The following is a 144179-nucleotide window of genomic DNA, read 5'->3' as shown; positions in this document are numbered from 1 at the left end:
TGGCCTTGAATATAGTCCTGCACTACACTCAGCAAAGTACGTTGGCCTGAGATGACCAGTCTTCAGTTTAAAATGGTTCTTCAGAGAAGTCAAATAAAATTTTCCTAAATAATCGAGACTATTTCCCAAATCCAGTAAGAGAAGAAAAAGGCTTGGCAGGATCTGCCTGAAATAAAGGAATTTTCAGTTGTCCTACCCAGTTCTGTGAGGGTGATTCTGGTCCTTGGGGCCCACAAGACCTGTCCTTGTCAAGGGTATCTGGGATACAGTCTTTGGCAGCACAGGTAAATTGCATAATGAGGCTTAAAATAGAAATTAGCTGAACTTGATTTGCTTTAAAAAACTACATAGGTGGCAGCTAGATTTTTAAAAATTGGTAATTTTACTGGGATTTCTTTCTTTACGCAACCATGACTATAGGTCTTAAGTAATTAAGTTCATGTTTTTAATTCCAAGAAAAATTTAAGCCAAACACATAAGAGAAAAGAAATTTGGTAGGATGGTTGCAGACAAGCTCAGGAGTCTGTGGGAAGAAAAGGGCCCCTTCTGAGCTAATGTATCTCCAGGTTTTGGGCTACATCCCTGGGCTGTGATCAGGAGGCTTAGGCTGTGCCATGTTGTCAATTTTCTTTAGTGCTGTGGTTACATTTCTGTCTCAGACCACAGGCAGCATGCTCCACTGTTTCCATACAAATGCTACTGGATTTGTGGTAAGCAAGAAGTGTCCAGAGGGAGCAGGCTAATTTTAGGGCCTCCCAAACACAAACTTACTTAGAGTGGCCTCTATCTGAAGAGTAATCCTTCTCTGTCAGCTGCTGATGGAGAGCTGTGGTTCCAACACAAGAATCAGGTAAAGAGCTAGGACTGGGTCCTAGACAAGGGCATCAGTGCTATAGAAAACACAACCCTTGTTATCATAATAATAACCAACATTTACTGGGGAAATATTATATACCAGTCCTTTTCATATGTTATCTCATTTACAGCAACCCTACGAAGTAGGTATTATGAGTATCACCCCCATTTTACAGATAAGGAATCTGAGACTTGAGGATTGTAGATAAGTTCCTCAAGTACATAGCTCCAAAGTGTTAGATTCAAGACTGACCCAAGCTGTTTGTCCTAAAGACACAGTACTCAGTCATCTGGTCACACAGCCTCCCGGCACTGCTCCTGCTTCAGCTCTGCCATTAACCAAATAACACTGGGCGAATCACTCTATAACGTGGGGATGGGGGTAGGAGACTAGAACACCTTTCTGGCCTCTTATGGTCCTAACCTTCCACAGCCCGATGAACTGCTTCACCTGCTGGTCTGGAACAGACTGATACTTTGGATTGGACGTGAATTCAGTTGCGGTTGTGGCTATGGCCATGACTGCTAAGGGGGAAAAAGCACCCTCTCTTTCATGAGAATAAGATCTGAAAAACTAGCGCTTTGAACTATCAATTTGGAATGGTGACAGTGGGGGAGAGAGCATGGAGAAAGAACAGGGAAGTTTTAAAGGCCAAGATTCCATCCCTAAAGTAACAAAAGGAGGTCCGTTTTCCATACTCAAGAGGCCCTGTGACACTGCTTCTACATTATTCAAAGCAGACTTTTCCCTAAATGTTCCTGAGAATTTAAGAAATTCAGCATTATGGAAGGCATGAGGCTCATGATCACATTTTGCCAGAGGGGGAGTTGAGGCAAATGGTTAACTTGATTAGTCAGACAAGAGAAACAATTTGTAGACCCAGATTTCTTGGTTTCTCCAAACTGCCGTTTCTTCAATTCAAAGCTCTGCCTTCCACATAGCCAGATCTTTGTTTAAACTATACAAGCAGGGATCTTTGGAAATGAAAAGCAAAACTGCTCTTTGTAGTGAAGTTAAACAGGAAACAACCTCAATGACCAACTAAAAGAGATTAAGTTAATGTATCATGAAGATGCTTGCTCCTTAAAAGAAAAACTATAACAAACCTAGACAGAGTATTAAAAGCAGAGACATCATTTGTTGACAAAGGTCCCCATAGTCAAAGCTATGGTTTTTCCAGTAGTCATGTACGACTGTAAGAGTTAGACCATAAGGAAGACTGAGTGCTGAAGAACTGATGCTTTTGAACTGTGGTGCAGAAGACTCTTGAGAGTCCCTTGAACAGCAAGGAGATCCAACCAGTCCATCCAAAAGGAAATCAACCCTGAATATCCATTGGAAGGACTGATGCTGAAGCTGAACCTTTAATACTCTGGCCACCTGGTGTGAAGAGCTGATTCATTGGAAAAGACCCTGATGCTGGGAAAGATTGACAGCAAAAAGAGAAGGGGGCAACAGAGGATAAGATGGTTGGACAGCATCACCTACTCAATGGACATGAATCTGAACAAACTCTGGGAGATAGTGAAGGACAGAGGAGCCTGCATGCTATAGTCCATGGGGTCACAACATGTTGGACATGACTTAGTAATTGAACAACAGTCACGTGTCCACACTATAGAATATACAACATAATCATCAAAAAGGATGCCACTGAAGGCCATGACATGAAAAAACACAAGTTACAAAAGAATATGCAGAATAGAATCTTATTTTGAAAAGCAACAACTTGCGAATATTGAATACATCACTATGGTTATAGTGATGATCACTTGGTGATAGGATTATGAGTAATTTCTATCTTCTTAATCTTTCTTTTTTATATTTTCTATAAAGGAAGATTTACTTTTGTGGTAATAAAAAGTTAATGTGAATTAGTTGATTAGTGATAATTTCTCTTATCACATCTGCAAGCATATTTGCTTATAATTGTCATAAATCTTAAATCTCAACTCTTTTTCATCAATGAAATAATAATTAATCCTTTGCCTGGTGGTTGTAGGCTACCTTCAGCCACGGCCTCAGCCAGTGCTTTAAGCTTGAAGACTGCTCCTCAACTCATTCAGGTTATCCTCCTGTCCCCACTCAGCTTCATCATTACCTCATATCTTTGAGCCCATGCATCGTGCTCAGCACAACTAACACAAAATCAGGGACAGACTCTCTATCCTTCCATACCTAAGAGCTTCCACAGTCTATGGGGTCCTTTTAGACCTGATAATATGTAGTCTTGTTTTAGTAAAGCCAAATTTTAAAGATAAAAGAGTTGAGGAGGGGGAAAGGTGATTAAATGAAGTTAAAATCACTCCCATTCAAGGAAAAAGTGACTCATTCCAATTCTCCTGGGCCTAAAACATAGTTCCTTTCAGATGGGGCCTCTGACTCTGTGGCTCTGGGCCTGTGGCCTTGGCTGATGTTCAGGGATTGACTTAGTGGAAATATTTGTCTCAGGACCTGGCAGTTTTGATGGTAACAAGTCTGGCGACCCTCATCCCAAGGGCAGTGTCTTGTAACAGAGCTGGTATAGTGACGGCGTGTGCTGACGGCCAGCAGAGCTGCGAGGGCAGCAGCCAGGGCTTTTTCTTTGGTCACTAGTTTGTAGATTGTAAGCTGCCAGGGAAGTAGGCTTACTCTCCACTAAATGCCCAACATGTGTCTGGTCTGTAGTAGGAAATCAACAAATAATTTAAGCTTAATGAATAAAAGAAATTAGGGGTTAAAAAAAGTGACCTAATTTTAATCAATATTAGTATAGTCCTTTACACCCGATTCCTTCCTTTCCCCCACCCCAAAAAGGATTGATTTTGGATATCAGCCATCAGAAAAAAAAATCTTACTTTGTTAAAATTGAATGGATGACTTCCATTTCCTGTCTCCCACCTCCTCTATGTTTTGAAAATGCTGTCTCCTTGGGATCATTACTGCTTTGAACCATATTTGTTTGAAACTGATGAATTTTCATTCAGAATTCACACAGGTGCTCTCCAACACTTTTGGCTATTTTCTAGTTTTCCTTTTACCCCCTAAAATATTTTCCCTAAGTTAAATATGAGAAACCAGTGTTGCAGTGCTAAGAAACTCCTAGAATTGGAGAAAGCGAGCTTCAGTGAAATCTGTATATATACTCCAAAAAGACAGAAAAAGAGACTTCAAATAAAATAAAGAGTGTATGCAATATTCTCTTCTCTTTTTTTTTTTTTTACCTGAATAGCCAAAGCAACCTTGAGAAAGAAAAGCAGAGCTGGAAGAATCAGTCTCCCTGATTTCAGATTATACTCAAAGCTACAGTAATCAAAACCATATGGTACTGGCATGAAAACAGAAACATAGATCAATGGAACAGGATAGACATTTCAGAAATAAACACACACATCTATGGTCAATTAATCTATAACAAGAAAGCAAGAATATACAATGGAGAAAAGATAGTCTCTTCAATAAGTGGTACTGGGAAAACTGAATAGCTACATGTAAAAGAAGGAAATTAGAACATTCTCTAACACAATATACAAAAATAAATTCAAAAAGGTTTAAAGACCTAAACATAAGACTGGATGCTATAAAATTCCTAGAGGAAAGCATAGGCAGAATACTCGTTGATATAAATCACAGCAATATCTTTTTGGATCCATCTCCTAGATAGAGTAATGGAGGTAAAAAATAAAAATAAACAAGTGACCTAATTAAACTTAAAATCTTTTGCATAGCAAAGGAAACTATGTAAAAAATGAAAAGATAGCCTACAGAATGGGAGGAAATGTTTGCAAATAATGCATCTGACAAGGGATTAATTTCCAAAATATACAAACAGCTCATACAGCTCAATATCCATAAATAAATAAATAACCCAATCAAAAACTAGAAAAAAGATGAAAATAGACATTTCTCCAAAGAATACATACAGATGGCCAGCAGGCATATGAAAAGATGCTCAACATCGCTAATAATTAGATTAATCCAAATCCAAACTACAATGAGGTGTCACCTCCCTCCAGTCACAATGGCTGTCATCAAAAAGTCTACAAATAACAAATGCTGGAGAGGGTGTGAAGAAAAGGAACCCTCCTACACTAGTGGTGGGAATGTTAATTGGTATAGCCACTATGAAAACAATATGAAAGTTCTTTAAAAAACTAAAAGTAGAGTTACTAATACCATTTCATCCTGCAATCCCACTCCTGGGCATATATCCAGGGAAAATCCTAATTGGAAAAGACACACACACTCCAATATTCATTGCAGCAATATTTACAATAGCCAAGACATGCAAGCAACCTGTCTGTTGACAGATGAATGGATAAAGAAGATGTGGTGTACACACACACACAATGGAATATTACTCAGCCAAATAGGAAGAAATAATGGCATTTGCAGGAATATGGATGGACCTAGAGATTATCATACTAAGTGAAATACGCCAGACAGGGAAAGACAAATATCCTATGATATGACTTATATGCAGAATCTTTAAAAAAAAAAAAAAGATACAAATGAACTCACAAAACATAAATAGACCCACCGACATAGAAAACAAATTTATGGTTACCAAAGAGAAAAAGGCAGGAGGAAGGATAAATCAGGAGTTTGAGATTAACACGTGCACATTACTATATATAAAATAGATAAACTACCCAAGCTAGGCTTCAGCAATACTGGAAGTTCAGTGAACCGTGAACTTCCAGATGTTCAAGCTGGTTTTAGAAAAGGCAGAGGAACCAGAGATCAAATTGCCAACATCTGTTGGATCATCAAAGAAGCAAGAGAGTTCCAGAAAAACATCTATTTCTGCTTTATTGACTATGCCAAAGCCTTGACTGTATGGATCACAATAAACTGTGGAAAATTCTGAAAGAGATGGGAATACCAGACCACCTGACCTGCCTCTTGACAAACCTGTATGCAGCTCAGCATATAGAAGCAACAGTTAAAACTGGACATGGAACACCAGACTGGTTTCAAATAGGAAAAGGAGTACGTCAAGGCTGTATATTGTCACCCTGCTTATTTAACTTATATGCAGAGTACATCATGAGAAACACTGGGCTGGAGGAAGGTCTAGCTGGAATCAAGGCTGCCAGGAGAAATATCAATAACCTCAGATATGCAGATGACACCACCCTTATGGCAGAAAGAGAAGAACTAAAGAGCCTCTTGATGAAAGTGAAAGAGGAGAGTGAAAAAGTTGGCTTAAAGCTCAACACTCAGAAAACTAAGATCTTGACATCTGGTCCCATCACTTCATGGCAAATAGATGAGGAAACAGTGGCAGACTTTATTTTTCTGCGCTCCAAAATCACTGCAGATGGTGCTTGTAGCCATGAAATTAACAGATGCTTGCTTCTTGGAAGGAAAGTTATGACCAACATAGATAGCATATTAAAAAGCAGAAACATTACTTTGCCAACCAAGGTCCATCTAGTCAAGGCTATGGTTTTTCCAGTGGTCATGTATGGATGTGAGAGTTGGACTATAAAGAAAGATGAGCACTGAAGAATTGATGCTTTTGAACTGTGGTGTTGGAGAAGACTCTTGAGAGTTCCTTGGACTGCAAGGAAATCCAACCAGTCCATCCTAAAGGAGATCAGTCCTGGGTGTTCATTGGAAGGACTGATGTTGAAGCTGAAACTCCAATACTTTGGCCAATTGATGCGCAGAGCTGACTCATTTGAAAAGACCCTGATGCTGGGAAAGATTGAAGGCAGGAGGAGAAGGGGACGGCAGAGGATGGTGAGATGGTTGGATGGCATCACCGACTCGATGGACATGGGTTTGGGTGGACTCCAGGAGTAGGTGATGGACAGGGAGGCCTGGCATGCTGCGGTTCATGGAGTCACAGAGTCGAACACAACTGAGCGACTGAACTGAACTGAAACCACAAGGACCTATTGTATAATACAGGGAACTATACTCAATATTTTATAATAAACTATAAGGAAAAAGAATCTGTAAAAGAATTTATATATATACACACACACACACATAACTGAATCACTGTGCTATATATCTGAAACTAACATAACATTGTAAATCAACTATACTTCAATTAAAAAAACACAGGAATGTATTCAATTTAGCTGATAACAGTTACTGCTTCTAGACTCAATTTCTATAGAAAGGGGTGTGTGTGCGTGTAAAGTAGGAAGGACATAGCAGGGGGCCCAGCTAAGAGAAACTACATTTTAAAAATGTTGCTTAGAGAATAGCCTGTTGTGGGTTGCCTGCAGTTTCAGTTTCTGGAATAAAGTCATTGATCATGTGACGCTCCATCTCCCTTTACTTGAGGGAAGATCTCCAAGATGGGACCTGTAGTCACGAAAGGGCAAGAATACAAACATTGTCCTTGAAACAGAACTTGAATGAGATGATGCAGCCTAAACTTTTTCACTGTCTTTAGATTTAAAAACAACTGGTTGGTGAAGAAGAAGCAACTAGTTGATGAATTCTCTATAAGGATAACCAGCTTTACCATGAGCCATGTCTTGACAAGCTCACTTTTGTTAGAAGCTGAACCCAGAAAATGGAATCTGGAGCAAATGAGGAAGAGAGAAGTAAAGTTACATTAACAGAAAAGAAAAGAAAAAAAAAAAAACACCTCAGATTGGCTTTAAAATAGAGCATTCATTGGCAGGGAGTCCAGTGAGTTTTCAGTGAAGCTGACCCAACTCAGTGATATAACCAAAAGTGAAAGTGAAAGTTGCTCAGTTGTGTCCAACTCTTTGCCACCCCAAGGACTGTAAAGTCCATGGAATTCTGTAGGCCAGAACACTGGAGTGGGTAGCGTTTCCCTTCTCCAGGTATCTTCCCAACCCAGGGATGGAACCCAGGTCTCCCGCATTGCAGGCAGATTCTTTACCAGCTGAGCCACAAGGGAAGCCCAATACAACCAAAGAGCTGGTGTGAATCATCCCGTGCCTGGCTTTCAGCACACTCACAATATGCCTTCCGCTTATTTCCAGGCTACATATTTCCCCATTCACATTCAACACAAGACAGAGAGCTTCTCAAGGTACCTCCCACAGGGGAGCTAAGAAGTTTCTTTCCTAGAGTTTCATGCCAGAATCCCTCTCATCTTGTTGGCTGGAACTGGTCCATGCCCATCCCTGAACCAATGACAGCCACTAGTATATGCTGATTGGCTCAAGTCCACCTTTGGAGAAGGTGGGGGATGGATTCTGCTTTCTCCTAGGCACAGGAGCTGCCTGGGGAGGGCAGCTGCACAACTATTAGTGTTCTGCAATGTGTGCTAAAGGACCATAACTAGCAAGAAGTGACTGAGTAGTAGCAGGTAGGGAGGCGGAGAGGTAGGAGAAGAGAAGAGCAGGGGCAGGGGTGAAGAGACAGTAGGATGCTGTACGCTGTGCATGTGGCCCTCAGCCCTACAGCACTCTCAGACACGATCTCCAGGAAAGACCACAGAAATTGTGACATGCTTGATGTGGTTCAAGTTCTTGTAGAAACTGGTGATGAGGCTGAGTTTTGTATCCTCGGTTGATGCAGGTGAAACCAAGATAGCACATGAGAAGCCAGGGGCCAATACCAAAGGGATTTAGCAACTATTAAGCCTGGAGAAGTAGTTAACTGTTAAGCCAAAGTGGTGGGACTCCCTGGATGTGAAAATCCTGAATTTAAGGGACAGAAAGGCAATCAGCTGGCAAAGGGGTTAGATCCGTGTAGGTTAGGTGTATAAGTAGCCATATTGCATCCTTTAGTAAAGAAGAGGGATTTTCTGGAGGGGAAGAGTTGCCTGGAATTGCAACTCGCCAGATGAGATATTCAAGACTGAAAAACTCACAATCTGAGGAAGTTAAGTGAAAGTTAAGTGAAGTCGCTCAGTCGTGTCCGACTCTTGGCGACTCCATGGACTGTAGCCTACCAGGCTCCTCTGTCCATGGGATTCTCCAGGCAAGAGCACTGGAGTGGGTTGCCATTTAAAGTGTTAAGAACTATTAGGATTACCTTAGTGCAGTTTGCCCCTCGGCTGTGTGTGTCTGTTGTGGAATGGAAGATAAAAGCCAGGCCTTGCCTGCAGGTAATGGATGGGAGGATGGGATCTTCTCTAGAACCACATGGGGACTGTAGGCAAGCCTTGGGAAAACAGCCAGGTGAGAACTCAGGGATACTGTGGGGATGCAGGAGCTACTCGCTTTTGGCAGTGACAGGACATGGCAGCACCATCAGGGAATGGTCCTTTACTGACCTTCCAATGATTGAAACCAGAAACAATCCTGAACTAGTACAAAACCCAGAGAGTCTGGGGGATTCTCGAGTGGGGGATGCCCATCTTCTCCCGGTTTGTGGGAGTTATATTCATATGAACACTAAAAGAGATGGGAATAGCAAAAACTAAAATGAAAATAAATTTTAACAAGAAACATATAACTCTCATGTGATGCTCAGTGGCTTAGAGCAAGAATTCTGGCTTGACCACATCTGTACTTTTAGCAAGAAACTCAACCGCTCTGTGCTTTATTTAATTTCCCTCATCTGTAAAATGGGAAATAGTACTTCTGTTGTGAAGATTAAATGAGTTAGAACGGATATAAAGTCAAGATGTTAGAACAGTGCCTAGAATGAATGAATGAATGAATAGCTATAATAAGGAAAAGGGAATCCAAATGACACAAACACACTTGAGAAACAGGATGAAAAGGAGATAAAAGCAACAAAATTGTAGAATCTGCAAAGCAGTTGGGCCAATGGACAAGAGGAAACTGATCTGGTGGACTCCTACAATCTGAACGTTTATTCTGAAGTTAGGGATCCCATGAAGCATACACTTCACACCATGAACTCCTCTGAAACTAGAGACTTTGGGAATCTCCAAAAGTGGAAGTGAGGGAGGACTAAGTGTTAGGTAAAGACGACCAGGACACCAAAAGAGTGTCTAACAGGCCTTTTAACGGCGAAGAGCTCCCGGGCGGGTTCCCGGACCCAAACGAGGCAGGTCGAGGAAGTCCAGGCCCGGACAGTGTTGGGGGTGGTTTTTATACGCTTGTTGTCAGGGATGGTCAGGCTAGATGGACAGGGGTTCGGATAGGTCGCCAGGCCGAGGCGTTGCGGGCGGACAGGTCCTTCTACGTGGCTGGGGTGGGGCGGCTTTAGCTGGCGAAGTGTGCTGTCATTGGAGCCTCCCGGGATCTGGGAGGCTCCTTCCGTTAGGGACTTCCCCCACCGGCGGGAGGGAGAGGAGGGGTGGCCCATCATGGCCCCCAGGGTCCAGCCTTACACTAAGAACAAGAAGACCAGACCCCTTCCCACTCCCGTGCTGCTGGTGATGGCTCCTCAACACAACCCAGCTGAGGGCGGAGATGCTGAACCCAAAACCAGATCCAGAAAAACTCATATCCTTAACAGTGGGACCCGCAGAGCCCACCCTACTCAGCCATCAGACTGTTTGCAGTGAGACTTAGATGCCCAGGCAGGACATCATAGGGAGGAAGAGATCTACACACCTGGACAGGTAGGGTTCACGTGAAAGGCCCAGCAAGATCCCTGAACAGTGACAAGGCTGCCCATACACAGAAAGCTTCCAGTCACATTTTAAGGACCACTAGGGAACTCCCTCGGAGAAGGTAACAGCACCCCACTCCAGTTCTCTTGCCTGGAAAATCCCGTGGAACGAAGAGCCTGATGGGCTGCGGTCCATGGGGTCACTAAGAGTTGGACACGACTGAGTGTCTTCACTTTCACTTGTCACTTTCATGCATTGGAGAAGGAAATGGCAACCCACTCCACTGTTCTTGCCTGGAGAATCCCAAGGATGGGGGGAGCCTGGTGGGCTGCTGTCTCTGGGGATGCACAGAGTCGGACACGACTGAAGGAACTTAGCAGCAGCAGCAGCAGCAGGGAACTCCCTGGCGGTCCACTGGTTTGGACTCCACACTTCCACTGCAGAGGGTATGGGTTTGATCTGTGGTCTGGGAACTAAGATCCCACATGCTATGTGGTGTGGCCAAAATAAATAAGAACTTCACTAAATTTGAGTCTCTAACATAAAAGGCAGAGACCAAAACCAACAAATAAGAAGAAATGATATCTGGAGAAAACAGGCAAAATTCAAGGAGGAAAAAAAAATTTTTTTTAACTAATGTCCTGGATGATATAATATAGCATACTGCACCACTAACATAAGAATGGGTTGTTATTTAAAAAAAAAAAGACATTAAAAGGATAAAAGAGGATCTTCGGAATTAAAAATATGGGAGTAGAAATGGAAAATAGATCAAAGGATATTGTCAAGATAAGAGAGAAAGAAACTAGAAGAAATTAGGGGCAGTGTAGGAGAAACATGACAGGCTGATGCCCCTTGAGGGGTCCGCAGAAGTGAGATACATGCCCTTCCTGGCCTCACCCTCCTGCAAGTTTATTACAGCCTGGTTTTGGTTGTATTTGGATGTCTTTTGGGGGAAACAAGGGTTTTGGAGCTTCCTAGACCATTTTGCTGACATGAATAATCTTAAGTAAAGTTTGATTGCAGCAATTTTTTCCCCTGCTTTAAGATGTATATTAGAAGCAGAGAATAAATTTCTTAAGACAGATTTATACATCCTTTTAAGAAACCACTCTGTTTTGGAAAAGTATGTCAATTGGAATATTGTTGCTCTCTCATTTGAGAATACTTTAGCAGGAGAAGTACTCTAAAGACACACAGATGGATCTGGAGCTGGCATAGGAATGAATTCTGTAGGTCAGAGGGCCCTGTCACCTTATTCTCAGTTTTATCCCTCACCTACCGAAAGGCCACATCATCAACATCTTAACTGATAAAACTGCACTTTAGGTACCACTTTGGGTAAAGTCCAATTTTCAGATGCTAAACTTCTAAGCATCATGAGAAACACTGGGCTGGATGAAGCACAAGCTAGAATCAAGATTACCGGGAGAAATATCAATAACCTCAGATACGCAGATGACACCACCCTTATGGCTGAAAGTGAAGAGGAACTAAAGAGCCTCTTGATGAAAGTGAAAGAGGAGAGTGAAAAAGTTGACTTAAAGCTCAACATACAGAGAACTAAGATTATGGCATCTGGTCCCATCACTTCATGGCAAATAGATAGGGAAACAGTGGAAACAGTGGCAGACTATTTTGGGGGGCTCCAAAATCACTGCAGATGGTGACTGCAGCCATGAAATTAAAAGATGCTTACTCCTTAGCAAGGAAGTTATGACCAACCTAGACAGTATATTAAAAAGCAGAGACATTACTTTGCCAACAAAGGTCTGTCTAGTCAAGGCATGGTTTTTCCAGTAGTCATGTATGGATGTGAGAGTTGGACTATAAATAAAGCTGAGCACCAAAGAATTGATGCTTTTGAACTGTGATGCTGGAGAAGACTCTTGAGAGTCCCTTGGACTGCAAAGAGATCCAACCAGTCCATCCTAAAGGAGATCAGTCCTGGGTGTTCATTGGAAGGACTGATGTTGAAGCTGAAACTCCAATACTTTGGCCACTTAAAGCACAGAGCTGACTCATTTGAAAAGACCCTGATGCTGGGAAAGATTGAAGGTGGGAGGAGAAGGGGACAACAGAGAATTAGGTGATTGGATAGCATCACTGACTCAATGGACATAAGTTTGGGTGGACTCCGGGAGTTGATGATGGACAGCAAGGCCTGGCGTGCTGCGGTCCATGGGGTCACAAAGAGTCAGACACGACTGAGCGACTGAACTGAAGTGAACTGAACTGAAACTTCTAACCATATCACAAGACCTAGGGACTTTCCACCCAGGACTTCCCAACAACAGGGGGCACCCTCACTGTCTCTGGACCTCCCAAGCAGCACCCCGGCCATAGCATACATCATCCATCTCTTTAGTCAGGGATGGGAGGAGCTCTCCCACTAATAATTTTGATCGCCCAGATAGGTGTGGTGACTCCACAAACAGGTGATGGCATCTGTTAATCAGTATTTTAATACAACCAATTCATATGAAACAAAGCATGATACACATTGTATGACATAAGCTCCCACTCCTTCCCCCCAGAAGTGCTAATCAGGAATACATATCCCAGGGTTTACTCAAAAATCTGCCTGAAGTTAGCCATTTCTTTATATGTCTGCCTTGCTAAACCCTGGATGTTTGGGGAGTTGCTGGGATACAAACCCCACAGTCTTCCCCACAATATCACATACTCTTCCGTTTTCAGTGGGGATATGATCAGGGCCATGAAGTTGTGGAGCACCACACTCAGAGCCATCACTCCTACAGTGATATATGTCCAGTCTCTCAGGTGGCCTTTGTCCCTCCATACATCAGGATTTATATATTCCAATGCTGTTCTGGAGCTTATCCTGGGTTCTCGACTCCCAGTCTCGATTTCCCTCCCCACCCACCTTCTTCAGAGAGCCTGAGAACATCCATACATGGCTCACATGTCCAGTAGGTACTATCAGTGCTGGCAGATCATTTGGGGATAAATTTGTGATAGGTACTCAGAAAACCAAGAAAAAAAATTTTTTTAATAGAGAAAGAGACAGAATTATTAAGTCAGAGAAAGACAAAGAAAATGTAACTGTAGTACATTACATGATTCAATTCAAATGATATACAGTTTTTCAAAAAACTATTATCATTAAGTATTGATTTCACTAAATATTATGCCATAACTTTATTGGGAGGATGGAAATAGGAAAAGGGGGGATGAGGTCTTCAAGCTAAACCTTCATCTTCAGACAAAAGAGATCAACAGACTTGTATCTAAAATAAAAAAATTATCAAGAAAGGGCATTATATGCAGTTTAATTAGAAATTTAGGCAAATATCAGAAACAACAGCTGAAAACACTGTTGTCATTGGAGAGTAGGGACAGGAAGCAATTATTCTTTAAGTAAATTTTACAGAATTGTTTACCTTTTTAATTTCTTTCTCAATAGATACATATATTCATATAAAGTTTAACTGTAAAAAACATTAAGTAAAAAATTTTAAGCATGCCCATTAAAATAGAAAAAAGATCACTTATCTTCTACCTCTGAGAGTGGAGGAACTTATAAATACTATGATTGTTTTCACCTAAGAAGAGTTGGCATTTAAAGCAAATATGTAATGAAATCCAACCACAAAATAAAATTTTTTAAGATTTTAAAGGAAATCTAATCAATCACACTGGGTGTTTTTACACATAATAAAAAATTTTTGTGTTATTACAGATTCTTTAGGAGAATACCAACCATTGCTGTCCAGCTGGACCCTGGAATTTTTTTCTTGGAGAGATCCAGTGAGCAATGTAGTGCCTAGAACAGTGCCTGTCACATAGTGGGCACTCCATAACTGTTTGTTAAACGATGAATAAGTGAATGAGAGATACTAATTCATTAAACACTTGTGAACATCTAGTTTTCTAGATTCAGAGTTCAGTGACTCTAACCCTATCTCTGAGTGAGAAGAAAAGAGTTCCTTGAAAGCAGAGACAGTGTTGAATCTATTTTGGGGTCCTGATCTGGAATAACTGACGTTACCCATTCTGTGTCTAGTACACCCCTATTTTTGCAGGGATTTTATACTAAATAGGCACTTTTTGAGCTGTCTAGTATATCAGGCGCTCAAAGATTCCTAATTTTGGAATGTCCTTCCCCTAACTTATGATAAGTGAAATGACCGGAAATGTTTTCTCCTTCATCCACTCAACAGCATGCAATGAGTGCCTTCTGTGTGCCAGGCACCATTCTCGGCTCAGCTTAACAAACAGACCAACATCCATAGCCTCTTGAGGCCCATAGATTATAGAGAAGTGTGTTAATTGCCAAATATTTGGGAATTTTCCGGATATCTTAATGTTACTGATTGCTAGCTTCATTCTAGTATACTTTACAAACATACTTTGTGAGAGTCCCTTGATTTTTTTTAACCTGCCCACCTGCCCTCCATCCCACTGGCCCAGCAAGGGTGCCATGCACACTCTGTAGGCAGCACCACTACTGCCCACAAGCCAAAACTCCAGGAACCAAGGAGAGGTTTCCATTTTTAAAAGCCTGTTAAGGTTTTCTTTATGAGCCACTGTATGGTCTACCTTGGTGAATATTTTGTTGGAAATAAATGTGTTGGGGAAAAAATGTGTTTTCTGCTCTTTCTGAGTATTCTATAAACATCAGTTAGGTCGCTATTGATATTATTCAGATCTTTGTCTACTGTTTTCTGTCTACCTTTTCTATCAGTCCTTGTAGTCTCCATCTATAATTGTTGAAGTCTCTTTCTCCATTGTTTTTTTCTTCCTTTCTCCTTTCAGTTCCAGTAGTCTTTTCCTCATGTCTTTTTAAGTACTGCCTTCGATACACACATATTTAAGATTGCTATGTCTTCTTAGAGGATTGATCCCTTTATCATTATGTAACATCACTATTTATCCCTGACAATATACCTTATATTAAAGTCTAATTTTTCAGCTATTAATATAACTATTCCAGCTTTCTTTAGTGTTTGCATATTTATTTTTCATCCTTTACTCACAATGTATCTATGTTTTTATATTTAAAATGACACAATGTAAAGTGGTCTAATATAGCAATTGAAATACAAGAAGGAGAAGAGAAAGAATGAGGCAGAAGAAATACTGAAAGAACTCATGACTGAGAATTTTTCAAAATTCATAGCAGACACCAAACCACAAATCCAAAAGCTTAGAAACATCAGGCAGAAAACAAAAACATCATACCTAGATATATCATTTTCAAACTGCTGAAAATACAAGATGAAGGAAATCTTAAAGACAGTCAGAAGGGGAAAAAAGGTATATTACATTCCCTGGGGAAGGCTGCTGCTGCTGCTGCTAAGTCGATTCAGTCGTGTCTGACTCCGTGCGACCCCATAGATGGCAGCCCCTCAGGCTCCCCCGTCCCTGGGATTCTCCAGGCAAGAACACTGGAGCGGGTTGCCATTTCCTTCTCCAATGCATGAAAGTGAAAATGAAAGTGAAGTCATGAAGTCGTGTCTGACTCTTAGTGACCCCATGGACTGCAGCCTACCAGGCTCCTCCATCCATGGGTTTTTCCAGGCAAGAGTACTGGAGTGGGGTGCCATTGCCTTCTCCGTGGGGAAGGCTAGAGACTCTCAAACAGTAGTCAGAAACATCATTCCAGTACCTCTTTAGAATATCATCAATCCAAAATTTTAAAAAGGAAAAAAATAGAATTGACTTCACCAACCTGGACCATCTGTTTTGCAGCAATCTTAACAATTTTAATAACATGCTTTTGAGCACAAGACCTTAGAGAAGTGCCTTATTCAAAATAATCCAGAAGAACAACTCCCCACACACCATACACTTCTTTTACCAGTTTCTTCATCAACCTGCCTGCTCTGCCCACCAACCCTGCAGGTGACTTCTGAGCTGTTCCCCCACAAGCCCTACAGAGGGGCACTGGAGAAGAGCAGGACCCCTGTAGGCACATTCAGCTTCAGGGAAGGAGGCTAAACATATTGCCAGGTGGGAATGACCCACCCAATTTTCTGGAAAGAGGATGGAAGGGGCTGGGCGGGGATTGATCACACCTGTCTCACAAGAACTAGAGAGCTCACTGGTGAAGAGCCTGGGAGGTATGGCAACAGGGCTGCTGATACCAGGGCTGCTGGTGATGTTGATCAGTTTCAGCACCTGCGATCTGGTTTCCACATCCCTGGGAGAGGGCTTCCCTCATAGCTCAGTTGGTAAAGAATCCACCTGCAATGCAAGAGACCCCAGTTTGATTCCTGGGTCAGGAAGATCCGCTGGAGAAGGGATAGGTGACCCACTCCAGTATTCTTGGGCTTCTCTTGTAGCTCAGCTGGTAAAGAATCTACCCGCAATGCAGGAAACCTGGGGTTGATCCCTGGGTTGGGAAGATCCTCTGGAGCAGGGCATGGAAACTCACTCTAGTATTCTGGCCTGGAGAATTCCATGGACTGTATAGACCATGGGGTCGCAAAGAGCCAGACATGACTGAGTGACTTTCAGTTTCACTTTCACCCCTGGGAGAGAAAAACCAAAGCAACAGAAAAAAAGAAAAACTGTAATAATGGCAAACTGAGTAGAAGACACAATCAAGAGCACAGTATCAGAATAAAACAAGTATGTGTTTGCTAAAGAAAAGCTAGATGTAAGATGGTAGACCGGGGTCTCCTGCACTGCAGGCGGATAAGATGGTAGACAAGAAAATTAAAAGATAAAATGTATACCAGGACACAGAACAATTAAGTGATGGGACACAGGTGTGAATGTGTGTCAGGAGGAGGAAAAAGAAATGAAGCACTGACAGGAAGGAAGCATATGTTGTTCATGGGAAGGTGAGTGGGTACCCTGGGGCAGAGCTAACTCACAAAAGCATGGGGGTACATGTTGAAGGAGGGGGCCAAAGAGGGAAGGCAAGGAAAAGGGCGGCAGTGCCCATGTGCGCAAGTGATTCAATTAGTCTTCTGCCTGAAATCTCTTTTCACCTAAAATGCATGAAGGAAAATTATTCATGTGCTCACCATGGATCAAGAAACTGATGATTCAAATGATCTGTAGGTACTAATTAGCAGCCATAGCTTCCAACATCTTTAAAAGTGTACAAAAGGGTACACTTTTGTGTACCCTTGACCCTGCTGGATCAAGGCTTCCTCACTTTGCCAAATAACTTTATTTCTAAGGACAGAGTCCAATTCGTTTTCCGAACTACCTCCAAAGCCCCCAATGGCACTGGCCGTCACAGAGTGGGGACTTCCTCCCTGAAGCCATTCTCCATCCCATTTGTTCACGTGTCAAATTTTGCACCTTCAATACGTTAATATTTTAGGGAAATTGAAAATTCATATCCCCAACATAGTGAGACAACGGATCGCACTTTGGCAAAAAGGACCATTCAAAATTAGGCCTGGAGGCAGGGGGTTGTCAAAAATCTTTCCAAATATGGCAGGACGTGATGGCCCTGACTACCAAGTTAGCATTGGTGGGGCCTGGAGACTCTCCCGGCAGGACCAGTAATGCTGGGAGACCGCATGTGCTCTTAGCCTAATTTCACTCTGAACTTAGCAGCTACTGGACAGCTGATAGTTCTCTGGAAACTACAGAGTGATTGACCAGATTCTTTTTGTCTCCATAAATCACTGGAGGAACTGGGATTCTCTCCCTTACCTGAAAGATTTCCTGTTACTAATTAGAATATTAAAATCGTACAGAACAATAAGGTGACCAAAGTCTGAGTTTGAAACTCTACAGTGACTAGACTCAGAAAGAATTAGGCACAGCATTGTTTTGAGTCTTCAGATTTCAATTGTATGTGACAGAACACAGCACTGCATTAGAGTTCTATCTTCCAAGTAAGAACACACAGTCCAGGGAGGCAGGGTGTTATGAGACCCAAATTATGATAAACATTTACTACACATTATTAAATTTTCACCTCAAATCCTCCAAATGCCTGCCCTTGTTTTCCTTTCCTGGACCAATCCCCAGTTCCCCAGTGAACTTGGGTGTCACGTGTGAAGGACAAATCCACGGAGGATGCTCTGCTCAGGGTCCTGTTTTCACCTGCAGTGAGAGAAGACAAGTGGGCCTCTGCCCTGGGGAAGACAAGAACCCCCTCCTGGGGCGAGCATCTCCACCACATAAAGGCTCATTTGTGGAGAGGAAAGCACTTCTCCTGTCAGGAGCTCAGCTGGTTTCTCTGACTAACTTTAAGCATCTGATGGGAACTGTGGGCTATCCCAGGAAGCCAGCACTTCCTGGGTTTTGGGAGCTTCCTGACCATAGCTCCAGCCTGGCAGCCAAAATGCTGGCTATGAAGGTCCAGATGGGACGCCCCTCCCCCAGAGTCATCTTTCAGGTACCAATGAAATGCACTTTCATTCATCAGGGTTTTCTTGGTGTTATGGGTTGAATTGGGGCTTCCTTGGTGGTTCAGACGGTAAAGAATCTGCCCGCAGCAGGAGACCCGGGTTTGATCCCTGGGTTGGGAAGATCTCCTGAAGAAGGAAATGGCTACTCACTACAGCATTCTTGCCTAGAGAATTCCATGGACAGAGGAGCCTGATGGGCTACAGCCCATAGGGTCACAAAGAGTTGGACACGACTGAGTGACAAACACACACACACACACAGGTTGAACCATGTCCCTCACAACAAAATATATTGAAATCCTAACCCCTACTTCCTCAGAACATGACCTTATTTGAGATAGGGTCTTTACAGAGGTATCAGGGTAAAGTGACATCATTAGTTCAGTTCAGTTCAGTCACTCAGTCCTGTCCGACTCTTTACAACCCCATGGACTGCAGCATGCCAGGCCTCCCTGTCCATCACCAGCTCCTGGAGTTTACTCAAACTCATGTCCATTGAGTCGATGCTGTCATCCAACCATCTCATCCTCTGTCGTCCCCTTCTCCTCCCACCTTCAATCTTTCCCAGCATCAGGATCTTTTCAAATGAGTTAGTTCTTCCCATCAGGTGGCCAAAGTATTGGAGTTTCAGCATCAGTCCTTCCAATGAATATTCAGGACTGATTTCCATTAGGATTGACTGATTGAATCTCCTTGCAGTCCAAGGGACTCTCAAGAGTCTTCTCCAACACCACAGTTCAAAAGCATCAGTTCTTCGGTGCTCAGCTTTCTTTAAGTCCAACTCTCACATCCATACATGACTATTGGAAAAACCATGGCCTTGACTAGACAGACCTTTGTTGATAATGTCTCTGCTTTTTAATATGCTGTCTAGTTTGGTCATAGCTTTTCTGCCAAGGAGCAAGTGTCTTTTAATTTCATGGCTTGCAGTCACCATCTGCAGTGATTCTAGAGGCCAAAAAAATAAAGTCTGACACTGTTTCCACTGTTTCCCCATCTATTTCCCATGAAGTGATGGGACCAGATGCCATGATCTTTGTTTTCTGAATGTTGAGCTTTAAGCCAACTTTTTCACTCTCCTCTTTCACTTACATCAAGGGGCTTTTTAGTTCTTCTTCACTTTCTGCCATAAGGGTGGTGTTATTTGCATATCTGAGGTTATTGATATTTCTCCCGGCAATCTTGATTCCAGCTTGTGCTTCATCCAATCCAGCATTTCTCATGATGTACTCTGCATATAAGTTAAATAAGCAGGGTGACAATATACAGCCTTGACGTCCTCCTTTTCCTATTTGGAACCAGTCTGTTGTTCCATGTCCAGTTCTAACTGTTGATTCCTGACCTGCATACAGATTTCTCAGAAAGCAGGTCAGGTGGTCTGGTATTCCCATCTCTTAAAAATTTTCCAGAGTTTGTTGATATCCACAGAGTCAAAGGCTTTGGCATAGTCAATAAAGCAGAAGTAGATGTTTTTCTGGAACTCTCTTGCTTTTTCAATGATCCAGCGGATGTTGGCAATTTGATCTCTGGTTCCTCTGCCTTTTCTCAATCCACCTTGAACATCTGGAAGTTCAGAGTTCATGTACTATTGAAGCCTGGCTTGGAGAATTTTGAGCATTACTTGGTTAGCATGTGAGATGAGTGCAACTGTGCGGTAGTCTGAGCATTCTTTGGCATTGCCTTTCTTTGGGATTGGAATGAAAACTGACCTTTTCCAGTCCTGTGGCCACTGCTGAGTTTTCCAAATTTGCTGGCATACTGAGTGCAGCACTTTCACAGCATCATCTTTTAGGATTTGAAATAGCTCAGCTGGAATTCCATCACCTCCACTAGCTTTGTCCGTAGTGATGCTTCCTAAGGCCCACTTAACTTCATATTCCAGGATGTCTGGCTCTAGGTGAGTGATCACACCATCGTGGTTATCTGGGTCATGAAGATCTTTTTTGTATACTTCTTCTTTGTATTCTTGCCACCTCTTTTTAATATCTTCTGCTTCCATTAGGTCCATACCATTTCTGTCCTTTATTCTGTCCATCATTGCATGAAAAGTTCCTTTGGTTTCTCTAATTTTCTTGAAGAGATCTCTAGTTTTTCCCATTCTATTGTTTTCCTCTATTTTTTTGCATTGATCACTGAGGAAGGCTTTCTTATCTCTCCTTGCTATTCTCTGGAACTCCGCATTCAAATGGGTATATCTTTCCTTTTCTCCTTTGCCTTTCACTTCTCTTCTTTTCATAGCTATTTGTAAGGCCTCCCTCCTCAGACAACCATTTTGCCTTTTTGCATTTCTTTTTCTTAGGGATAGTCTTAATCACTGCCTCCGGTACAATGTCATGAACCTCCAACCAAAGTTCTTCAGGCACTGTCTATCAGGTCTAATCCCTTGAATCTATTTGTCACTTCCACTGTATAATCGTAAGGGATTTGATTTAGGTCATACCTGAATGGTCAAGTGGTTTTCCCTACTTTCTTCCATTTAAGTCTGAATTTGGTAATAAGGAGTCCATGATCTGAGTCACAGTCAGCTCCCAGTCTTGTTTTTGCTTACTATATAGAGCTTCTCCCTATTTGGCTGCAAAGAATATAATCAATCTGATTTTGGTATTGACCATCTGGTGATGTCTATGTGTAGAGTCTTCTCCTGTATTGTTGGAAAAGGGTGTTTGCTATGACCAGTGCATTCTCTTGGCAAAACTCTATTAGCCTTTGCCCTGCTTCATTCTGTACTCCCAAGGCCAAATTTGCCTGTTACTCCAAGTGTTTCTTGACTCCCTACTTTTGCATTCCAGTCCTGTGGCCTGGACATCTCTTTTGGGTGTTAGTTCTAGAAGATCTTTTAGTTTTCCATAGAACTGTTCAACTTCAGCTTCTTCAGCATTACTGGTTGGGGCATAGACTTGGATTACTGTGAAACTGAATGGGTTGCCTTGGAAATGAACAGAGATCATTCTGTCGTTTTGAGATTCCATCCAAGTACTGCATTTCAGACTCTTTTGTTAACTGTGATGGCTACTCCATTTCTTCTAAGGGATTCTTGCCCACAGTAGTAAATATAATGGTCATCTGAGTTAAATTCATCTATTCCAGTCCATTTTAGTTTGCTGATTCCTAGAATGTTGATGTTCACTCTTGTCACGTCCTGTTTGACCACTTCCAATTTGCCTTGATTCATGGACCTAATATTCCAGGTTCCTATGCAATATTGCTCTTTACAGCATCAGACTTTACTTCCATCAACAGTCAATCCACAACTAGGTTTGTTTTTGCTTTGGCTCCTTCCCTTCATTCTTTCTGGAGTTATTTCTCCACTGATCTCCAGTAGCATATTGGGCACCTACTGACATGGGGAGTTCATCTTTCAGTATTCCATCATTTTGCCTTTTCATACTGTTCATGGGGTTCTCAAGGCAAGAATACTGAAGTGGTTTGCCATTCCCTTCTCCAGTGATATCATTAGGGTGGGTTCTAATTCAATATGAACTGGTATCCCTATAAAAAGAAGAACTTTGGACACAGACAGATGTGTATAGAGGGGAGACAGTGTGAATAGACACCAGGGAAAAACACCATCTACAAGCCAAGGACAGACCCTGGAGTGATCCTTTCCTCACAGTTCTCAGAAGGAACCAACTTTGCTGACAGCTTGATTTCAAAAATCTAGCCTCCAGAACAGAGACAATACATTTCTGTTTTGAAGCCACCCAGTTTGTGGTAATTTGTTGGAGCAACCCTGGGAAACTAATACATTTGACTTCCTCAATAAAGGACAGAAATGGTATGGAACTAACAGAAGCAGAAGATATTAAGAAGAGGTGGCAAGAATACACAGAAGAACTGTACAAAAAAGATCTTCAGAACCCGGATAATCACAATGGTGTGATCACTCATCTAGAGACAGACATCCTGGAATATGAAGTCAAGTGGGCCTTAGAAAGTATCACTACGAACAAAGCTAGTGGACGTGATGGCATTCCAGTTGAGCTGTTTCAAATCCTGAAAGATGATGCTGTAAAAGTACTGCACTCAATATGCCAGCAAATTTGGAAAACTCAGCAGTGGCCACAGGACTGGAAAAGGTCAGTTTTCATTCCAATCCCAAAGAAAGGCAATGCCAAAGAATGCTCAAACTACCGCACAGTTGCACTCATCTCACATGCTAGTAAAGTAATGCTCAAAATTCTCCAAGCCAGGCTTCAGCAATACGTGAACCGTGAACTTCCTGATGTTCAAGCTGGTTTTAGAAAAGGCAGAGGAACCAGAGTTCAAATTGCCAACATCCGCTGGATCATGGAAAAAGCAAGAGAGTTCCAGAAAATATCTATTTCTGCTTTATTGACTATGCCAAAGCCTTTGACTATGTGGATCACAATAAACTGTGGAATATTCTGAGAGAGATGGGAATATCAGACCACCTGACCTGCCTCTTGAGAAACCTATATGCAGGTCAGGAAGCAACAGTTAGAACCGGACATGGAACAACAGACTGGTTCCAAATAGGAAAAGGAGGACGTCAAGGCTGTATATTGTCACCCTGCTTATTTAACTTATATGCAGAGTACATCATGAGAAACGCTGGACTGGGAGAAATGCTGGACTGGAATAAACACAAGCTGGAATCAAGATTGCCAGGAGAAATATCAACAACCTCAAATATGCAGATGACACCACCCTTATGGCAGAAAGCGAAGAGGAACTAAAAAGCCTCTTGATGAAAGTGAAAGAGGAAAATGAAAAAGTTGGCTTAAAGCTCAACATTCAGAAAACAAACATCATGGCATCTGGTCCCATCGCTTCATGGGAAATAGATGGGAAACAGTGGAAACAGTGTCAGACTTTATTTTTTGGGGCTCCAAAATCACTGCAGATGGTGATTGCAGCCATGAAATTAAAAGACGCTTACTCCTTGGAAGAAAAGTTATGATCAACCTAGATAGCATATTCAAAAGCAGAGACATTACTTTGCCAACTAAGGTCCATCTAGTCAAGGCTATGGTTTTTCCAGTGGTCATGTATGGATGTGAGAGTTGGACTGTGAAGAAGGCTGAGCGCTGAAGAATTGATGCGTTTGAACTGTGGTGTTGAAGAAGACTCTTGAGAGTCCCTTGGACTGCAAGAAGATCCAACCAGTCCATTTTGAAGGAGATCAGCCCTGGGATTTCTTTGGAAGGAATGATGCTAAAGCTGAAACTCCAGTACTTTGGCCACCTCATGGAAAGAGTTGACTCACTGGAAAAGACTGATGCTGGGAGGGATTGGGGGCAGGAGAAGAAGGGGACGACAGAGGATGAGATGGCTGGATGGCATCACTGACTCGATGGATGTGAGTCTGAGTGAACTCCAGGAGTTGGTGATGGACAGGGAGGCCTGGCGTGCTGCGATTCATGGGGTCACAAAGAGTCAGACACGAATGAGCGACTGAACTGAACTGAACCTCCCAGACTAAGCAGGTCAGGACCAAGGAGAGCATATCTAGATCCAAGTCAATCCTATTCTGGATGGGATTTCATAGTGGAGTGAGGAAATAAACTCAACAAGGGCCAAGCAGTGTTATTAGGAATTTTATAAGGGATCAGGTCCCTCATAGGGGATTGAGTCCCTTGACCCAAAATCTAAATGTAACAGACACACAGACTGTTGGTATGTGTGTGTGTCCTATAGGATAGTGGTTGTAAAATGGTTATCCAAAAGTGAAGTCTCCAGGAGGCTTCCACCGGGCTTTGTACAGGGTGGTGTACAGGTGGCATCATGAGTTCCATATCTGCCCCACCCAACAGTCCTACTCAGCCTGGTCTCCAGTCAGAAAGTAAACCTCTCTGCCAAAATTACAAAGCACAAATTTGCCTGTTAAAATAAGTTTACTTTGACTGCCTGATGCAAAGAGCTGACTCACTGGAAAAGATCTTGATGCTGGGAAAGATTGAGGGCAAGAGGGGAAGGGGACGACAGAGGATGAGATGGTTGGATGGCATCACTGACTCAACTGACATGAGTTTAAGCAAACTCAGGGAGATAGTGAAGGACAGGGAAGCCTGGCGCGCTGCAGTTCATGGGGTTGCAGAGTCAGACACCACTTACCAACTGAACAACAACAACAATATAAAAACATTAAGCTTCTCGAAAGGAAAGCTTCCATAGACATAAAGGGCAGCAGCTTTAGCTGAATTCCATGATCTAAGTGATTGGTTGTTTCTTTTTAAAATCCGTTAAGAAAGCTGATGGCTTGGGAGAAAAGTCACAGACAAAACTGTACTTGAGTTTACCGGAAACAAAACAGAGAAAAATTGTATTAAAAAAAAAAACACAACTATCCAGGTTTTTACAAGTGGAGTTTAAAATATATAGATAAGAAGACATTCAAAAGAACAGAAATGAGTGAGTGCTGAGAGCTTCACACATTTTTCCATTCATCTACACCTTTCCCTTCCTCCTCCCACATAAATTCATTCTTGGCTAGTTACCAGAAAAAATATAGGACATTCAGTCAAATTCAAATTTCAGAGAAACAAGAAACACACACACATACACACATATACATTTAGTATACCAACTGTATATTCCTGATACATGTATATTTATTAATAATGTTTATACATATTATGTAATGTATTTAGCATATTTTCCTAAACACATAGTATAAAAATATATAGTTAAATACATTTCAGTATAAGTGTGTACCAAATATTGCATGAGCCACACATCCTAAAAAAATAATCTATTGTCTATGGGAAATTCAAATTTACCTGGCATTCTTGTGCGTGCATGCTAAGTCTGGCAACCCTGTTGCTGGACCCAGAGCCAGGCCCCTGACATCTCGGAAGGAATGTATTTATCCTGGGGGGTACCTGTATTTTCTCCCTGCTCTAGCAAGAGACCCCCAAATTCACTGGGTCACTCCTCCGAGGCAATGACCGTAGGAAGCTGTCGGCCCTCGGGGTAGGGGGTCAGGGGCTGGGTCCTGGGGACAGCGGGGAGCGGGGCGGACTCTCTGGGGCTGGGCGCCAGCCCTAACATCAGAGAGACCAACAATCAAAGCGACAGTGACTCCCTTTTGCCTCCAGAGGTCCGAGGAGGAGCGGGAAGGGGGTTCGTGGTCGGGACTCCGGGCCGCCCGGACCTCGGGAGTGGCGGGGGCCTGCCCTGCGGCCGTGAGGCGCCGGCGGGGCTGGGGGAGCGCAGCGGCGTTCCCGCCACGAAGGTTCGGGCCGCGGGGTCCGGGAAGTGACCCCGGATCTCCCGGCTCCTCCTCGGCCTCCTTGCGCCCCCTGGCGGCCGCAGCTGGACACGCGGCACTGAGTCCGTTCCCGCCTGAATCTGAACACCGGCACTAAACACCTGCATTGAAGGGGGAGAGTCCTGGGGGAGCCAGTGCTTCACGGGACAGGGCAGAAAAAAGTGACCCTTTCAACCGAAGGCACCTCTTTCAGGGTCTTCAGAGACAAGGGAATAACTGAGCTCCTGGTCAAAAGTCCCTCAGGAACAACCTCACTACTTCTGAGAGCACTTTTGCCCATGACTTCTGCAGGTATTAGCTTAATGCTCTGCTAGCCCCACCACTTAGAATAACTTGGGTTAAATGTGATGAAGAGTCCATCTTTTCAAACACAAGACTTGCCAAAGTGTAAGAAAGATGTAAGTGGATATCTTGCTTACTCAGAATTAATAATATCCTCAGGCTCTTGCTGCAAACTCAAAAAGATCAAGGTCTCAGGCCTGTTTTACCTGATTCACACAATGAGTCCATCCTCTCCACTTCCCACAATGCTGTGTGCACATTCTCTAGGTGGACAGAAAAGTCAGGAGGCAGACGTTCTAGTGAAAATTGAAAGCAAGGAGTCCTAGCAGCCGACTGACTGTCTCCCTCCTTCTCCACCCCAAGCAAGTTAATTGGCAAATACCGTCAAAGTCTTCACAGTGAGTGGTAATTTTCTGTGTCAGTTTGGCTGGGCCAAAGGACTCTCATATTTCAAACACAGGTCTGGATGTTGCTGTAAAGGTAGTTTTTAAATGAGATTACCAGTTTGATCAGTAGACTCTGAGTAAGGTAGATTATCCTCCATAATGTGAGTGGGTCTCATCCAATCTGTTGAAGAGATCAAAAGGGAAAAGATTGACTTCCCCCAAGGAAGGTGGAAATTCTGCCTCCAAGCTGCCTTTGGACTCAAGACTGCATCAACCCTTCCCTGGTCTCCAAGGCTGCCAGCAGCCACCCTAGAGATTTGGGGCCTGCGTAGCCTGTACAGAGGATGAGATGGCTGGATGGCATCACTGACCAATGGACATGAGTTTGAATAAGCTCTGGGAGTTGATGATGGACAGGGAGGCCTGGCATGCTACAGTCCGTGGGATCGCAGAGTCAGACATAACTGAGCGACTGAACTGAACTGACTGAACTGAGCCTGTACAACTGTTTGAGCCAATTCCTTAAAATGCCTGTCTGTCTCCCTCTCTCTCAGACACATAGATATAGAGATGTCTATATCCGGCTGGCACCCAGCTCAGTCCAGACTCAGTCCAGCTCATCCCTCTGCCTACCGCAGAACCTGGCTTCAGCAGTTCCCCTCTCTTGTCTTGTAAGTTTTTCCTCTCTAGTAGATGACTTCCTTCTGCATAAAATACACTGTTATGTCCTTTCTCTTCCAGCCACTACTCTGTTTGGTCTTTTCCACACCACGCCCTTTGGTCTTTTTGTAGCAATATTCCTCTAAAGAGTTGCTTGCACTCTTTCTCCAGTTTCCTCCTCGCATTCTCTGTTTGCCTTTTTTATCATGAAATACAACACATATACAAAAAAGGGTGAGGGGTGGAAGGTAAAAACCAAACCATACTGCTTAATGATTTATTTGAAACAAATACCTTTGCTAAAATAGCACAGAAGCCTTCCTCAGGCCTCCTCCCACTTCCCCGTCTGCCCCCAAAGGTAGCCACCATCCTAACTTTTATGACCAGCACTTGCTTGATTTATTTTATTGTTTTGCCTTGTAGGCATGCATCCCTCAACAATGTAGTTTTGCCTGGTTTTTGAATTTTAACAGTAGGATAATTAAAAACTGGATTCTGATCCTGGCTTCTTTCATGCAATATCATGTTAGTAAAATTCACCTGTGTTGACAAAAGTGACTGCATTTCATTTATTTTCATTACTTTATAAAACCCCGTTGCACTAGTTATCTATTTCTGTGCAACAAATTACCCCAAGATTTAGTGGGCAGAAACTAGCATTAATGATATCACCTACCTCCTGAAAGTCAGGGATCATTTATGGCTTAGCTGGGTATTCTGGCTTTGGGTGTCTCGTGTAGCTGCAGTTAAGCCGTTGCCTGAAATTATAATCACTGAAGACTTAGTCTGAGTTGGAAGATCCTCTTCCACTTTCACTAACATGGCTGTTGACAAGAGTGTTGCCACAGGGGCCTCTCCACAGGGCTGCTCATGACATAGATTCCCCAGAGCAAAGAGTCCAAAAGAAAAAAAAAAATGTGATTGAAGGAGCTCCCAAGATGGAAGCTTCCATGTTTTGTGTAACCTAATCTCAGAAGTGACACATTGCTGCTGTAAGCTGTTGATCACACAGATCATCCTTGTCTAGTGTGGGAGGGGACCACCAAGGGTGTGAGCACCAGGAGGCAGGCATCACTGGGGGTTATCTTGGAGGTGGCCCACCTCAACCTTTGTATAAACATAGAAAACTTGATTTATCCATTCTATTATCAATCAATATTTAGGTTACTTCTAGTTTGGGACTGTTATGAATAGGGCTTCTATGAACATTCTTATACATGCCTACTGGTGCATATATACATGCATTTCTGCTGGATAAATTCCTAAAGGTGTAATTTCTAAGTCACTGTCTATGCATGTCAAGTTTAGTGTGTGTGGCAGGGGGAGTGGGGTGTGCTCAGTCATTCAGTTGTGTCCCACTGTTTGCGACCCTATGGGCCCTATGGAGCCTGCCAGGCTCCTCTGTCCATAGGGTTTCCCAGGCACGAATACCAGAGTGGGTTGTCATTTCCTCCTCCAGGGGATCTTCACCATTCAGGGACTGAACCAGAGTCTCCTGAATTGTTAGGTGGATTCTTTATCACTGAGCCACCTGAGAAACCCCATCAAGTTTAATAACAAATGGCAAACTGTTTTATATAGTAATCTACAAAGTTATAAGCCTATCAGGAGTAGATGAGATTTCCAGTTGTCCTCAGTATCACTTGGCATTGTCAATCTCTTCAACTTCTGCCATTCTCGTGAGTTTGTAGTGATATCTCACTGTAGTTTTCATTTGCATTCCCTGATGGCTAAAGGGTTTGAGCAGCTTTTTGTGTGTCTTTTTGGACCTTAGGATACAGTGTTTTGTGAACTGTAGTAATATGGAGACATGGTACTCAGCGCCTTCTTCCAGGAAGGACTTACTGCCCAGCAGCAGGAAGTGTGGTCCCCAGACAGCCTCCAACCAGCGGCTTCTTCAGGGTCAGCCTCAACAGCAGAGAAACACCTTGTCCAAGGTCATGCTCTTCCTGGAAAGCTCTACTCTGGCTGAGCAAGGCGCAGCTGCATCAACCTGACATGGGACACAGGACACATCAATGAGCAACCTCCACTGGATTAGCCTGGGCTTTGCTGAGCCTGCCTCGAAGTTCAGCTCCTTTCTCCTCCCAGACCTGCTTCTTCTCCCTTTGGTTCACAATAAGCATCTTGATTCTTACAAACATCTCATACCACAAACTCCTTCTCATGGTCTGCTTCTGAAAAACCCAGTCTGTGACACAAAGTGTCTTTTTAAGCCTATTGCCCATTTTCCTATTGAGTTATCTGCCTTTTTTTTCTTACCAGTTTTGTCAGCATTTTTTATTTACTATGGATACAAGTCCTTTGTCAAATACATGTGTGGCAAATATCTCTCCCACTATAAGGCTTGCTGTTTCATTTCTTTATTGTGTTTTTGAACAGAAATCCTTTATTTGGATATAATTCAGTTTCTCAATTTTCTTTCCTTTTTAGACATGCTCATTGTATCCTACCCTAAGGTCATGAGTAAATTCTCCTATATTTCAAAAACATTTATTGTTTTGTCTTTCAATTTTAGACTTACATGCAACCTGGAATTAAGTATTGTATAAAGCATGAGACAGAAGCCTTACATCTTTTTTTTTTAATCAAATGGATTTCCTATTGTCCCAGCACCATAGTTTGAAACTGCCTTCCTTTCCCCCATTGTCTGCAGTGCCAAACTGTCACATATGTTAAATGTGTGAGTCTATCTGCACGTGCAGGATTGTTTCTGGATTCCCACTCTGAGCCACTGGCCTCCTTGTCTGTTCTGGTCCCAAAACTGCAGTTATAATTCCCATTTGGAATTTCAAGCCTGCTTGGAGTAGGGTTTTTGTCTCCAACTGTTCCACTGAAATGGCTCTTATAGAGATCAGCACCTTCTACCTTCAAAATATGCACATCCCAAATCCAAACACTGCACCCCACCTCCACATGGCTGCCAGCCCATAGAAGCCACAACTTGGACAAGAGAGCTATGCAGGCATAGAGGCTTCCCTGGTGGCTCAGACTGTAAAGAGTCTGCCTGTGATGCAGGAGACCCAGGTTCAGTCCCTGGCTCAGGAAGATCCCTTGGAGAAGGGGATGGCAACCCATGCCAGTATTCTTGCCAGGAGAATCCCATGGACAGAGGTGTAGGGCTACAGTCCATAAGGTTGTAAAGAGTTGGACATCACTGAGCAACCAACACTTCCTTTCCTTCACACAGGCATACCTAGTTTTATTGTGCTTTTTTTCTTTTTTATAAATTGAAAGTTTTTGACACCTCTGTTTCAAGAAAGTCTATCAAGCCCATTTTTCTACAGAATTTGCCTACTTCATGTCTTTGTGTCACAATTTGGTAATTCTCACAATATTTCAAGCTTTTTCTCTATAATATTTGTTGTGATGATTTGTAAGTGTAATCTTTGATATTCCTACTGTAAAAAGATTGACTTGCTGAAGGCTCAATGATGGTGCTTTAGCAATAAAGTATTTTTAATCAAGGTGCATATGTTTTTTAAGACATAATGCTATTGCGCACTGTTATAGTATCATGCAAATATAAGTTTTATATGCACTGGGAAACCGAAAAAAAAACAAACCCACCTTGTGACTCACTTTATTGCCATACCTGCTTTGCTGCAGTGGTCTGGAACGAGGCTGCAGTCTCTGAGGTCTGTCTCTATATTACCCATTGCCTCATAACACATGTAAAAATTCCAGGGAGAATTCTTCAGTAACCTGCTAATTGGTCATCTTACTTCAACCCCTCTCTCCTTCATTTGCTCTTTTTTTAAAACACAATAGCCAGAGGACTCCTTTGAAGACATAAGCCAGATCCTGTGATTCCTCTGTTCAAAACCCAGCAGTGGCTCTTCCGTCACTCAGAGCAGAAACCACAGTCCTTAAACAGCCTTCAGGGCCTTTCCTGCTGTGCCCTTGGCCTTCCATGTCTCTGAGCTCATCGGCTGCTCTTCTCCCCTGACTCTGTCCAGCCACTTTGATGTCCTGTTTGCTGCTCCCCACGCTTGCCAGCTGCTTCTGGCTTACAGCCTGTGTGTCAGCTTCGCCCTCTGACTAGAACACTCTTCACCCAAACATCTGCGTGGCTAACTTCTTCACTCCTCGGCCCAAATGTCAGCTTTGAGATGAGAATCGTCTTGACCACAACAATCAAAACCTGTTTTCCATCTGCCTGCTTTGATTTTCTCTACTTTCTTTTTCCCATCACTCTTATCACCATCAATGTGTGCATGCACGCTCAGTCATGTCCAACTCTTTGTGACCCCACGGACTGTAGCCCGCCAGGCTCCTCTGTCCATGGGGAGTCTCCAGGCAAGAATACTGGAGTGGGTTGCCATTCCCTTCTCCAGAGGATCTTCCCAACCCAGGGACTGAATGGGAGTCTCCTGAGTCTCCGGCATTGGCCGCAGATTCTTTACCACTGAGCCACCTGGGAAGCCCCGTCACCTTCAGTGATACTATATAAATGATCTATCAATTGCGTTTATTGTCCATTCTTTCTCCTCTTCTAGAATGTCCCCAGGGATCTTTGCTTTTTTTCTGTGTTGCTCTCTTTGCATCCCAAGCACCCAGAACTGTAAACCACAGTCCACTGTTGGCGCGTCCTCTGCCCCTCCCCTCTATCTCAGGTGCCTGCACCTGCAGCCCCTGGAGGAGCCCAGGCAGTGATGGGCTTCTGCTCTCGCCCTGCTATTGGAAGCAGCAGTGCGAGTTGAGACATGGGGATTGTTCAACATAGCCCCTGTGGGGCAACGTGCCTGGGTCCCAGCTCCAGGTCTGTCACGAACTGTGACGGGTCACGTCTCTTACCTTCGTCTCCATGTCTCTCCCTCAGGTCAATGCCCTGCCCTCTGTGGGCACAGATGGGAGTGTGACTTACTGCGAATCAGAGCTGGGGACAGGGAGCCTCCCAGGGCCTCAGCATGTACACTCAAGCTCTCATCAACTCCCCACTGTAATGCCACCCGATGGAGGTAGCGCCAAGACTAAAATCCATGGATTTGCTTCCATACCTATATCCCGGGCTCTTTTATTAGGCTGTGGAGGGGGTTGAGGGAGGGGAGGTGTGGGCAGGCACTTGGTTCAATCAGATTGTAAGTACCTAGTACTAAATGCAAAAAAAACTTTACAAATTATACCAAGGGAGATGATTTTTTCTCGTTCTAAATATTATTCTTTCAACACACTGAAACAGTCACCATTCTACTCAAAATTCAAACCTAAGCTCATCTGAAATGTGCTGCTCCTGAGGTGTCATTCCTGACACTCAAAGCGATATCCTGTCATTAAGTCAGAAGACTTGAAAGATGTGGGGGCTCAGTGTATAAAGAAATAATGCTGTGAGTCAAAACACTAGTTTCATCTCCAATTCTCAAGAGCACCCTGCTAAAAGTCGCATTAATCCTTATAATTTCCATGGTAATAGACCCAGATCAGCACTTGGTGAGTGGGGTGGGTAGATGGAGCAGGATCTTCTCCTTGGGATGATGAAGGAACTGCGGAGTTCTGAACAGGGGCTTGGTGGTGGGGAGAGCTGCAACTCCGATACTTGGAAGGGAGGCCCTGCTCCCCTTCAACGGGGGGCACCTCTTTCGGTGTTCCTCTTTCTGGCTCTCACTCATATATGTGTTGTCATGTCAAAAAGAGGAACTGTAGGCTTCTGGAAAAATTTGAAAAGTTGATGTACAGCATCGTCGGCAACTGGAGTCGCAAGAAAAGTGGCAGAGAATCAAGAAATTTAAAAGCTGGAGACACTGTGGATGCGATTACAGACTAATTCCACAAAGATATAGATGTGGATTAATTCTTAAAAATGAGGGAGGCTATAGTTACCCCTGTAATATTACTGAATGTCTCCTTGGAAGTCCTCAGTGCACTTTAAATAAAAATCATGATTTTTTAAAAGTCACTCATTGAATTTTAGTCACATGCTTAAGTTTTCATTGAAATAATCAGCAAATATGACTATCCTCTCAATTTATTTGCATCATCTCTAAATACTTTTCACAGGAAAAAAAAATATTCTTTCAAAGGATGATCAGATGCCAGCACAACTGTTCAAAAGACTATTTCAGCGGTCCCTTGATTATTTTAGTCAAAGATGTTCCAAAGACTTCTTGGACTTGGTAGCATCTTAGGAAAAAGGAATGGCAGCTGTTCCGCAAGGATCCACACTCACTTGGAGGCACACTTTCAGTTCGTTGGGAAGAGTATGATTTAGGAGAGAAGGTGGATGGGTGTCGGCGAAGGACACGTTTTGGGTTGAGGTTTTGGGGAAAGGCACAGAGGCAATTATCAAAAGATTTTACGGTTACAATATATAACAACTATAGTGTTCATTTTTAGACACCCGTTTTTCCACTGTCACACTGCTCTGGATTCAGTTTGGAAAATTCTGGACCTTTTTTTAGTTGGCACACATTAAGTAAACTGTCTTCAACTGTAACATAGAATTATCTTTGACAATAAAACATTTGTAAGAGGTTTATTGTCAAGGAGGATGGTCTCACTGGTCCTGCTGCTGCTGCTAAGTCGCTTCAGTCATATCTGACTCTATGCGACCCCATAGACGGCAGCCCACCAGGCTCCCCCATCCCTGGGATTCTCCAGGCAAGAACACTGGAGTGGGTTGCCATTTCCTTCTCCAATGCATGAAAGTGAAAAGTGAAAGTGAAGTCATTCAGTCGTGTTCGAGTCTTCACGACTCCATGGACTGTAGCCCACCAGGCTCCTCCATCCATGGGATTTTCCAGGTAAGAGTACTGGAGTGGGGTGCCATCCCCTTCTCCAGGGAATCTTCCCGACCCAGGGATCCAACCCAAGTCTCTTGTGTCACCTTTATTGCAGGCGGATTCTTTATCTGTTGAACCATCGGGGAAGCTCATGTCTTTGTAAATAGAGATACTACATATTTTGAATTCCAACTTTTGAGACAATTTTCTATAGCTATCTCATGTTTCTGCAAACCTTGTGAGCAGAGGCACACTGCTTTTGTTCCAAACTATCCTTTTATATTTGCATAAGGAACAGCCTTGGAAGAAAGAGTACCTCCCTCTTGGGCAGCTATGCTTGCATACACTTTAGAGAGGTTTCTTGAGCTCAAAATTCCTCAGCATATGCATGCAGCGTCCACCTGGGTTGCTCCACATCGGCCCCATGGGACTTGGGGGACAGAGGAGTAACTAGGCAACAGGAAGCTGTCTGTGATGCCTCTGACTTGGGGGTCTCCTATCTTCTGCCAGCATCCATGACACTGTACAGGGTGTTAGCTTGCACAGTCAGACCCTATCATGGTTTTTGACACTTACCATCCAAAAACTAATTTCGTACAATAAAAGGATTTCTTTGTCCTACCCGACTTCCCACTTCTCTCAGGCAAACAATCTGATACAATTCTAGCACAATTAATAAATGTGGATTGTCTTCTGGAGTTTGCTGCAAAGGGGCTCAATGGATCAAGCCAGAAAACCAAGAAGTTTAATATATTAAAAGACATATATAAGAAAGAAAACACTGAGGAGGAAGGAGGTAAGCCTAGAAGGTGATGATAGAAACAAATGACACAGCATGTCTTTAATTTTGGTTGTCTCACAAACTAAACCACTCTTTTGCTCAAGAAAATTATAGCCCTATCGCCCTCTACCGGAACCAAGCTAGAAACTACAGGAAAGTGGTTTAAAGTTCTTTCTGAAATTTGCTGACACCCTTTGTGGCATCCAGGGGTTTCCCAGGTGGCTCAGTGGTACAGAATCCTCCAGCCAATGCAGGAGACATGGGTTTGATCCCTGGGTCAGGAAGATCCCCTGGAGAAGGAAAAGGCAACCCTCTCCAGTAGTCTAACCTGGAAAATCCCATGGACAGAGGAGCCTGGCAGGTTACAGACCATGGGGTCTCAAAGATGAGGACACGACTTGGCAACTTAACAACAAAGTGGTATCCACTGCAGCAGTTATGCAGATTTTAAAACGTAAACTTCAGGTGTTCATGAAGGTAGAAGGTACACAGCTCCCTTTGCATACCAAGCCTGACAGGTTAGTGCTAGACCATCTAGTGCTGAAGAGTGGACAGCCCTTCTCAAACTCACCTGCAATCTGTAGCAGCCACTGACTGCAGGGACCACTAACAGAGCTGCAGACTTTGCTGGAAGTCCCTGAAGCCGTACCTAGCACTTCTGCCCTCACCTGTTCCACGTACATTCTGTGGACAACAGCTGCCTAGAACCCTCTGCTCATCTATTAACCCTGTCGCCATACTTGCTCAGTCCCACCTCAGAAAATAACCACTTTGCTACACAGTGAATGCTGGCCCTTCGACCCTAGCAATTGCGAATTCAAATGGTAAGTACTAAAACCCCAAACCTTCATTTCTGCTTAAACGGCACTATACCAACACTTTAAACAGCACTACAGCAACACTTTAAGGCAGCATATCCAGATATTTGATCAAGCATTGAATCAGAAAAAAATGTCTAATACACCAATAAATGTATTTATTTATAAATTATAGAAGTGTACAATTGTACAATATATTATGTACATTATAAAACACACAAAAATAGAAATTTAAAAGGTTGAGATTAAATACAAACAACCACTTTAACATTTTCCCAATAGACTGATTACTGCATACTCCTGGGAGGTACACATCCCCACCTAAAACCACAGCCCTAAAGCATGCCAGTGATTGCTAGATTTGAATTTTTAGCTAGTTACAGAGAAATGTACAAGATCACAGCTTTTTAAAGTTTTGCAAAATAGCCTGAGCATCAAGTTTAAATGTGAAGATGCTTGATGCTAACTTTTTAAGACATAATTGGACTAATCACTGCACAGCTAGTAAAATGTCACATTATAGCTCACTGATAGCTGTCTCAGTTATCATAGAGCAGATTAAACTGGGGATTCTGTAAAACTTAATAAGTGGGGAGGAAACGCTTTAAAGAAACATTCAAAACAAATAGCTAGCACCTAAAAAAAAAAAAAAAAAAACCCTCCTCTGCCTACAGTGGAAAAACAAACCAAAAAATGCATTCCAAACAATGACCATCAGAATGCAAATGGATTAAAATCGATTGCCATACATTTATTTGCCTGCCTTAACACCTGTGAGCCATAAGAACACAAATTCTTTTTTTTAAATAGCCTCAGTGTCTGATCACAGACGTGGACATAATGAAATTCAGTAAACAGGTGGTGAACAATGAACAACTCTTGGAAAAATACATGAGATGTGGAATTACATTTGGAATTACAACTGTTGCTAAAGACCACTCCAGTATCTGTCTTTGCTTGGCTGAAGCAAATGACTGGATAAATGTTGTGGTCGAGAATAACATGCTCAGAGCCTCTTTACATTCCTTCACACCCTTGCTCCCCTTTCCCACATCAGTCCGTTGGTGTCCGCCTGCTCTGCTTCTACCCAGGGCTTGAGCTTCCCCCGTCACAGGGGAGCCCTACAGCCAGACAGGCTCATCCTTTTCCAGCACGCAGTGCAAGCTGGGATAAAGAGAACACAGTTGTTCTACACAGAAAACCTCATTCCATGTACTCCTTAATTTAAAAAAAATTCACAAAAAAATTTTTTAATTGTTAAAGTATATGAACACCTGACTTTGAGATTGAGATATGCACATAGGGCTTCAATCAAGTTGTGCAACAAAAATTTATAACTGAAAGACTTTCACTGATGGTCTCCTCTGGAGGAGTACCTTTTAATAGGTACTTTCACCAATTCAAAAAGATAAAAATACTACACAATTTAAGTGGCTTAACTTCATAAAAAAAAAACAACTTTCACTTTACATACACACACTGACGGTTTTCATCTATATGTTTATCTGTTCTGTTAACAAAATGCCAGTGTTTTTTGATGGGACCAAACTGAAACTACACTTAATGAAAGTTCCATTTAATTAAATGCATCCAAGGGTAAATTAGCTATTAATTCTCAAGAGAAGGAAAGAAGGGATGCAGAGTTCAGAGACGTGCTGGAGAGAATGATAAAATGAAAGCTCAGTCATTTCACTATGGCAATATGGAAAGAGCTTACTTAAAGTACTCATTAGAGGAAAACGTGTTATTGGCTGTGAAGTACAGATATATCACACAAATGGCAAAGCAACACAGACCAGTAGGATTTCCTAATGAGGTAATGCTGTTTTTTTAAGCATTGTGGTGAGTTACTAGGTTGTGAAATCATCCTCTAGTCTTAAAAAGGAGAAAGAAGCCAGTTGTTTGAATAACTTATAAAACCTCTTTAAGACAAAACAGCCACTAGAATAAGTACTTTTCTTGGAAAGTATCATTCAAGAAAACCAGGACTGTGTAGTGACACTTTGTTTCATTTGCTCATTTTCACACCGCCTGCGTTCTCTCTAACCTCTCCTTTCCCTGGATGCTACTGGCTGGCTCACTCCCTTCCACCTCACTTAGATGACCAGCAGCTTCCCAGCAAAACCTCACCTGAAAATTAAACCTACCCTCTACTTACAAAATGAAACAAATACTCACAAACAAATCAGTGGTACTCCTGCTTGTCAAGGAGGGTCTCACTAACACCTTTAAAACAAAAACAGACGATGGAGGCTCCAGAGAAAAAAGTCTGCTTTGACCATATTATAGGAAATACTACATCCCAAATTTAGTACCAAAAAAAAAAAAAAAAAGAATTCGTGCTTTGGTAAGTTTCAAATTTTATTTCCAACTACTGCAGTAACAAAATACCAGTGGTAGTTCTGCATGGGAAGTGGCAACCTTTTAAATAAACAAGGCCACAAATTAGTATTCTGACAGCACTTGGATCTATGGAGATTTTGATAGGGGAGGATTATTACATCAGTACTATAATATAAACTTATGTTTCCTCCGTATTTAGTAACAAAAATATTCATTTTACCTCAATAATTCATCATATACACATTTCTACCCTTTGTAAGCATGATCCTTGCAGGCTGTACTGTGTGAGAGTGTGAGGGGGAAGTTTCCCCCAATCACAGGTTTTTCTATAGTATACAGAAATAGTCACTTAAGCAGTCATGGACAGTATTACTAAATTTTTAGTTGAAAAATAAAAGAATGAGTTCTCCTATATATCCCTTTCTAGGAGTAAAAAGACACACACCATTACAAACATAAAATGAGTCAAACTTCTATTTTATTGACAGGAGTCCAAAATGAGTACAAAAAAATGCCTCCTTTGCATGTTATATTTTACCTTAAAAGGCTTCTGATAAGAGTCAGGTAGATTAAAAGCTAAGAATGTATTTCAGCTTTTATAGTGACCTTTTTTTAAAAAGGTTTAGTAACACACGTCACCAACATCAGAGAACGTATGGTCCCACAATCATTTTTAGATCTATAGCTTATAAAAAGAATTAGATCCTGCATTGATCTGCTAAAATAGAGGCTTAAAAATGTTTTAAGCCATTAAAAGCCGTTTTTATAATCTATCTGGTAACTCTGGGCAATTAAGAAAAGGAAAATCCCAAAACGTAGCCCTCTAGATTATGTGGAATGTGACAGAATGCCAACTTATGACCAAGATAGGCAAAAATAAAATATTTAAAGCTATGAATGGAGCTGTTATAAATAGTTTTATAACACTGCAAAATGTCAGTAAATGAATAATAGAGCTTATTAAGACATTAAAACTTGAGCAGATGTTACTTAAAACATTTGTGGTGTTTATCACACATACTTTAATGTTAAAACTAAAGCTAAACAAAGAAAGGTCACTCATTTATAGATTGTTTTTCATGTACCTTTACTTTTACTGGGACCATAGATGATCAGATAATACATAGCCCACACTTCTGGACAGTTATAACAAAGGGTTTATTATCATTTGCAGATGAAATAAATGCACCATCCCATACCTGAAAGGCTTTCACAAACCTTAAGCATCTTTCAGACTGCACCAAGGCACCACCAATGCCTTGGTAACGCACCCATTTCTAGCAACACTTCCCTCAACATCAGTTCTGCACTGCTTTTGGTTTATTATACACTTCCGAAACAGCAAAAATTTGCAAATATGTGCAAATATTGTGGTCCATGCTTAGTCATCATCTTCCTCCTCTTCTTCCTCTTCCTCAAAGCTGTCTTCAAAGCCCTCGCTGTCCTCCTGGTCTTCATCCCCCTCTATTGCTGTATCCCACTGTGGGTGATTTTCTGGCACCGGCTTAGCCTCATGAACTTCCAGCTAGAAAAAAGAATTACATGCAGACATTAGAAATCTGGGGAGGAATAACGTAAGAAATATCTGGTAAAGAAAAGATTATCTTTGACAGCAACACCTGTAAAGAAAAGATTACATCTTTTAACTCTAAATTTAACACATTTAAGAACAGATAATCATCCACAAAATAAAAACGTGAATCTAGTAACATGTTAGTATAATTAAGTTTCTAGTGTAGTTTAATAGAATGATTTTACAGGAGCTATATACTATTTATTCTGCAGTATGAAAGATGAATAATTCTGACTCTTGAGCAGGAATACTGTTCATAATAAGTCTTCTGTGGATGGAAAAAAAGTTCAAGTGTGACTTCCAAAGAGGTATTTGCAGCCTCCAGACTACTCATGAAGTTAACATCCTATAGCCAATGGAAAGAAATACAGTGCCCTCATGGGGAAAAAAAGCCACACCTTTGTTGGCTCCTTTCAGTTGAGTCCCAGTACACAGTGCAACACTTCTTCAGCACAATCTCTCTAACACAATAGCATGCCTTTTATGAAAAGCTCAAGAGACTTCCCTGGTGGCTAAGATGGTAAAGTATCTGCCTACAATGTGGGAGACCCGGGTTCAATCCCTGGGTTGGGAAGATCCCCTGGAGAAGGAAATGGCAGCCCACTCCGGTACTTCTGCCTGGAAAATCCCATAAACACAGTCCACATGGTCGCAAAGAAACGGACATGACTAAGCAGCTTCACTACTTTCACAAGTGAAATGGTAACATTGATGAGAATGTGCTTCAGATGATACTCACACAAGTGTATACTCTAAAATGCAATACATGTGCCTTTCTAAAGAAAACGGAAACCATCTGGTGAGGCCCTATAAAGGTATGGCATATTTTCAGTTCAGTTCAGTTCCGTCGCTCAGTTGTGTCCGACTCTGCGACCTATCACGCTGGTAAGTTATACTCAAGGTTCTAAATCATCACACTCCTTTAACACAAGTTTATTACTGAGAGCAGTCCATCAAGTGTATTATATTAAACTATGAGAGGACCTCTTTCCCTGTTATTCTACATTTCAAAACTAGAACTGCTTCCCCAAGATGTAATACACTTATTCAAATAGACAACCTTATTTTTTTCAGTTCCCTTTATTACCTCAAAAATGTATAAAAATTTTTTTATATGGTTTGATTCACTCTTTTTCTCTGTGTATTCCTCTTCTTCCTTCTTTCTCAGGTATTTGAAAATTTCTCAAAAAGGAGGAAGTGGTAACTTTCATTTCCCACACAAGTATAATAATGCAAATCCATACCCATCATAGATTAAAAAAAATATTCATTTTCAAAAAAACTTTATTATAAGAGTATAGTTGATTGACAGGGTGTATAGCAAAAAGAATCAGTTATACATATATGTAAATCCAAAGTTGTTTTTTTTTCTTAAGATTCTTTTCCCATATGGGCATTACAGAGTATTGAGTAGAGTTCCCTATGCTATACCACATGTTCTTATTAGCTACCTATTTTATATACATAGTAGTATGCATATGATCAATCCCAACCTCCCAATTTATCCCTGCCCCCTCACTTTTATCACCCCAGTAACCATAAGTCTGTTTAAATAAGTTAATTTGTATTTTTAGTGTGCACATATAAACAATATCATATAATATTTGTTTTTCTGTGTCTGACTGACTTCATTCAGTATGACAATTTCTAGGGAACACCACATTTACAGCATAGTCACTATTCTTACCTTCAGTGGTTTAATCTGATCCAAACCCATATAGGAGTCTGATCTCAGGAACACTGTATATTGATAATTTCCAGGCTTGCCTGGTGCAGGAAACTTCAGCTCTACCTAGAAGATAAATCAGAACTTAAAATCTGTATTTTAAAGAGTGGAAGAAACAATAGCTCCCTCCTAACATAGTTAGACCAGAGAGTATTTAATAGCCAGTGCTTACTCAGAAGACAGAAGAGGTCCTAACACATGTTACAAAAGTTCTAATGACAACAAATGTATTTACACATACGACATTTGTGTCATATATATACTATGTAAAAAGGAAATAAAAATAAGCAGAATTGATGGGGGTAATTTCTATCTCCAGAATTCAAGAAAACATATTTAAAGCAACCAAGTTCTATCTTGATAATTTATAGAAATGAAGCTGGGTATAAAAGTAAAATAAATGAAATGTTGAACTAAAACAGACTTCACCAAACAGGAATAGTTCTTGCCAAATTTTCTTATTTCTAGAACAAATGCTGAGAGAATAGAAAATATATTCATCATATATACATCATATATATACATCATACATCATATACATCATACATACATACACACATATATATACATACATATATATATATGTCTCTGCCCTCAGTCACAGGCACAGAGCTTTTCAAATCCCTGTAATTCCAAAGTGACAAGAGCACATAAGGAGCATCTTCTTTTCTAAAATTTGGTCTTTGGATCTGGTTCCTGACACTGAGCTGACAAATCCCTTGGAATTTCCTGGACGATAAGAATAAGTTCTCTTCTAATGAGGCAACTCTTGGTCTCCTAGATGAGGACCAGTCACCAGAAAGCCCAAGCCATGGGTAGAAGCCTGGAACTTTTAGTCCCACCCTCTACTCTCTGGAGAGAGGATGGAAACTGAGTTAATGATCAATTATGCCTATGTGATAAAGCCTCCATAAAAATACCAAAATAAGGGGTTCAGGGAGCTTTCAAACTGGTGAACACGCAGAAGTGCTGGGAGAGCGGATTGCTCAGAAAGAGCATGGAAGCGCGACATCCCTTCCCATATACCTTGCCCCATGCATCTCTTTCATCCGGATATTCATCTGCTTCATCATACTGTTTTCATAATAAGCTGGTAAATATGTTACCCTGGGTTCTTTGAGTCATTCTGGCAAATCACTGAACCCAAGGAGGGGATCATCGGAGCCATGATTTACAGCCAGTTGGTCGGAAGTACAGGTGACAAGCTGGGACTTGCAACTGGCACCTAAAGATGGGCAGCGGGGCAACAGCAGTCTTCTGGGACTGAACCTTAATCTGAGCTGTCTGGGGAAATAGTGTCAGCACTGGGCTAAACCACAGGACACTCAGCTGGTGTCACAGAGAAACAGAAAGAGGTCAAAACCATGGATGAATGGTCTATGGGGGCATGATAATACGCCTGCAACATTTTTCTATATCTCACAAACTGAGAGGTAATGAACATACTATACTTGACCATTCTTTCTTCCTATGGAGAAATAAACATTTAGCAACATCTACCAGAATTACAATGTACAGAGCCTCTAATTCATTAATTCTACCTCTATCCTATAGATGTGTTTGAATATGAGGTTATTCATTGCAGCAAAAGACAAGAAACACCTTGTAAGTCCTCTAAAGAGCTGAGCACTGAATAAATAAACTTCCACACTAAAGAATATCATGCAGCTGTAAAAACAAACAATGAAGCTTTTTTCTATATTAATATGGTACAAATTCTAAGTTTTATCACTGAGAAAAAGGCAAGGTGCAGAACATGATGTATGCTACTTTTTGTGCAAAACTGGGGAGAATATACCTATGTATATGCTTGTACTTTACTACAGTATCACATGAAGAATAAATAAAAATTTGGTAATATCGATGGTTTCCAGGAAGTGGAACGGGTGACTGAGAGACAGGAATACAAGATGTTTCAGTGTGTGCACTTCTGTATATCTTCTGAAACACTAACTAGGCACATGTATAATCCATTCAAAAATGGGTAAAATTTAAATTTTAAAAAATGTTAAAAATTACTCTGTGAAAGAGATACCCATAAGTTGGCACTATCACTAAGTGTCAAACAACAACAAACTACTTTAAACATTTACTACTTGGTTAGAAAGGTAGGAAAAAACTTTTAGGATTTAAAAAGCATCATTACAGAACTCTCTTGCAATTCAAAAGCTTTGCTCTTGTCCACCACGTCCAGGTAGACAGAACCTTCTTTCTCAAATACTAACGTAAAGAAATCAAGAAGAAAAACAAGGAAATCCAAGGGCAAAATATGTTCATCACAATGCTATTTAAGTGATGTCACTGACAGTGGACAATGCAATAAAATAAGAAATTCCACTTTAACAAATGAATCACTAGTACTTACATTTGTTTTTAACACAAAAGCACTAGTTCAATGAGGATACAAACAATAATTTCTGAGCACTAATCCAACGAGGATAAAACTCATAAAGGTTTGTAGAACATAACTAAATTCTGGAGGTATGGTAAGGCAAATATTCTTAAGACAGCAACAGTGAAAACTCCCCAAAATAAGTTGAGAACAAGGTTTTAAAAGACCACCAAGCTGTCTACCTAAATTTAATATTATATCAACTTCCAATGAGCTCCCTCCAAAAGCTGTCAGAGAACAGTTACAAAATGTGTTTTCAATAAAATGCAATAAGCCCTATATGATACATGGGTTTCTATACTGTTTTCTAGATCTAAATAATGTTGTTGGATACCTACCTCTTCCGTATCTTTTAGTGTACACACATGATATGGCATAGATATTAATGTCTGTTCCTTCCTATCTGCGATATAAAGCCACCACCATTCTTGCTTTTCCTGCAAAGAGAAAAAGAGAAGAGTATAAATAGCCAGAAAGAATTACAGAAATACAGTTTCACCTTATCTCATTTTAGGGGTATGGTTACTCCTTGGTACCTGACGGGGGCTGATTTCAGACAAGTTCCCCTTTCACCCCTACAAGGCGGATACCAAAATCCATGAATGCTCGAATCTCTTACATATATTGGTGAAGTGCTTGCATATAACCCATGCACATACTCCTGTACACCTTATCTAGCCTCTAGATTAGATTACTTATAATATCTAATACAATGTAATTGCTATGCCAATATCCAGAAAATTCAAGTTTGCCTTTTTGGACTGTCTGGAATCCACCCCTCAACATTTTCAATCCACAGGTGATCAAATCCATGGATGCAAAACCCACAGATACAGAGGGCCAACTGTACTGCCCTTTAGCCACTGCTATATCTCCAGCACAGACACCATGGTTGGTACAAAATACAATAAACATTTACTGAATGAATAAATTCTTCTTAGAGCCACTCTCCAACAAAAGAATTTTGTATATAATTTTGGGGTTTCAATTAGCCCCTTAAACCCTACTGATGAACCTCTGTATTTTAAAAACTCCTGATTAACCTTAAATGATAAAAGATATGCTAAAAAATAAAACAGTATAAGCTATCACGAACTCATTTAGCAAATAATTTTAGTAATCTTACCTAGTAATAAGCAAAAGACAGAAAGTAGGAGTGGAAGGGACTTGGGTAACAGTATCAGAAATCAATACATTAAAACATGTTACTTATAAGACAGCATCTCAGATTCTAAGAATCTATTTGTACCATTTACGGTACACGATTTCAATAAGCTCAGCATTTTCGGTTGTACTACATAAAAGATTAGGAACAGAAAAAGGGCTGGGTAAAGAAATTGCCACCAGAGTGCACAATGATAGCAGGAAACACTGACAGGAGACAAAAATCTATTAAAAAAAAAATTAGAAGACCAGTCTGGGAGCACCAAACTTCAGTGTGGTCAGCAACCACCACTGCATCACAGCACAGATCAGTAACTTTTTATTCATTCGCTTTGCATCCACTGTTTAAGAATGGGATAGGGAAGACACCTTTCTAAAATGGCTTTTTAAAAGTTCTGGAGCTAAAAATGATATAAATTGTAGGATATGCCGATTAACCAAAGCAACACTAGAGTCTCAATTATCCAAGGAAAGTTTAAAAAAATAACTTTTTATTGAAAATAGTTTCATAGGAAAAATGTCTATATCTTTAAGCCAAAATCACTTGTGCTTTCTATTTTATTTCAATCTTAAGACATTAAAATGCAGTTTATTATCTTCCTAATAATGGTACACTAAGCTCAACTCAAAGCTTTGGTTTAAATGCCTTAAACTACAAGGCAATGCAACATTAATAAACAGGATAACAAGTCATAAGTGGATGACTAACTCAACTTCTGCTTAATCCAAGGGTTAGGACTACTACAACAAAAGATATAGGTGTATACATATGTCTTTCTACGTGTGTTTTGCACACACAAAATGGGCAGAAACATAACAGACTCAAAGTGCAGTACTGTTGTACTCACAGGAGATCGATTCCAGGACCACTCCATCTCCAGAATACCAAAATTCATGAATGCGCAAGTCTGTTACATAAAATGTCGTGGTCTAGTTGGCCCGCCACGTTTGCAGATGCAGAACCCACAGATTTAGAGGGCCAAAGAGTCTGCTGTAACTACTCAACTCTGCCATTGTACTACAGAAAGAATGAGTGTGGCTCTGCTCCAATAAAACTTCATTTACAATAATACTTCATTTATAAAACAAGCTGGGAGGCAGATTTGTCTGCAGGCAGTAGTCTGCCAATGTCTATTTCAAAGTCATCCAGACCTAATTATTTCACTTCTTGAAACCTCACCTTTTTTCTCTGTTAAGTGATGAATGCCTACCTCAAGTTGTGTTGTGAAGATAAACTGAGATAATACAAAAAAACACCTGTTAAAATGTCTAGGACACAGAGTCCAATAAAATTAGTTACATGAATATAACCTCTCTGGAAAACAGTATGGAAGAGCCTCAAAAAATGAAAACTACAACTACCGTATGATTCAGCAATTTTACTTCTAGCAATTTACCCCAAGGAAAAAAAAAAAGACACTAATTTGAAAAGATATGTACACATCAATTCATTGAATCATTATTTACAATATTCAAAATACGGAAGCAACTGAAGTGTCCACTGATGGATGAATAGACAAAGAAGGTACATATAAACAATGGAATATTACTCAAGCCATAAGAAATCAAAATCTTGACATCAGAAACAACATGGATGGACCTAGAGGATATCATGCTAAGTTAAGTCAGAGAAGACAAAATACCATGATCTCACTTATTTGTAGAATCTAAAAAATGAAACAAAATAAGATGAAAACAGGCTCACAGATAGAGAACAAATATGCAAGAGGGGTGGAAGTGGAGGGGGAAATAATGAAGGAGATTTGGAAGAGATATTAATAAATAAGTCGTGATATAATGTACAGCATAAGGAAGATGATCAATAAATATTATAGTAACTCTGTATGGGAACAGACGGTTACCAGACTTACTGTGGTGATCATCTCATAATGTGTGCAAATATCAAACTACTAGATGGTACACCTAAATCTAACACAATGTATGTCAACTATATTTCAATAACAATTTAAAAAGTTATGATTATTAATGAAATGAGGTAAACATGTCTATATTTAAGCAGTCTGACATTTCATTTTCAGAAACATCATTACTAGAACATACGTGTTCAAGAATGTGCATTTATTCTTTATCTCTACTTAGAGAATGCCTCTCACTGCCCCAAATCTATTTGATTAAAATGAGATTCATTCAAGAAAAATAAACATTAAGAAGCTAGTGATTATCCAAAAGTCTGCAAGCAATAAATGCTGGATAGGGGGTGAAGAAAAGGGAACCCTCTTACACTGTTGGTGAGAATGCAAACTAGTAAAGCCACTATGGAGAACAGTGTGGAGATTCCTTAAAAAATTGCAAATAGAACTGCCTTATGACCCAGCAATCCCACTGCTGGGCATACACACCGAGGAAACCAGAACTGAAAGAGACACATGTACCCCAATGTTCATCGCAGCACTGTTTATAACAGCCAGGACATGGAAACAACCTAGATGTCCATCAGCAGATGAATGGGTAAGAAAGCTGTGGTACATATATACAATGGAGTATTACTCAGCCATTAAAAATACATTTCAATCAGTTCTAATGAGGAGCCGATTATACAGAGTGAAATAAGCCAAAAAGAAAAACACCAATACAGTATACTAACACATATATATGGAATTTAGAAAGATGGTAATGATGACCCTGTATGCGAGACAGCAAAAGAGACACAGATGTGTAGAGCGGACTTTTGGACTCTGAGGGAGAGAGAGAGGGTGGGATGATTTGGGAGAATGGCATTGAGACATGTATACTATCATGTAAGAAACGAATTGCCAGTCTATGTTCGATGCAGGATACAGGATGCTTGGGGCTGGTGTACAGGGATGATCCAGAGAGATGATATGGCGTGGGAGGTGGGAGGGGGGTTCATGTTTGGAAACTCATGTACACCCATGGTGGATTCATGTCAATGTACGGCAAAACCAATACAGTATTGTAAAGTAAAATAAAGTAAAAATAAAAATTTAATTAAAAAAAAAAAAAGAAGCTAGTGATTGCCAACCTATGGCATGGCACCCAGATTCTCTTGATACACATGGTTAAAGTAGAAAAGAGTCTCTACCATGAGTTATTTGCACTTTAAACAAAACTGGTTTTTTGTTGCATGGGATTCCCAACCATTCTTGTTAAATATATGAGTTTTAATAACATTTAAGTCAATTATTAACATAAAACTTTAAGTAATGTAAGTGGTTAGTATGGTGGGTAGGTAGGTAAATGAGAAGGTAGACAGGTAGAAGTTAGGAAAATCCCAAATAAAGTCTATCTGATAAACGGCACTTTGAGATGTTTTACCATGCAGATAAAATTACAAGAAGGCACTTTTCACTGCTAAAATGTTCTAAGGGAGTAAATGAATGCTTTGCCTGTTAACTAAGCATGGTCTAAAATGAAGCTGTCTATTATAAGGGTACACATTATGCAGCTTACAACATCCCATGGTACTTTTAAAACCAATCACTGAATGAAATTTATTCGCTTGATTTCAGGAGCCCTGGTGTTGGCAGACTATACTGCAATGGGCGAAATGCCCCTAACAGATGGGCTCAGGACATGCCAGAAGATCAGGATGCACAGTAAGGTGGAATCCTGGGCTGACTGCTCTCCAAGTCAAAAAACAAAAGTCTGTGCATAGCCACTCATTTATTAGGAGAGCCAAATTACTAGTAATAGGAACTTGTCTTCAGCAGCCCCCAGCAACTATAGATTGACATTCTAGAGCAGAAACCATATTTATACATGAAATCACCCGCCAAATGGAAGGTTCTGAGGCAAACCTGTGAAGCAGTCTGTGGAACAGTTTCCCTGAACTAAGAGGCAGTAGTCCTTGACCTCTAGCCACAGAGAATTATCTGCAAAAGCAGTATGTCAAGATCTCAAATTGATCTCAAATTCATCTGAAAGACAAACAGCCTATCAAAGAGATCAAAAGCTGAACAGGCCACAAGCACAAGAGAACAAAGAACATCGCAATGATCAGTCTGGAGCTTGGGGATCAGCTCTTACTAAACTTAGTAGGTCCCTCAGGCCTGGGCTTGCCTTCTTCCCATGGATCAGGGCAATTATCAGAACAAGTCTAGTGTCTCCAGATGGCCAGTATAGGACCCTCAGAAAAAAATCCATGAGCAGAATTTAAGAACATTTTCATCCTATTCAAAACACGGTAGAAGTATGAGACTCACAAAAGCCACACAAAGTCACAGGCAAAATATGCATTTGTCTGATTAAGACTGCCTGAACTGCAAATGAGAAATCATCAGTAAGTACAACCCTCAGTAATCCAGGCACAGAAGAGACAGAAGCCCAGGACAACAACAAGGTACTTAGAAAGTTGACAATCCTCCTTTTAAACAACTCATTTACTCAAAGTAATGCACTGAAATATATGGTTCAAAAATGTGACATATCAAGAATATACATTTAGCACATCTGAGTCAGTATACGCTACAGAGAGGGTAAGAGTCAATTCACGCTACAGAAAGGATACAGAGCAACTAAGAAATATCTGACTAGAAGAAGGAAAACACTAGGCTGTGGAAACTCACCTCAGGAAAGTAAAGACTATAGACAGGATGTGTTATCTTTGATTTGGTTTCCAGTAGTGCTCTCTCCTTTCGCTGAATACTTTGTTGTAATTCTTGCCACTCCTAGTAAAGTGAAAATTAGAAATAATGGAGATCAAGCATGTTTTCGATCATTTTGAAGGGTGTCTGTCTTCTTCCAGATGGCATTCCTGACAATGCTAAATACTAGAGTTTAGTCCCACAAATCTGATCATTTCCCTGCTCAAACCTTACAATGCTTCTTTTCATAAATCAAATCTAACCTGTCTAGCATGAACTACATTGCCAATCATGCCCTGACATGAGCCTGTCTCTCCAGTCTCCTGTCACTGCTTTCCTCTCTTCACTTTTTATTCTCGTCATTTCAAACTGCTAGACCTCCCTGACCTCACCAGCTACTTCACTCTTAAACCTTGTTTGGATTTTTGCTTTCTTTTTTCTCTACTTGGCAAATTCCTACTCATTATTTTTTCAGGAGTACCTGGAGCCTAAAGAACAAGTTCCTGGGTCCCGCAGACCATCCTCTCAGAGCTGAGTTGATCACTCCTTTCTTTGTGCCATCACTGCCCCTTGCACAATGTGCATAGTCTCTTTCGTACCAGAATATTTATTCACTAGTCTGCCTTCCCCTTCAGGCTACTATCATTCAAGAGCAGAAACTGTTTCACATTTGGCTTTCTATTCCTATTAATATTTGCTATTTGTATAATTATTTGTCAACTGAATGAATGCATTTTTGGTCATTTGAAGAAATAAGTTTATCAAAACCCCAAAGTCACCTCTACTAACCCTAATATAATCAGAAATAAATATGTCAACTTTCTGTCAAACCAAGGATGCTGTGTTTAGTTGCTCAGTTGTGTTCAACTTTTCTGTGACCCCATGGACTGCAGCTTGCCAGGCTCCTGTCCATGGGATTCTCCAAGCAGGAATACTGGAATGGGTTGCCATGCCCTTCTGCAGGGGATCTTCCTAACCCAGGGATCTACTGTGTCTCCTGCACTGTAGACGGATTCCTACCCACTGAGCCATAATCAGAAAGAAATATGTCAACTCCTTCTCAAAGAAAGGGAGGGGTAATAATTTCTTTGATAGGTTTTAATTTCATGGCAACCAACTTAATTCTCAAAGTACGAAAACACTCAAGGGCCAGCAACTGCTAAAAACAGACATCCTTATTTTTCTCCCATGCCAAAGACAAGTACTTTATTGCCTTATATTTTTATCCTTGGCCCTTTCTCCTCTCCCCCCCTTTTTTTTTTTTTTTTTGGCCTCTGCTTTTGCTTCAGAGGCTATTCAGGGAATCTCGTTACAATTCCTAAACCACAGAAGTTACTTTTAGACCAATGGCCCAGTCAAGAACAACACAAACATTAAAAAAAAAAAAAAATTGGCTGATCAAGTTATAGTTCATCTGCAGTGAGCATCTATGGGCCATTATTTGTTCACCAAATATTCTTTTCTGCAGCCTTCTCATAAGTCATGTGCAACTTCATGCCATGCCATGAGATTCTTTTCTATTCCCTATACCCTCACCTGGAGAAGGCAATGGCAACCCACTCCAGTACTCTTGCCTGGAAAATCCCATGGATGGAGGAGCCTGGTAGGCTGCAGTCTATGGGGTTGCTAAGAATCGGGCACAACTGAGCGACTTCACTTTCACTTTTCACTTTCATGCATTGGAGAAGGAAATGGCAATGCACTCCAGGGTTCTTGCCTGGAGAATCCCAGGGACAGAGGAGCCTAGTGGGCTGCCGTCTATGGGGTCGCACAGAGTCGGACACGACTGAAGTGACTTAGCAGCATACCCTCACCATCTTAATCCCTCAGTGACTTCCCCGTTTCCTGAATGTCTTATACACCTCTTGAAACAAGGTGGCATTCTGTAAATATTAGCTTTTCCCTTAACCAACCTCTTGACATTAGAGCCCACAGCAATGTTTGTTTACCCTAAATACTGCCTGGAACCTTTGAGAACCTCTTCCAAGTAGCTGCTACCTATTTCATAACCCACCTTTCCTTCCTCATATTTCCAGAGTCATCTCCAACACAAAAAATTGCCTTAGGAGAACAAGCTGAATTCACCTCAGACCCAGGTCTTACTCTATCTAATGTAAGATTTAAGAAAATTAGGATTTCCAGTCCTTGTCAGAAATAATTTTTCTTCGTAATTACAATTACCATCTCTCAAAAACATTGTCTGAAAGTAATGCAACAGTACAAAATATACTAGTATTGTTTAAAACAAGCAAAAGAAAAACAGCAACAAAAACCAAAACTATCAACAGAGGTAGAATTCCAGTTATTTAAACCTATGCCTTACTGCTTCATCATCCTTGTTTTGTTTTTCATCTTGCTCTCTATCAGAGTCTCTGTCACTACCATCATCTTTTTCACTCTGAGAGTCTCTATTGGTTTCTTCTTCCTCAGAGTCACTGCCTTTGTCAGAAACTTCTTCTTCATCTTCCTTTACTGTAGCTTCCTAAAAGGAAAAAGCAACCACAAAAATTCTGAATGTTTCAGTGAATACATCCTGAGTCCCTGAAACTAATCTATGGTCGTTATAATTAAACTGGCTGAAGACTAAAATTTCAATATTGACATAGAATTAAAAAAAAATTTTATGAACATTCTTATATATAAATATGTGGGAGTCGGGCTGAAGAGGTTTAATGTTTGACTTATTTGCTTATTTGTCAGTTGTTTATAGAAAAGTACTGCTTTGGGAATTTAATGTTATCTTCAATAACTAATATTATAATGCAGAAAGGAAAGTCAATGTCCCATACAAAATACTTAGTCCATTTCAAGAAGCAAGAAAAAGAACAACAAATTAAACACAAAGAAATCAGAAGTAAATAATACAGATCAGAAATCAATTAAAGAGAAAGCAGATATAAAAAAAGGAAACCCAAACAAGACTAAATGCTGGTTCTTTAAAAAGATTAATAAAATTCATAAACTAGGCAAGACTGATAAAGGGAAAGAAACAATAAAATTACCAACATTAGGAATAAAAGATACACAACTACAGATCAAAAGACATCAAAAATAAGGATATTATGAGACATCAAAAATAAGGATATTATGAATAACCTTGTCAATAAATTTGACAAGTTAGAGGAAATAGACAAAGTCCTTGAAAAACACAATTTACTAAAACTGATATGAGAAAAAAAGTAGACTATGTTAAAGAAATAGACTCTATAACTAAATTCTTTTTCAAACTCCAAGCCCAGATGGCTTCTCTATGTAACTCTTCCAAATAAGAAACAAATCCAATCTTATACACCCTTCCAGGAAAAAAGAGAGAGTAATCTCTAACTACTGAGGTCAGTATAAATGTAACCCAAAACTGGGCAAGAATATTACAAGAAGAATGACAAACTAATATTCTCTCCTAAAAATAGATACAGGAATCCTAAACAAAGTATCATCAAACCCAGATAAATAGTTTAAACATCATACTCAGTGGTGAAATAATGTATGCTTTTTCCATGAGACCAATAAGAGAAGGTGACTGCTATCTTAACTTCAAATCAACTACTGCAAGTTCTGGCTGGTACCAGTAAGGCAAAAGGGATGAAATAGCATAAACATTAAAATAAAGCTGTTTCCATACCCAGATGGCATGATTGTGTATGTAAAAAATCTTTTTTTAATATCTGCAAATTGTTAAAATTATTGTCAATTCATCAAGAATCCTTGATACATACACCATCAATAAACACTGAAGAATGAACTTTTTTTAATGTTGTTTGCAACAGAACTAGAAAGCATCAAATACACAGGAGTAAATCTAATGAAAGGTGTATCATTCTCTGCCAAGAGAAATCACAAAACACTGCCGAGAAAAATTAAGGGAGATAATAAAGATAAAGCATAATTATGAATAAAAACAGTCAATATTGTTAACCTGTGAATTCTCCCCATACTGCACCAAAAATTAAACACAATACCAGTCTAAGTGCCAGCAGCTTTTTGGGCGGTGGAAATTGTCAAAATTATTCTAAAATTTTAGCTGAAAATGCAAGGGACCTAAAGTAGTCAAGACAATTTTGAAGAAGTAAAATAAGAGTTTGAGGACTTACATTATTCCTTTTTAAGACTTCAAGCCACAATAATTAAGACAGTGTGGCACTGGCACAAGAAGAGACAAATAATCAGTGGAAGGAGAGCCCATAAAGAGATTTCCACATATACAGTTAAGGTAACTGATTTTACAACAAATTATGACTGCAATTCAGAAAGCTTTCCAATAAACAGTGCTAAAATAAATGGCCCATAATCCCAATCTCACACTATTCACAAAAATTGAAGATGCACCATAGCGCTAAATATAACAAGTAAATTACTGTAGTAATACCTGTAGAAGGAAACAAAGTATCTAACTCTCCTTGCGTCCTTGGGATAGGCAGATGTCTTAAACAGGACACAAAAGCACTTAACCATAAAGACTGATGAAACAGACTTATTAAAGAATCATCTAAAACTCCATTAAGAGTTAAAAGAAACACTTATCCACAATACATAAAAGAATCCTAAGAGCTGTCTGAAGACAAATAATCCAAAAATAAATGAGGATATCCAAATGGCCAGTAGGCATGTGAAAAGCTGTTCAATACTATTAGTCATAAGGTAAATACAAAAACGACCACACACAGAAATACCAACTACAGATCTATTACAGTGGCTAAAATAAAAGACTGGTGAAACCAAGTACTGGTGAGAATGTAGAACAACTGGACTCATATTTTGCTGGTAGGAGCATAATAAGGTACAACTTCAGAAAATGGACTCTTTCAGCAAATTAGACATACACCTATTTTATGACCCAGCAATTTTACTAATAGGCACATATCAAAGAAAAATGGATGTCCACAAAATGACATGTATCAAATCATAACACCTTTATTCATAATAGGCAAAAACTAGAAAAACCTGTATGTCCACCAATCACAGGACAGACAAATTGTAGTATATTCATATAATGGAATCTCTCCCAGTCTCTCTCTCTCTCTCTCACACACACACACACACACACACACACTTGCTGCTACACATAATACAGAAGAATGTCAAAGACAATGTTGCATGAAAGCCACCAAATGACTCTGCTTACATGCATTTTAAGAATAGGCAAAACTAATTTATGGTAATAACACCATAGTGGGGAAGGGAGTGGGGGTGGATGGAGGGGTCACTGACTGAGAAGGGTACCAGGGAGCCTTCTAGGGTGCCGGTGGGTTTTATATCTTGATCTGGGTATCATGGGTACATACACTTATAAAACTTCAGGAGCTGTACATATAAGATTTAAACATTTTAGTGTACTTCAGACCTCAACAAAGATAGTAATAATGATAGTCTTTACGTAAGACAGTAAACTTACACTCCCAATGACTCCGTTAGCCTGTTTTTGTTTCTGTTGCTTTGGTTGAGATAAGGGCACAGGTGTAGGCTTTTTTTTCAAAGGTTTCTTTTTTTTTGATTTAGCAGTTTTCTTGGGTCCTTTACTCTTCTGTTGCCATCCTCCTTTTGTCTTGTTCTTGTTAGTATCACCCTGCTATAAATCACAACACACATACACACTCAGACGTTGTAGCAATAGTTTCATTTGGGAGTCACAGTAAATTTCAGATGGAAATGGCTAAACTAATAAAACGTTTTAGTAAAGTGAATTCTTCTCCCACAGCAAGATAAATCAATCAGAGGACTAAACAAAACCGTTCTTTTACCAGAAAGCTAGGTAAACTCAAGCTTTTACCCCATCTTCTGCTGGCTGTTCCTCTGCAGCACAGATGGACTGCTCCTTTTCAAATACTTCCTAGAGCAGAGGGAGTAAGAAAAACAAAAACTCCATTCAACTTATATTTAACCTTCATATAAAACAACCTTTCAATAAACATTATCAGTAAGTTTATTTATTTTTGGCTGTGCTGGGTTCCGTTGCTGTGCAGGCTTTCCTCTGATTGCGGAGAACAGCGGTTGCTCTCCAGCTGCGGTGTGCAGCCTTCTTACTGCAGTGGCTTCCCTTGCCGCAGAGCACAGGCTTTAGAGAGTACAGGCTTCAGCAGCTGCGCCACGTGGGCTCATTAGTCGTGGCTACCCGGCTCTAGAACGTAGGCTCAACAGTTGTGGAACACAGAATTAGGTGCTTCACAGAATGTAGGATCTTCCTGGATCTGGCATCGGACCCGTCTCCTGCACTGGCTGGTGGGTTCTTTACCACTGAGCCACCAGGGAAGCCTTATCACTAAGTTTATTAACTGCTGACAATTACAGGAGGTGGAGACAAACACATGGCTAGACAGGAGGCTTTTAGCAATTACTAAATGATGTATGTGTGCAAATTTGGCCATCACTAAAGGACACCTTAGAAGTTACCTTCTGAAATATCTCATATCTGTCTTGAATATATTTTGAAAAGTACATTATATTTAAATTTATAAATGCAATGTCTTAAAATATGTAAAATGTCTATAAAGTCAGTCATTTCATAATTTAAATTTTTACTTTTATTCTAACAGTAATCAGACATCACTATTTTGAAGTTATGAAAATCAGAATACCTTGTATTACTCTCACATCAAAACTTTATGAGACCAATATTAGTTTATGATTGTATGCGATATTGCTAATGTAACTGATATAACTTAGATATAACTAAGTGGAACACCAAGAAAATCTATATATCCGAGACATACCCACCCACCCAATAATCCATTCTGAATCAGTACAGACACTATAAATTTAGAATTTGAAATCCAGTAAGAATTCAACGTGACTCTATATAGACCATGATAAGTGGGTTGTTCCATAAGCTCCCCAGAATTATTAAAGCTAACAAGTGAAAACAATGATAACTACTGGGCTCTAAACTGTTGGCCTAATGCAGGGGCCAGCAAACTATGGCCCATTTTTTGCTTTTTAAACAAAGTTTTATTAGAATACAACCATGCCTATTTGTGAGTTCAGCCATTGCTACAGAGACTGTATGGCCTGTAAAAATCAAAAATATTAATATTTACTGACTGAACCTTTAGAGAAAAAGTTTGTCATCACCTAGCCTAATTCTATCATCTCTGCTTCATTTCTTCATTTGTTAGTTGAATTCTAATAATTATATTGAAATACAGTTGATACTAGAAGATAAATACTTGATTCTTCCCCTTTCTCCAGGCCACGTCTGCTTTTTCTTCTACCAATTACCTGAGAAACATCAACAACAGCCCAAGGACAGCTTTGTGCTCATTTCTTGGGCTGGGAATTCCAAAGCACTTAGGCAGTGTCAAAATCTAACCCTGGCCACCGGCTTAGAGCAGCCTCATCTCCCAGGAGGCACCTCTCATTCAGAGTCCATTATACATACAAATGCTTCCTTTACCACCTGCTACCATAAAATCAGTATCTTTGTTTTGGTATGTCCTACTGTGAATCATAGAATGGCTATCCACTCCAGTATTCCTACCTGGAGAATTTCATGGACAGAGGAGCCTGGCAAGCTTTAGTCCATGGGGTCCCAAAGAGTCCAACATAACTGGGCAACTAACACAATAACAACTACAAAATATGCTTTTTCTACCAGAGGTTTTAGACATGGGTTTTAAATGCACCATATTTCCTGAAGATGCCCACAGACCTCAGAGTAGAATAGGCTAAAATCTACCACTGGTTCAATAATAATGAGCTGAAATACTATATAGTTTGGTAAAAATTAGTTACAACTATACTTGCAACTTGGGAGGTGTGCTTAGCTTGGGAGGTAATATGAATATGTAACAGAAACTGAGAAAAACAAGATGCTGGAAACATACATATGACTAGATTTAATGAAAAGGAATGAGAAAAGTACCAGCATACATATATATGCATATACATATATGCACTGAAAGGTCCAGATAGTAAACATGAGCATGGAGAAAGATACAAATGATTTACACAAGACTGAGTTCTGGTCATCTGGGTCTGATAAGGTGGCTTTCTAAGGAAGCAGGGGTGAAATAAGGGATCCATGTTATCAATATCATTTTAATTCTGTGGGTATTCATGCATCAGGCTATCTAAAGGGATGAGCTTCAAAACTGATGATCTCAGAGTGGTAGAATTTTAGGTGATTTTAATTTCTTCCTATGCTTTTCTGCATTGCCTAAATTTGTTTCCCAGACAGCATAAATTTTTTACATATTTACTAAAAGAGCTATTTTACTATACTTTTTAAAATAAAAGGGAGTAAATTCTCTTAAGAACTGATTAAAAAGGAGTAGGTAATGAAATTCTCAACAATAATTAATATCTGTTTAACATTTTATAGTTTAAGAAAGATACCCAGATTACATTATAATACCTTATAGGGAATTAACAAATCATCACCTGAAGAATTCATCTATCTTCCAACTTTGTGTGTGTGAAAACAAATGAGAAAATCTAAAATTAAAATTTCAAAATGGCTAACAAGAATCTGCAAAATTAGATTTGCAAAACTAAATAATTTTGACTTTGAACATGTATAACTTAAAATGAGAAAATGAACATAAATATCTTAAACTCTCAGATATATAAACTCTCAAAGCATAAAAATACAGACTACTTACTGCCATTGTTTGCCTTGTCAATTTAACCAAAACTGTAACTAAGGATCCTACTGTGATGTTGTTGCTATCTTCATCATCCAATACTGTAAGACATAAAAATAAATAAATAAAAATCAAGCTCTACGTCAAGGCAAACAGCAAAACTTAACTTATCCAAATCAATCTGAGACTTTAGCATTTCAAACGTATAGAATTTTAAGGCTACTAAATAAAAAATAATTTACTATCTACTCTATATAAATTTCTCCAGAAGATGTCTTCAACAATGTACTCATTTAATCCTTAAAATAGCTCTATGAAGCATTATTATTATTTGTTTAAAGAGACTGAGGTTAAGGAATAAAGTAAAACGCCCAAGGCCACAAAATGGCTATGCTGGCACTGCCAAGTTTCAAGTCCAGATCTTTTAAAAAATAGTATATTGTGAGGATTACCATAGCTTTCTCTCACAGTGATATAAAAGAGGGTTCTGTCACTCTATTAAATTGTACAAACTTTATACTCACAAGATTTTACCTGTATAATCAAATGCCTGCAAACTAGTATTCTAAGCAATGTTAAAAATACTTTTTTTTAAGGCAAGAACTTCAAAATAGTTTATATGAAAAAAGCACCTTAAAGATGTTTTCTGCAATGTTTTTTCATTGTTTACTTTTAAAAAACACATTTGCTACACACATCCCCAAAAATCTTAATAATATAATGAACTTAACTACAAGCCCTTTAAAAACAGGAATGATTCCTAACACATCCTTGCATTCTCGGTCCCACAAGAATTTTCTAACAACAGCAACTTAGTAAATGCCGAAGCTCAGAATAATGTCACAATGAAAGAATGGAGCAGAATAATCTCTAATTCTGTCACCATTCTAAAATATTATATTCAGCTGTAAAATGGGACTCATAGGACAATTATATGGTAGAAAAATAATTTCTCTTTTTCCACTCCAAGCAGACATAAAGACAAAAGTCAAGAAAAACACATGAAATGTGGCACAGAGCGTGGTGATTTTCAAAGCTTAATATGTATAAATAAGTTAGGTTTTTAAAAAAATTAATTTTAGAACTAAGCAGCTATTTTATACTAACAATAGACATATTTCAAATATCTTCCATTACATTTGGAAATCTCTTCCATTCTTTGGAAAGTTAAGATGTTCCTTAAAGTTGATCTATAGAACAAAAGCATTCTCAAACCAAAACTACTAACTCTATGACATCTTCCATCACAGCAAATCTGACAGGTAAACTACAATTCTACAAAGTCTAATTAAAAGTTATGAAGTGTTTTGAGAACCTTGAGCCAAATAAACCAGAGCCAGTCCGTCAACAGGGAAACAACAGGAAACCTCTCACTTACCCTGTGACTTTATGTCCATAGTCACATATGGGAAACTTCCAAGGACAGCCATAACCTCTTCATATTTTTCGTCTTCAAGGAAATGCAACAGATTGTGACGATCTGATTCTTTTAAACTCACCAAATCCTGGATAGTTTTAATTTTGAACTAAATTTTAAAGGAGACAGGAAATAAATCCTAAACCCATGAAACTCTTCATAAAAAGAAAATTACTAATATGTTTACTAAAACAAAATCCAAAAGCTTTTAGAAAAATGTTAAAATTATATACATTTCAAAGCAGAAAACACAGCTTTAGTGCATTTCACAGCCTTTTTCTCCAAGGAAATTTAAATTTAAGAACTTTTTATTACAAAGTTAACACACAGTTATTTTCTAAATTAGAAAAAACTAAAGTTGGAGGAAAAAAATAGTAACATTCATATAGACTCTTGACCCCAAGCAGGAACTACTGTCATTTAATTTGTTCAGTTTGCAGACCTCTATTTTTAATTTTAATGATAAAAACTTTTTAAGAATACGAATTTATTTCCAAGTATATAGCTGTATGTACTCTTTAGGTCTTACTATTCTTTTAGTTTTTTTTATTTTAAAGAAATTAAGACACTTGCTCCTTGGAAGAAAAGCTATGACCAACTTAGCATGTTAAAAAGCAGAGACATTACTTCGCCAACAAAGGTCCGTCTAGTCAAAGCTGTGGTTTTTCCAATAGTCATGTATGATATGAAAGTTGGACCATAAAGAAAGCTGAGTGCCAAAGAATTGATGCTTTTGAACTGTGGTGTTGGAAAAGACTCTTGAGAGACCCCTGAACTGCAAGGAGGTCAAACCAGTCAATCCTAAAGGAAATCAGTCCTGACTATTTGGAAGGACTGATACTGAAGCTGAATCTCCAATACTTTGGCCACCTGATGCAAAGACTTGACTCACTGGAAAAGACCCTGATGCTGGGAAAGATTGAAGGCACGAGAAGGCGACGACAGAGGATGAGATGATTGGATGGCATAACCAACTCGATGGACATGAGTTTGAGCAAGCTCCAGGAGTTGGTGATGGACAGGGAAGCCTGGCGTGCTGCAGTCCATGGGGTCGCATAGAGTCGGACAGGACAGAGTGACTGAACTGAACTGATGCATTATTCTCATTCTTGTTATTTTCTAAATACAGCTGTTACTGCAGTAATACCAATCCTGGTTAAATGAATACCAAGGAGAAGGTTTTTTAATTTCTGAGTATTCGCTGCCAGTTATTAATTTTTACTGTCACAGATAGGGATTAGATCATGAGGCATGTGAAATGCCTGCTTTTGAATGATGACGTTTTCAATTATGACTTTAAATGTGATTAAATTTAAAAGAGCAACACACTTACTTGAGAGAAGAGTGCTCTGATACAAATTTCTAATATACATTTATTAGTTCTACCTTACTACTATCAAGTCCAATGTCTATCTTCTGTCCTCTAATATATACAAAGTGATGTTTAAAATTATAATTTCATTCCATTTTTTCCCTATATTTCCTCATTTTTAATTTATACACATTTTTTGCTATGCCTTAAAATTCGTTCTCATAATCTATATACAGACTATAATTTCTAAATAAGAATTATCTTTATATGATCTACTTATTGAATATAGTGATTGAATGCTTATATTGAATGCTTAATTTTTTTGCATACCCAATAAACTAATGCTCAAGCTTTAAGCCATTAGTGAAATAAATAAAAAGTATACAGTGCATTTTTACACAGTACATGTATTTTTGGCAACATAAAGAACAAAGTGTTAACTGCTAAAATTTTGACCCCCTCCCAAAGTAGTAAGATCATTTCGGTAGTATTAATAAAATGTTATAAAATAGCTACCTATTCAAGAAAGTGTTAACAGAATCACTTAAGGCATAGTTTTAGAATGCTTGAAACATTTTAAATCTAAGATGTTCATATAACCGCTTATAGAAAAATTTTCATTCATGTTACCTTTAAGTGACATGACAAACTGCTTAAGACTAATATTATAGTGGCAAATTACCTTTTTATGATTAGCAACTCTTCTAAGATTGTCTTCTTCGATGTGAGGGAGCTGCAGAAGGGGAGACTTAAACTGCTGAAGGCCTTGCACAGCCATCTGGGAAAGCTTCATGCAGTTTTCAAGGGATGCCAAAGTTGGAGCACGAAACTCCCTTTCTTAGAAAGAACAGGAGGAAAAGCAAAAACAGGGCTGGACTATTTATATGTTCAGAGTACACAATTCATAACAAACACATATCCATGTGAACATCCTTAACATCTCAAATTTTATGATCACAGTGTTGACTTTCCTTTAAAAGTTACTGGATAAGACACACAAAATATACAAACTTGGTCAAATGTACATTAACCAGCAACAACCATCGATTTTAACGGAAAAATTCTTTGCACCACTTCCAAAACCAGTAAATCGTAAGACATTTTTGGTATTAAGAACATACTGATGTCATGCCACAAAATGACATCATCCATAACAACAAAACACAGCCACTCCCTCCTTTTCTAAGGGTCACTTTCCATTACAGACCATAAACTCCCTTGTTCTTTTTTCCCTTCGTGCAAACAACACTATATGTCGGATGAATCATCATTACAGCACTTAAAGAATTATTTCAAACTCATTGTTAACCTAATTCTAAAAATATTCAGAGGAAGAAAAGGATATTTAAATCTTTGCAAACAATAAAAAAATAAACAATAAAACAATGAAAAAACTGAATTAAAACTGAAAACTTACAGACAGAAATATATTAGGTTCCCACAAATCTTAAAAGTATAATCTGTACTATATGCTTGCGAGAAAAAGTACAACATAATTATGCTTCCTCCTCACCTTCACGGCTCCTGGCCATTATTATTAGTTGGCAGATTACATTAACCATTTCTTGAAGTAGGGCAGGGCATTTTTTCAGCATAAATTGCTGATCTGCAAAACAATAAAACACCTGAAACAAATCATTCTTCTTTTATACTAAAACATTTTTATTATGTGTAGTCCAAGACAAAAGCTAAATTTAAGTTGTCCAACAAATTTTTCATATGACCTCAGAATTTTATAGGCTGAACACAACTGTTTCTCCTCGGCAGCACTATGTCAAAATATCAATCAGAAAACCCTAGCTCAGATTAGATGTTTTAAAGGCAAACTTTTAATATTATGGTTTTTAGCTTTATAAATTACTCCCTACCTTTTTTTCTGGTAACAGTCTTAAACTTAATCATAACCTAACTGAAGAACTTCAAAAATTTTCTTCTTGCGCATCTAAGTTTCTATAATTATGGATAAGTCCAAAGACTAAGACTGAGAATGAATGTCAACTAAATGAAGAGAGAGGATAGGAGGAGGGGAGAGAGATTCTTTCACTTATACTGCAACAATAGTTAACCATGAGATCATTCAGTAGGGTTGATAAACTAAAATAAATTTGTTTCCTGCTCCTTACATAATTGGTAAAAATGGAGATGGCTTCATATCTGTACAGAACATCAGGGACAGAATTACTAGTTACTTTGCAACTTCAATAAACAATGCCTAAATAGTGTACTTTAATTCCATCATACATAGCCTATGGCACTATCATTAATCACTGAGCATCAACTGACCTTGTTTTCAAAGGCATTTGATTGCATTATTGGCTTAAAGCAGAGGGAGGGTGGGTTGATTCATTCAGAAAGAAAATTTATTCAGTAAATATAATAACTTTCTTTTAAAACTTTCAATTGAAATAATGCAAGTGAAAAGAGATGACACTCAAATTCACAACATTCCTGGAGACACCACAGTCCTAATCTACTGCTTTTTTTAAAGTAGAATAGATGGCTTCAAGTACTGATGAAGCTTTAAGTAAAGATTAAACAGACATGAGTATGGGGAGAAGGCAATGGCACCCCACTCCAGTACTCTTGCCTGGAAAATCCCATGGATGGAGGAGCCTGGTAGGCTGCAGTCCATGGGGTTGCAGAGTCGGACACGACTGAGGGACTTCATTTTTCCTTTTCATTTTCATGCACTGGAGAAGGAAATGGCAACCCACTCCAGTGTTCTTGCCTGGGGAATCCCAGGGACGGGGGAGCCTGGTGGGCTGCCGTCTGTGGGGTCACACGGAGTCGGACACGACTGAAGCGACGCAGCAGCAGCAGCTGGAGTATGATGGTGCTACTAGTGGTGCTGACTGAGATATCTGTTGTGAAATCCATTTTTTCTCCCCGCAAAAAGCTTCAAAATTCATTTTTTTTTTTAAAGTCATCAGGATGACCCAGAGAGATGATATGGGGAGGGTGGTGGGAGTGGGGTTCAGGACTGGGAACTCATGCACACCTGTGGTGGATTCATGTCAATGTATGGCAAAACCAATAGAAAAAAAAAAATCAGGAATTACTGAATAATCTGCAATTAACTAGACATTTTTCATAGAGTATTTCTCTTACCTTGAAATACAACATTTTAACATTTGCCAAATCATTTGACTTACTAAGACCTTCAAAGTATTTGTGAAAGTAATTACGTATGTAGCATATAGATTTGTTTTTAAAAGGTCCTTGAGTAATTATCTGATTGAGCAAAAAAGAACAGTGACAAAAACACTGCACCATGAGGCCTAATTAAATCTACTGCTTTTGTACCACTAAAACCCTACAGACAGTAGAATCAAAATACCTTCTTCAAGGGTCTCAGGAATTTTCATTCTAGCAAGATGAGACAGTAATAGAACTCTGGCCTTCAGGCTATAAGGGCAGGTAAGTGGAGGCTCATTCTTCTTTAAATTAATGCTGCCAATTTCTCTGATGAGCTAAGGAAAAGAAAATAATTATTAAAAAGTATATACTTAATAAAGCATAAACTTTAATATTTAAATGTTTATCAAAGAATTTGGGAGACAGGCCTAACCTGAGGTATTAAAATATTATCTGTTGGTCTGCTTGTGGCATCTTTATTATACTGAGGATCAAATTCAGAGGCTCCAGCCAAAACCATGATAAGACCTAAAAAAACAAAATAAATACAAAGAAAAATAAATTTACTGACCCTTAATCACCTTCCCCAAATGATACCAGATTAATCCTAGAGGGAGGCAGTTTTCTAATCACATACAATGCTAAAATCAATATTAACAGGTATAAATTTCTCTCGCAACAAAAGAAACATCTCATTTTTAAAAAGTGTTTGTAATATTACCTATCACAAGTAAACAGAAATACATGTCAAATTACGGGCCCAGAAGCAACTAGGTGCGTTAAAATCACTACAAATAGCATCGGTTTCTAGATGGAATCATGTGTTCCACATAAAATTTCTTTTTTTAAACAGAATTTTTATTGGAGGATAGCTGCTTTACAATGCTGTGTTAGCTTCTATCTACTGCTTAGCCGACTGAATTAGCTACACGTACCCATATACTCCCTCTTTTCTGGATTTCCTTCCCATTTAGGCCGCCACAGAACACGGAGTAGGGTGCCCTGAGCTATACAGCAGCAGCAAGGAATCTATGTGGCACTGCTAACTGCTTCATGAAAAAAGGGGGTTAGAAAGGGGTTCAGGTTTCTTCACGTCATGACTCCCCAATGCCATGAGTAATCTAAAATATACTGTAATTTACAAAAATTTTTATTATGGACTCATGGAGGGCTTTGTGGGAATAGTGTTCCTTGAAATACACGATTTGAGGTCACATATATTAGTGTTACTTTCCTTATTCTATACAAGCTCTTTAATGACTGGCACTAGAGTTATCAATCTTCACCTTATGCCAGAAAATGCATGCAATGTTCTCACAAAAATCAGGACAGTATAGGAGTTAAGTGCATAAACCCTGAAGCGTTCAAGTCCTAGCTGAATGACCTAAGACAATATTCTTCACTTCTCTATGGGCCTCAATTTCTTCATATGTGCCTGATACACATAAGCACAGTAATGTGTGTGAGCTATTACTATTACTACCATCAAATATTTGAATGAAAACAACAGTTCCTTAGACAGCTATATAAATGGTGCCAGTCCTAAAACCAATGATAACTAACCAAACAAAATTAAATAAAGCTAAACAAAGCTTTTCTGATAGAATTGTGTAAGCTAAGTACCGCCCTCAGAAATGAAACAGAAATCAAGATCACTGGCCCAAGAAAACGTATCAAAACTGGTTACAAACATGAAATATTTCCATAAGGAAGAATGTTTATATATTAAGATTTCAACGCAGCACATAGAAGAGTGTACATGTGCACAAGGGAGGGTAACACTCACTCACTCCTCAGAAATAAAAGACCTGCTCACTCTTCAGAAATATAAAATCGACTCGCACAGTCATATAATCCTGGGATTATATGATAAATCTCTTTCTCATTACCAAGAGAGTTAATAAAATTGGCAAACACAAAATATGACAAAGTCCACTCAGGTTTTGGAACAAAAATGCATCCACCCATGAAGCACAATTTTAAACTTATGTCCTTTTTTTTTTTAAATGTGTAAGATTTCAACAGAGCAGTGTTTCTGAAAGGTAATATTAAGTATTCCAGGGATAAAATTTACAATGTTAGCTTTATGGGATCAAAGAAAGTATTTAGGATGTTACTTTTTATGTCATAATAAATTCTGAAATAAGCCTCTGGGAATGAAATATTTTGGCAAATTTCTTTAAACACTCCTAAGACCTCTACTTATTTTACACCATTAGCATGGTATAATGTACTGGCTTGGGAACCACACTGCTTGAGTTCTATCCTAGCTGTCACTTACTATGTATCCTTGAGCTCAGTTTCTTCATCTATAAAATGTGCTTAAAAACTGCACTTATTTATGGGAGCATACAAAGATTAAATGAGTTAATATATGATAGTGCCTCACAATACTTGGCAATAATAAATACTCAAAAAATGTTAGCTGGAATTATTACAAAATTAATCCATAAGGAGCTTTACCATAAAAATCTCTGAAGGGAAAATATATACATATACATATAGCTGAGTGAATAACAGAACAACAGATCAAGAAATATGACAAAGGGTATTAGCATCTTCCTCCAGCTTTAGCTATAATGAAATGAATATCCCTAAAACTATAAAATGGAATTCCTCCAATTGAATACATATACCAATTTCACATAAATGACTCAGAAAATAATTTACTATCACAGTTACTTAAGTTTACTTACGTTTCATATCCATATTTCGAGTTTTATAAACAAAGTAGGTATAAATCTGTGTTGTGCGTATTAGAATCTGGTCTCCACTATAGCGTATTGAGCGATACCACCAAGAGCCCTAAGACACAAAATTAAACAAGGAAAAAAACATGAAAACCACAATAAATGTTAACTTTGATGCAGAATGTTTATGGTCAAATTTTCTAAATGTTCATAAACCAATAAAAATACCTGCTCTTTAGAACAAATACCTTTACTATATATTTCAAATGATTTATCTGGCAAGTATTTATGCTGCATGATGCCTAAATACCAGCCTAACTCATTATATATATAAGATTAAAAGATTTAAGTTTCAACTAGAAATCGTTTACAGACAAAACAGGAATGAAACAACCCACTGCTATAAGCAACAAGTTGGTTTCTGACACATGGCATGTCTTCAATAACTGTTTGACAAATAAGTGTAAGAGCAATTTTACAGCTGATATACTACTTTCATTCACATTATTCCATACAATTGGATTCTAACACAACAATCCTATGAAGCAAGCAAGACAGGTTAATCGTAAGCCTCACTACAGGATTCATGGGAATCCTAAGGTCAGTACGAACACCACCAGTCATGAAGGTAATAAACAATAAAATCATAAACATTATGGTATCTCTATATTTGGGGTCGCAAAGAGTCAGACATGACTGAGTGACTGAACTGACTGAACTGATGCAGACTCTTTTAAAAATGAGGTTGTTCTACATGTTGTATTCCTGTATGAAGCAAAAAAGTCACAGGACAATATCTATAGTAAGACCACATTTTAAAAAACATGTGTATACATTTAATGCATAGAAAAAGATCTGAAAAGGAAATCAACAAACTTAGTAGCGATTATCTCCAACAGAGAGATGGAATTGGGGTAGGTGGTGACAGAAGACTTTCACCTTAAATTCTAAATATATCTGTATTATCTCATTTGTGTGTAAGTTCTGAATCGTGAGGAGACACATTTTAACATACTAAAGTGATGTCACCTTTAGAAGACCTTAAAGGATAGTTGAATACAAAATTCTTAAAACTCAAGGATTAATGGATTATGGATTATATTCTAACACAAATTACGATCTTATAAGGAGACCCCAAACCATGCCACCCACTCTCTTCCCTTAAAAAATGTTAATAAAAAGAGCTGGAACTTACCACAACAACTGGAAGGATAACCATGAATGCCAAGCCATATACAAGTAAAACCTTGAATTGAAAAGGAGGAGGAAAAAGACCATTCATTCCTTCATGAGGTAAATTACAACATCCATGAACACTTATTTTGAGGCTTACATGGAGGCACTATTAAAAGCACATCTTATGTATTTCATTTAATCCTAACTTTCAAACTCTACGAGGAAGGTACCATTATTATTTTCTTTTTTGCAGATAGGGAATCTGCAGCATATACAATCATCCCTCAGTATCTGAGGGGAACTGGTTTCAAAACCCCCAAGGATACCAAAATTCAGGGATGCTCAAGTCCTTTATATAAATTGGTGGTAACAGAGTATCCAGGGATGTGAAACATGCTGACAGGGAGAGCCAACTTCAGCTGACCTTGAGTAATGTGGGGGCTGGGGGACCAACCTCCTTGCAGTCGAAAATCCACATATAACTTTAGAGCTGGCCTTCCATATTGTGGCTTTGCATTCATGGATTCAACCATGGATTGTGGAGTACTATAGTCCATATTTATTGGGAAAAAAAATCATATATAAGTGGACCTACACAGTTCTGGCGGCTCAGTGGTAAAGAATCCGCCTGCAATGCAGGAGACCTGGGTTCGATCCCTGGGTTGGAAAGATCCCCTAGAGAAGGGAAAGGCTACCCACTCCAGTATTCTGGCCTGGAGAATTCCATGGACTGCGTAGTCCATGGGGTCGCAAAGAGTCGGATACGACTGAGTGACTTTCACTTTCACTTTACACAGTTCAAGCCCCTGCTGTTCAAGGGTCATTCACATCTTAGCAAGTAGTTAGTGCCTCAGAAATAAATGGTAGAACCTGCTTTCTTTGCCTCAATATCAAACAGAACATATAATGCTGTTTGCAGGTAATTTCCATTGGTGTGATTTCTGTCCTACTACTCAATCCCAAATCTGGTAGCTAACAATCTTTCTCTTCTCTAGTATTCCTTCAACATGCTTATATACAACAACTATATACCCTGGAAGAAAACATGTAAATAAATAGCCATAAAATGACACTAAATAGCCATTTTCAAAACAAATGACAAACTGTAAGGATTGTAACAAATGTTACAAATGACAGACTGGTTTTTATTGCTTTAAAGACAGCTCCCTAGATAATTATTTTCAAGAAAGGAGAAGTAGGGAATTCCTAAACAACAGGTTACGACAATTTCTGATGTTTTAAGACTTGCAGCCTCTCATTGCTGATTCAAGTCTGATCATCCTGCTGCCCCTTAAAGTACCATACAGAATACATACCATTATGTTAGGACACATTAAAATTAATTTAGCTTGGATAAATGCGGAATACAGGGTAATTCAGAGTACTACTTAGGGATAAATGTCAACACCGTAAGAAACAGTAGTTCCCTAAACCAAGGGTAGGACCCAATCTGAAACTACCTCCAAAAGAAATCACCACAATTTGAAGGTTCTAAAACTACACTAGAGTACACTCCCCCAAACTGCAATGTAATAATAAGAACCAATTCTTTCCTCCATTACATAAAAAGTTTCCATAATACACAGTTAAATTAGAAACAGTATACTGGAATTTTCTTTGTAATGTTATCTTTATATTATCAAGATATGTCTAACACATTATCATGTGTCTTATTAAGCGTACTCACCAATATTGAATTTTTCTGGTCAACGATCCAAGCTGGGAGGGCAATTCCAAAGCTTGTGGCTAAAACAGGAAGAGTATCTTGAAGAGTCTGCACTTCCAGTTTCATTTATTTATATCCCTAAATTCTACCTCCCCTGTCACTTCCAAAAAACTTAAAGATTATCTTACTATGTGTGTCTCATACACAAAAGTTGATGTGATACGGTTTATATTGGAAACTTCAAATTTTTCCAAAAGAAAAAAAAAACCTAAGTACATGAATTCCTTCTTCTCAGAACACTTAAATCCATTTACATCTCCTAAGTTTATGTAAACACTATGAATATATGGGAAAATGTTTAGTCAGTAAAGAAAAAAAAAGATTTTTCATCCTATTTTTATCAACCACTAACTGGAAATGATAAATAATGACAGTGACTACTCTTTTCACCAAATCAAAGATCTTTCCAACTAATCTCTAGAAAAATTAAGTAAAGGAAGCTCAATTTACATATCTGTTTAACTCTGTGCAGTTGTAATTTTTTTATTCACAAACTAAGAAAATCAAAACGTTCTTTTAAATCTAACATTTTCATAATATACACAATACCTTAACCCCAGTATTTTTTTAATCATCATTTACCACACCTTGAGGCCCATCTGGATTTCCAAATTCTTCCCAATTTTTCCGGGATTCTTCATCAGTTAAACTGGCATAAAAAGAACAAAGGTGCAAAATTAGAAAACCACATCTGAAAAACAAGTACTCAACTACACAAACTCCATTAACCAACCAATTCATTTCTTAAAAGAAACAATTTCAGAGAATCAAGAAAAACCCTCTGGAATCTGAAAAAAAATAGGGCCAGGTAAGGAAGGAATTCAGCATTAACAAAAAATGCTAATTAATTAGCCCAGATACAAATTCTTAGTTGGCGCAAGAGTTCTCAAGTTTAGCCAGTTCAAGACAGAAGATCAAACTTTAACGGCTATTACATTTTCTAAGGAGGCAGGGGGAATTAGACGTGACTTTTTTCAATCTTATACACTCACTTATTTCCCAAAATTTTGTAATGGGCATGCTTTAATTTATTTTAATAATGATATATACCTATATTTTAAATATAAACTTAATACATGATTAATAATAATCCCTCCAAAACTTGAACCACATTCTCAAAGAAAAAACTAAACACCACCTATAAAACTCCTCTGCTATGGTAAAGCTCATTTGCACTGTGCTGAGATCCCAATTTTCTCCTAAGACAACTTCCAGGAAGACTAGGCAAATACTTGCTAAAGCAACAGCTTCCTAACTCAGGCAATATGAGAGACAGTGACTTTTTTAAAATACGTAAACATAAATATAACCAATGACCTGGGCAATGGCTCAAGGCACGGGGTAAGAGTAGCTTTATTCCAGGTCCTGGCATAGACATTTAAAAAAAAATAAAATAAAAACATTAAAAGAACTCTTTCCTTCAGAAACCTTACAAAGTTGTTATGGAGACAAGGCAGTCAAAAACATACAAAAATGACCAATAACATAATAAGGAAGACATACCTGCAGACCTACTGGCAATAGATTATGTTTATGTTCAAACCTAATTTTAGCCAAAGATGGAGAAGCTCTATACAGTCAGCAAATACAGACCGGAAGCTGACTGTGGCTCAGATCATGAACTCCTTATTGCAAAATTCAGACTTAAATTGAAGAATGTAGGGAAAACCACTAGACTACTCAGGTATAACCTAAATCAAGTGACAAATAGACTCAAGGGATTAGATCTGATAGAGTGCCTGAAGAACTACGGACGGAGGTTCATGACATTGTCAAGGAGGCAGTGATCAAGACCATCCTCAAGAAAAAGAAATCCAAAAAGGCAAAAAGTTTGCCTGAGGAGGCCTTACAAATAGCTGAAAAAAGAAGAGAAGCTAAAGGCAAAGGAGAAAAGGAAAGATATACCCATCTGAATGAAGAATTCCAAAGCAGAGTAAGGAGAGATAAGAAAGCCTTCCTCAGTGATCAATGCAAAGAAATAGAGGAAAATGATAGAATGGGAAAAACTAGAGATCTCTTCAAGAAAATTAGAGATATCAAGGGAACATTTCATGCAAAGATGGACATAATAAAGGACAGAAATGGCATGGACCTAACAGAAGCAGAAGATATTAAGAAGAGGTGGCAAGAGTACACAGAAGAACTATATAGAAAAGATCTTCAGGACTCAGATAACCACAATGGTCTGATCACTGACCTAAAGTCAGACGTCCTGGAATGCAAGGTTATGTGAGCCTTAGGAAGCATCACTATGAACAAAGCTAGTGAAGGTGATAGAATTCCAGTTGAGCTATTTCAAATCCTAAAAGATGATCCTGTCAAAGTGCTATACTCAATATGCCAGCTAATTTTGGAAAACTCAGCAGTGGCCACAGGACTGGAAAATGTCAGTTTTCATTCCAATCCCAAAGAAAGGCAATGCCAAAGAATGTTCAAACAACTGCACAATCGCACTCATCTCACATGCTAGCAAAGTAATGTTCAAAATCTTCCAAGCCAGGCTTCAACAGCATGTGAACCATGAACTTCCAGATGTTCAAGCTGGATTTAGAAAAGGCAGAGGAACCAGAGACAAAATTGCCAACATTTTGGATCATCGTGTTCCAGAAAAACAGCTACTTTTGCTTTATTGACTACGCCAAAGGCTTTGACTGTGTGGATCACAACAAACTGTGGAAAATTCTTAGAGATGGGAATACCAGACCACCTGATCTGTCTCCTGAGAAATCTGTATGCAGGACAAGAAGCAAAAGTTAGAACCAGACATGGAACAACAGACTAGTTCTAAATTGGGAAAGGAGTATGTCAAGGCCGTATATTGTCACCCTGCTTATTTAACTTATAAGCAGAGTACATCATGAGAAATGCCGGGCTGGATGAAGCAGAAGCTGGAATCAAGATTGCTGGAGAAATATCAATAACCTCAGATATGCAGATGACACCACCCTTATGGCAAAAACCAAAGAAGAATTAAAGAGCCTCTTGATGAAAGTGAAAGAGGAGAGTGAAAAAGCTGGCTTAAAACTCAACATTCAGAAAACTAAGATCATGGCATCTGGTCCTATCACTCCATGGCAAACAGATGGGCAAACAATGGAAACAATGACAGACTTTATTCTGGGGGGCTCCAAAATCACTGCAGATTGTGACTGCAGCCATGAAATTAAAAGATACTTGTTCCTTGGAAGAAAAGCTATGCCAAACCTAGACAGCATATTAAAAAGCAGTGACATTACTTTACCAATGAAGGTCTGTCTAGTTAAAGCTATGGGTTTTCCAGTAGTCATGTATGGATGTGAGAGTTGGACTATAAAGAGCACCGAAGAATTGATGCTTTTAAACTGTGGTGTTGGAGAAGACTCTTGAGAGTCCCTTGGACTTCAAGGAGATCCAGCCAGTCAATCCTAAAGGAAATCAGTCCTGAATATTCATTGGAAGGCCTGAAGCTGAAGCTCCAATACTTTGGCCACCTGATGCAAAGAACCCACTCCTTGGAAAAGACCCTGATGCTGGGAAAGATGGCAGGCAGGAGGAGAAAAGGACGACAGAGGATTAGATGGTTGGATGGCATCACCGACACAATGGACACAGGTTTGAGTAGGTTCTGGGAATTGGTAATGGACAGGGAAGCCTGACATGCTGCAGTCCATGGGGTCACAGGGAGTCAGACGTGACTAAGCTGAACTGAATTTTAGCCATATTTTTATTTCCCAGAGCATATGTACCTAAGATACATATATTGCTATTTAATAAAGCTCCAAGTTGAGAGAAAGAATGCAGAAGTACCTTAATAAAATTGCAAAATTTTTCAATGATTTGAAAATATTTTTATACTTATCAATTTGGTCACTTATGAAAACGAGCACCTTGACATCTTTAGTCCTTATTCAACTGTAACTTCACTTATACTATTTGACCTAAGGCCACAGTAAAATACAAGAGCCAAGGAAAGGCATTATTAGGCTGCAAGTTAATAAGGAGTGACGCTAGGATTCTTTTCTGCTAAGGAAGGGCTATTCCTCAAAAACGTTTGCCTTGGTTTCCCTGTATAATTGTCCACTTCAGCAAGAGCTTTAGCTATTGTTTCTTTAAATTTTCTGTCTCCTAATCAGATTCTTTTCCCCAAAATAATTATCTTGTTCCTTTCTGCCTTTCTAATGATGGCAGGAACATAAACTGTTCTGTTCTCTATTCAGTGCCCTCAGATTTGCAAAATAAAGCACAGCTCACGTCAAAGAAGCATTTGATTTTTCAACCTGCACACACATCTGATTAAAATTTCACTAACTCATTCATTAAACCACTCTGTGTACAACTGTTGTGTAACCAGTCTATATAGTCAAAGGAATTATCAATTTTTTAAAAAGTCAGTTTAAGAAAGCAACTGATTTTTTGCTACTTATTAGTGCTTCCGTATAATACCACTTCTAAGACTTAAAGAACTTAGAAGCTGTGTGATTTCAGTATAATTTATATATAATAAGCTCACACAACACCACTGGTACTAACGTAATTTTTTTTTTTTAATTCAAAGAGAGTCAAGTTTCCTAAACATATTCCTTGACTTTGAGGGTGGGAGGTTGTATCATAAACCCTATTAGGAATCTAAATTTAATGAAATCTATGCCCCTCTTGTCCTGGAAAAAAATGCACATTTACAAATATACATAAATTCTGTATACTGTTTCAGCAAGTTCAGATTATAAATCCTAATCCAGAGAATGCCTTCACTAAATTATATATGAGTGGCCTGAGTTGGCTATACACAGCTAAGTTATGTATTCATATCTAAGAATACATGCAAACATAGGTTGTAAAAATTAAAATAGTTTTAAGGATGTTAATTCATGCTCCCCATGTGTTAAAAAAAATAGTTTAAACACAGGTTCTATACCCAAAAGCAAAATCCCAACTGTATCCAGAAAAATGAATCAGAGAATTCATAAATTGGCCTAACTCCTCAAAAATAACCATACCTCCTTTCCTTTAAGTAACAATCTGGCCTGAAGAAATAGGAATGACCCACTTATTTATTATAATGAGCAAATAAGGGAAGAGAAACTAGCTGAAATAACCAAGACAAATTCTGAAAAACTTTGTAGATCAATCTGTAACTGCATTCCACAAGTTGCTTGAAATACGTATCTTAGGCTACTAGAGTTATACATAAGACAGCAGCTTCAATTCAATGACTCAAGCCTATTACATACATATTCAGTAAAATGTACCCTTTTAACTAATCTAGTTATACTTATACAAGTTACAATAACTCAAGAGTTCTGGGTCCTGTAATCATTTTACTTCTTCATCTGCCTGATAGACCATCAACTATTTTAGACCCTTTACATACAAAACACTCCACATCATGATCCTGTAACTGAGTTAAAACCAAAAGCCATATATTATTCTTCAGTACTTTTTAGAACAGTGACCATACATAATAAAGCCAGATTTCCAGTAACCTGAGAACAAAATCATGACCTTGAAGATGTGACAATACCTGAAAACTAAGGGGGGGGGGGGGAAATAACTGTACCAAAAACACTAAAATTAAAAATACTAGTTAATCTTGGCTATCTGACCTCTGGAAATCTTCAGTTCTTAAATTAACCTGAAGACAGCAACTAAGGCATTGTAATACTTGTGCAACAAGGGTAAATGTGTGAAGGAGACACTGAAAAAAGGGGGAAAGAACACACCAACTGAAAGACAGCAATCTGGAGAACATCTGCTGTATAGAAAATAAAATGTAGAGCACACTTCAGAAGCTCCTGCAAGTACTGCTTTATTACAGAAGCATATTCACACAGAAAACATCCAAAGGATGGGAGTTGGGGAGGAGGGTGTAGGCAGAAAGGAGACACAGTCACTATACTTCTATTAGGCACAAAAATGCATAAGACAGTATTTGCCAAACTTTTGTCATTCATATTCCACTTTCACAGCCTGCTATTATATCTGCATATTCTATTACTTATATTTTTTAAGTTAGCTTACACAATTGTACATCACTGAGTTTTCCTTAAAAAACAGATAACATCTTGTCTGTATTTTACTCTTTAATTCAACATAAGGGTTGTGTGGGATATACCTATCCTGAAGAATCCAGCTACCTTTTTATCTCCTGCAATATTAACACCCAAGAAATAACTAAATTTTATATCCTCTATCCTGTTTTCCAAACATTAAACTCATCTTTTAAGTAGTTCAAATGAAACAAGCTATAATGCTTATATGCTTGTCTCATTTAAAAGAACTAGATCTAGCCTAATAAAAAGCCTAGAAATGAAAGCAAAGTGTTAGTATATCCTCTTCTAATCAGTATGCTTTGAAAATAGCTCAATTAACATATCACTTACTACTTAATCAACTCACATGGCAAAAGTACTACTGCGAGTTACTTAAAATTAAGGTTTAGCTAAATTACCCCTGCAGGGTTATCAGAAGTTCCATAGAAGACTCAACATATGAGGTCAACACTTGAAAAAAGTATATGACAATTATTTTACTGATTACTATTTTATTCCAATAGAAAACTTAAAAATGTATAATGAGTTCTAAAATACTTACGCTGCATAAGCTTTTGCTATTCTCATGAACATAACTTCATCACCTCCTTTATCTGGATGATATTTCAGAGACAGCAAACGATACTGTTTCTTAATCTCTGCTACAGTTGCCCCCTAAAAGAAAAGGCTTTCTTTTAGTAAAAATAAGCAGACCACTGTAAAACATAATCCATCCCATTCTGAACTTAAAATATTGAACTACTCATATTTTCAGAAAATGAAGTTTTTATCTTATGTATCTTGTCCTATAAATTTCACTTACATATTTTTAAGTAAAAATATTTATGCTGTCCAATATATTTTATTTTACTGAGCATCTAACTATATGCCATGCACATAGATGATTTGAGATTGATAATATATGAATGCCATTTAAATAAAATAAAATGACAGAGAATTTTAAATATCAAAGAATGATCAAGTTAATTAATTCTGGCTTAAAAAAAACTCAAATCAAAGTTATTTCTTTTCTGAGAAATAATCTGAAGACTATCTGGTTTCATCTGTTTGACAACTTTTAATATTAAGTAACTTAGTAAGTTTACCTTAGTTGTTTCCTAATTAGATTTAATTTCTATTCATCAATTTTTCAAATTGATTTTTTTATGGCATTAAATTATCCCCAAACCTTTAAAACTTAAAATATCTCTCTTGATGACCATGATAATCACAGTAAGAAAATTCAGATGGTATGCAAATTTTCTTCTACAAAGCAGAAAACCAGAAGATAAATACACTCCTTACTTTGCATTATGTGAATCTCTGGATCAAGCCATCTACTGAGCAGGGACAAGAAATAAAAGAAAGCAGGATCGGGGAGAAATGGAAAGAGCACTAGGTTCAGCTTGTTTACTAGGGAAGTTATGGGACCCCAGACAAAACACAGATTTTCCGGGCCTCATTTCCTCCATCAGAAGAAAATGCTAGATGATCTCTAGCATACATTTCAGTTCTAACTTGCCACAGATAAATTTAAAAGAATAATTTTCTACTTAGACCCATCAATCAAGTTCAATTAAGAAAGTCACCTAACACACAACACTGTAAAGCAACTATACTCCAATAAAAATTAATTTTTAAGAAACGTTAAAGAATAAAAAAAGAAAGTCACCTAACAGATATCAATCTGAATTTCTATGATAAAGCTACCAGTTCTTCACTAGACATAAAGACTTAACATGCTGCCTTAGTGTCAACTAAAACAGGGTCCTATCCAACTAACATAAATAAACCTCCTGGTTCAAACTTTGCATTAAACCAATCTTAGAAATGTCTTTTAAAAATATACTAACTTCTCATCTCCAAATATTTTTACATTTTAGCAATTACAAACCAACTCTTAATAGGATGGTAATTGACCTCTGTAGCTTCAAAAACAAATATATATATATATACACACATTAGAATAAAAATAGATTAGGTATCTTTTTTAACTGATCAGTGTCTGATTTCTTTAGGCACAACTCAATTTCTTTTATGCTGTGGGCCTACAGTATTTTCAAGGGATCATTAAACTAATGTACATTATATAAAAATACTACTTACGGGATCTAAATTTAATACTTCATAAGGATTGTATTCTTGATATTCTCGGTCTGTTTTGGAAACTTTGTATGCAAGGAATAAGAACAATGCCCATCCTGCAAGAAGAACTATTTTCCTGTTGAGAAAAAAAAGATAAGTGAAATATAAGTAAATACAACTCTTTTGTTTCCTTTAGAGTCTAAAGACATTTTTGCGAGACCAAGGCATAGAATAATCTAAAGTAGTCTCACTGACTTAAATTAGTGCTATTGACTTAAATTCTGTAATCACTGGGTTGTAAGATACAATAATGACAGTGTCTTTATGGCCCCTTTGAATTCTCTAGAATCTAGCAGTGCCTGGCATGTAATATTCTCTCAGTTCCTATTTGCAGAATTTTAAGTAAGTTAATTCAACTCTCATTTACTGGACGCATTAAATTAGATCAAATATGTTAATACTTACTATTCAGTTAACCATTTACTGTAAAAAAGAACTGCTCTTGACCTCACAATTACACTTTTAGTAAGGTAAACTACAAAAAATAATTGGTCAATTGTGCAACGATAAGTAGCCTTAAGTAGTCTTGTTTACCATAACAGTAAAAAGTTGGAAACAAACTTAATGTCCATTTATTGGGAACTAATTAAATCATTCATAGGAGACTAATTAAATAAACCAAGATAAAGCCACAAAATGGAACATTTTTAGCTAACAAATACAGAGACATGTGGGCTTCCCAGATGGTTCGATGTGTAAAGAATTCGCCTGCAATTCAGAAGACACTGGAGACTCAGGTTCCATCCCTGGGTTGGGAAGATCCCCTGGAGGAGGAAATGGCAAGCCACTCCAGTATTCTTGCCTGAAAAATCCCATGGGCAGAGGAGCCTGGTGGGCTACAGTCAAAAGGGTCACAAAGAGTCAGATGCAACTGAACACGACAGAAAGATGCGCACTACAGGTTAAAAAAAAAAGACATAAGAGAACATATAGGTTTGGGGGGGAAATTATTTCTTTCTACTTCAGCATGTTCTATTTAATAAAAATATTTTTTAAATTGATATTACCAGCGTTCGAGAAGCTAAGGAAAAAAGGAACTCTCATACAATGTACACTCTGACAGAATATCTGGCAATAAGGTTATTAAAAGCCCTAAAGAACTATATACCTTTTAAATTATCAATCTACTCCACTTCAAGAAATTAAGAAGTAAATAAACTAAAACTAAGTTTATAAAGCATAAGGGTGGTAACACATATAATTAATACCTGAAAACACATATAAATGTCCATCAGTAGAGTACGGAACAAATCAGTAGAGAAATGCTATCTAGACACTAAAAATACTTGCTGTGGAAGATTCTCTACTTTACAGTGTTAAAATAGAAAAACAGATTTCAAAGCTGTATGTACAATGTGATCCTATTTTTTGTAAATAAAGAAAGTTTATTATAAATAAAAATACAGAAGGTAAATCATCTTAATGGTGTTTATCTTTAAGTGATGAAATGGAATAATTTTTATTTTTTATACGTTTTGTATCACAATCCGTTATATTAGATAGGAACTGTTAAACAAAGACATAAATGAATCATAGGAATCCTAATCAAACAAACCGAAGTGATCTGTTTTCAAACACAAAAAGAAAACATTTCATGCACTTAAGCTCCCTTGATAGAAACATAGCTTAAAACGTGTTTATTTGGATTGAGTTTCTCGGGCCCAATTCCAACCTACCTCTTTACTTTTATCATCCTAGTTTTTCAAACAAAATAAATCGCCACCTCCCAAAGTTCCCTAAGTTTTTCCACCATCATGCTTTTGCTCTCCTGGGTCTACCTAGAATTCCCGTTCTTCATTTCTGCATATCCAAACTGTATTCATCCTTCAAGACTCAACTCAAATTATCTACCCAATCCATAACCGCTGTCAAGATGATCTACAGGAAGATCATGATTACAGTCACAAAGAAACATAAACCATGACCCTCTTCCTCTGGCTCACTGCAAACTCCTTGAGCACGTGGCCAAGATTTTATACTCAGTTCTGACTAACCTCAGAGTAACAAACACAGATGGCACTCAGACACAAATTTTGTTCTACCTGGCCAAATCAGTGTTCTAAACCTTATTAAAAGGCATAATACTGGAAGCTGCTTTCCACATGCCCAAAGACAAAGAATACCTAGAATACTTCCAGTTTTACCTTGCTATCCAGTGATAGGCTCTGGAACAAAACTACCTTAAGTCAAATCCCAGTTTTACCCCTTATTACCTAAGAGATCTTGGCAAGTTGTTTAGCTCAGTTTCCAATTTCTAGAGTGGGTCTGAGAATTAAATAAGATTAGGTATGTAAAGAAGAAAGGGAAAGATACACCCAATTGAATGCAGAGTTCCAGAGAATAGCAAGAAGAGATAAGAAAGCCTTCTTAAGTCAACAATGCAAAAAATAGAGGAAAACAATAGAATGGGAAAGACTAAAAATTTCTTCAAGAAAATTGGAGATACCAAAGGAACATTTCATGCAAAGATGGGCACAATAAAAGACAGAAATAGCAAGGACCTAACAGAAGCTGAAGAGGTAGCAAGAATACACAGAACTGTACAAAAAAGGTCTTAATGACCTGGATAACCATGATGGTGTGGTCGCTCACCTAGAGCCAGACATCCTGGAGTGTGAAGTCAAGTGGGCCTTAGGAAGCATTACTACAAACAAAGCTAGTGGAGGTGATGGAATTCCAGCTGAGCTTTTTAACATACTAAAAGATGATGCTGTTAAAGTGCCACACTCAATATGTCAGCAAATTTGGAAAGCTCAACAAAGGCCATAGGACTGGAAAAGGTCAATTTTCATTTCAATCCCAAAGACAGACAATGCCAAAGATTGTTCAAACTACTGCACAACTGTGCTCCGTTCACATGCTAGCAAGGTAATGCTCAAAATCCTTCAAGCTAGGCTTCAATAGTATGTGAACCAAGAACTTCTAGATGTACAAGCCAGATTTAGAAAAGGCAGAGGAACCAGAGATCAAACTGCCAACTTTTGCTGGATCATAGAGAAAGCAAGAGAATTCCAAAAAAACACCTGCTTACACTTCACTGACTAAGCTAAAAGCCTTTGACTGTCTGGATCACAACAAACTGTGGAAAATTCTTAAAGAGATGGGAATACTAGACCACCTTCCTAGCCTCCTGAGAAACCTAGATACAGGCCAGGAAGCAACAGAACCAAACATGGAACAACAGACTGGTTCAAAATTGGAGTATGTCAAAAAAGGAGTATGTCAAGTCTGTATATTGTCACCCTCCTTATTTAACTTATATGCAGAGTACATCATATGAAATGCCAGACTAGATGAAGCACAAGTTGGAATCAAGATAGCCAGGAGAAATATCAACAACCTCAGATAGGCAGATGATACCACTCTAATGTCAGAAAGCGAAGAGGAATTAATGATGAATTCTTGATGAAGGTGAAAGAGGAGAGGTGAAAATACTGGCTTAAAATTCAACATTCAAACAACTAACATCATGGCATCTGGTTCCATCACTTTAATGGGGGTGGGGGGGAGTGGAAACAGTAGCATATTTTATTTTCTTGGGCTCCAAAATCACTGCAGACAGCAACTGGAGCCATGAAATTAAAAGACGCTTGCTCCTTGGAAGGAAAGCTATCACAAACCTAGACAGCATATTAAACAGCAGAGACATCATTTTGCTGACAAAGGTCTGTATAGTCAAAGCTATGGTTTTTCCAGTAGTCATGTATGGATATGAAAGTTGGATGATAAAGAAGGCTGAGTGCTGAAGAACTGATGCTCTCCAATTGTGGTGCTGGAGAAGACTCTTGAGCGTCCTTTGGACAGCAAGGAGATCAAACCAGTCAATCCTAAAGGAAATCAACCCTGAACCAGAAGGACTGCTGCTGAAGCTGAAGTTTCAATACTTTGGCTACCCGATTCAAAGAGCCGATTCACTGGAAAAGACCCTGTTGCTGGGAAAGATTGAGGGCAGGAGGAGAAGGAGGCAACAGAGAATGAGATGGTTGGATGGCATCACTGACTCAATGGACATGAGTAAGTTTGAGCAAAATCCAGGAGATAGCAAAGGACAGGGAAGCCTGGAGTGCTGCAGTCGGTAGGGTTGCAAAGAGCCGGACCTGACTTAGGAACAACAACAAAGGTATGTAAAGCATCTAAAAGGCGCTTCACAGATGATAAACAAACAATTCATGGCAGCTCTTGGCTGTTACCCCTAACTCTTGCCCATGTCTCAGCTCTCAACTAGGACCCCTCACTTACTCAAGAATGCCTTCACTGTCTCAAGCCAGTTAAGAGCCCTCCCTCTGTTCTTTCATGGCACCCCAACCCTCCTTTACAACCCTTACTAAACCCTATTATCATTTGTTTACCCGCCAGTATTTTGTTACTCACAGGGTATCAGCACCCAGTATAATATTTGACACATACAGAGCACACAGTAACTACTTATTGACTGAATAATGAAAATAATTTAAAATAGGAACTTGTGACTCAAGGCCAAAGTTTGCTAATACCCTCAATATGCTAAATAACATTTTAAATTATATTTTATTTCCATACAAACTTAGTAACTCCACATCTTGTTTTGCCAACTTTCCCGAAAGGCTACAAAGCTCAAAAAACAAAGATAAAAGAGAAACTGAAAACCACTGAAGTAAAATTTTTAAAGCAAACAAGGTTAGAAGAGAAAGGGAACAGAACACCTAAAATACACTACACCCCATGTTAGACTGCTCTAGGTGCAGCATCTGGCCCTCTGAGCCAAAGGACAAAGGGACGAGCAGAGGTTGATGACAGAATTCCCGAACTGATGAAAACTACCACAACCAATAAAAACCATCCTCTGATTTCCTGAGAGCCAGACCAAAGGAAGAAATATAACAGATTACATCATGCTCTGGGTCCAGTTTTTTAAAAGCATGTTTGGTTTCCCTGAAAAGACAAGCATTTTCCCTACATGAGGCTTAAATAATTAGTGTCCTCTTTTTTCTTTAAGCATACCTTAAAAGTCATTTTGGAAGCAACTTCCAGAAATTAAAGTAATAGATAATGACTGCTTAATTTTGAAAGAAGGCTTCAGGGTTAAGTACCAAAAAAGTTTTGATGGCTCCTGACCTTATTTGTATTTTGACCAGTATTATTTAATTCTTACTTAAACATCCAGTAATCTGAAATTCAATTTAAGTAAATCTCTTTACTAATTACTGAAGAGAACATCACAAACTTAGGTTTTTTTCCCTTGAAATTGAGGTTCAGACAGCCACAATGTGTTGACCAAAGTCCAAAAGAGAAGAAACTGGAAAGCCAAATATATCTGCCTTGCTGCCTCCTCAGTTTAATTTAAAAAGAGAAGCAATAGCAAGGAATACATAGCAAACATGAAACTACTCTGGTAAACACTAATTTTGCCTTTTAGTTTCACACCATTAAAGCTAAGATTCCCCTCCCTCTACGAAGGAACTAAACCTAGGCAAAGTAAAATCTTGCAAAGAAAACTATTTAAGTCTCCTTAAGTAATACACATATGTTGAAAACTATCATCATTTAAACCAAGATTTAAAAATAACTGGTTCTACTTTTACTAATTTCTTCTGCCAGGTCTTGCCCTCCTATCTACTAGATAAGTATATGTAGGTAATTCACAGGGTACAGTCCTTCAGAGAAGGCAACGGTACCCCACTCCAGCACTCTTGCCTGGAAAATCCCATGGACGGAGGAGCCTGGTGGGCTGCAGTCCATGGGGTCGCTGAATCGGACACGACTGAGCAACTTCCCTTTCACTTTTCACTTTCATGCACTGAAGAAGGAAATGACAGCCCACTCCAGTGTTCTTGCCTGGAGAATCCCAGGGACGGGGGAGCCTGGCGGGCTGCCATCTATGGGGTCGCATAGAGTCAGACACGACTGAAGTGACTTAGCAGCAGCAGCAGCAGCAGTCCTTCACTAATGGCAGCTCTTTCACTTCCCCTCAGTTTCATGTTACCTCTAAACTGATGACTTAGGGTGAAGATCCAAAGCCTAGGTGCTAACCAACAAAGCCTTGAAAAATCAAAGACATCTACTCTGATTAAACATGCTAATGGCCAATTTAAGTAGATGGCCCTGCAAAATTAAAGGGTAACCAGATCCTCACTCTACCACTGGTCAAGTTTCCTCATCTTCTTAGTCTCAGTTTCCTCATTTGAGAAAAAGCAAAAACATCTACCTAAAACTTTATATAAAACTAACGAGTAACATACAAAATCCTAGTATAGCACCTGGCACACAGTATGCATCAACAAACTTCAATCACTCTGAAATGCAAACGTGACTATGTCACCTCCATGCTTTTGATAATCTTTTAAAGATTCCTCCATAGTCTTTGAGACAAAATTCAAATCCTGACACAAGATATATAAGATCTTCCTTCAAAATTTGACTTCTCTTTCTCCCCTCCCTCTAGTCAGAAGTACCCTCTCTCTCTTTTGAACTTCTAAACCACTCAGTTCAGACTGTTCTCAAATTTACTAATTACATCTTACTCCTACTAAGGTTACAATTTCTTTTCAGACACAGATTTTATTCATCATCATGTGCTCAGTCATGTCCGACTCTTTGCGACCCTATGGACTGTAGCCCACCAGGCCTCTCTGCCCATGGGATTCCCCAGGCAAGAATACTGGAGTGAGGTACCATTTCCTACTCCAGGCAATTTCCAACCAAGGATTGAACCTGGCTCCCTTGTGTCTCTTGCATTGGCAGGATTCCTCACCACAGTGCCACCTGGAAAGCCCATTCATCATTATACCCCTATTTCATATGATACCTAGCAAAGAGTAAACACAAATCATGTTTTGTTTTGCTTTTAATTGAAACCAATTACTTACTTTACTGTAGGAATAATATTTGGCTGGGGCTTTAATAACCGTAAACGGTACCACATACATCTTCCATATACTTTTCTGATATTCTTTAATCGATTTTGCTCTGTCAAAAAACAAAAAGAAAAATAAGGGGATAAGTTAAACCATTTTCACAGTGAAGGCAAAATTAGAGTTAAAACCATACTAACCTTCATTATCATGCTAATACTTCACTGGAACATGAAAGTACTCTCTGTGCTGTGCTGTGCTTAGCTGCTCAGTCGTCTCTGACTCTTTGCAACCCCATGGACTGCAGCCCGCCAAGCTCCTCTGTCCATGGGGATTCTCCAGGCAAGAATACTGAGTGGGTTGCCATGCCCTCCTCAAAGTACTCTCTACTTAACGTTTTAAGAAAAATTCACAAGATAGTTTCCATTTTCTACCACTTTGAACAAGTGATCTATCTGGAAAATTGTATTCAACTACCAGGCAATCATTTTTCATGTGAGTTATAACTTTTAATTGAAAAACCTAAAACCTGACTTGAACCCAAAATATTTAATTACATAGTAGTTTCTAAGAAAATTCTCTTCTCCTCCTTCTGCTATAGAAAGTAACAAAAAGTGCAAAATAGTTGAAACACCCATTTTATTAAGGAAGCCAACAGGAATGATACTCTTCAAACATAAAAATAATTAAGTTAAATGAGAAAAGTCACACAAACTCAGAAGAAATTAAAACAGATTTAAAAGTTGTAACAAAAGGCATTACTCTAGTCCCCAGGAAAAATCTGCAATTCAATTTTAAAAGGAATTAAACCAAAGACAACATACCATATACTGTTTTACTAAGCTCACGACAATCACTTGGTTTAAATAAGTCTCCCAAGTTTAAAAAAGTTGTAGATTAAGTTTTAAAATAAAAATCTACCTTTCCATGAAGACGGCATACATAGAGCAAAGAAAGAAGCCCATGTCACACCAAAGCCAAAAACGAAAGCTTGGAAGGCCAGGAAGGCAGTGCTAAAAGGCATCCACAGCCACAGAAAGAGAGAAGATCACATTACCCACCTTCTGGGTGGCCCACGACACGCCAAGGGCAGCCCAATTACCCTTGGAAGAGCAATAAGACTAATCATTATGTGATCATCAAGTTCCCCCTGAGCAGGGAGTTGGTCATGAAGACGACAGAAGACAGCAACACACTTGTGTTCATGAAGGATATCAAAGACGAAGTATCACATCTATGAAGAAGCTCTACAACACTGACATGGCCCAGGTCAACACCCTGATTAGGGCGGATGGAGGGAAGGCATATGTTCAACAGGCTCCTCACTACAATGCTTTGGATATTGCCAACAAAACTGAGATCATTAGCTGTTTAATATCAAATAAAACATTTTTCATAATATATAAAAAAAACGACGAGACTTCCCTAGTGGTCCAGTAGTTAAGACTGCACTTCCACTGTTGGGTGCACAGGTCTGAACTCTGGTCAGGGACCTAAGATCCCCAAAGGCCACGTGGCATGGCAAGAAAAATAAAAAAACACCTACAAAACCAAAGTCCTTAAACAAGATACCAGATAAGTAAATAAAAGAACTCTGCATATAATAGAATGCTCCAAAGCTGTCATCTAACAAGTCCGCCTACCCTGTTACCACCATGCTTTGAGGAAAGAATCCCCATGAGAGCACTATGTGGCAAGAGTTACCAGAATCAGGTAAGAGGAAGAGGGATTCAGGAAGGGGGAGGAGTAGTAGCAGAAGGGAGAATGGTAATATGCAAGGAGACTTATCAAGTAAGTTAATATAGTAAGGACAACTGGAGTCAGTTTTTCATGTCAGAGAAGTGAGTTACATGTATGACTAGAAAACAAGAAATGAACTCTGTGGTATTAAGACTGGAACTGAAGGTATCAGTATGAATCAACTAATATCTTTTAATATAGAAATACAGATGTAGACCTATACACATACACACATACATCTTTCCTAACTCGACTAAGTGAGCCTAGAACAATGACATCTCAGTAGCAGTGAACACACCTAGCACCCAGATCTTGATTTCCAAATAGCACTCTCCACTAACAGGAACCGGAGATCCAAGTATCTCCCCACAAAATATTACAAAAGGAAGAGAATGATTTTACAGTGGGGAAGTGATATGCTGAATAACTGCTCCCCCTGAAGATGTCTACCACATCCTAGTTCCCAGAGCCAGTGAATGTATTGTCTCACATGGCAAATAGAGGACTTCACAGATGTGACTAAATTAAACACTCGAGATGGGAAGATTATTCTGTATTATTTGAGTGGTCCCAATACAATCACAGAGGTCCTAACAAGGAAGCAGGAGGTTCAAAGAAAAGATGTGACTATGGGAGCAGAGGTTGGAGTGACATCCTTTGAAGACTGAGGAAGAGGCCACAAGCCAAAGAATACAGGATGTCTCCAAAAACTGGAAAACTTAAGATTCTATTCTAAATCCTCCAGAGAGAACCTGCCCTGCCAACACCATGACAAGCCAAGTAAAACCTGCCTGGCGAGTCTGGCCTTCAGAACTATAAAAGAATAAATTTCTATCATTTTAAGCCACTGAGGTTGTGGTTTGTTATAGCAACAATCAGAATCTAATACAAAAAATCTGACGGGCACCATCTTAATCAGGTGATCAGTAAACATCACCAGCAATGAGACAAATGCAATTACATGCCATCTGATAGAACGCAAAGAGAAGAACACAGAATTAGTTTGGCGAAATTCTTCTCTAAGATATATAACCTGAATTTAATCATGAGAAAACATCAGACAACAGAACTTTGGGTCCATTCTACAAAATAACTGGCCTAAGATCTTAAGTCAAGGAAAAACTGAAGAACTGTTCCAGCCTGAAGGACGTGAAAGAAACATGTCAACTAAATGTGATGTGTGATTCTAAAACAAATCATCTGAAAAGGACATCACTGAGACAAGTGACAAAGCTTGAATACGTCTGAAAATTATTTGGTAATAATGTTAATTTCCTGATTTTCACAGTTAAATTATAGACACTTTTGAAAACACCACTGGAGATTTTAAAATCTGTATTTCATTAAATTAAGCCTCCACAGTCTCCCATTTTAAGCCTAAAACCAAGGAAACATGTTACAAGAACATGCTGAAGTCTCTTTAATAACCAGATGGCTTGATCTATTCAAAGGAATGATATTCTCCCAATGTTTCTGTCCAAGAGAAAGTACACATGGTTTTCAGCCCCCAAAGTCTTGCACAATGTGTCCATGAACCTTGTCTTCTTACTCTCAATCCAAAATTCACATCCTAACCTTTTAGGAGGATATTTAATCAATAAGTAGTATGGGGTTTGGCTGACACATAACACGGTGGCATCCAGCACAACTAAATATTCATAGTACACATTCCAAAATTCTATACGACCTCAAGTCAAAGTAACTATCAAAAGTAAAATCTTTCCACAAGGAGGGTTGGCTTGGGAGTTTGAGACCAGCAGATGCAAACTATTAAATACAGAATGGACAAACAACAAGGTCCTATTGTAAAAGCACAGGGCACTGTATTCGCTACCCTGTAACCATAATGGAAAAGGGAAAAAAGTGAAGTCCTAAGGAAAAAAAGTGAAGTCCTTCGAGATGGTTTCTTTTAAAGACACTTAGAATAAAAAGAAATTCATTTATAAGCTTCTAGTTTATAGAATTACGAGTTTCACGGCCAGGAAAAACTACCTAAGTAATATCATTAACTTATACTTTTTAAAGAAATTATTCACATTTATAGAAAAGGGAAATTACAAGGCCACAAATAATTCCGTGATTTAGAAAACAACAGAGCAACATATGATGACTGCTCTCAGCAATCATAAAGTCTGTATGTTCACAGGAATAGTCCAGGTTTGGGGATAGGTTATTATGATTGTGATTCATAAGCTATACAATGCCTTCACTAGAACAGTCACATCCATCTGTCCTGCAGAATGCCAGATGTGATCTTCAAATCTGTGTGCCTGCTTATTACAAAAGAATTTAAAATCATGTACCTTCTTATAGAGTTCTAATTTGGCATCTAAAATATTCATTGTATGTTTGAAGAGGTGCCAAAGATGTCATTTCCAACATAAGCTGACATTTTAAAATAAAAGTTTCATCGCTTTTAGACGTTCCAATGGAATCTGAAAACCACAGCAATTTCATACCCACAATCATCCATTTACAGAAATTCATGAACAAGCTCTTCATCCTACCGCCCCCACATAATTTTATCCTAATTGTAATATATTTTTATCCTAGTAAGTCATTTCTTATACTACTGACACATCCTTCTTAAAATTAATGTTTTATTCCCTATGACTGTTTTTCCCAAATTTTATATTGAAAATTTTCAAGCCTTCAGAAAAGTTGAAAGAATATTACAATGAACAATACCCTTCACCTAAATTCACCAACTATTAATATTTTCCAACTCTTGGCTTTATCTCTAGTTCCTTCTTTCCCTCTCTCTCCCCTATTTTTTAAGAGTAAACTGAAGACATCAAGACACTTCACCTCTAAATGCTTTGGCACACATGGCCAAAGAACATTAGGAAAGTTTAACACATCCAGAAGTTTTTTTTTACATGTTAAAATTTCTGACACTACTTTTATCTGGATGTGTTTGCATGTCTGTGTGTGCTATCAAGGCAACATAAATATTATAAATTGATAAATCACTAAACCTAAAATATCTATTGTGCTTTCACTTATAAGCAACTTGTAAATATCCCATGAGACTTCCCTGGTGGATCAGTGTCAACGGGTTCGGATCCCTGGAGAAGGAAGATCCCCTGGAGAAAGAAATGGCAACCCACTCCAGTGTTCTTGCTTGGGAAATCCCATAGACAGAGGAGTCTGGCAGCCTACAGTTCATAGGGTCCCAAAGAATTGGATGTGACTTAGCGACTAATCAACAACAATATGTATGATTATATTTCAAAACAAAACAAAAACCTGAGGTTTCAGAGAGGTTAAGTAACTTACCTGAAGTTACAGATGGTTACCAAAGGAACTGCAAATAACCACTAAAGAATACAGATAGGACTCATGCCCAGGTTTAAATTCAGTCCTGTGCACTTCATCATTTTAACTGCCTTTCCTAATCAAAGAATAGTTAGATTGCCTTGACAATGCTTAAAAGCAGCTAAAATATACTGTGTCCCTATTCTCATTAAGTTAACCAGAACTGATTATATTTCCTAAACAGAAAATGTTAAAAAATTTAAGAACAAGGAGTGGCTAAAAACAACCAATGAGGTGATCCTCTAGTAGAAAGTCTGGTGAAACAGACGTTTACAGACCAAAAAAAGTACTACAAATAAAATAACTGCAAGGACTTCAGTATTAAAGAGTGTGGGACAAGGCAAGGTAGCACATAAATTAGAGGCAGGGGAGGATGGTAAACCAGTTCTTTTCTTGTTTTAGTTCAATTTGCTACGGAAGTGTCAAGATTCAAAGGAAAAACAAACATCCATCCCTTGTATCTGTAGGACACAGGCATTTTTATAAGCCATTTGTCTCTAAACCAGAAGATAATACTAAGGAAAGATGGGAGGTTTCAATTGCAGAAATGATTCAGTTACATTTCTTAAACTGGACTAGAGGTGCAAGATAGTGGAGAAATCTAAACAAACTATAGTGTGCTCCAAGTGTGTCTCTGAGAAGGATGCTATGTCTCCTTAGCATGCCCCAAGATCCTACCAAAGGGCGCTCTCTGCCGTGCCATGTCATCAGACAACAACACAGTCACCCTGTTAGCTGCTTTACTCTTCATCCAATCCTCTATTAGCACTCTAATTTTCTTTTCACCTTTATTTAAGTGATAATCAATAGCCCAAGTCAAAGGTTACTTCTAAGACAAACCAAGAGAAAAAGAAATAGAAAAACTCAAATACTGTTAAAGATATAATAGCTTAAAAAAAAAAAAAGGCAACTTAAAACACAAGGATGTACATCCCACTGGAACCTTAAACACTACATACCCCAAAGTAAAAACAATTCACTGAGCTAAAAGGGCCCATAGACATAAGAGGTACTGAAAATGTCTTCCTCAAGATCATAGCCAATCTGGCCATAGATTCTTTAAATAAGCTTTTAGACATTAATATAAATCCATATAGTAAATTCAGCATATACATAAGAGCAGAAGGAAGAAAACATTCACCATTCCAACACCTAGATAATAATCACTAATAACATTTTAATATGTTTCCTTTGTAGTCTTCTTTAGGAGAACATCTGGGAAGCAGGAAGAAAGGAAAGTTGACAAGGTGGATGGTACATACTCAGGAAAGATTTCTGTGAACAAGGAAATTCCAGCAACTAATTTCTAGGGACAATATGCTTCCCTCAGTTGAAGGGCTGTGGGGCTGCCTCAATCAAGACTCTCAAGGACCCTCAAAACCCTCTTCTCGGCAGTAAACATGACATCTGCTACTATTCCCAGTGCAGCAGATGCCCAAGGGAGAGCTTCTCAGACAGCAGAACAGGACATACAAAAGCTAATTTAAGGAAAGCACTGTATAATGTACCAATGTCCAAATGGAGACACACAGACACATAAAGTTAAAGTTTTAATTTTTTAATTTCTAAATATCTCCATGTTTAGAAACTTGTAAACAATATTTAATGATTACTAATAACCAAATGAATTAAGACATCATAATATACCTACCATCCTATATAATTAGACATATAAACTGTTTCTAATTTTGTGGTATTATGGGCATACAGGGTGTTCTTTGAGATGCAATTTCCAAAGTGAGGGTGGGGAAAGTCTCCACACCTCCAATGAGCAATTCTTGGAACACCAGTTAGGTGTCCAAGAATTCAACTCAACTCTGACACTATCTACCCAGACAGTAGGGTTGAGGGTTCAGTCCCCCAAGACTGTACAGCCAAGCCTGCCTACTTTAGATGCCAGTCATTAGCCCAGATAATAGACTGGGGATTTCAACAACCTCTTCCTTTGGTTTAATTTGCTAAAGCAGCTCACAGAACACAGAGAAACATTTTACTTAACTGATTACCAGTTTATTATAAAAGGATACAACTCATGAACAGACAAATAGAAGAGATGCATAGAGCAGGGTTTGGAGAAAGGGCGAGGAGCTTATACATAAATGTATATAAGAAGTACATATTTGGTCATTCAGATGACCAAATATATTTAAGCCACAATATCACAGTATCTTTCTCTAGTCCTGTATTTAGAGCTATATCCTTAGAACACTGTCCTAGAGGTAGAATTACTAAATTTAAAGTTTTTAACATTTATATAGCTCTCTTCTAAAAAAAGAAGTAGGACTATACATTCTTTTTCAGCAGTTTGCATGAATAGCACCACCATTCTTCAGCAGCCAGTAATAAAGTCAGTTTTTATTAATCTGCACTCAACTCCTGGAAGCAGACATTGTTTTCTTATACATAATCACCCCTCCCCTTTCCAGCTGCCAAGAATATAACAGGCACTATATAAATATTTGTAAAGAATGTACAGAATTCCTTTATCTAGAAAACATTATTAAATGTCCTTTATTAAGTACATATTGGTAAGTACCTACTGTGTGCCCAGATCTTTCTGGACACTGAGGACACATCAAAAAACAATATAAAAGTCCCAGCTCTCACAGACCATACATTCCAGTTCAGGAGACAGCAGTAAAAAATTTAAATAAACTTTATGGTATATTAGAAGATGGTAAGTGCTGTGAAGAGAAATAAAACAGAAAAAGGGAAGAGCTTTTTTGCAGGCAGAAAGAAACTTAACAATTTTAAATAAGGTGCTCAAAGAAGGCAACACTGAGAAGGTGGCATTTGAGCAAGGCCGTAATAGAGATGAGGAAGATCACAACAGGCCATCTAGAGAAAAAGCATCCCAGGCACAGGAAGCAAGAGCCATAAAGGCGCAACAGAAGCACGCCTCATGTGCCCGACGAACAGCAGGGCAGCTGGTCTGACTAGAATGGAAGGAGCAAGAGAGAAAGGAGCAAGAAATGAGGTCCAAAAGTTCATGAAGGATTTCACAGACCACTCCATGACTTTACTTTCTATTGAGATTGAGATGGGAGAGCCTTAAAGGGTTCTGAGTCCAAGAGTGACTGACATGAGCCAGCTTCAGTTAAAAAAGGATCACTGTGCTACTATTTCGAGAACAGACTGCAAGGAGCAAGGGTGGAAACAAGGAGACCAGTCTGGAGGCTAACAATAATCCAGGCTCTAAAACAGGACAGTGATGGTAGCAAAGCAATTAGAAATGGTCAGACTAGATGTAATTTGAAAGTAGAGCCAACAGGACACACTAACATCTGGAAGTGGCACATAAGACAGAGATAAGCCAAAAGAAACTCCAAGACTGCTGGCCAGAACAGTTGAAGAAACAGTCGTGATTAACTGAAATGGGAAAGACCATAGGTCAGGAAGGTTGGGAGAATGGACAGAAATCATATTGGTTTTTTGCATAGTAAGATCTCTATTAGATACGCAAATAGAAATGTGGAGAGTTCAAGAAGAGTTCTAGACTGGAAATGTAAATCTGGGAAATGTAATTTTTATGAGCCACAGAGATGATAACTAAAGTCATGAGACTGGGTGAGATCACCGAAGAAGTACAGATGGAAAAGAAGTTATCAGCCTAGAGGTATTCTAATACTGAGGTCCTCACTGGTAAACTATGCTCAATAAATCATCCCACGAAAAAACAGATACTACCCTCACATCTATAGCCAAGTGATTCTTGAAAAGACTATGTTCATTCAGTGAAAAATGAACAGTCTCTTCAATAAATACTGCTTGGACAACTGGATTTCCACCCGTAGGAATATACTCAAAAGAACTGAAAATAAGAACTCACAGATCTGTATACAATGTTCACTGCAGTATTACTCACAACAAAGAACAGAAATAACCCAAGTGTTCATCAACAGATGAGTGAGTTAAAATGTGGCTATATCCATACAACAGAATATTGTTCAGCCATAAAAAGAAATATGTTCTGATATATGCTACAACATGGATGAATCTAGAAAAATTATGCTAAATGAAATAAGCCAAACATGAAAAGGCAAATACTGGATGATTCCACTTATATGAAATATCTAGAAAAGGCAAATTTATATAGTTTTGTCTATATATATGGAGTTTACCAGGGGCCAAAGGAAAGGGACAATAAGAAGCTATTGCTCAACAGGCAGAGTTTATTTAAGGTGATGAAAAATTTTGGAAACTGGTGATGGTTGTACCGCATTGTGAACCTAATCAATGCTACTGAACTGTACACTTAAGACAGTAAAACTACAAATTTTCTCTTTTGTTTTGTGACCCCATGGACTGTAGCCCGCCAGGTTCCTCTGTCCATGGGATTTCCCAGGCAAGTATACTGACGTAGGTTGCCATTTCCTTCTCCAGGGGTTCTACCTAGCGCAGGGATCCAAACACCCATCTTTTGCACTGGCAGAAGGGTTCTTTACCACTGAGCCACCAGGGAAATCCCTCATCCTTTAATAGTCCAGTCAAAATCAACCTAACTCTAAAGAGACTTTCCTCACCTCTAAATACTGACAACTACCACCAATTAGATGCAAATACTTTATCCAGCTAACTTCCATAGCACTTATTTTCACTTTTCTTACATTTTCTTTGTTGTGTTTTAGATATATTAATATTAATTTGTATTTGTCTAATCCTAATTCTCCCACCCCATCCGGGTTATAAACTTTAACAAAAGACTATATTTACACTGCATGCCTCTTTGCACTGTCGGCTGTTTTCATATAGGTAAACAGTGAGTGCTCAATCAATAACTACTAGATTTAACTAAACAGGCAGAAATCTATAGCAAAAAACATCTGGAATACACATGAGAAAATTCCTTCATCCATACTGACACAAATGTAATTCCAAAATGTAAGGAACACCTTATGTTACCAGACCCAACTTTGGGTTCACCTACCTACCACAGCAAAGCCAATTTACTGATGCTAGTTGTGGTGAAGGACACTACAGTGTTTACTGCGGATGCCAAGCAAGGAGTAGGGGCAGCTCATGCTCAAAAGACCCAAACTCCACAACCCAAACTCCAAGGGTTTTTAAAGGCAACCTCTGGGGGCTTCGGGGTTGCAGGATACACGACTTTCTTCTGATTGGCTGGTAGTGAGGTAGAGTGGTTTCAGGAATCTCAACTATCAACCTTCCAATGTCACCTCAGGGATGTGTGTCTTAGTTCCTAAAGAACAACTCCAAGAGATCCTTCAGACTGTTCTGTATATTCCTTGAGGACGAACTAGCACTATTTTTACCCATGAACTACTGTCATTACTTTTCTTGTTTAATTTCTTTTCCTTTGTTTCTGCATTCACTCACTTCCCTACTTCAGTAACTACCTATGCCTGCTCTATGGATCTCAAGGAAGGCCCAGGAGACTGAAGTCTTTTTCTACAAACAAGAAATGGGGAACACCAAGGGGCTTTTGTACCTGGGAGGGCCCTGCAGGGTCCTGCTTGGTTTCAATCCCCCATTTCTTTGATACTCTTCACTCTTGAAAAGAATAGGTGCAGGACAAGGAAGGGAATAGTTTTGGATAGAGGTTAATCATAAACTCTACAGAGGAACTCAGGCTCTAGGGAGACTTAGTTTCACTTATTAAGAAAATGAACAATAATTCCTTTCAAGCAAACAATGTGATGGTGAGATGGTATAAATATATTTATTATCAATAAAGTCTGGTAAAAGGAAACTTTTTTTCAATGAAGTCCAAGTACAATATGGATACATTTGTTGTTGTTGCTGCTTAGTTGCTGAGTGGTGTCCATCTCTTTTGCAACCCCATGGACTGTAGCCCGCCAGGCCTCTCTGTCCATCAGATTTTCCAGGCAAGAATACTGGAGTGGGTAACCATTTCCTTTTCCAAGGGATCTTCCCCATGCAGAGACTGAACCTGCATCTCCTGCACTGGCAGGCAGATTTTTTTACCACTGAGCCACCCGGGAAGCCTGGATACATTTGTCTGGACTTCTTAATTTCTGAACAAAAAGTATAATTAAGGGAACGAACATCTGAAAGTTTTATTTGATATGAAAATAAACCTATCTTTGTCTTTCAGGTTCTCCAAGATCAAGCAAGAATATAAGGTGACCTTTAAATAAAAACAATTTATGTAATGCATTTACTAATCCCAATGTTTATCACCATATTTATAAAACCTAAATTTGTACTGCCAAGTTTTCAGCTGGTTTCCTCTACTGTGTGGAACTTAAATGTGTCTGTGCTCATGTCTGGTACCGTTTCTGTCTGGACAGAACAGAGACAATGACTTGATTTTAAAATGAGTCAAACTTTTCAGATCTCTAATACCCCTTTCAAAATCTAAAATTTTAGGAAGGCTGTATGTTCTAAGCGGAATACGAACATTCATAAAATATACTCCCTTGCACACAGTGCTTTCCACTTCTCATTTTAATACTTATTATAATGTGTTATACTAATTACGGACAGAGTACAAGGTAGTGGCTAGCAAGAGAAGCTTTGGCACAAGATGAATTTGGGTCCAACAACCAATCTCCCACTTAGCAGCAATATGGCTTTAAGCAAGTTGGTTAGCTCTTCTTTGGCTCTATTTTCTCATTAATAAAATTGGGATAACACTTGAGTCTAACTCAAAGTGATAGTGAGTGCATTCAGCACTTCCCATCCTTGAGGCTAGTAAACATTCAATGAACAGCTGTAGCACCTGACATGAGGATTACAACCATCTGTCTCAGACTAGAAGGGGATGTGGGATCTCCCCCATAAGAAAAGGGACTACATCTAAAGTCATCTCAAAGGAGATGCCCACACCAAAATATTTTACCTGTTTTTGGGTGACAGAATTACAAGCAATTTTTGTTCTGTCCCTTTGATCTTTTCTGCATTGAGTATATGTAACTTATTAAGAAAAAAGCTATAAGCCCTTAAAAACCTGACCTATCACCTGGAAGCAGCATCTAGCACAAAGTCTTACATGCTCTATGTGCGTGCTCAGTCACTCTAGTCGGGTCTGACTCTGCAACCCTACAGACTAGCCCGCCAGGCTCCTCTATCCATGGGATTTTCCTGGCAAGAATACTGGAGCAGGGTGCCATCTCCTCCTCCAGGGGATCTTCCCAACCCATGGATCAAACCCAGGTCTCCCGCAATGCAGGTGGATCCTTCACCACTGAGCTACCAGGGAAGCCCATTATGCTCTATAAATAACTTGCAAAATGAACAAACTTCTACAGTGCATTTAGTTTTAAAGCAAACATGTTTATATGCATTTATTTCTTTGCTTCTCATCATCACTTCTTGGTAAGTAGGGCAGTTTATTATTACTACCCCTAGAAAATGAGGATAAGAGTTCAGAAACAACTAATCAGGGACTAGGCTGGAACTTAAACCCAAAACCTCTAACTTCAAATTCCGAGTTTTTCACTTTACTACTAAGCACTAAAAGTGAACTCTTACATTCCCAAGTCAGAGAGCTAAATCACTTGCACATATCTGAGAGGCAAGGAACAAAGAATAAAGAAATGCAACTTTTAAAAAGTTTCATTAATCCTTTCAAACAATCTGAGTACATGAGTGTACCAAATCAAATTGTTCCAGAAAGTCCAAGTAACCAGTAAAAACAGCAGGCCCTAACAGCCCCAATATGTGCCAGACACTGTTCTAAACACTTTACATATACCTATTTTATTAATTTAATTCTATGGAACATAACTACTGTCTCTATTTCACAAATGAGTACACTAAAACATAGAGAAGTTAAATCACTTGCCTCAGATTAACACAGTCATTGGCAGACCCAGGTTTCAAAACTAGTTTTGAAAAGTAAGGAGTCAAAAAAACACCCCCAAATTTGGGAAAAAGTAATGATACATTTTATCTCAATTCAAATGATCTCTAATCCTTAACCTATGGAAAAAATAGAAGTCCTCTCAGGATTATTTGAATTTCTAATAATTACAGTATTAATTTTCTCTTGTCAAGTATCACTGTAAACCTATTAAAGTTACTCTAACAAAAATATTCTGCTTTCAACTACATTATTTTATAGCACTGTTTTACTCTAAGGACTTCTTAGCTTGGTAAAACCAAAAGGTTAAGACATTAGAGACATTTTTGTTTTTATGAAAGTGCCCATATCAAAAGAAATATGCCACCTCCCGAAATGAAAATTCCAACTAAAGACGACTACCTACCTTAGCAACTCAACCTAGCTACAATTTACAACCTTGTAAAAAACCAATACACACACTCACTCCAGACCAATTAAATCAGAGTACCTGGTGACAGGTCTAAGTGTTTTTAGACGTTCCTACAAATGATTCTAACAAGGAGTCAGGGCTAAGAACCACTATTCTAAGGAAATCCAAAGCCTCCATATTATTATTTCAAACAGCATCTTTTTCGTAATGGTCAGAAAAAGTATTTAGTCATCTTATTCAGCCAATTTGCAAACAACCAAGAGAGTAAGATAAACAGGACCCTTCAACTACTAAAAGGGGTATTAATTATAAGCACGCTTAGCCCAACAGATTAGACAAAAGTCAAGGCAAAATGGGGCTGTCCAGGTGGCTCAGCAGTGAAGAATCCATCCACCAATGCAGGAGACACAGGTTCAATCCCTAGGTCAGGAAGATCCCCTGGAGAAGGAAATGGCAACTCATTCCAGTATTCTTGCCTGTGAAATCCCATGGACAGAGGAGTCTGTCAGGCTACAGTCAATGGAGGTAGCAAAAGAGTCAGAAGCAACTCTAGGGACTAAACAACAATAACAGAAAAGGGATTCCAGTAGTAATATTAACAAAGTGACTTCAATTAACATCTCAAATATGCCAATGCAAAGACCAAGCTACTTCTGTTTTTCAAATCCAAGATTTGCAAACCTGAAATGGCGCCATGCTTTTTTGATGGACTCACGGGCCCAACAATTCCAAAAGAGCAACACTGAAACAACCATCAACCTGAAAACTGAAAGCCCCCAAAAGTGTTATCTTTAAAAAAAAAACTAAACAAAGATTAAACTCAACTTTAAGGTTGTATAACTGCTGGCAAAGAAAATCTTTTTATGCTTTCATATAGAAGATACCTCTGAAAAGTCAAGACTGCCATAAGAACTCTGAAATTCAAAATCATCATATGCCTACATGTTTGCAGGAAAATAATTTGGTGACTTGTATTGATAGGAGGCTATTTATAATCTTTATTCATCTCACTTAAAAAGTCATATTCTGCTGTTGGAATAATTTGCTTGACTATCAGTGATATTTTAGACCCTTACATGGCTTATTAGAGCAGGTATTATCTTTCTAAAATCTGAAAAATTCTGTGGTATATCTGTCCTCAAGCATTTTGAATAAAGGGTGTGTGGGTCTGTAGTAGTAATTTTGAATAATACAACATGATATTTTAATATTTGAACTTATTTGATTTTCCTGTGAAACAGTAAGCAGCCAAAAGCACTGAATCAGTCTTTAAGCTTAATAAGATCTGAGTTGATTCAATGCTTCACTGGGTAACAATGTTCCCAAAGTAGAGTATATCACCTGGACAACGTAGACCCCCAACACACCCAACTTGAGTCTATTTATTCAAGTTACCAGAGCTCTTGAGAAACAGAAAACCTTCCCTAAATGTTCATACTCAAAACCTGTTAATGTTAACGCACCATAAGCAACCTCCATAAACAACCTATTATAAGGCCTTGCAGTTCTATCAGTCTTTAAGAATATCACCTGCCATATGTCCTAATACGAGTGCACCAAATGGAATCCAAACATTACCTAAACATAAAATGCCTTGAGAAGAATCTATTTAATTATGTGTTCTAAACCGATGTCGTTCAAAGTGAACAAATTTAGAACTGAAAGAAAATGGACCAACGACCTCACAACCGATCTACCTACAAGACTTAATCCTTCCTTCTTAATCCTTCCTTCATGCTTGCGCTTTTTACGCCATAAACAGGAAACTTCGAAGAGAAGGAAATAGAGAAATACCTAATTCTTGCTAAGGAGAATAACATCACTGCTTCCAACCCCCACAGTGTAAGTGAACAAATGAAAAGGCAACGAGGGAAAGACACGGAGAGGTGGGGGGCGGCTGGGGAGCTCAGCTGGAGTCCTATACATGCCATCCAACTCAGATGGTGCCCTAAACATCTGTAACGACAGCTGCAACAAGGAAACGGGGGTGTCGGGGAAAGAGGACCGTGGCTTGGCGGCTCAGAGTGGAGCCTGCACGCTTGTCTTCTTCCTTTGCCAACTCTTCTCTCACCTTCCAATTCCCATCCTCGCGATCCCATCCTGCTCCCTCCATAAAGAAAAATACCAATAAAACCCGAGGCAGAGAAGACAAAGGGGCAGGACGCGGCTGTAAGGAGCGTCCAGAACAATAGGGGAGAGGGTGCATAGCGAAACTCCTGAGGAGGACAATGAAGGGGGTGGGAGGAGCCCAGAGAGACACCCAGGGAAACACCACCGAGCCCGGGCCCCGCGGGCGGCGGGCGCCTGGACGCGAGGCCCGGCCGCGCGGGCGGTATCACCCCGAGCGCGGCGGGCTGGGCTGGGCCGGAGCGGCAGGCCCGGAGGGGCCGGCAGGGCCTGCGCGGGTCCACGGGCAGCTGCCGGCGGGACTCACCGGCATTCTGATCTCGGGGCCAGAGGTAGTATGTGGCCGGAATCACGATGAGCCCCACGAAGGAGGTGAGGAAGTAGAAGAAGGTGTTCCCGCTGTCATCGTACTGGAACTGCTGTCCCGCCATGGCACCCCCTCCTCCGCCTCCCTCTTCTCACCGCCGCCGCCACGACCCCGCTCTGCAATCCAGCTCCCAGCTCCCCGGCCCCGTGTGGCGTAGCTCCTACGCCGCCGCCGCCGCCTCTCCTCCCCGCCCCCACGCTACTCTCAGGGACACGCCGCCGCCACTGCCGCTGCCGTCTCCAGCTCTCGCGAGAAGAGAGAGCTCCCGCCCCGCTAGGTTTTTCTCTGCCCCGCCCCTCGCTTCTCCCCTAGCTCGCCGAAGGAGACGTGGCGCGCGCAGCCGAAGATTTCTGCGAGGTCCCGCCCTTAGCCCTGCCCGCTTAGCCTCAGCTCCGCCCCTCGAGCTCTGGTAGACCCTCCCTTAAGGCCCCGCGTCTACCCCTAAAGTTTCTCGTCCCCACTACCAGTTCCGTTTCCTGGGCCAGGGTCCCACTCCAGCTCGCGAAGGTCTGTTTATTGGGTCCGAGCCAAGGCTTCCCGGCCGAGCAGTGGGCTCGGGCGGTTCACCTGTCTGCGAGCGGGGTCGCACCCATTCGAAGCGGAGCTGAGTCTTCCTTGCCTCCCCTGTCTTACATCCCTACGTCACCCTGTCCTGCACTCTCTCTTTTCTATTTCCCTGGTTTGATAAGAATGTTTCTTTAAGTTCCTGATCGGCTCCTCCACAGTTTGGAAATTAGGGTCTCTCAGGATAGGGCGGCGTGGGGACAAAGCGGGAGCTGCGAGGAGGGACGGTGAGGGGTTAGTTAGGGGCGTTTTGCAAAGCGATGTTAGCTCTTAAAAGACCGCGATCTACGTTGCGCCCATTTTGCAGATGGAGATTTCCCACGCTGGTAGAGATGGTGACCGACCTATCCCAGAGCTAAAATATTCATAACATTTTCTTCGACACACGTGGTAGGCAAAGACCTTTATTGCTTTAAATGATGGTCGGCGAATTCCTTGGAATAAATCAAAGCATGCCCACTCTCCAGATAAAGGAAAATGAGGCTCAGAGAGATTGCCTACAGTCAAGCACAGTAAGAGAAGGTCTGGGGGTTCAAACTCAGATCACGCTGACGCCACAAAGCCAGAGCCCCGTGACTACCAACTCGTCGCAGACCCTCGCATTTCCCTGAGAGCAACTGGCACTCCAGCGCAGAGCGTGGGCAGGAATCCGCGCTAGGAGGAGGGACCGCTGGGGGAGCAGACGCCCTCTGCAGCCTCTTTGTTCGCTGGCTGTGAGATCCCAGAAGCTGGTGTCAGCCAAACTGGGAGCCGAGACTGCTGGTGCCCTGATCTGCGAAAGAGCCTGTTTTCCCGGGGCAGTCCTGACGGGGGCCTATCCCAACATCTCCATCGCCCCTCAGGGGACCAAAAGAAAAGGCCCACCCGACTCACCTCACAGAGCTTTTGTGAAGATTAAAGGCAGTTATTGTAAAAATTGGAAAACAATGTGATAAATATTACGCTGTATTTCAAAAACTCACTTTAAGGTTATATAGTCTATTTACTAGGTTCCTTTCAATATACCTTCCATTGTTAGAAGAGAAATCTGGTAACGTATCATCTTCTATTTCATGTCCTCAAAGATAGTATTTATCATACTCAGGGATGACTTCCTTCATAACAGACTATATGCACATGCATTCTCTCTTCCCTTTTAAATGTCCTACCTACCCATTTTGAAATGAAATTTCAAAAAATCAGTTCTCTGTATTCCCATCCTCACTTTTTTCTGTATAAAGTTTTCAAAGACTGTATTTAAGGGGAAGAAGAACAGAAGTGAGGGGAACAGAATTGGACTATGAAGTCAGCACAGCACTGTGATAACCAAATGCTGATATGCCCAAAATAATTTGCCTTGTTTCAGAAACAAATTTGTCATAAAATTGGCTCAACTGCAGTGGGTAAAATCCTGAAGTTTCTCTTGTTTCTCTTGAATTTGTAATTAAGTTTTCCCAGGTTTTAATACTGCTGAAATGGTTGTTTTTTATTACTCTGATTATAGGTTTTACTCAGCATTTGTATAAAGATAATACATCAGTTTTATAACCTTGTGTCAATATAAATTATTCATGATAGATATTCCTCTTCTGATGTTTTTTCTGCAGGAGTAACCTTTTCGCTGCAGCTTTGGGTTATGCATATGAGTGGTTTGAACAGAACTGAACCATGAAACAAAATTTTGAACAAATCACACTTATTTGCTAAACTCTAGGCCAATCTAAAATATGAATTTTTTTACCAAATTAAAAGATTAAAGATTTGAAAATGTATCTTCTATTTTCAAAGTTATAAAGTCACTTTGTCTTAGAACTTAATGTTATTCATCATAGATGAACTCAGGTCACCCAAATATTCTCCAAGGCAAATCTGAATCATACCTTTAATTAATCACAATTTTCTGACTTTAATTTTTAAATTGTTTTTAAACAATTGTTTCTTTCAAGAAATCTTTTAAATGAAATATATAATAGTGGATATGGTTGAACTAGAGCTACAAATACATTTTCTTTAGTCTACAGGATATGTTAAAATACATTTTTAAAGTTTTCTCTATATGTAAATTTATTCTGTAAATGAGAATTTTCACCAATTGATTTTAATTGCTAGGTAGATATTTCCTCTCAAATGTAAAAAGCCTGGCTATTCTTTGGTTCCTCCTAATAATTTGCTTTTTCCTTAGAGTGAATCTTTCACTCATTCATGCTTACTAGTGTTGACTTACATTTATACATACCAAAATACATTTGTGTAGCCATGGTCAACATGATTTAATTTTCTTTTCTTGAGGCTTAATGTAATTAGCCTCAAAGAGACTGGAAAGAACCAAATTAATAAGATACATGCAATTATTTCCAATCTTTTCCCCCTTCTCCACTCCAGGATAACCTTCACTATCAAAGCTTAGCAAATCTTCTTTAACATTATACCTCATTACTTGGTTTCAGTGTCAGGATTCCCATTAACAGCTGAATCTCGTCTAATATAAATTGAAGGATATTATTTGGTCTCAAAGAGGTGAAAAGTTATCCCCATCATGATGACACCAATAACATCAACAAAGTAACATTTGTACAACACTTTTAAAAAAATATTTATTTGTTTGGCTGTGCTGGTCTTAGTGGCAGCAGTGGGATCTTTGATCTTCATTGCAGCATGAGGGATCTTTAGTTGCCACCTGTAGGATCTAGTTCCCTAACCAGGGATGGAACCTGGGCCCCCTGCAATGGGAGCACAGAATCTTAGTCACAGGACCACCGGGGATATCCCTGTACAACACATTATTTACAAAAAGCTTCCTCAACATTATTCCAGTTGAAATTTGAAAGCATGACCCACACCCATTGCAGTCCTTTAATTTCATAGCTTCCTAAGGCCCTTAGGGCGCCATGAAACCTCAGTCTTACGCTTGGAGAGAATGTGAAGGGAAGTATGGGTTGAAAAGACATTAGAATGGGTTATGCTCCACTCTTTATTGACTACGCCAAAGGCTTTGACTGTGTAGATCACAACAAACTGTGGAAAATTCTTTAAAAGATGGGAATACCAGACCACCTGACCTACCTCCTGAGAAATCTGTATGCAGGTCAAGAAGCAACAATTCAAACTGGACATGGAACAACAGACTGGTCCTAAATCAGGAAAGAAGTACGTCAAGGCTGTATATTGTCACCCTTCTTATTTAACTTGTAAGCAGAGTACATCATGAGAAATGCCGGACTGGATGAAGCATAAGCTGGAATCAAGATTGCCAGGAAAAATATCAATAACCAGATATGCAGGTGACACCATCCTTATGGCAGAAAGTGAAGAAGAACTTAAGAGCCTCTTGATGAAAGTGAAAGAGGAGAGTGAAAAAGCTGGCTTAAAACTCAACATTAAAAAAACTAAGATCATGGCATCTGGTCCCATCACTTCATGAGAAATGGATGGGGAAACAGTGAGAGACTTTATTTTGGGGGGCTCCAAAATCACTGCAGATGGTAACTGCAGCCATGAAATTTTTAAGACGCTTGCTCCTTGGAAGAAAAGTTATGACCAACATAGACAGCATATTAAAAAGCAGAAACATTACTTTGCCAACAAAGGTCCATCTAGGCAAGGCTATGTTTTTTCCAGTAGTCATGTATGGATATGAGAGTTGGACTATAAAGAAAGCTGAGTGCCAAAGAATTGATGCTTTAGAACAGTGGTGTTGGAGAATACTCTTGAGAGTCCCTTGAACTGCAAGGAGATCCAACCAGTCCATCCTAAAAGAAGTCAGTCCTGAGCATTCATTGGAAGGACCGATGCTGAAGCTGAAGCTCCAATACTTTGGCCACCAGATGGGAAGAACTGACTCCTTGAAAAAGACCCTGATGCTGGGAAAGATTGAAGGCAAGAGAAGAAGGGGACGACAGAGGATGAGATGGTTGGATGGCATCACCGACTCAGTGGACGTGAGTCTGAGTAAATTCGGGGAGTGGGTGATGGACAGGGAGGCCTGGAGTGCTGCAGTCCATGGGGTGGCAGAGTCAGACACAACTGAGCAACTGAACTGAACTGAACTGAAGCAGCACTCTGAAAGCATGAAAACAATGTTAAGAAAGAAATTAAAGGCTGTGGTTTTCTTTAGTGTTGGACTTGTCAATATTGTTCTTATTCTATCCCTACTTTTATGATTACAAAGCTGATAATTTATTGCACTAAAGCTAGTTGTCAACGATGTATCAACAAACTAAGAGTATTCCTTTATGAATTAATTGTATGCATTACCAACATATCTAAATTGCTTAATGAAAAAAAAAAGGATTGACATCTCACAGTAAGCCTAAAAATAGCACTTAATGAAATTTCCCACTCAGATTGAAATATAATTTGGAAGAGTGGCCAGAAATAAACAGGAGAGATCACTTCAGGCAATTTCAAGGTTGTATATTTGCATAAGAAGAATAATTCTCAATAGAGACTAGAACCTAAAAGGAAACATTAATCACCTTGTTGAAAAGCAAATATTTGTGGGTCCTGAAATTTATAAAATTGGAAAGCCTTAATTAAGAAAAATATGTAAAATTATTATTATAAATATGCTAAGTCTCTTCAGGCATGTTCTATTCTTCACTACCCTATGCTCTGTAACCTTCCAGGCTTCTCTGTCCTTGGGATTCTCCAGGCAAGAATACTGGAGTGGGTTGCCATTTCCTCCTCCAGGGGATCTCCCTTACACAGGGATCAAACCTGCATCACTTTCATCTCCTGCATTGGCAGGCGGGTTCTTTACCACTAGCTTAGAAAGTTCGTATTTATTCTGGACTTTGATGATGATGATGTGTCAAGGTAGGTTCATTGCTTGTAACAAATGTACTGCTCTAGTGAAGAATGTTGAAAATGGAGGAGGCTTTGCATGACACCATAGGGGTGGAGTTGGGGAGGAGAGTAGGAAATACACAAGAAATCTTTGTACCTTCTACTCTGTTTTGCTGTGAACCTAAATCTGCTCTAAAAAAATAAAGTCTACTAAAAATAGCTATTATTTGTAATAATTATAATTGCTATAGGTTTGTGTTCTACAAATGAAGTCTGATAAATTCTATTTTTGCAGACTGATTTTCACCAGGATTTTTAAAAATATGGCTCATTTTCAATTGTATAAGCTACATATTGTATATATTTCTACTAAAAGAGAAACTGTGGAAAATTCTTAAAGAGATGGGAATACCAGACCATCTTACCTGCCTCCTGAGAAATCTGTATGCAGGTTAGGAAGCAACAGTTAGAACTGGACATGGAACAACAGACTCATTCCAAATAGGAAAAGGAGTACATCAAGGTTGTATACTCTCACCCTGCCTATTTAACTTATATGCAGAGTATGTCATGCGAAATGCCAAGCTGGATGAAGCACAAGCTGAAATCAAAATGCAGTGAGAAATATCAATAACCTCAGATATGTGGATAACACCACCCTAATGGCATAAAACAAAGAGAAACTAAAGAGCCTTTTGATAAAAGTGAAAGAGGAGAGTGAAAAACCGAGCTTAAAACTCAACATTCGAAAAAGGAAGATCATGGCATCTGGTCCCATCACTTAATGGCAAATAGATAGGGAAACAATGGAAACAGTAACAGACTTTATTTTCTTGGATTCCAAAATCACTGCAGATGGTGACTGCAGCCATGAAATCAAAAGACCCTTGCTCCTTGGAAGAAAAGCTATGACCAACCTAGACAGCATATTAAAAAGCAGAGACATTACATTGCCAAAAAAGGTCCGTCTAGTCGAAGCTGGGAGCCTGGTAGGCTGCAGTCCGTGGGGTCGCTAGGAGTCAGACACGACTGAGCAACTTCATTTTCACTTTCCACTTTCATGCATTGGAGAAGGAAATGGCAACCCAGTCCAGTGTTCTTGCTTGGAGAATCCCAGGGATGGGGGATCCTGGTGGGCTGCTATCTCTGGGGTCGCACAGAGTCAGACACGACTGAAGTGACTTAGCAGCAGCAGCAGCAGCACCATGTATGGATGTGAGAATTGGACCATAAAGAAAGCTGCACGCCAAAGAATTGATGCTTTTGAACTGTGGTGCTGGAGAAGACTCTTGGAAGTCCCTTGGACTGCAAGGAGATCAAACCAATCAGTCCTAAAGGAAATCAGTCCTAACCGTTCATTGGAAGGACTGATACTGAAGCTGAAACTCCAATACTTTGGCCACCTGATGCAAAGATCTGACTCCTTGGAAAAGACTCTGATGCTGGGAAAGATTAAGGGCAGGAAGAGAAGGCGGTGACAGAGGATGAGATGGATGGATGGCATCACCAACTCGATGGACATGAGTTTGAGCAAGCTCCAGGAGTTGGTGATGGACAGGGAAGCCTGGCATGCTGCAGTTCATGGGGTCACAAAGAATTGGACACGACTGAGCGACTGAACTGAACTGAAGAGAGATTTTTCCTTTTTGACAAGGCTCCAATGACAACCAAATCCTCTGCGTACAATTTGAAAATCTCATGAATGGAAGAATTTTCCACAGAGTGGTCTCTGTCTCTGAACATTTCAAACAATATTTCTCCTCCATTACCTACGTACTTCAGGTACCAGGCCAAATGGAATATATTCATATCGTGAATCAAGATGTATCACTCTTTCATGTTGCAATGTTGAGTAAGTTTGCCCCAGGGTTGGAGGTAGAAGAAGTATTCCTGGAAGTGCTAATACCTATACACAGAAGTGACTGTGAACTACATGAAAACATCACCCAGTGATATCATTCAGTCATTCAACATTTAACATTCACTGAATGGCTGATTTGGGTTGCTGTATGCAGAAACTACTGCAACATTGTAAAGCAATTTTTCCCCAATTAAAAATAAATTTAAAAAATCCATTGAGCTCACATAAACTATTAGCCAATGTGGGGAGCACAGGAATGTTGTGATTTTTTAAAACATTTGGAGGGGGCTTCGCTGGGCCTTCGTTGCTCTGTGTGTGGGCTTCTTTAGTTGGAGCCAGCAAGGACTACTCTCTAGCAGCTAGGTGAGACAGGGTCTCTCACCTTTGGAAACTTGTCTACAGTCTAATGAGAAGGACATACTTTTCCAATAAGTAACAAAAAACAGAGAAAGGAATTGATAAATGCTTTAAGAAACATACAAATAAAATTATTTCTGAGTTCATAGTAAAGAGTTCTTTCTTTTGGCAGAGAGAATCAGAAGCCTTCAAAGAAGAGGTGGCAATTGAACTAGGCCTTGAAACTGAAATAGGAATTGACGGAAAAAATTCAGGTAGAATCAGTTCAGAGAACATTTGGAGAGTCCCATGAAGTCCAGTCGCTCTGTGAATGGGAATGACAGAGATGGGAAAATACTTTAAAGTCCAGGTTACAGGCAACGTGTTAGCAATATTACCGTTTAATGAGCTTTGTTAAAGGACTGCTTAAGTGGGAGACATTGCGATCTCCATTGGATACCTTAAAAAAGAGAGAGAAAAATAAATGATTCTAACTAACATAGTTTTTAAGTATGGGCCTACAGAATACAAGAGGGTGAACTATGTCACCATTTCTACTATTTTTCATTTCTTCCTTTACCCACCACATAGTTTTCACTCTTCAGTATCAATAGTTGTGTCCCCTGAAAGACTTTGACATACCGCTCTCTGCTGGCTCCTATGTTTCACAGCCTGTTCACTCCCTTCTTCCAGTTCTGCTTCCCCACCCCTGTCCTGCCTCACATCTGTTCTCTACACAGCAGCCGGGGATCTTTTTCTTCTTTTAACTTTCTATTTTGAAATAATGATAGATTCACAAGAAGCTACAAAAATAGTAGAGACAAGATAGTCTCCTCCAGGGGTAACATCTTCTATAACTATAGCACAATATCAAAATCAAAAAACTGTCTTTGGCATAATCTATAGGCCTTACTCAGATCCCACATTTTACATACAAACATGCTCATGTGTGCATGTGTGTGTGTGTGATTTTTCTAAAGCCTATAATCTGATGTAACTTTGTTCAAAATCGCCCAAAGTCTTCCTGCTGCTGCTGCTGCTAAGTCGCTTCAGTCGCGTCCGACTCTGTGTGACCCCGTAAGATGGCAGCCCACCAGGCTCCCCCGTCCTAGGATTCTCCAGGCAAGAACACTGGAGTGGGTTGCCATTTCCTTCTCCAATGCTACCTCAGAGTAAAAGCTGAAGACTTGGGTCCGCAGAGGTCATGAGTCACCTACCCAAGCCCCCACCTCTCTGACTCCATTGCTATCACTGCCCCTTCCTTATTTCACTCCAGTCCCACTGGCCTTGTTGCTCTCTGGAGAGAGAGAGACTTTTACACATTTTCTTCACCCAGTTCTCCCAGTGGAGCCCTTCCCCTCTTCCTTCAGATCTCTGGTCAAATATTGCTTCTTCAGATACGCCTTTCCTGATCTCTTTCATTTTCTATCGCATTTACTTTTACTTTTCTTCAGAGATTTTGTCACCAGATGATATATTCTATTTTAATTTGTCTATTTATAAAGTTTATTCCTTCACTAGAATGTAAACTCTGTAAAATTAAAATCTTGTTTTGTTTGCTTTTATACTCTAGGTGCCTGGAAAATAATGTCTGGCATATGGAAGGTGCACATTAAATTATTTGTTTGTTGAATGAATGAATATACAATTTATACTGTCATATTAAAATTTTTATGCACCATTTTTAACTGTTTTTAAACTTGTCACATTCTATGTTCTAGTCTTTTGGTGCTAGGTAAATTCATGTTAATTGTTATAATCTCAGAAACTGGACTTTCTGTTTAAATTCAAAAAATCTGGTCAAAAAATCTCCCGTTTAAAACAGATCTCATTGAGTCTTTCTTCCCTTTTCTTCCTTCCCTTGTTTCTCCTTCATTTTCCTGATACACACTATTAAATATCAGAAGACATAATAATGAGAAATAGGGATTTCTTATGGGATTTTTGTATTTGCATAGAGAAGTTTAGGGTTTATATGATTGTCCAGTTGGTGGAGCCCAGGCCACAGCCAGCCCCCTGGTTTTAAGAGAGGCTGGAAAAGGGAATATTTAGTGTTTTTATCTTCTATGGTAAGATAAAATTTCTGCCTCGTAAGCTGGAAGATCCCAAACTTTGGAAAGGGTGGACATGTCTCTAAGAATGTCATTGGCCCATGATAACTGGGCAGTTATATGGTGAGATCCTCTAGCCGTTACTTCATGTGCTGCAGCTGGTGTCTTGCTGAGATCTTTAGTTGAAAAAGGAGAATATTAGATGTTTGACTTTTTTGAGTTGCTGAGGTTGTTACAATCCCACCCACAGTGGAGATGGGCTGAGTAACTTCAGAAGCAAGTGAAAGCGACATGGCAACCCAAATGAGTCAGGGCAGGCAGCTGGGCTGGGGACCTGCTTTGTTACGGGGCTGCAGGGGGTGAGCGGTTGCAGCCACTGCAGGGTCCCTAGCTCTTATGGCTCACCTAGGTTAGCACAGGCTCAGAGTAGCCATCCTAGCACTGACTGACGGCCAGTGAGGATGTTTCAGCATCCGCAAGCATTTCCAGCACACCAGAAGCTTGGTGTGTGCCATACCTGCCAATGTTAACTAGTCGGATCAAGGGAGGGAAACTGACCTACAGGCTGACTAGATGCAACCGTCATTTAATCTTTGATTCACTGGGCAGGTTGGCAAGAGACTGTAAGTATTGAATAAAAGAATAAACTTGCCTTGCTGGTTCAATAATTGCTTTGCATTTTGGATAGTGAGGCAATGGCCAAATGTATCTGACAATAGAACTCTAACCCCTTACAACAAATAATCCACAAAGCCAAAACACAATGTCTTCAGCAACTGGCCCAGAACTTCAGGAATAGCTTCCCAATGTTTTGCCCCCCATTTGCAAATCAGAATCAACAAGTCAAATATGCTACCTTACTAGGAGGATACCCCACTCCTAGCCAGCCTGCCTTCAGGTTCTCCATCAGAGCACACTGAAGACTTTCCGTTTTTTCACTCTAAAGCTTCCCCACTATCCTGCCTGGCTTTGAGTCTCTCCCAAACTCAAGTGATGGTGGCAGTATCTCTTGCTGTTTAGCAAGGTCTGAATAAATAACCACTGTTCGTTCTCATTTGGATTATCTTCACGTATTTCCACATTATGTAAATACTAAATGAATTGCCTTTAATAGTTGTTAGGTGTCCATAGTATGACATACATAGTATTAATAGTAGTCTAGCATAGGCATTTTAATAATTTGCGGGGTGCCTTCATCTCATCTCACTAAAACCCAGACACTCAGGAAAAAACGACCAACCGACCAACCTAAGAAATCAAACTTGCTGCTTGAATCTGAGACAGGAACACAGAAATAAAAAGTGTTTTTAAAACCTGAGGAATGTTCTCCCTTAGCAAGGATTACTGATTTGATCCTTAAAATTAACTCTTTTGTGTGCCTGTTTACAGATCTTTTCCTGTTGCTATGGATGAGAAGAACTACCAAACCTTGTGCCATATACAGCCAGGCTTTTCACATTGTTTTTGACCATTATTTATAGCAAGAGGTTTATTTTTACGTTATGGCTCAATAGAAGTGTCATAAAAGAATACTTAACCCTCATCATGTGCAGTGTGGTGTGATATTTTTCTACTGTACCCTATACATCTATTCATAGTAAATATATAAGTAGTAATTTATTTATGTGTTAAATGCTTTATTAAAGAAACACAACTACTTTGTTAGTCACTCTGTCATGTCCAATTCTGTGCAACCCCATGGACTGTAGCCCACCAGGCTCCTCTGTCCATGGAATTCTCCAGGCAGGAATGCTTGAGTGGGTTGCCATGCCCTTTTCCAGGGGATCTTCCCAACCCAGGGATCGAATCTGGGTCTCCCGCATTACAAGCTGATTTTTTGCCATTTGAGCCACCTGGGAAGCCCCATGCTGCTGCTGCTGCTGCTGCTAAGTCGCTTCAGTCGTGTCTGACTCTGTGCGACCCCATAGATGGCAGCCCACCAGGCTCCCCCATCCCTGGGATTCTCCAATGGAATGCATGAAAGTGAAAAGTGAAAGTGAAAGTGAAGTCGTGTCGGATTCTTCGCAACCCCATGGACTGCAGCCTACCAGGCTCCTCCGTCCATGGGATTTTCCAGGCAAGAGTACTGGAGTGGGGAGCCATTGCCTTCTCCAGGGAAGCCCCATAGTAAAACTCAATCATAGAATACAAATAAGGTCTCCTTCAACAGTAACTATATTCTTCAACATTGTTTTATCAGGTGGGGAGCTTCTCATTTAATTCTCTGGCACTGTAGTTCTCAAATTTCAATTGCAGGAGAATCACTTAGAAAGCTCATTAAAATGCAGATTGCTGGGCCCCACCCCCAGAGTTTCTGGATCAGGCAGTAAAGGGCAGTCTGAAAATCTGAAAATTTGCATTTCTCACAAATCCCCAGGTGAGGTGATACTGCTAGTCTGGAAGCCACACTGTTTTAGAGAATCATTTTTGTAAATCGTCATCTTTTTGTACAATGAATAATCACTTCCTAATTTGTCTGTCATGTGTCAAATTTATTGAAACAAAATATGTTCTACTAGTTGGATGTCTGACTGTAATTTGTGTCTGAGCAGGAGGTCAAAAGCCAGGAATAAGGGACACAGTCTGCTTGCTGGCTCCTCCCTCTAGCTCTCTAGTGCTCCTTTTCAGAATCATGTAACCACTCATTCACTTACTTAAATATGGCTCAGATGATAAAGAATCTGCCTGCAATGAGAGAAACCCAGGTTTGATGCCTGGGTTGAGAAGATCCCCTGGAGAAGGGAATGGCTCCCCACTCCAGTATTCTTGCCTGGAGAATTCCATGAACAGAGGAGCCTGGCAGGCTACTGTCCATGGGGTCACAAAGAGTTGGTCAGACATTCCCTTGGGGAATCTTAATAAATTGAAAGTCCTAATTCAGTAAGTCCAGGGTGTGACCTTTGAGTCCACATTTCTAACAAGTCCCAGGTGATGCTTATGCTGCTGCTGCTGCTGCTAAGTCGCTTCAGTCGTGTCCGACTCTGTGCGACCCCACAGACGACAGCCCACCAGGCTCCCCCGCCCCTGGGATTCTCCAGGCAAGAACACTGGAGTGGGTTGCCATTTCCTTCTTCATGCTTATGCTACTGGACCTCAAACTACGCTTTGAATAGCAAAGCTATAGATCGTCCCCCGAATCTAGTGTCAATAAATAAAAGCAGCAGAAGTACATACAGCTATACCAAATAAGCTAAGATAGAAAGGATAGGTGACTGAGGCTCTCATGTAGGCAGGACACAGTAAAGTTTACCAAACATCATAAAAAATAGTATTTGAGGAAACACAGGTGGACACAATTGCAGACCAAATCTGATGAGACAGAATTGAGATAGTCAAAGTTCAACTGAAAAAGATAGCTGGAGTATAGATGGAGAAAAGCAGGGGAGAATAGAAGGTAAGAGCTTGGGCTTCCAAATTAGCTTAAAATTTAAATCCTGGCTCTACCACTTACTACCTATGTGACCTTAGGGAAATGGCTTAATTTCATCTGTGAAATGGAAAGAACTTTGTGTGTGTGTGTGTGCTTAGTAAATCAAAGTCGCACAAAGCAATGCCTGGCAACAGTAGGTCTTCAATAAATGGTTGTTGTGTGCGTGTGTGCTCAGTCATGTTGTACTCTGTGTGACCCTGCAGACCATACCCGCCAGGCTCCTCTGTCCATGGGATTCTCCAGGCAAGAATACTGGAGTGGGTTGCCATGCCCTTCTCCAGGGTATCTTCTCAACTAAGGGATCAAACCTGTGTCTCCTGCTTTCCAGGCAGATTTTTTACCGCTGAGCCACCAGGGAAGCCAAATTGTTGCTACAACTCTATAAATGTAGCCCAAGTGTGTAGGATTTCACCAGATTTAGGTTCACTCATTCGACCTTTTTTTTTTTTTTTTTTTTTTTGGAGTTTAGCTAATTCCTTCTGATCCCTAGCATCTAAATTCAAGTATATTTAATCACTTTGAAGAGTGATTTTCAAATCTTTCTCCTAGTGACTGCACTCTAACTCTGTCTTAAGAGCTAATAATCTGGTCTCACTTGGTAACCCACTCCAGTACTCTTGCCTGGAGAATCCCATGGAGGGAGGAGCCTGGTAGGCTGCAGTTCATGGGGTCGCAGAGTCAGACACAACTGAGTGACTTTACTTACTTACTTACTCATTCTATTAAGAGGATGAATGTGTCTTCCCTGTGTTGAGGAATCTGAAGCCTGGATGGCTCTTCCCTAATTCCTAGAGTGGGTAAGAGAAAGTCTATCAGTGTCCAGGAATTAGAGAATAGGGGGAAAATGGGGAGGAGCAGGAAGATATCTATGAAGTGACTGGCATTGAAAATACAGAAGGGATAATTCAAAGATTTATTTATGAGCACTAAAATGCTTTTAATTCTAATAATTAATGTACTTATAAATACACTTGGCAAGAAAAATACTTACAGTATTTAGCATCCTAACAGATAAAACACAAAACTTTAAAAATGTGGGTACTAGTTCTGAAAATACTAACTTTGTGACCTTGGCCAAGTCACTTTACTTTGCACTTCACAATTGTGTGTGTTTGTTTTTGTATACAGAATGATCTAGTATTACACACCTTATCTCTCTCACTAGAATACCATGGAGGTCAAGTCAGATTACATTAAAATAGTTTAATTAGTTTCATTTGCATAGTACTTTATCATCCACAAAGCACTTCTGCATATATTATTCTATTTACGTGAATGAGCTTTGAAAATTTATAAACTGTTATAAAAGGACAATACTTGGGTCTAAATACCAGCTCCATCTCTCTCTCTACTTCAATTTTCTTATCAGTAAAAAAATGGGGATAATAGCAGTTTCTACTTCATAGGTGGTGTGTTAGTTGCTCACTTGTATCTGACTCTTTGCAACCCTGTGGGGTGCAGCCCACAAGGCTCCTCTGTCCATGGGATTTTCCAGGCAAGAATACTGGGGTAGGTTGCCATTTCCTTTTCCTTCATAGGTGGTGGACAGCATTAAAATTGCACCACCTTGAAAAGAAGCCCTGTACCAGTAGCAGTCACTCCTCATTCTCCCTGTCTCCTTCCAGCCTGTGGTAACCACTAATTTACTTTCTGTGTGTGTGAATTTGCCTATTCTGAATATTCCATATAAATAAAATCATGTGCCATGTGGTCTTTTGTGACTGGCTTCTTTCAGTTTGCATAGAATGTTTCCAAGTTTAGCCTATACCAGCACTTCATTCATTTTTACGGCTGAATAAAATTCTAGTATATGGACATTCCACATTTTATTTATCCAATCAGTTGATTGACAGTTGGGTTGTTTCTACCATTTGGCTGAATAATACTGCTATTAGCAGTCATGTATAGGTTTTTGTGTGGTTGCATGTTTTCAATTCACCTGAGTACATACCTAGGAGTGGAATTGTTAGATAACATAGTAATTCTATATTTAACATTTTGAAGAACTGCCAAACTGTTTTCCAAAGTGTCTGCCCATTTACGGTTCTGTAATGGAGAAGAACAAACCTGACTCCATACTGGCTTTAGTCCTTTAGCTCTAGCCCTTGTGCTCTGTTGCCTGTGCTTGGTCATGCTGGCCCTGCATTTCTGTAAAGGAATGTTGCCTATACCCTGAAATATGCATCATAGCCCATTCTCAAGGCTCTGCCTCCCAAGCCTTTAAAGGTATAACACTTTTCATCCATATAGAGATAAAAAGTTGTGAAACAGAGAACATGTATCTTGTTGGAGGTTTTCAGGAACTTTGTTAGCAGACCTACATGGACATATGCAAGAACAAAGGATCATCACATTTCCCTCTGGAGTCTGGCCAGCACTAACAAGTTTGCAACAACCAGCCACACACCTCCTCCCTGTTTAGAATAAAAGTCTGAATTCTAACTCCAGTGAGATGGGTTTTGAGGATACCAATCCACAATCTTCTCAGCCTCCTGGCTTTCCAAATAAGATGAGTATTCCTTGCCCAAACACCTTATCTCTCCGTTTACTGGCCTGTTGTGGGGCAAGCAGTATGAGTTTGGACTGGAAACAATCCCACAGCAATGTGTAATGGTTACAATTTCTTCGCATTTATTATCATCTTTTTTTGCTTTAGTCATCCTAGTGGGCATAAAATGATTATCCTTTTGATTTGCATGTCCCCAGTGAGAGTACATCATGAGAAATGGGCTGGATGAAGCACAAGCTGGAATCAAGATTACCAGGAGAAATATCAATAACCTCAAATGTGTAGATGACATCACCCTTATGGCAGAAAGTGAAGAAGAACTAAAGAGCCTCTTGATGAAAGTGAAAGAGGAGAGTGAAAAAGTTGGCTTAAAGCTCAGCATTCAGAAAACTAAGATCATGGCATCTGGTCCTATCACTTCATGGCAAATAGATGAGGAAACAATGGAAACAGTGACAGACTTTGTTTTCTTGGGCTCCAAAATCACTGCAGATGGTGACTGCAGCCATGAAATTAAAAGACGCTTACTCCTTGGAAGGAAAGTTATAACCAACCTAGGTCATAGGTTGAACATAGACAACATATTAAAAAGCAGAAACATTACTTCGACAACAAAGGTCCATCTAGGCAAGGCTATGGTTTTTCCAGTAGTCATGTATGGATATGAGAGTTGAACTACAAAGAAAGCTGAGCGCTGAAGAATTGATGCTTTTGAAATATGGTGTTGGCGAAGACTCTTGAGAGTCCCTTGGATTGCAAGGAGATCCAACCACTCCATCCTAAAGCAAATCAATCCTGAATATTCATTGGAAGGACTGATGTTGAAGCTGAAACTCCAATACTCTGGCCACCTGATGGGAAGAAGTAACTCATTGGAAACGACCTGATGCTGGGAAAGAGTGAAGGCAGGAGGAGAAGGGGATGATAGGGGATGAGATGGTTGGATGGCATCATCAACTCAATGGACATGAGTTTGAGTAAACTCCAGGAGTTGGTTATGGACAGAGAAGCCTGACATGCTGCCATCCATGGGGTCACAAAGAGTCAGACACGACTGAGTGACTGGACTGAACTGAACTAATGACTAATGATGTCGATCATCTTGTCATACGCTTATATGCTATCTGTATGTCGTCTTTTGAGACAAATGTATCCAAATCTTTTGCCCTTTTTAAAATGGAGAGTTGTCTTATTGTTAAGTTATAAAAGTTCTTTATCTACTCTGGTACGAGTCCCATTTTACATATAAGACTAACTAATATTTTCTCCCATTCTGTGTGTTGTCTTTTCACTTTTTTGATGGTGTCCTTTGAAACACAAAGGTTTATAACTTTAGTGAAGTATGGCTTATCTATTTCAATCCACTTTTGAAATTTCTTCTCTTTAAGGCCAGAGATGATTGATCTTTGTCCTATTGCCCCAAGAGCTGGCAAGTTATTTTTGCCAGGTGTTGCTGGGATGTAGTCAGTATGACTTAAATTCAGTCTCTTTCTCATGTTCTGTGTCATGGCGAGTGCTGGTCTCTTACTTGGAATTCCATCGCTGCCTCCATCTCCTCTGCCTAGCCAGGTCTTTATTGCCCTTAAAGATTTTGTTCAGATGTTTTCTCCTTCTCTTTGGGGATCCTTCATGGGGTCGCAAAGAGTCGGACACGACTGAGCGACTGAACTGAACTGAACTGAGGTCTCCTTCCAGCAGAGGGAGCCAGTTCAGTCTTCCCTCATGAAAGTCATCAAAGGCAGGAATTTTGATTTACTGTCTTCATTATACAGGAATGGAATCTGAATAGGCCTGCATTTGAATTTCAGCCTCATAATTAGCTGTACAAACTTGAGCAATGTCATATTTCTGATCCTTCATCATTTTTATAAACTGAAAATAATTTCTAAACATAGGGTCATTGTAAGACTTGACATATAGTAACAAGTTAAACCTTATTACTTTATTTAAGTAAAGTTTAACTTATTCATTAGATTCTTAGTAAGTCCCAGATATTGTTTTTAGCATTACTATTATTAGTTTCTATTTAATGTGGGAGCTAACAGCGTCAGGAATATGGCAAATTCCCAGTAATGGCTGTCTGGTGACAAAGAGAACCACTATAGGCATGTCATACCACCTGTGTGGGCACCTCAGCTATACTCCTTTCAAAGTTTCCAGAGAGCTGTTTCCTGATGCATCTTTGAGTGTCTAAGGAAAACAATGAAACGTACCCCCAGAAAATGCACATTACCCTTTAGTTTGTGTATTATTTTGGTGGGATTTCTGAATACCTGAAACCCATCATGGGTCTAGGGACTAAAGGCTAAGTAGATTTTATCAAATATTTATATTTGATATAAATATTTATCAAATATTTATGACCAGTACGACCTACATAATCCTTTTAAAAATGAGCAGCCAGAAACCATACCATCATCCATCAGTGGCACTCCTTGGTATTTACCCAAATAAGTTGAACACTTCAGTTCAGTTCAGTTCAGTCGCTCAGTTGTGTCCGATTCTTTGCAACCCCATGAATGGCAGCATGCCAGGCCTCCCTGTCTATCACCAACTCCCGGAGTTCACTCAGATTTACGTCCATCGAGTCAGTGATGCCATCCAGCCATCTCATCCTCTGTCGTCCCCTTCTCCTCCTGCCCCCAATCCCTCCCAGCATCAAAGTCTTTTCCAATGAGTCAACTCTTCGCATGAGGTGGCCAAAGTACTGGAGTTTCAGCTTTAGCATCATTCCTTCCAAAGAAATCCCAGGGCTGATCTCCTTCAGAATGGACTGGTTGGATCTCCTTGCAGTCGAAGGGACTCTCAAGAGTCTTCTCCAACACTACAGTTCAAAAGCATCAATCCTTCGGTGCTCAGCCTTCTTCACAGTCCAACCCTCGCATCCATACATGACCACAGGAAAAACCATAGCCTTGACTAGACGGACCTTAGTCGGCAAAGTAATGTCTCTGCTTTTTAATATGCTATCTAGGTTGGTCATAACTTTTCTTCTAAGGAGTAAGCGTCTTTTAATTTCATGGCTGTAATCACCATCTGCAGTGATTTTGGAGCCCTCCCCCAAAATAAAGTCTGACATTGTTTCCACTGTTTCCCCATCTATTTCCCATGAAGTGATAGGACCGGATGCCATGATCTTTGTTTTCTGAATATTGAGCTTTAAGCCAACTTTTTCACTCTCCTCTTTCACTTTCATCAAGAGGCTTTTTAGTTCCTCTTCACTTTCTGCCATAAGGGTGGTGTCATCTGCATATCTGAGGTTATTGATATTTCTCCCGGCAATCTTGATTCCAGCTTGTGTTTCTTCCAGTCCAGCATTTCTCATGATGTACTCTGCATATAAGTTAAATAAGCAGGGTGACAATAGACAGCTTTGATGAACTCCTTTTCCTATTTGGAACCAGTCTGTTCCATGTCCAGTTCTAACTGTTGCTTCCTGACCTGCATATAGGTTTCTCAAGAGGCAGGTCAGGTGGTCTGTATTCCCATTTCTTTCAGAATTTTCCACAGTTTATTGTGATCCGCACAGTCAAAGGCTTTGGCATAGTCAATAAAGCAGAAATAGATGTTTTCTGGAACTCTCTTGCTTTTCCATGATCCAGCGGATGTTGGCAATTTGATCTCTGGTTCCTCTGCCTTTTCTAAATCCAGATTGAACATCTGGAAGTTCACGGTTCATGTATTGCTGAAGCCTGGCTTGGAGAATTTTGAGCATTACTTTACTAGCATGTGAGATGAGTGCAATTGTGCAGTAGTTTGAGCATTCTTTGGCATTGCCTTTCTTTGGGATTGGAATGAAAACTGACATTTTCCAGTTCTGTAGCCACTGCTGAGTTTTCCAAATCTGCTGGCAGATTGAGTGCAGCACTTTCATAGCATCATCTTTCAGGATTTGAAATAGCTCAACTGGAATTCCATCACCTCCACTAGCTTTGTTCATAGTGATGCTTTCTAAGGCCCACTTGACTTCACATTCCAGGATGTCTGGCTTTAGATGAGTGATCACACCATTGTGATTATCCAGGTCATGAAGATCTTTTTTGTACAGTTCTTCTGTGTATTCTTGCCACCTCTTCTTAATATCTTCTGCTTCTGTTAGTTCCCTACCATTTCTGTCCTTTATGAGCCCATCTTTGCATGAAATGTTCCCTTGGTATCTCTAATTTTCTTGAAGAGATCTCTAGTCTTTCCCATTCTGTTCTTACATGTACACAAAAACCTGAATGTGAATGTTTGGAGTAGCTTTATTCGTAACTTGTCAAAACTTGAAAGCAACCAAGATTCAACAGATGAATGGATAAATAAACTGTTCCACATCAACACAATGGATTATTATCTAATGCTAGAAAAGAGCTATCAAGCCATGAAAACACAAGGAAGAAATTCAGTTGCATATTGCTAAGTGAAAGATGCCAATCTGGAAGGGATACCTGCTGTATGATTCCAACTAAGTGACATTCTGGAAAAGGCAAAATTATTGAGTAAAAAGATCCAGTGTTTGCCAGGGGTTAGGGAGGGATGAACAGATGGAACATAAGGGATTTTTTAAGGCAGTGGAATGATTCTGTATGATTCTACAATGGTGGATAAGGATACACGTTATCATATGTTTGTCAAAATCCATATATTGTACAACGAAAAGTGAGCCCTAATGTAAACTATATATCACTTCAGAAGATAAAGATGTGTCAATATAAGTCCATTGATTGTAATAATTGTACCACTCTGGTGCCAGATGTTGATAGTGGGGGAAGCTGTGCATGTGTAGGGGCAGGGAGTACGTGGGAATTCTGCATTCTCCACTCAGTTTTGCTGAGAACATAAAACTGCTCTAAACAATAAAGACTTTTTGTCTTTTTTTTCTTTCTTTCTTTTAAAGCCACTGGCCCTACAGAGTGGGTAGCTGTGCAACCATCTTCCCAGGAAACAACTACACAACATGATTCCTGAGAGGCGTGTCCTCTGGAACCTTCACACAACTCTCTGGTATCACTGTGGGCATTAAAAATACCCTTCTCATTGGGGTTTTGTTGCTGCTGCTAAGTCGCTCTCTTCAGTTGTGTCCGACTCTGTGCGACCCCATAGACGGGAGCCCAGCAGGCTCCTCTGTCCCCGGAATTCTCCAGGCAAGAGTACTGGAGTAGGTTGCCATTTCCTTCTCCATCGGGGTTTTGAGAACTACTCAAATCAAGTAATAACCAGTTTGTTGCAATTTTCCTGGGAATTTTTATTTTCTAGTATAGAGGACCACCAGCAGATGGCAATCAAAGAATACAAAACCTGAGTCTATTCAAGATTTTTGATAAATAGGTTGAAGAATGATAAATAAGATGAGAAATTTAAAGATAAGCAGACCAATGCTTTCCACGTTTTGAATACCGATTCTCCATGGAGCCACAGTTTCTTCTGCTCCAAACAAACAAGTCTTTTTCCACCAGGAACTGAAATAAATGTTTAGCCTCAAAAGAAGCACCAGGGACAAATTCCTAGATTTTTTAAGTTAGTTAAGTGGGAACTCTATAAGAAAGTGAATTAGAAGAGTTTGTTGTTTTTATTAGGCATTGTATTTACTGTAGACTTTCTGCTTACATTGTAAGCCAGGGTAAATGTCCGCTGGTATATAAAAATGAACGTTTGTGTAAATGATTTCCCAGTGATGAAAAATATACAGCTGTAGTAGATCAGAACTGCAAAATCACCAGAAGGAAGGAATCTGCTCAAAACAATCCAGTGTATGCATGGGAATGGGAGTGAGGAAGGTTGGTAAGGGTGTTCTTACCGAACTTAGGATTTTACAACTGGTTTTACAAAAATAGGAATTTCTTCTTTTGCTTCTGGAGATGTTCTACTAAGTAGATACTTCATTAAATCTTGCATTCTCAATTATGTGCCTATTAAGCATAAAATACTTTGTTCTTGTTGGTAAATTCTGGTATTTATGCTTTCCTTTTGCTAAAATCTCTATGAGTCCACAGAGAGAGTTACAGTATAGTAGAACCTACAGAATATGAATATTGCTAATTTGTCTATTGAGACAAAATTTCAGTTTATAGTTTACAGATCAGGCATATTTGATGGCATAACAAAACCTCTTTATACATGGCATGTGGATCATTATAGAAAATGATGAATCTTTTTGTTTATTGACAATATCTTTACGAAAAAGAGCCTAATAAAGCACTTGAAAAAAATTAGACCTGGGGAGTATGGGAAATATTCCATGTTTAAGAGAAGCAATGAACAACAAATAATATTCTAGGGACTCCTACTACATGTTGCTGCTGCTGCTGCTGCTGCTAAGTTGCTTCAGTCGTGTCCGACTCTGTGCGACCCCGTAAACGAGAGCTCACCAGGCTCCGCCATCCCTGGGATTCTCCAGGCAAGAACACTGGAGTGGGTTGCCATTTCCTTCTCCAATGCATGAAAGTGAAAAGTGAAAATGAAGTCGCTCAGTCATGTCTGACTCTTTGCAGACCCCATGGACTATAGCCTGCCAGGCTCCTCCGCCCATGGGCTTTTCCAGGCAAGAGTACTGGAGTGGGGTGCCATTGCCTTCTCCACTACTACATGTTAGGCAATATTATCTCAAGACAGATAAATTATTCAGCCACATATTTACAGATGAGGGAACTAGTGTTCAGAGAGACTCATAACTGCCAAAGTTATGTAGCTAGTAAGTAGCCAAGCTGACATTTGAACCCAGGCCTGTAAATGTAAGCACGTCCCAACATTGTAATTGTTCGTTTTAGTCTAACAGATGATCCCAGGTGGCCCTAGTGGTAAAGAATCTGCCTGCCAATGCAGGAGACACAAGAGATGTGGTTTGATCCCTGGATCAGGAAGAGCCCCTGGAGGAGAGCATGGCAACCCACTCCAAAGTTCTTGCCTGGAGAATCCCCATGGACAGAGGAGCTTGTTGGGCTGCAGTCCATGGGATCTCAAAGAATCAGACACAACTGAAGTAACTGTTGTTGATGTTAAACATTTGAAACCTAGCTATTTCAGAAGTTTAACCAAATCACCTGGGTAAGTTGTTAAAGAATCAGAGTTCCAGATCATTCCCATAGAAATTCTAATTCAGAAGATGACAGTTGGGGCCCAGGAATCTGAGTTTTTAATGCTCAGTAGCTTCCCCCAGTGATTCTGCTGCAGGTAATCTTCTGACCCCAAACACTTTAAGAAAACCCAGACCCAATTCAGTGAACTGACTTTTCATGAGCAAAGAACCCTCTGAGGACCTTGTGAAAGCTCTGGACCATTTTTTAAGAAAAAGGTACAGTTTACATTAAAAACAGTACATACAACTTTAGGGGGTTCATAGACACTATGAAGAAATGGACACTTGGTCTCCTACATGTCTCTGTTAAAAGTGGCCTAATAAGAAGTCCCTTCCATCTTTCCACCAAAAGATGTCACTCTTCAGCCTCAAAAAGCCATTCCAAAAGATGCTGGTGTTTTTATATTTTTTTCCTTTCTTCTCAACTGCAAGAGGTGAGTTTCCTAGGAAAATGAGTTTACCCGTTGTAAACAGAGCAGACTCTGGTGCAGTGCTTCAAAAAAGTAGGTTGAAACAAATGATAATGTTATCTCCCATCACAATGAATCTGATATGGAAATTAAGGTGCTGGGATTAAAACCAACAGTGGAGACCATAGATGAATATGGGCACAACCAGAATGAAGGATCCTGTTTACTTTCCCCAAAGCTCCTTCTCTAACTTCTTTTCAGTCTCTAGGTTTTCTCTTAGGTCTCCACTTTAAAATCAACCCTTGCATCATTAAGTAAGTAAAAACTTATGCAGCTTATCTTTCGAAATTTTTTTGAGGGAGGGCACACCACATAACATGCAAGATCTTCCCCAGACCAGTGATCAAACCTGAGCCCCCTGCAGAGGAAGCATGGTGTCTTAACCACTGGAGCACAAGGGAAGTCCTCCAAGATATACTGAAACATGTATATAAACGATATTAACACAGAGTCCTCAAACATTTACCATTAATAGATTCTGGATTATGCAAAGTAGGAAAGGCATTAGGAGAAAATGTAATTTTCTGTGTAGACCTGGGGTCTTGATAAACATAGGCCAGAAGTAAGAAAGGAAGTGTCTGCAAACATCCTGATTTGTATGTAAATGTCATATGTTTATTATCTTTTGGAGGGAAAGAGTCCATGGCTTTCATCAAGTTCTTAAAGAAATCTTTAACTAAAATTTTAAAATTAATCATTTATAGGAGGAGTCTTTTCTCACTAGACCTAGACAAGCAAACAGGGTGACAGAGCCATATGATGCTTGCTTGGTGAGCGTCTTCTTCATAGATAAAGCGATAGGCCACACTGTACAATATATGTTGTATACACAGCATTGTCGGAGCACATGTCCTGATTTTGGTGCCCTTCTGGGACATTCTACCAGAAGGTCTGTTCTTCCAGAAACATGTCTTCCTTGTATGAGAATGCAAGCATGAATTTTGGATCAGAAAGGCTTTTATCAGAGACAACACAGATTATACATAGCTCTCTGACTCCGAATGTACTTGTAAGTCGAGAAAAGTCAACCTAACTCAACCAGTTATTAGGAGGCAAACATGAGACTGCATGTGTAAAGCTCCTAGCACAGTGTCTGGCACAGAATGGGCACTCAGAAATGTTTGTTTTTGTCCCTTGTACAACACAAAGATTTCCCCCAAGACAGGGATCCTGAGCACAGACTACCTGCTGCTCAGCTAAGACTGCGTCATCAGTCTGAAGGAAATTAGGTTTCCTTTAGGAGTTCCCACCTTCCAGGCTCCCCTTCATCATTACTGCAAAGATAAACAAGGACCTCAGGCACAGAACATGAAGGATGAAAAGACATTGCTGAACCCTAATAGCGCACACAATATAAAAAATAAGTTAGGGGAAGCCACAGGGCATGGGATGCTAATGATATACATGTAAGCACAAATATTCTACATACATGTAGACAGACAAGTTATAATAGAAAGGGGAAAGTCATGTGGAGCTGACTAGTTTAGGAAACTATCATGAAGAAAATGTTTATTGAGCAATATTTTTTTTTGTCTTTTATTTTTACTTTCTTTTACTTTACAATACTGTATGGTTTTGCCATACATTGACATGAATCCCCATGGGTGTACATGCGTTCCCAAACATGAACCCCCCTCCCATCTCCCTCCCCATAACATCTCTCTGGGTCATCACCGTGCACCAGCCCCAAGCATGCTGTATCCTGCGTCGGACATAGACTGGCGATTCGATTCTTACATGATAGTATACATGTTACAATTCCATTCTCCCAAATCATCCCACCCTCTCCCTCTCCCTCTGAGTCCAAAAGTCCGTTATACACATCTGTGTCTTTTTTGCTGTTTTGAGCAATATTTTTAAACTGGGGAAAGATAATAGGGTAAAAGAAAGAAGAGGGGGGAAAGCTAAGAAAGAAGGAGACAGTGCCATAGGGGTGGGCTTAGGAGGTAGGTGGACGTGGAGCAGATTTGCGGTCACAGGAGAAGCCATGCTTAAGGGCCTGTGAAAAGATGACAGCAGCTATGTGTGGGGGAAGGGAGGCAGCTAATTGGTAGAGATCCTTGAAACCCATGATTAGGAGTTTTAATTTAATTCAAGAGGCAATTGGAGCTATTGTAGGTTTCTAAGAAGGGGAGTGATATGATCAAAATGATGCTTGAGGACAATGATTCTGCTGCTGTGAGCATGGTGGATTAGATGAAGGAGACCCTCAGACTGGGAAGCTGATCTGAGGCTATTTAGGGAATGCAGGGTTACAGGGGCATGGCCTAGAGCAGGGCTCTGGAAGGAGCAGAACTGAAATATATTATGGAGGGTAAACTTTCTTTCGTTCTTTTTAGAATCCAGTACCGGGTTAGGTGCTGTGCTACTATGGGGAAACAGGCACAGAGGCTGGGATAGAAAGAGACAATTAGGTGATATAGAATCAGAAATATATAAGAGTACATCGCAGGAGTGGCACTTAAGAGAGTCATGGGGAGGGATGCAGGTGGTCAGGAAAGCCTTTCCTGAGGAAGTGGTGTTTAACCTGACAGTTTAATCAAGGATCAGAAATTGACTGAAAAAGTTACTGGGGGAAATGTTCTAGGCAGGAAGTCTCAAGATGAAAGGGTAGGAGCAGAGCCTTGAGGGAAAGGAAAGAATGGTTTCTAGAAAGGCTCAAAGAAGCAAGAAGGGTGGGACCAGACCAGGAAGGGCCTGGAGTTTCTAGTGTGAACTGTGGACTTCATCATTAGGGCAATAATGAAAGGCCAGGAGAGAGGTATGGTTCATTTCTCATTTTAGAAAAATCTTTCTGGTTATTATGGGAGAAAAAGATTGGTGACTACGATAGGAGACTTGCCATAAACTAGGCAGAGATGGCTGGGAAATAGAGCTGGAGACATGTAAATATTTCAACTACAGAATTTATGGGATGAAAAAGCGATTTGGAGGAAAAGAGTATTAGCAGGAATGTCATTAGCCCAGAGACGGGAGGTCATTGTCTTAGGTCAAACAACAAACATGTGGAAGCAACAGTATTATAATCCAAGTCTCTGGTTCTTTTTAAAATGAGATCTTTCATATCTATCCTCATCATGCTTATGTTTTCCTTTATATTGTCAAATATAAGGACTTCCCTGGTAGTCCAGTGGTTAGGACTCTGTGGTTCCATTGCAAGGGACCCAGGTTTGATCCCTGGTCATGGAACTAAGATCCCACAAGCCACAACAAGGTCAAAAAACCAAACAAAAGCACTGTCAAATATACCTATATGGTTTACAACAGATGTTTTAAGTTCTTTGTCTGCTAATTCCATTACCTCTGTCATTTTTGAATGTCTCTACTATAGATTTTTCTCTTGGGTATCAGTCATGTTTTTTTTTTTGCTTCTTTGTATGGCTGATAATTTTTAGCAAATGACAGACAATGTGCATTTTACTTTGTTGGACATTAGATTTTGTTGTATTGTTAAAGGGTTTTGGACTTTGTTCTGACATTTAGCCAAGTTATTTGAGTTTGATCCTTTCAATGTTTTCTTTTAAACATTTTTAGGACAGATCTAGAGTAGGCTTTAGGACTTCTGCTTTCAGCCATGATGGAGTAAGAGGAACTGGATTTACTCTCCCACCTGAAACAATAAGGAACTAGACTAAATGTATGAAACATTGGTCATCAGGCAACAAAGGACAGTGACCCTTGAGAGGTAGGAAACAAATGGGGTAACTCCTATGATTGCCCCAGCTTTCTGTCTTGAAAGATTCTCAGGGCACAGAACTCTCTAGAGCTCTCTTTCTGTTTACCTCCCTCCACTCTGATACTGTCCAACACAAATTCCCCAAACTCTGATCTCTTTTAACTTGGCAAGGTTATTAGGTTGCTTAGATTCCTTCTTTTTCTTCATTCTTTGTTTCTTTCCCTTCTTTCAGGGATTACAATTCATGACCCATTGTCTCGTGTTTGGAAACTGTTTCAAATATTTTGCCTGAAAAAAAAAAAACAAACAACCTTGGTATTCTAGTTGTTTATGGTTGAAGGGAAATTCCTGCAGTATTTAATCCTTCATAGTCTAAAGCAAAAATCTTTTGAGTTAATTTTAACTCTTCCAAATGTCACTGTGCTCACTCACTGTCTTTGGAATTCACTCTTGACCAAGTAAAACTCAACTCCAGACCAGATTACAGGGGAAATTGGTGGTGGTGGGGGCAGGGTGTTTACCTAAAGCGGAGCCAGAATGAATGAGGGGCAGAAGGAAAACAGAGAAAGAAGTCAGGATGATGTCCAGGTTTCTGACTTGGGTATTGAGGAGATAGTGATGCTATTAAAATAGCATGAATAGAATTTGTGCATGTTGACATTGAAATATTTATAGAAGACACTTAAATCTTGGGAGAAGAGATCTGGCCTGGGCTGGAAAAATAGATTTCAGTGTTTTCATTGTACAGGTGTACAAGCTTGGTAACAAATATTATTAGAAAGAGAAATATAAAAGAATATAAAGAAAAAAATTAGGTCAAGGGTAGGATCTTGAGTAATGACTACATTTTGGAGGATAACAGATAAAGAAAGAGATGTACAAAAAAAAAGACACTGAGAAAGCTTTGGGAGAATTGGAAGAAAACCTGGAGGAAGAAAGAATGATCTGCTCTGTGAATGAAGCAAAGATGCTGCTGAAAATGAACTGTTTGCCTTAGCAGTTATAAGTTCAGTGGTCTTTGCAAGAGCAATGTCAGTTAGGTGGTCTGGAATGAAGCCAGGCTGGGGCAGGTTTAGAAGTGAAAAGACACAGAGCAAGTGAAGACAATGAATGGAGGTAAAAAACTGGATGAGAAGCGAAGGAGGTAGAGACAGTCACAGCTGTAGGAGATCAAGGACCTTGAAAGAATACAATTTTTTTTCTTTTTAATAAAAGAAAACTAGAGTTGTTCATGGCATCAGGGGAAGGACCCAGTAGAAAGGAGAAGTCTGGAACTGGAGAGAAAGAAGATGTATGGAGGAAGTCCTGCCAGAGGAACCCTGTGATGACTGCTTTCTGTACAGTGAAACAATAATTTATAAGGAAAGTAATTATGGACATTCTCTCTTCTCTCCTCTTCCTTTCCCTTTATGAAAGCTCTTTCCTGCTCTCCAAAAAAATGCATAATTTATATACTCTGTAAGTTTGATTGTCACACATCAGTTTTCCCTGAGGCAGTATGGCTTCTTTTTTAGACTGCAGGACCCAACATACCCATTGTGTCCCTCTGAGATGGTTGGCTAGAGCATGGCATAGGCATCCAATTATCTGTTGTGAGTCAAGGAGTGTTTTGGGTCCTATTCAAATAGAATATATTCTGCCAAGAAAAGTCTCATGGGCACAGTCATTCAGTGACTATTCACTGGGCACTGCACACCGCTGGGGTCAAGGCGGGTCATCCCTACCTTTGAGCAGTCTACTATCCAGCTGTGGAGGAGACAAGTACACACAAGGGACACTAAACAGGTGATGCTAACCGTGTGTGCTGAGTGTGCACAATGTGGATGTGCTGGAGAGAGGGCAATCTCTGGTGGAGATTTCTAAAAGTTTGGGTGGCTTGGGAAAGGCTCTTCAAAGAAGCAGGGCCTGAACTGGCCCCTGGAGAAGGGCTCTCACGGCTGGAACATCACATGGACAAGTGCACAAAGGTTGTATTGTGTTGCATGTTGAATGCGGTGCATTTAAAGGGCAGTCACACATCCTGTCTGGCCATGGCTGAGGGTCCAGAAGTGGGAACAAGTAACTCTGGAAATGTGGTCAGACCATTTCTCAAGATAGGGGCAGAAGGCAAGGCTGACTCCAATTATTAAAACACCTATACTCCTAATTCTCCTCAAAGTTGCTCCAGCACCACACAGCCATCACTCCCAGACATCCTGGAATGCTAAGTCAAGTGGACCTTAGGAAGCATCACTACAAACAAAGCTAGTGGAGGTGATGGAATTCCAGTTGAGCTATTTCAAATCCTGAAAGATGATGCTATGAAAGTGCTGCACTCAATATGCCAGCAAATTTGGAAAACTCAGCAGTGGCCACAGGACTGGAAAATGTCAGTTTTCATTCCAATCCCAAAGAAAGGCAATGCCAAAGAATGCTCAAACTACCGCACAATTGCACTCATCTCACACGTTAGTAGAGTAATGCTCAAAATTCTCCAAGCCAGGCTTCAACAGTATGTGAACCGTGAACTTTCACGTGTTCAATCTGGATTTAGAAAAGGCAGAGGAACCAGAGATCAAATTGCCAACATCTGTCAGATCATCGTAAAAGCAAGAGAGTTCCAGAAAAACACTGGCTTCTGCTTTACTGACGACACAAAAGCCTTTGACTGTGTGGATCACAATAAACTGTGGAAAATTCTTTAAGAGATGGGAATACCAGACCACCTGACCTGCCTCTTGAGAATCTGTATGCAGGTCAGGAAGCAATGGTTAGAACTGCACATGGAACAACAGACTGGTTCCAAATAGGAAAAGGAATACATCAAGGCTGTATATTGTCACCCTGCTTATTTAACTTATATGCAGAGTACATCATGAGAAACACTAGGCTGAATGAAGCATAAGCTGGAATCAAGATTGCTGGGAGAAATATCAATAACCTCAGATATGCAGATGACACCACCCTTATGGCAGAAACCAAAGAAGAACTAAAGAGCCTCTTGGTGAAAGTGAAGGAGGAGAGTGAAAAAGTTGGCTTAAAACTCAACATTCAGAAAATGAAGATCATGGCATCTAGTCCCATTACTTCATGGGAAATAGATGGGGAAACAGTGGAAACAGTGACAGACTTTATTTTTTGGGGCTCCAAAATCACTGCAGATGGTGACTGCAGCCATGAAATTAAAAGACGCTTACTCCTTGGAAGAAAAGTTATGACCAACCTAGACAGTATATTAAAAGGCAGAGACATTACTTTGCCAACAAAGGTCCGTCTAGTCAAAGCTATGGTTTTTCCAATGGTCATGTATGGATGTGAGAGTTGGACTATAAAGAAAGCTGAGCACCAAAGAATTGATGCTTTTGAACTGTGGTGTTGGAGAAGACTCTTGAGAGTCCCTTGGACTGCAAGGAGATCCAACCAGTCAATCCTAAAGGAGATCAGTCCTGACCATTCATTGGAAGGACTGATGCTGAAGCTGAAACTCCAGTACTTTGACCACCTGATGTGAAGAACTGATTCCTTGGAAAAGACCCTGATGCTGGGAAAGATTGAGAGTAGAGGAGAAGGGGATGATAGGGGATGAGATGGTTGGATGGCATCACCAATTCAATGGACATAAGTTTGTGTAAACTCCAGGAGTTGGTGATGGACAGGGAGGCCAGGTGTGCTGCAGTCCATGGGGTCGGAAAGAGACAGACAAGACTGAGTGACTAAACTGAACTGAACTGATACTCCTAATTGACACCAATAACTAAAAACAATATGTTGGATAAGCACTGTCTGCTGCTGCTGCTGCTAAGTTGCTATAGTCTTGTCCGACTCTGTGCAACCCCATGGACTGCAGCGTACCAGGCTTCTCTGTTCATTGGATTTTCCAGGCAAGAGTACTGGAGTGGGTTGCCATTGCCTTCTCCAAAGCACTGTCTAGCACCTACTGGAAAGAAATTTCTAAGTGATGTTTTACAAAATTATCTCTGTTTGCCCAAGAAGGGAAAAATTAGGCTTTTAAAGTGAAATCTTTTAAAAATGGGTACTTTCGAAACTTCTTTTTTGTGTCAAACTGCTGCTGTGGAAATGAAGAAATTGGGGAGAATGATGGAAATGCTCTATGTCTTGATTGTGGTGGTATTTATATAAGTGTAAATATTTGTTAAAACCCATCAAATGACACACTTAAAATGGTTGTGTTTTATTGGATGCAAAGCATATTTCTCAAAAAGTTTACTTTTAAAAAGCAATTTGCATAAAAATTAGTGATTCCAAAATAAGTAAACAAACAAATAACTGCCCCTTAAATTCCTTTCTTTCAGCTGATCAATACCATCTTGGAAACAGTATAGAACTTCTTGAGTAAAAGCAGGAAAAGAAAAAGGATTCTGAGTTACTAAGATGACTGGAAACAAAAATTTCCAATGAATTATTATGATTATTAACCAGCCAGCATGGGTTTACATAATTAATAATCCCAGAGGTTTTTATGACTTTCATTTTTCTTTTGCCTTTAAACACGCTCTTCAATAAGCCAATCATGGGAATGCGCTGCAGGTGGTGAGAGGCATAAATTGCTGGGTGTAATTACCTCCCTTAGACATTGCGTTAGGGCGCAGATACACTTAAACTGGTGTTTTAGAATCTCTCTTTTCCAGCCTATAGCGTATGTGTTTGCTGTGTAGTATAGAAGAAAGAAAAACCCATAGGTGGCTAAAACCCATAATAAGGATTCAGCATAGATAGAAAGTAAATGAGTAAGTTTACGGAAAAGAAAACTCAGGATCTGAAAAGTATGCATGAGTGAGTAAATAGCCTATGAAACATAGAATTCGTAAGATGTGCTAAGTATTAGGGAGTAATTGGTAACTTGTAAAATAGGTTATATATCTTAAAAAGAACATAAAGACATGCATTCTGGCTTATACTATCTCCAGGCTGGTAGATATGTCATCCCTAAAGTGGTGACTTTTCAGTCACCTCAGTATCATACTTTATGGCCCCACGTGTGCTCTGCCCCGGAAATGCCGATGGAATTCATAGCCTCAGTAAACAGACTGGCATGCTTTGACTCTGTGCTTGTGTGCTTGCCCTGTGTCTTTCCAATAAAGCGAGCACGGGGTAGCTCTAGGGTAGCTCATCTTACTACTAACCCCCACTACCTTGTCCAGACTCAACTCGGGTACTCCTAACTACAACACAAGCAGAGAAGAGTGAGCTTCCTTCCATGCTGCTTGCCCCAGTCCTTAGGATGGGGCAACCCATCCCATCCATGTCCCCCCACTTCCCATTCTGTGTTTTAAGTAGATTCAGTAAACGATGTTATTCTGGAAATTTAATTTGGTCCATGAATCTTTTCTATTCCATGACCTGTAAGAAAGCTTCCCTGAGTCTGAACTTGGAGGCTGTCATTCCTTACCACACAACCTCACTTGGTGGATAGTTAAAGCAGTCTTAAATTCATTTGATATTTTATTTTATTTTGGCTATGCCATCAGCTTGCAGGATCTTAGTCCCTCTACCAGGGATTGAACCTGGATTCTGGCAATGAAAGAGCTGAATCCTAACCACTGCACCTCCATGAAATTCCCTCATTTGAAATTTTAAAACATATTCAAGAACGCAAATAAAATTTTATTCCTGAGTTTCCAAGCCAAGTCAGTGTTTATCCAAGCAAATCCTTTTGTCACATGCCCTGTGAGGTAGCATGAGTGCCTAAGCGGTTACAAAGAAAGGGGACCCAAAAAACCCAAAACATTTCTGTGGAGGGAAAGGAGAGGAGCAAGAGGGATTTAGAGGAAGAGGCACACCCCTCCTGGCATGCTCCTTTCAGCCCCAGGGCCTTCCTGACACTTTGTTCCCTCTGCCTTTGGGATGTGGGGGGCTTTCCCAAGCCTGGTTTCCACTGGGTTCACTGCCTCACTTCCCCCAGTGCCTACTCAGTAGCCTTCCTACAGAAGCCTTTCCTGACCAAGCCAGGATAGTGCTGGGCTTCCTCCCTTCACTCCAGATGCCCCACCCACTTATTTTCTTTCCCCGTAGCACTTATCACCATCTGACATATGATATATTAATACTCACTTGTTTATGTATTGTTTGTGTCCGCCACTAGAATGTCAGCTCTACAAATGCAGGATTTTGGAGAGTTTTTCTTCACAGCTGAATTCCCAGCTCCAACACAGTGCATAGCACACAGTTTGAGCTCCTCTGTAAACATTTGGGGGATGAATGAATGACTGAATGAAGAACTGTGGAAGGATTTTAAGCAGAGGAATCTCGTGTCCGTATTTATATCTCAGAAAGATCCCTCTGAAGGTGGCTGAGACTGAAGCAGGAAGACAGACAAGAGGTATTAAAGGTCCTGCCAGAGAGGACTAGAATCTAAACATAGTTAAAAAAAAAACAGAGACCAGAAGAGCATTTATAGACTGACTGAGATTAGAGCTACAAGAGGAATTTCTATCTGATCTAGCACGTATCTAGCCAGTATTGGCTAATGACAAGGGATCTTGGGAGAGAGAATGAGGGTGCAGATAGGGCAGATTCTGCCCTGAGGGGGTTAGAATCAGGTGAGTCATGGGCACAGGAGAGGTTTGGTGCAAATGCTGGGAGAATGGAAGAGGGAAATATTTAATTTCCATCAGTGAGGGGAGTTAGAGAAGATGTCGTGGAGGAGGAAGCCTTTAAGCTGGTTCTTGAAAATTGGGTAGAATTTTGAAGGCAAAGACTGGAAGGGGAAGTAAGATGATAGATTTTCCCTTTCACCATCTCTACCACCACTTACATAACTTAAAAAAAAATTTTTTTTTAATTTTATATTGGAGTATAGCCAATTAACAATGTTATGATAGATCCAGGTGGACAGGAAAGGGACTCAGCCATACATATACATGTACCATCCTCCACTAGACACCCCTCCTATCCAGGCTGCCCACATAACATTGAGCAGAGTTCCCTGTGCTATACAGTCGGACCTTGTGGGTTATCTATTTTCACTTACACAACCTTTGATGGAGTTGCTAATGACTTGAGAAACAGTTCTGTCTATATCACAAAGCAAATTTTTTCAAAAGAGGGTGTGGGGGACTTTCCTGGTCATCCAGGGGCTAAGGCTCTGTGCTCCCAATGCAGGGGGCCCGGGTTCAGTCCCTGATCAGGGAACTAGATCCCACATGCTGCAACTTAGATCCAAGGCAGCCAAATAAATGGGGGTGGGGGTAGGAAAGAGGGTGTGGAACACAGAAAAGCAGAAAGGAAGAGTCAGGATAATTTACTATCTGGATAATCTGGAGAAGAAGTGAACCATACCAATAAGATTTTAAGAAAACAGGGACAAAATCACCCCCTTGTTCAGAAGCATCACAAAGGGAACAAGAACAAAAACCATCCAAGCGAGTGACTCTGCTGACTCCTGGACTTGGACCTGGGAATTTTCTGTCTCTGTGGTATTGTTTTACAGGCCAGTGAAGATCCTGGGTAAGCAGGATTCCTACATAAAGGCTAGCAGTCATGCTGGCTTGCAGAGCTTGCCTACATTTTTAATAAAACTGTCAGATTAAGCAATGCCCGGCTGCAGTATATTATTAATACAAATTCTTAACTGTCAATTAGTTAACTGGCTAGTAAAAAGAACCTGGTTTATAAGATTGCTGCTAATGAATATAATGCTTTGTTCTCAGGCAAAACATCTGCTTTGGATATGTAATTAGAAGAAGGGTGCCCTCCCTCCCTCCCCATAGGGAAAACATGTGCAGCTTTATTCAAAGGAGCTTATTATACCTGTGAGGGGTCAAAGTCTGTGGATCTGTGGCTTATGGTATTATGACAGATTACAAAATCACTCCATTATGCTATTCGATCTGTTTCCAAGCACTTAGCAGGGAGCGAGCTCGGCACTGGACGCTCGGAAACAAGATTCCCATTGGTTTTCCTCCTAAGGCCTTATGATAAGTCAGCTGTTGTTGACATCACCTGACAGCTCACATGTCAGAGCCTTTCTGTCTGACTTCTGCCTCTGTTGCTGCCAAGTTCTCCTCTGAGAGTCAGCCTGTGCCTCAGGCCACCACCAGCTCCCAAGAAGAGCTTAAGTGGATTTGAAACCCACGGGTAGCCCCATCATTCGTGCTAATGAAAGAGGAAAGGAAGCTGAACGCTTAAACCCCATGTGTCCTTTGTCTCTGACTCTCCCTCTCTCCGGCCCTTCCCCCATCCCCCCCCCACCCCCACCGCCTCTGTTTCTTTTCCATTATTTCTCTAGTTCCTCATCCCACTCCTCCCCCCATGCACATATGCCTTCTTAAAAGACATATTTAGGGAAGAGAGCGACTAGTTCCAAAAGATTTTGTTTTAAAGTCAGTTGTCAAGTGTACCTACAAATCCATTTCAAACTCAAGTGGTTGAAAGATATTTGGTATTTGCCTGATACTCCAAAGAAGTGGTTTTAAGGAAAATCAATCTTATTTCCTCAGCACAGTAATAATTACTCTTAAAAGTTTTTCTCCCTCATAGCTACTTTTCCAGCAGAGCTGTGCCATGGGCCGAACAGCATATGCAGGAAGGGAGGGGGCATGTCTTCATTCCTGCCAACTACGCCCTCCCTGCCTAGTTTCTGTGACTGTCCAAACAGCCCAGAGTTTATGAAGGGGAAATTGATTGGGAGATGTGACCTGTCAAATCATAATATTTATAAGGCTTAATGAGCTGGATAAAACCCACAATTTTCAAGTAGTAACATCTGAAAGAAAAAAAAAAAATGAAAACCATATCCACAGGAGCTGACAGGAATGGAATCGCTCTCCTGAGACGGAGAAAAAATTTGGCTCCAGTGGAAAACCAGGACTTAGTCTTGCCTTTCCTTGGGGAAGTCACACCCCTTGGAAGACTCAGCCTCTTGCCATCAGTGAATACTTTTTTGGTGACTGTCAGGAACTGAAAATGCCTTTGCTAAGGTGACTGAGGGAAACCTGAACAGACCTAGGGGATAAATGGTGTCACCCAGAAGGGCTCTGGCAGTTACAAAGTGGGAGCAGAAGCTGAGCCAATTAAGGCTCTTCCGTCAGTCATATCTATAATTGAGAGTTTAGTGTTGTTTCTGCCCTGTGTCCTCCAGGTATCCTTAGAGCTCTTGCATTATTTAACGGTTCTATTAGTACAGTGTGCCACTGGACTGCGCCCTCTTTGTAAAGGAGACTGCCTGGGTCTACAAGGCTTTTACCTGGTGTCTATAAGATGTTCGGAGAAGGGAACGGCAACCCACTCCAGTACTCTTGCCTGGAAAATCCCATGGATGGAGGAGCCTGGTGGGCTGCAGTCCATGGGGTTGCAAAGTCAGACACGACTGAGTGACTTCACTTTCACTTTTCACTTTCATGCATTGGAGAAGGAAATGGCAACCCACTCCAGTGTTCTTGCCTGGAGAGTCCCAGGGACGGGGGAGCCTGGTGGGCTGCTGTCTATGGGGTCGCACAGAGTCGGACGCGACTGAAGTGACTTAGCAGTAGCCGTATAAGATGTTCTCTAACATATGTAGAGAAAGGAAGTTAGGAAGAGAGCCATTGTTGGTGAAAAATGGAGAACTTGGGTCCTGGAATATTTGAAACAAGAGCCTGTGGTGTAGCGCAAGGAACATGGGCTCTGGCACGAGAAACACCTGGATTTGATTCATGGCTGTCACTTACTAGACGTGTAACCTTGAACTAGTTACTGAATTTTCCCAAGTCTCAGCATCATCATGTGTAAAAATGAGTTTAATATAATTGAAACTACCTTGAGGGAAAAACAATGTAAAAAAGGCCCAGGATCTAGCACATAACAAGAGCTGAGTAATGGGCAGTTCTTTTTTTTTTTTTTTTAATTCAAAATTGGTTTTGAAACAGTGGGCAATTTCGTGAAGTCCAAAGAATCTTAGGCTTCAAAGGTGAAGGATTCAGGAAATATTTCAAAATCTCATACGGTAGAACACTCCTGAGACTACTTCATGTACTAATGAAAATCCTGCGGTCTAGGCAACTTCCAAAAGATAAAACTCCTATGTCTTCAACCCATTAGAGTACAAGATACTGCAGGAAAGGGAGGGAGACTTCCTTACCTATGTGGAGCCTCACAATACTGTTTGGACATTCCCTTATTGAGAAATTTAAACTGATATGTGATGGGAAACATTACAAGAGACAGATTGCAGCCCAAGTTTAGGAAAAGTTCCAGTTAGAAGCAACTGCCTTGGGCCAATGAGTCTGTGTTTTCCTGCCCACATCGATGTTCTTGGAGACTTCACTCCTGGCAGGCAATTCTGAATCCAGTTAACATCATAGTTGCACAGCTCACCACTACTTGAACAATAATACACAATTCTCCATCTCATTTTAGTTGTTAGTTCATATATTCAACAAATGTTAATCAAGCATCTACACTGTGCCAGGTGATATCTGAAATGCTGGGAATATGGAGGTGAATAAGACAAGTAAATTCTTACATAACTTACCTTCTGGGGGGAGAGGAGAGGCACAGACAGTTAAAGAAAACTTAATGATTTCCCACAGGTCTCTAAGGGAAAGGGCTTCCCTTATGGCTTAGATGGTAAAGAATCCACCTGCAATGCAGGAGATCCAGGTTTGCTCCCTGGGTCAGGAAGATCCCCTGGAGAAGGAAATGGTTACCCACCCCAGTATTCTTGCCTGGAGAATTCCATGGACAGAGGGGCCTGGCGGGTTACAGACCATGGGGTCACAAGGAGTCAGATACACTGGGTGACTAACACTTTCATTTTCTATGAGAGAAATGGATTAGATGATAGGCTGGGGACTGAGTGAATACAGGTGGTGGCTGCTTCAGGTAAAGTGCCTCAGAAAGGCTTCCCTGGGGATGAGGAGCCACTCTAGAAAGGGAGAGCATTCTTGGTCACGGTAACATGTGAGGATGGGCTGGGCCTGGAAGCGGGGAACAGCTCATGTAATTTGAAGAATAGAATGAAAAACAGCTGGGCTGGAGCACGGTGAACAAGGGGAGCGTGGTCAGCAATGAGCCTGGGTGAAACAGGAGGGGTCAGTTCACGATGATAATGCAGGCTAAACAAAGTGAGAGGTCTGGGCTAACTGCAAGCTTCTCTCAGAGATCATTTGGTGAAAGCTTTCCATTTGTGTACACTGGCTCTTCTGCAGGGTACAAAGGGGGCAGTCTGGATCTCTACGAACCCCATTATACTATGAGCCTTTTAAATCATTCTTTGTCTACCCCTATGAGCCATAGATCCTAATGAATTGGGACATTTTTATTAAGGGTAATCTATCTGATATTTCATTTTTGTTTCAACTTTAATTTTTTATAGTACACCTGAATAAAGAGACACTTGAATGAGTACCTTTCAAACAGCTGAGAATCTAAAAGTAGGGAAGTAGTCAACAAAATTTGTGAAAAGAAAGTAAAGTGTGAAAACAAGTAAGGCATATGAGAGAGTTCTAAGCCTCTTGCATTAGTCTAAGGCTAAAGGTCCCTATGGCTCCATAGAGTGTGATTAGGACCTTATCAGAGTTTTGAATTTAAGCACCACTGGCAACTAACTAGTGAACTAGAGAAACAAATCAGAGCTCTCATAATAAACTTCTACTTAAAGAAAATAGTTTTATTTTCTAATTTAATTTAATTCTAATTTAATTTTTCTTAAAAGAAAAATAAACTTTTTCCTGCCAACACAAGAGCCTTCTTACTATTCTCTTAGAGAAAGAAGCAAGGCAATGGTACACAGTAGAAAGAATTAGGGGTTATCAATCAAAAATTGGTCTCCAACTGCTGTGGGAAAATCATTTCAACTTGCTGAGCCTCAGTTTTCCCCTCAGGGGTTATTAAACCAGACACTAGAGAATCTCTTGCATTCCCCCCAGTTCTAAGAGCTGTGATCCTAGAAAACGAGATGTTTCTGAGGAAGGATGAAGAAAATATAATGAAAGATGAGGGAAGCAAGAAGGAACAGAATGTAAGAAAAACAAAGGTAGTTTTCCTTCCTCACTTGACAAATTGACCCTAAATTCCAAAAGGTTAAAAGGGATCTCTACTTTGCCTGGGCTTCTCCAATAACCTTAATTCAAAAGTTTCCCCCTTTCTTAATTTATCCAGAATTGCCTCTTCAGCCCTTTGCAATGCACAGCATCGAGGATTTCAACAAGATGAGGAAAAGCCCGACAATACTTTGATAGGTGAGCCTCAGAAAAGTTTCTCGGTTCTAGCTCGTCATGCTTTACTGTCTAAACTCATCATGATTCAGCTCAGGTCAAGTTCTCCTTTGAAATATATCTGTTGGCCTTTTCTTTAGTGTCCAGAGGTCAAACCTAGAGAAAGAATTTTCTCATTGAGTATGCCAGATAGAATTCCCAACCTCCTGTCTTCAGCAGCGACTTAGAAAATACTGTCACTCAGATTCACTCCTTTATTCAATATACCAGGCCCTGAGCTCATCTGAGAGTTGGCAGGTGAGTAAACAGCAATTACAGCTCAAGGCCAGGGGGTGGTACTGGGTGCTGAGAGGCTCAAAGGAGGGTATTGCCAACCAGCTTTGAGGGAGGCATGGGCTAGAATGGTGCAGGAGAAAGGGAGTTAACAGACTTAAGATACATTGGAGGAAAAACAGACAAGAAATGGCAATGGACTGCATCAGGAAAATAACGAAAGGCTGTGGTTTTAATTTAAGCAACTGCATGGGCATTGGTACTCGTTTACCAAGATGGGATACCATCTCAGTTTTGGACATGTTATCTAATAAACCATAACTCCTAAATTTAGCTATAATTCCTCCAAGAGGTATATGATTTTAAAAAAGAAAGCTCTCAAGAATCAAAAAGAGTGAAGCCAGTGAGGTAAATGGGGGTGGGGGGGGGAGTTGCATTGTTTGTTGTTGGTTTTGTTTTATGTGGGGGATTTTTTAAAAATTCAGATATTATTGACATATTATATTATCTTTTAGGTGTATGATAGAATTATTTGAAATTTATATCTATTGCAAAATGATCACCACACATCTATTTAACATCTGTCACCATACGTAGTTATGCTTTTTTCTTGTGATAAGCACTTTTAAGATCTATTTTCTTAGCAAGTTTCAAATATGCAATACAGTATTATTAACCATAGTCACTCTGCTGTACATTACACCCCCAGGACTCTGGAGTTTGGAGGTGAATTTCCCCTGAGTTGCTCCTGGTTACATCTTGACCTAGAAAGCTGGATAAAATCTCTCACCTGAAGTGGTCTGTGAAAGTGACCACTGTTCCCCTCCCAGAGCAGCACTCATCACCCGTCCCTAAGGCCAACACCCATGGCGGGCAGGGCGGTGGCACGGGAAACCGCTGAAGCTTCCAAAAAGCTGCCAGTCCCTGTGTCTGGAAAAGGAGAAGTGGGGGTAGGTAGAATTTCATAATCACAGAGAGCAAGGAAGAGAAAGAAACCATTGTCTGCTAGGTTTCCTGAAGCCAGGTTTCCTGATCTGATTCCCAGAAACCTCACTCTTCTCCAAATATCCAAGGCCAGGAGTTTGCTCCAAACCCATCCTGAGGAGCACCTTTAAAAAAAATCACAGTCATCAGTTCAAAAGAATTTGTAGCTAAAAATGTTCTTCATAAAAAAAAAAAAAAAATGTCTCTACATAGGTGAGTACCTACCATTCGCTTAGCATTTAAAAGTTTTAAGTTACACCAGTCCTGAAGAAGCTTTTAACTGGTCTCTACTTGTTTTACTGAAATTAGAATATGCAGCCACAAAGTAAATTTGGTTATGGTTATATTACCTATAAGATAGCTTAATTTAGAGGGAAATCACCTTGCTTTTTTAGCCAACTTTGTTTTTCATGTAAAATTAAAACAGCCAAAGAGACAAAACCATTTTATTTTAAAAAGATTTACAATTTTAAATAAAATGTAATTGCTAAGACTAAGTTCCAGCCCCCCTGCTCTTTAATAGTTCATAACACCTGGTTTTCTCGTGTAGGACCTGCCTGGTTCCTGACCTGGGCACTAGCCTGCCTCATTAGCTCTGTCATTAGATCAAGAGCTCTGTGAGCTCAGGCCCCTGTCTGTCTGGGTCCCTGCAGGAGCCCCAGGGCCTGGCACACTGCCTGCCTAGCCTTACTTAGGAGGACAGAAATATGTCTTCAATGACTGAGTGAGTGGACACAATCCAGTGCCAGGGCTTGAGGATAAACTGAATCTGGCTGGATTATTTCTGGAGTGACTGGAAAGAGATAGAATTTAATGAGTAGATGTGAATGAGAGCAGGGGATGGGAGCCAACACCAGAGGAGTATCAAATGTTTTTCGTTTCATGTCATCTCACCACCCCTACCCCTTCCCGGGGGATTTTTAATAGGCCAAAAATAAGAGATAAGAGGAAAGTTCAGGCAGAGGACATCAGGAACTTCTCAGGTAATCAGGTGTGAAGAGGGTAAAGAACAGAGCAAGGGTCTCAGATGTTGTTCTTGGTGATGCTGGGCACACGTTACACAGGCCAGTTCTCCTGCTTAAAGTCGAGATTTGGTCCCCATAGAAACTTTCTTGAAACCAGACTCTTCCTGCCATAGCTTATAATTTGACAAAAAAACCTTTATAGTGAGCTATACTGTAGTTGGGGGCTTCCCTAGTGGCTCAGACAGTAAAGAGTCCGCCTACAACGCAGGGGACAGGGGTTCAATCCCTGGGTAGGGAAGATCCCCTGGAAAAGGGAATGGCAACCCACTCCAGTATCCTTGCCTGGAAAATTCCATGGACAGAGGAGTCTGATGAGTTACCCTCCATGGGGTTGCAAAGAGTCAGACACGATTAAGTGATTAACACTCACACACAGAGGCGCTGTAGTTAGGGGAACCTCAGCTCAAGATAGCATTCCCCAAAGTATCCTTTTTTGTTTTTTCTTAATAACTTCAATGGTTATAGAAATTATAGAGCTTTGTAGAAGGAAAAATAATGAGGAGTCAAACAAATGTTAAGCAGTAACTTTCTTGAGAAATTCGCAGAGCCTTTAGTATGTTAATGTACATATTAAATTAAATCCCAGAGAGAGAGGGAGTAGCATCTCTGAAGACTATAATTCTGCAGACCCTTTTTTAGGGGGATGAGTAATTCTACTTTCCTCTTAAGCACTCTTTACTAAAAGAAATTCCCCATGTACATCACCATTTTTCAGAGGGCTTCATTTTCCTTTTTTGGTGGCATGGCAAAAGCCCAAGTGAAAATATAAGGACCAGAAATATATGTTTTTTCAGCAAGAAAGAAATATTCTCGCCTTAATTTGGGGTTTTCTGCCTACTGAAGCCAGAACTGGAATTATTACTTTATGTAAATATAAAAGTCCTTAAGTGATCATCACAAACAGAAAAATAGGACAAAATTGCTTTGTGAAAGGACACAGAGTTAGAAAAACAATTTACCAAAATATAATTTTAAAAATACTTTAAAAATTAAACTTAACCACAAAAACAGATATATAATGTGGATTTATCACCATGTATTTGAAAAGTAGAATGACATAATTTTCATAATTCCTAAGGGTACCATTTCATAATTCACCTAAAGGTTTTTTCCCCTAGTGGCCCCAAAGTGGCAATGAAAGTGAAAGTGAGGTCTCTCAGTGGTGTCCGACTTTTGTGACCCCATGGATTGTAGCCTGCCAGGCTCCTCTGTCATGGAATTTGCCAGGAAAGAATACTAGAGTGCATGGCCATTCCCTTCTCCAGGGAAAAGTGGCAGTATCTGCTTATAAAAGCCCTGGTTTGGACTTTGTGGGCTGCTGAAGTTTTTTCAGACCGTTTCTCATTAAAACAAGGTTGCATGGTAGGCTGACAGTGTAACTCACTTACGCTTTCCAGAGACTTAAGTGACCAGAATTTGCCTTTTCCTTTTCTTTATATATCACTTTTTCTTCCTGGCTAATGCCTGCAAAATATCCTCCAAGAAGCTACAAAGTTTAGAATTTTTCCTTCTTCAGAAGTCAAAAGATTCATGAATCCTGCATTTCACACAAAGTATTTTCTCACAGATTCCCTGCACCTCTTACTTTTTTTTAATAAAAATTTGTAAATAATATTAGATACACACAACTGATAGCGGTATGGGCCTTATCATTTAAGAGGTGTCTACTGCAGTTTAAAACAAGTTTTTGGTTCCCAGAAAATTGGGCCCAGCTAAGAAACTTCTTAATCATTGAAGCAGCTTTTTGTCTGACTGTCGTCTACTCACCTCTTTACTCTGCCAGCTGCTTCTCCTCCCATGGCATGAAGGAATACAGCAGTACAGGCTGAGACTGTTCTAAAGAATCACTAGCGAGGCCATGGGGAGGAAAAGAACCCAGGGACTGCAGGACTGAACTGCCTGCACTGCCCTGCAGACTTCTGAAGCAGGGTCATTTTTGAAAGCAGAGTAAAGAAGTGAGTGGATACTGAGCTCTGAGAGCTGCTCTCAGTCTTAAGGAAATTTTCCCTCAATGAACTGCCCAAAGTGTCTGTTTTCTAGAAAAGGTCTGAACGATGGCTGGATTACAGAGCTCTTGTAGCTCATAGATGGACTGTGCTGGCTTTAATTCCTTGGCTTGCCTTCTAGACCTATTCAAAGTCCTTCTCAGCTCTGCTCTGCACTCAAGGAGACGACCCCTTCCAATGAGAGGGCGGGAGGAGAGAGGTGCCAGGCTTTATTCTCTGCGCCCCCCTCCTGAGCAGCTGTGTCTCTCTTGATCGCTGTGATGTTCCACACCTATGGCTCTGCTCAGGGAGCTCCAAATCTGGCCAGACTCCAGGCCACTTTTTCTTCCCCTTTGGCCCTAAGAGAAATAATGGCTTCCTGCTGCTGCCGGACTCTGAGTGCCTCAATATCCTTCATTCGTTTCCTTAACCGCGCCTACTCCCCTGGAGGTAGTCCCCTTATTACAGTCTCTCCATTGAACTATCTGTGGGGAACCTGACTGACACACCACCTGACACTCATTTTCAACATGAAACTATTAAAAGAGATCTCGATTTGGTAGAATATATTTCTTCACAACTTCAGTCAGAGTATTGCTTAGGAGTATGGGTGTTGGAATCTGTTCTTATTGATTGTAGGATTCTGGGTATGCTTAACCTTTCTCTCCAGGTATTAGTTAAGTATCTCTAAGTATCTCATCCAGAAAATGGAGCTAAAGAGTATTTAATTCATTTAACAAATAAAATTATTATTAGGATTAAGCAAGATAATGTTTGTAAAATACTTAGCACAGTGCAGTGCTTAAAAGAGAAGACTGTCAATACATTGGAGCACTTCTTTTTTTATTATCATCTATCTTTATATTTCAATTTTCAAACTATGTGATAATGCATGTTTCTCTCTCTATTGATTGTTCAGTGTTTCATATTTGTGAAACTAATAGTCAAACATGTTATAGAACACTATTATTATTTTAATATGGACACTGATTGCTCATAGGAT

The 144179-nt window shown here is 39.8% G+C and overlaps 1 protein-coding gene across 1 annotated transcript; it reads right to left on the bottom strand.

The window, feature by feature from the left end:
- Positions 1-35665: 35665 nt before the first annotated feature.
- Positions 35666-100248, bottom strand: SEC63 (SEC63 homolog, protein translocation regulator). The gene is made up of 21 exons (XM_027972390.3): positions 99998-100248; positions 84323-84422; positions 77439-77553; positions 75895-76007; positions 69912-69973; positions 69286-69344; positions 67618-67668; positions 66429-66537; positions 64166-64260; positions 63935-64067; positions 62111-62203; positions 61280-61434; positions 59247-59394; positions 57887-57969; positions 55060-55119; positions 54685-54858; positions 51616-51774; positions 49275-49376; positions 43902-44000; positions 41133-41237; positions 35666-39397 (listed from the first exon to the last, which is right to left on the bottom strand). The coding sequence occupies exons 1-21, from the start codon at positions 100119-100121 to the stop codon at positions 39254-39256; spliced, it is 2283 nt and encodes a 760-aa protein (XP_027828191.1). The 5' UTR covers positions 100122-100248; the 3' UTR covers positions 35666-39253.
- Between the last annotated feature and the right edge of the window lie 43931 nt (positions 100249-144179).

This window comes from Ovis aries, chromosome 8 (assembly GCF_016772045.2).
Source record: "Ovis aries strain OAR_USU_Benz2616 breed Rambouillet chromosome 8, ARS-UI_Ramb_v3.0, whole genome shotgun sequence".
Lineage (NCBI taxonomy): Eukaryota > Metazoa > Chordata > Mammalia > Artiodactyla > Bovidae > Ovis > Ovis aries.
The sequence above is the reverse complement of the archived record's forward strand: the minus strand, read 5'-3'. Positions and strand labels throughout refer to the sequence as shown.

Coding starts and splice junctions, on each gene's coding strand:
- SEC63 (XM_027972390.3), bottom strand. CDS start 100,121: ATGGCGGGACAGCAGTTCCAGTACGATGACAGCGGGAACACCTTCTTC. Junction 62,204..63,934: donor TCCTGAGACCCTTGAAGAAG/GTATTTTGATTC, acceptor ATTGTTTTGCAG/ATCAGCAATTTATGCTGAAA. Junction 59,395..61,279: donor GAGTTGCTAATCATAAAAAG/GTAATTTGCCAC, acceptor TTTAAAATTTAG/TTCAAAATTAAAACTATCCA.